The following is a 130,083-nucleotide window of genomic DNA, read 5'->3' as shown; positions in this document are numbered from 1 at the left end:
CCTAAACATCCTTCCACAAACCTTTACATTTTTCTTTCCCAGATTCCTTCATTCTCCTCACCTGTACATACTCTCCACACTTCTCTCATGTACATACTGCTCACTGTCATACCCTCCACACTTCTCTCCTATACATAGTGCCCGCTGTCATACCCTACACACTCCTCTCCTGTACATAGTGCCCCCTATCGCACTCTCCACACTCCTCTCCTGTACATAATGTTCACTGTCATACCCTCCACACTTCTCTCCTATACATAGTGCCCACTGTCATACCTCCTGTCAGGGAACTCCTGTGAGACGTTTTGCACACAGACGTGCGCAAGCGCATAGTCTTTGCCATAGAATGGCACACAGGCGCGCGCATGCGTGCCAGAGCTCGCAATTGCAGGCACACATGCGCACAGACGCGAGCACGCGCGCACACGTACGAGCCTAATTACGTTTGGCGCCAGACAGCCTATTTAAAGGGAATCTGGGCTCTTGTGCTTTGCTGACTGATCTTCAGCTGTGTTCCTGAGTCTTGCTCTGATCCTGTGTGTTTTCCTAGTATTTTGACCCGGCTTGTTCTTGACCTTGGCTCTGTGTTCTGATCCTGTACTAATGTCTATCCCTGACCCGGCTCCGTTCCTGACTCTGGCTCTGTCTATGATTTGGTACCTCACTGCCCGCCTGCTGACGAACCTGGCTATCCCTGAGACCTTGCTCCCGTCTATGTTCCTGGTTGCTGTTAACCCTTGGTTACCTGCCTGGCTGTTAAAGCGGTTGTAAACCGCATATATAATTTTTTTTTTTTTTTTTACCTGCAAGGCAAAATGCATAATCAGCTAGTATGCACCGCATAATAGCTGATTATGAAATACTTACCTAAAAACGAGGTGAACAACACTTACCTGGTTCACGCCGAGCGAGATGTCATCTTGCTCCGGCGTGTCTTCCGGGTATCGCCGCTCCAGCGCTGTGATTGGCTGGAGCGGCGCCGCTCCAGCGCTGTGATTGGCTGGAGCGGCGATGACGTCACTCCCGCGCATGCGCGCGGGAGATTTAAAAATCGGCAAGGTCCGGCGGCTGCCGGATCTTCCGCCGTGGATCCCCCCTGCGCATGCGCCGCCCGCATTGCGAGGGGAATATCTCCTAAACCGTACAGGTTTAGGAGATATTCTTTTTACCTACAGGTAAGCCTTGTTATAGGCTTACCTGTAGGTAAAAGTGCAAATTTAAGGTTTACAACCGCTTTAACTGTTCCTGCTAAGCTCATCACAGTCTGTTCCAGGCCGCTGAACCCTGCCAAGCTGTTCTCCAGGGACCTCCGGCTCCAGGCACTCGTGTCCCTCCTTTCTTTCCGCTTCCTCTGTTTCACCTTCAGGGGAGCCAGGACAGGAGATATAAGAGAGGCCGACCTCATCAAATCAGTCTCCCATCCAATCCCTGACACCTACACACTCATCTCCTGTACATAGTGCCCGCTGCCCCCCCCCCCCGCTTATTTAAAAAAATATATAATATTCGGCCCGCTGCCCCCCCCCCGCCTATTTAAAAAAATATATAATATTCGGCGGCTGGCGTCTAATCTCCAATCCCCCCCCCCCCCCCCGCTTAATCCAATTTTTTTTTTAATATTTTTTTTTTTATATTTTTTAATATTTAATATTCAGCAAAAATAATGCCAGGCAACAACCACCCCCAATCAATGTTTTTTTTTAGATTTAATATTAGTTAAATATATTAAGCTTATTAACAGTTTATTTTTTAGATTTGATTCAATTTAGCAATAAGTATAAAAAAAGTTTTTTTTTTAATAACTGGGGGTGGTGGTCTGGTGGGGTAATGTTACCGGCCGCTATTTGTGCTGTAATGAATTTTTACATAGAAAAGAAATGTTGTTAATAAGTGTGTAAATGAATTATAAAAAAAGTTTTTTTCAATAACCGGCTTTTTTTATAATTCATTTACCCACTTATTAACAACATTTCTTTTCTATGTAAAAATTCATTACAGCACAAATAGCGGCCGGTAACACTACCCCACCAGACCACCCCCCCAGTTATTAAAAAAAAACAAAACTTTTTTTATACTTAATGTGCAGGGAAAATATCGGCCGTCAACACCACACCACCCCCCGCTTGCAAATTGTCCTGCGACTTGGGACTGGAAAGTTGCAGGATGAGTTGGACCCGATGATTTCCAATGAGAACTGTTCATATCTGTGCAACTTTGAAGTAGTCCCTGCATTACTTTTGTCCCACCTTGATGTGACTTGAGGTCCATAGACCTCCAGAATACATAGGCATTGCTTCAAGTCGCTGCAAAATCGCACCAAAAAATTGTGGCAGAATCTTGCGACTTTCAGGCTAATGCAGTCTGAAAGTTGCACAATTCTACTGCAATTTTGATGTGACTTAAAGCAATGCCTGTGTATTCTGGAGGTCTATGGACCTCAAGTTGCATCAATGTGGGACCAAAGTAATGCAGGGACTACTTTGAAGTCGCACAGATATGAACGGTTCTCATTGGAAATCATGGGGTACAACTTGTCATGCAACATTTAAGTCCCAAGTCGCAGGACAAGTAATTCCTGCAGTCTCTGGTAATCTTGTGCAGTATGTCCGCAGTCTCTGGTAATCTCCTGCAGTATGTCCGCAGTCTCTGGTAATCTCCTGCAGTATGTCCGCAGTCTCTGGTAATCTCCTGCAGTATGTCCGCAGTCTCTGGTAATCTCCTGCAGTATGTCCGCAGTCTCTGGTAATCTCCTGCAGTATGTCCGCAGTCTCTGGTAATCTTTTGCAGTATGTCCGCAGTCTCTGGTAATCTCCTGCAGTATGTCCGCAGTCTCTGGTAATCTTGTGTAGTATGTCCGCAGTCTCTGGTAATCTTGTGTAGTATGTCCGCAGTCTCTGGTAATCTTGTGTAGTATGTCCGCAGTCTCTGGTAATCTTGTGTAGTATGTCCGCAGTCTCTGGTAATCTTGTGTAGTATGTCCGCAGTCTCTGGTAATCTTTTGCAGTATGTCTGCAGTCTCTGGTAATCTCCTGCAGTATGTCCGCAGTCTCTGGTAATCTTGTGCAGTATGTCCGCAGTCTCTGGTAATCTCCTGCCCATTTAGAGTCCTTCATTACTAACAGTGTCATATTTTAGTTTGTTTGCACCGATCTGTAAGGCTGCGCTATATACCATGATTTGTGATGCTGGGGCTGTATACTCTGTGCTGTGACGCTGAGCTGTATACTCCTGACATTGAGTGGAAGCAAGTGGAATACAGGGGACGGAGTGGTGGATTATATAAGGGGTGTGGCTTATGAGAAGTGGGAGGGACCAAATGTGGAAGGGCGGGGTATTGCGCCCCCCCATCCTAAAACTTCACCAGCCGCCACTGGTTAGACCCTCCACATTCCTCTCCATCACCTGCACATACTTCCCAGTTTTATACTGTCCCTACTCTTCTCCTCCGCCTCTTACCCACAAAAATAGTTCTTTAAAATTATACTGAATATCCTCAATGTTACCAGCTCTAGAATGGAGACACTTTTGTTAGGTCAACTAAAGGAAATCTTCTCAGTCCTCATATTTGTTCTGCCCCATTATTAGTACTCATTTCATTTTGTGATTACTACTGTGATGTATAGAGGGACATAGAGGATCTCAGCTACTCTAAATATAGCACTTGTAAAAGAAAGTGCCCCTTAAAAATATTTTTGAAATGTTGGCAACTATGCACTTAGGCACTGCCCAAGGGCCACCGGGTCAGTAGATAAAAGTGGTAGTAAACTTCGCTAACATTACTACTTTTTAGAGGCCCTGAGGTAGGTTATGCCATAGTGCAGGGCTCAAAATTTCAAGTCCTGAGCTACTAGCCAGGCCTCAAGAGTTACTCGCCAACAGTTGCCCCACCTAACTCATACACCGCCCTGCGCCTAATTGCACCCGTAAACACGCCCTCGTAGATTATCTCATGAAATGACAATGTTTTATGCAGAATCAAGATACAAAATTAAATATTACCAACAACAACTTTAACAAAATGGGACAAGGCACTGGGGGCAGACCAGAGGGACAGGGCACTGGGGGCAGACCAGAGGGACAGGGCACTGGGGGCAGACCAGAGGGACAGGGCACTAGAATTGGGTTTCTTCCCCATTCTCTTGCTGTCTCCTCTGCAACTCCCATCCATCCTCTCTCTCTCTCCCATTCATCTCATCATCAGGAGCCTGTGTGTGCGGTTCCACGCTTGCATGTCCCCACTTCCCCCTTTTATTCAGGCTGGCGGAGAGGAGCTGCAGCACAGCGGGAGGGAGTACAATCCAGCGCTGAGATCCACACAACTGTACAGCCATTGACACCATAGCACAGCGCACAGCACACATTTAGACCAGTCTGTTCACAGTGCTCAGGCTAAACTGTTGGACACTTACATAGAACACATGGAGAATAAAACTGCACAAACTAGAAGGCTGCCGCTCTCATGTCAGGGCAACTTTCAGTGAGCGCTGCACCAGAGTGGTAATTTTTGCAATCCTCCACCTCACTCATTACTTTCTGCTCTCCAGCTACATTGGTCGTGGCCCGGGGGAGGGGGGCAGGCTCAGGCAGGTCATACTGTTAGGTCCCATGGCTTAATGAGAATTGTAAGGAGACCACCTGTGTACTGCTCTGCCTGTGCGCGGCTCACCAGACTACTTTTCCCGAGCATGCACCTTTCCTCTTCGGCCGCCAATCTCATCTGGACTCTAAGTGAAGGCACAGATTGGAGGGAGATTGGTCATGCAGCCCTGTCATCACTCGCCCCCAGCTTAAATCCACTCGCCAAATGCTAGTAGGCGAGTGGAAATTTTGAGGGCTGCCATAGTGTACAAGAATGCACAGCATATTAGCACATTAGGGTACACTTAAATTGTCAGACTGAGCCCTCCAGTGCTTCGATCTGTGATCTGTCCGGCGGGTCCCGGGCGCTTCCATCTTCACCTGGTCTTCCTTCTGGGCTCTGTGCCTTCGGTCACTTGCCTTGGCTGGGCTGCGTTGATGTCATTCCCATAAATGCTCATGCGCATCCTCTCTCTCTCATCCCCCCTTTCTCTCTCATCCTCCCTCCCTTACCCATCATCCCTCTCTCATCCTCTCTCTCTTTCTCATCCTCCCTCTCTCTCTTTAATTTAATTTGTTATAACAACAAATTATTTGTATATTTATTATTTATAAAAGGCCCACCAAAATCCTCAGCACCAGGCACATGATGTTCTTAATCTGGCCCTGAATAGCAGATGCTTTGCCAGAGATGACAGGAGCAGTGGACCCCAGACTGGGCGGACAACAGGCAGCATTTGCTCAGCAGGCAGCTGGCTAGGAAAAGGTACTGGAGAATCTGGCAGCACACGGCATGTGAGCAACCAGCAGGGACCAAGTAGCATGCAGAGCAGAACAGATAGATAACTGGATGCATGGTCAAACGAGCCAGGTCAGATCATGCAGGCATTGATGGCAGGCAGAGAATGGTTAGGATACAGGCAGAGGTCAGCAACATGAAACAGGCAGATGAGCAGAAGACTGAGCAGAAACCCGAGACAAGCCAAGGCAGGGCCGGACTGGGAATGAAAACCAGCCCTGGAAATAATTTCATACCAGCCCCACAGCATTAATATACCAGCCCAAAAAAAAGAGGAATCCATGAGAGAGCCAGAGAGGGGCCAGGCTGCAATGGTGAGAGAGAGAGAGAGAGAGAGATGGTGCAACGGCGAGAGCAGAGGCATTTCTAGTGAAAATGGCGCCTATGGCAAGCACTGAAACTGCGACCCTGTCAAAACATTTGAAACCCATCTTTCAGATAACCATAACAAAAAAAACACCCAAGATTGCAGTAATATCAGCACCCATAAATACAGTAATAGCAGCACCCATAATTGCAGTGATATCAGCACCCATAATTGCAGTGATATCAGCACCCATAATTGCAGCAACATCAGCACCCATAATTGCAGCAACATCAGCACCCATAATTGCGGCCTTACCATTACCTATAAATATGGCCTTACCAGCACCCTTAAATGCAGCAATATCAGCCATAAATGCAGTAATATCAGCACCCATAAATGTGGTAACAGCACCCATAAATGCAGTAATAACAGCACCCATAAATGCAGCAATATCAGCACCCTTAAATGCAGCAATATCAGCACCCTTAAATGCAGTAATATCAGCACCCATAAATGTGGTAACAGCACCCATAAATGCAGCAATATCAGCACCCTTAAATGCAGTAATATCAGCACCCATAAATGTGGTAACAGCACCCATAAATGCAGTAATAACAGCACCCATAAATGCAGCAATATCAGCACCCTTAAATGCAGCAATATCAGCACCCTTAAATGCAGTAATATCAGCACCCATAAATGTGGTAACAGCACCCATAAATGCAGCAATATCAGCACCCTTAAATGCAGTAATATCAGCACCCATAAATGCAGTAATATCAGCACCCATAAATGTGGTAACAGCACCCATAAATGTGGCAATATCAGCACCCATAAATGCATAGGAATCGTGCGGTGTATCATGGGCACAGCACTGGGCAGAATGGCAGAGTGGAATGGAACATCAGACAGTGACTGCACGCAGTGGTACACAGACAGGTCACACTCACTGGCAGTGGCACTGTGATGGTCAGGGACACGCAGCAGTGCAGGGGGTGTTTCCTTGTAATGGATACAGTCCTCTGCCAATGCTGCGCCAGTGCCTCTGACACTGTACAGGGGGAGAGAGGGAGTAGAATCACCAGCGGCTCTGTCTGCTTAGCACACACGCACAGTCACACGTGATGATGACTTTAAGGCCTCTTTCACACTGGGGCGGTGGGGGCATCGGCAGTAAAGCGCCGCTATTTTTAGCGGCACTATTCAGCCGCTAGCGGGGTGCTTTTAATGGCCGCAAAGTGTCACTTTGATTCCAATGGGCAGGGGCGCTTTAGGAGCCGCTCCTATTGCGCCTCAAAGATGCTGCTTGCAGGAAATTTTTTAATGTCCTGCCAGCGCACCGCTCCAGGGTGAAAGCACTTGGGCTTTCACACTGGAGTGAATAGAACCACTCTTTCAGGGCGCTCTGCAGACGCTATTTTTTGCGTTATATCGCCTGCAAAGCGCCTCAGTGTGAAAGGGGTCTTAGACTACTTTCACACTGAGGTGCTTTGCAGCCGCTACAAAATAGCGCCTGCAAAATGCCCTGAAAGAGCCTCTCTTCTCACTCCAATGCGAAAGCTTTCACACTGGAGCGGTGCGCTGGCAGGATGCTCAAAAAAGTCCTGCTAGCCGCATCTTTGAGGCCCTGTAGGAACGGTGTATACACTGCTTCTAAAGCGCACCTGCCCATTGAAATCAATGGGCAGCGGTGCTGAACCGCCAGCAAAGCGCTGCTGCAGCGGCGCTTTGCGGCCGTTTTTTTATCCTTTTGGGCCGCTAGCATTGTGCTGGCAGGACGCTCAAAGTCTATGAGTCGCCTGAATAGCGCCGCAAAAATGACAGTAAAGCGCTGCTAAAATACTGACACTTTAGGTGGAGCCTCCTCCAGTCAAACAAATGACAATCTGGCCGAGTGGCCGGTCACACTCGTAAATGAGCATGGGGAGTGCCTGTCACACTCCTTTATACTGCCAACAGCTAAGTAACCAAATTTTTCAGGTAAAGCGCCGTACCGCCGGGGCTATAGTGCGGGAGGCAGCCGCAGGAGGACAGCTGGGAATTTTTTTGGCGTTTTTTTTTATTACAATTTGCAGGGGCAGAAAAGGTGACAGAGAGGAGGGGGGGTGCAAATTGTAACCTAAACCTGTATAATAATCTCTCTCACGCGGCATTGCACTGTGCACCCCCCCCCCCCCTCTGAGATTATTATACAGATTTTAATTTTATTGCAGGGGCAGCAAAGGTAGGTGACAGAGAGAGAAGGGGGGGGGGGCCCAGATATGGTAAGAGAGAGAATCGTTTTTATTGCATCAAAATGTATTTCTTCACCTTGTACTCCAAGGCAGGGTGGCGACGCCGTTCACTTCTCCCCTCACTGCAGAGACATTGTAGGCGCCGCACGGGACGATGGAACTAGTCCTGATGTTTTGTTTCTCCTGCTCGGCTCCTCCCCTTAGACACATGATCAGTGATGCTGCTCACTGATTAGCTAGGTAAGTTCTTACCTAGCTAATCAGTGAGCAGCATCACTGATCATGTGTCTAAGGGGAGGAGCCGAGCAGGAGAAACAAAACGTCAGGACTAGTTCAAGAAGGGAAGTGAGGCGGCAAACATGGCGGACGCAACCTGCCGGCCTGTGGCTGCTTTTAACTACCACAGTCTGCAGGTATGCAAAAGCAGCCCCAGGAATCTCAGTGCAGCCGTCACCCCTGCACAATTGAAAACAGCGCCGGCCGCTGCGATCGCGGCTGCGGCCCGCCGCTGATTATATTTGACTGACAGGCAGTGACAGCAGGCGGCCTACCGGGAATTTTCCCGGTTGGCCAGTCCAGCCCTGAGCCAAGGTCAGGGCAGGTAGCGTTCAAGTGTCATCAGGACAAGCCAGGTCAATCGCAGAAATCAGACACAGGAACATATACAGGAATAGCTGTAGATCAAACAGCACTGACTAATAAAGCTGCTGCACTTTTATAGTCCATTTGGTGCCAGTGTAAGCAACAGGTGCGAGTGCGCTCACATATGCGCACGTCTATGCACAGCAAGGCAAGCACTCGCAGATCTGCGATTGTGCATCTGTATACGCCTTGAGCTTTTACCTGTACTATGGCTGGTGCCTTCCCGACAGCTTGTCCCTGTTTAAAAGCAGAAGTTTACTAATTGCTAAAGCTTTTGAGCTGGTTCACACTGGGGCGACTCGTCAGGCGGCTCAGCCGCCTGACGAGTCGCGTCCCATTCAATGCAATAGAGCCGTTCTAATAGGAGCGACGTAAGTCACTCCGACTTAGAAAAAAGTTCTTGTACGACTTCGGGGGTGGCTCGGGCGATTTGCATTGACTTCTATACAGAAGTCATTTTGCTAATCGCCTCTGAACACGTCTTCAGGGCGACTTACAGAGTCGCCCCCGGAGTCGTGCCGCCGCAGTGTGAACCGGATCTTTCTGGTAGGAATGGGGTTGCATTTGTCTGGCATGGGGCTGGGAGCTTATGGGACCCCACTGTGTTTTTACTGGCACTAGATAAGTCATCTGCTTTTCCTGCCTTTTGGGCAGGCCTTGTGGTTGTGGGTAGTCCAAGGGTAATTTTTATACCGTATGCTGGGCCTGCTTTGTGTAATTGCACTTGGCACCTTTATTTATTTTGCACTTATTTATCACAGGCATGTGCACTGCACATGTTTTTCTTTTTACAGAGATGGATGGTGCAGGTATTGGGACCTGCCCTGATGTCAGGGAGAGGATCTGTGGCCTTCTGGATTTTTTCCTTTCCCCAACTCTCTCTTCGGGACAGCCCACCACTAAGTACTTGGTGGACTAGCTTCAGCTTGTCTCTATGAAGTAGTGTCCACCTGGTTTTAGCCTAGGTAGACCAATATTTGCCTTGTTCCTGTCAGGAGCCTTGTGCCCCAGGGAGTTCAGGAATTGAGGCACTTCCTCTACAGAAAATGGGCCATTCGCTGTAACTCTGTGCACTTTTTTGTGTGCTGTGATTTCATAGTTCACTGATTTCGGAATCAACTAAGCACCACTCCAGTGCAGAGGTGACATGTGGAAGAGAGGTGCAGAGGTATTCTGTGGAAGTGGGGTGCAATGAAGCAGGAGGCGCACAGGTGATGTGTGCAAGAGGGGTGCAGAGGTGATATGTGGAAGAGAGGTGCAGAGGTATTCTGTGGAAGTGGGGTGCAATGAAGCAGGAGGCGCACAGGTGATGTATGGAAGAGGGATGCAGAGGTGATATGTGGAAGAGAGGTGCAGAGGTATTCTGTGGAAGTGGGGTGCAATGAAGCAGGAGGCGCACAGGTGATGTGTGGAAGAGGGGTGCAGAGGTGATATGTGGAAGAGCGGTGCAGAGGTATTCTGTGGAAGTGGGGTGCAATGAAGCAGGAGGCGCACAGGTGATGTGTGGAAGAGGGGTGCAGAGGTGACATGTGGAAGAGAGGTGCAGAGGTATTCTGTGCAAGTGGGGTGCAATGAAGCAGGAGGCGCACAGGTGATGTGTGGAAGAGGGGTGCAGATGTGACATGTGGAAGAAAGGTGCAGAGGTATTCTGTGAAAGTGGGGTGCAATGAAGCAGGAGGCGCACAGGTGATGTGTGGAAGAGGGGTGCAGAGGTGATATGTGGATGAGAGGTGCAGAGGTATTCTGTGGAAGTGGGGTGCAATGAAGCAGGAGGCGCACAGGTGATGTGTGGAAGAGGGGTGCAGAGGTGATATGTGGAAGAGAGGTGCAGAGGTATTCTGTGGAAGTGGGGTGCAATGAAGCAGGAGGTGCACAGGTGATGTGTGGAAGAGGAGTACAGAGGTGACATGTGGAAGAGAGGTGCAGAGGTATTCTGTGCAAGTGGGGTGCAATGAAGCAGGAGGCGCACAGGTGATGTGTGGAAGAGGGGTGCAGAGGTGATATGTGGAAAAGAGGTGCAGAGGTATTCTGTGGAAGTGGAGTGCAATGAAGCAGGAGGCACACAGGTGATGTGTGGAAGAGGGGTGCAGAGGTGATATTTGGAGGAGAGGTGCAGAGGTATTCTGTGGAAGTGGGGTGCAATGAAGCAGGAGGCGCACAGGTGATGTGTGGAAGAGGGGTGCAGAGGTGATATGTGGAAGAGAGGTGCAGAGGTATTCTGTGGAAGTGTGGTGCAATGAAGCAGGAGGCGCACAGGTGATGTGTGGAAGAGGGGTGCAGAGGTGACATGTGGAAGAGAGGTGCAGAGGTATTCTGTGGAAGTGGGGTGCAATGAAGCAGGAGGCGCACAGGTGATGTGTGGAAGAGGGGTGCAGAGGTGATATGTGGAAAAGAGGTGCAATAGTGGAGACAATGCAAAGGTAATAGGCGGAAGAGAGGTGCACAAGTGAGCTGTAGAAGACTGGTGTGGGAGTTAGCTGTGGATGAGGAGTGCAGAGTAGAGCTGTGGACAAATGGTGCAAGGGTGAAGGTTATCCTCTTCTCTGACTATAGCATACCTCCCACCATTTTGAGATGGGAACGAGGGACACCTATTAGCAAAAGTATGTAAGCATAGGACACACCCCCTGTCACACCCCCTTAACCACTTGACCACTGGGCACGAAAACCCCCTTAATCACCAGACCAATTTTCAGCTTTCGGTGCTCTCACAATTTGAATGACAATTACTCAGTCATACAACATTGTACCCATCTGAAATTTTTGTCCTTTTTTTCCCACAAATAGAGCTTTCTTTTGGTGGTATTTGATCACCTCTGCGGTTTTTATTTTTTGCGCTATAAAAGAAAAAAGACTGAAAATTCTGTAAAAAAAAAAAAAAAAATCTAGTTTCTGTCATATTAGCAGGTTATTTCTCACACACAGCATATGCATACTACAAATTACACCCCAAAACACATTCTGCTATTCCTCCCGAGTATAGCGATACCACATGTGTGCGACTTTTACACAGCGTGGCCACATAGAGAGGCCCAACATGCAGGGAGCACCATCAGGCGTTCTGGAGCACCCAGGCCAATTCTGACATTTCACTCCTACATGTAAAAATCATCATTTATTTGCTAAAAAAATTACATAGAAACCCAAAACATTATATATGCTTTTTTTTCAAAGACCCTAGAGAATACAATGGCGGTTGTTGCAACTTTTTATCTTGCACGGTATTTTCGCAGCAATTTTTTGAACGCGTGTTTTTAAAAAAAAAACAGTTTTGTGCTTAAAAAAAAAAAAAAACAGTAAAGTTAGCCCAATGTTTTTGCATAATATGAAAGATGAAGTTACGCCGAGTAAATAGATACCCAACATGTCACCCTTCAAAATTGCACACGCTCGTGAAATTGCGCCAAACGTTGCTACTTAAAAATCCCCATAGGCGACGTATTGCAAGGTATTGGAGTATTGAGGGTATTGCGGAGTATTGGGGGGGTATTGCAGAGTATGGGGGGGTATTGCAGAGTATGGGGGGGGGGTATTGCAGAGTATGGGGGGGGGTATTGCAGAGTATGGGGGGGGGGGTATTGCAGAGTATGGGGGGGGTATTGCAGAGTATGGGGGGGTATTGCAGAGTATGGGGGGGGGTATTGCAGAGTATGGGGGGGGTATTGCAGAGTATGGGGGGGGGTATTGCAGAGTATGGGTGGGTATTGCAGAGTATGGGGGGGTGGGTATTGCAGAGTATGGGTGGGTGGGTATTGCAGAGTATGGGGGGGTGGGTATTGCAGAGTAAAATAAAAAAAATGATGAGTGCAATACTCTGCAATACCCCACCCCATACTCTGCAATACCCCACCCCATACTCTGCAATACCCCACCCCATACTCTGCAATACCCACCCCCCCAGGGTGGGTATTGCAGAGTATGGGGGGGTATTGCAGAGTATGGGGTGGGGTATTGCAGAGTATGGGGTGGGGTATTGCAGAGTATTGCACTCATCATTATTTTTATTTTGCAGAGTATTGCGCAGGGATGGCTGGATCTGTGACTGCAATTGTCACAGATCCAGCCCACAGTGCGGCGGCTGCTGCTGCCGCCCGATCCCCCCCCCCTCCCTCTCCTCTCACACTGTACCGAACGGTACAGAGAGGAGAGGGAGGAACCGGCGTCATTACATGACGCCGGTTTGTTTACAAGTGATCGCGCCGTCATTGGACGGCGCGATCACGTGGTAAGGAGCCGCTTCCATTGGCTCCTTACCGCGAGTGCTGTTGCTGCGGGTCCCGTAGACCCGGCGAGCACCGGCGATCGCGTGTGCGCGCCCGCTCGGGCGCGCACAACGCAGTCTCTGGGAGGACGTACATTGACGCCCTCCTAGAGTACAGGAACCGCTCTGTAGCCGTATTTTGGCTATAGGGCGGTTACCAACTGGTTAAAGGAGAATTATGTGAAAAAAAATATTAGTTAAACCCACAAGTGCTTTTTTTAACCACTACTATTCTTTTATAAAGGCTTTTAAAATTTACAATAGAAGCAATTTAGAAATCGGATGAAAGGAAAAACTTTTTGAAAGATAAAAGTGCATTTTTTAGACAACTTTAGAGATCAGAGCAAAATGAGGAGGAATAAATGGACATTTCTCCAAATCAGGGACAGTTGGGAGCTATGCTATAGCCAGGGTTGCCAACCGTCAGTAAATTTACAAACAGATTGTAAAATCTGTAATTTTTGCATCTGTCCATAAATGTGCATTACGGACATACAGACTACACGTCCATAATGGACATTTATGAACAGATGCAAAAATTACAGATTTTACAAACTGACTGTATATTTACTGAAAGTTGGCAACCCTGGCTATAGCCAAGAAGAAAACAAGTTTTGGCTTCAATTCTACTTTTTTCAACTGTTTAATTTTTCTGCACTGGATGTTTGGCCACAAAAAGTTCTAGAAGCACAGCTACAGTGGCGCCAACAAGTCTCTCGGTACAGCTAAGCTAAGTAAACCTCGTGGCTGAATGTACAGAAAAAAAGAATCATTCGGCAGTTGTTGTACGTGTATTTCTCCTCGCCTGCAATTCATCTTTGAACACAAGTGAACTCCGTCCCTAAAGACATCCAGCACTTTCCACCTTCCTGCAATCACACAGCACTAGGCTAATAACTTGTCCATGACGTCACCGCCACTCATGTCAGTCAAAGTTCCGACCGCATGTAAGGCGTGGCTTCTCCACCAGCAGAAGCAAGGGCCGGGATAAGAAACCCCGTACAGCCAACAGACCTATAACCCACTCACTATTTGCTGCAATATCTTTCCGCCAGTGAAAATAGTCCCGTGATAAACTAGTGCCTCATTCTCGGGAAAAAGGCTTGTATTCTGAGGAAACGGACCGCTCGGCCGTTCATCGTTTCGGCAGTAAACCCTCGTCGACGTTTGTTACTTCAGTCCGGCGTGTGGAGACTAGCGGGGGGAAGCTTTGCATTGTCGGCGCGGGATCCTTGCGCCGTTCAGAAATGTAGTCCCGACACTATAAATGGCGGGTGCCACCTTAGTTTGTTCCTTTTCAGTCGAGCCTTGGAACGGAACATGTCTGGTGGCTCTGCGGACTATTCCAGGTATTTTCCCTCCAGAGTAATGATAGCTTGGTGGGCTGTGCCTAGAGGTGGCAAGGCATGGGTGCTTAGGTATCTGGGCATGTAGGGAGAGGCTTGTTGCAGCGGGTACACTGCTGGAACTTGTAGGCCTCACACTCCCGTATGGAGCACATTAATAATGTGGGTTACTTTGTGGAGGACATTCCTCCATAGTGACAGCTGTGTGCACGGTGCTCCTATCTATACACATGGGGAGCCGCCGTTTTATTTTACGGTGTACAGCCTCGAGCCCTGGACCGGCCACAGTTCTGGAGGCCCGCCGGGGGAGGAGGTGAGGGCCGTCAGCGCCGCAGGGTGGGAGGGGTCCACACGATTTTGGCAAAAACATTGCGGAGAGGGGAGGAGGTTCTGCAGTGTAAGGGCTCTTCTATAATTGTGGACTTGTTACCAATGTCTACTGGGGGCTTCACCGTGCTGAGTGTCAACCAGACTCTGCAGGGTGATCAACATTCACTGCATGTCGTTCCTGGATCGGAGTGTAGAGAACGTGCAGCAAGCCGTGGCTCCTACTCAGCAGAGGGATGCTCAATGCAGTTAGGTGTTTACATGGCATTAATAACTGCTTGCTTCACATCTGAGTGCATGCTTCCAGTGTTCCTGCATGTAGAACTTTCATTTAATGGTGTTCTGTACATATGAAACACAGAAAAGCCACATGTGCCACAACAAACCATGTGGTGGTGTGACACCATGTGGCTTGGTTTGCTTCTGTGGATGTATGGGATTGCTATTACCAGGGCATCTTCTGACATGGTAACCTTTTTTGAGTTTTGGGAAAGAGCTCTAGCTGCATGTAGATGTGAACCAAGTGCTTTGCATATTGTGTATTCACATTAGTCATTTAAGAGCTTACAATCTATGATCCCTATCTTGCATAGAAATATACAAGGGTCATTTAAAACAGAGCTGAAGTTCTATCGCAACAGGGTAGGTTTTCATTGCAAAAGCGACATGCCATGCTTTTATGATCTTCAGCGCTGTGCATGCTCAGCTTAAAGTGGAACTTTAGTCAGAAATTAAATCCTGATCACTTCAGGCTGGCACCTTTTGCAGGTATAGCCAGTCTTGCTCTGCACATGCTCAGCTGCTCTCATTTTAGGCACTGCCAAATTTGTAGAGGCCAATATGCTGACAACCTAAAGCATGGGTGCTCAACCTGTGGCCCTCCAGCTGCTGCAGAACTTCAAGTCCCATCATGCCTCAGCCTTTGGAAGTCATGATTGTAAGTGTCAGCCTTGCAATGCATCATGGGACTTGTAGTTCTGCAACCGCTTGAGGGCTATAGGTTGAGCACCCATGACCTAAAGACTTGCTGCTGCTCTGGGCTTGAGAAACATGGTAAGAACCAGGAACCAAGCTGAAGGGAATTTATAGTACCCTGGTTTTATTAGCATAATGGGGAATGTATGTTCCTTGCTAAAGCACACTTTTTATCAAGCTGTTATGGGCAAAGTGCCGCTTTAGCACTTAAAGCCCAAGACTATTTCTGACAAGTTAAAATCAGCCTTTTTTGCTAGCTTACTTGGAACTCCCAAATATTATACATGATTGATATGGGGGGGGGGGTACAATTGCAATACAGAAGGGCCCTGCTCATGGAGCGGACATTCTAAAGGGGGGGGGGAGAGGGAGTGGTACAAAAGGTAATGGCTGCAGGGGATTATTTGATGGGGGTGGCTCAAGTACAATTAGGTGGGTGTGGGACGGGCTTCCCTGAATAAATGAGTTTTCAGGGATCTGAAGGTGGGTAGGGGCTGATCAAACATTGAGGCTGGGAAGAGGCTCTAGTGAAGTCCTGTAGGCCAGTTAACAAGGGTGCTAGCGTGCAGGAAGAGTGGACAATTTGGGCAATATCTGCAGTTGAGGTTGGTGATGTAGCTGGGGGCAATGTTGTGGATGACCTTGTATTTTGTAGTTTACATGGTAGCGAAAGCCATTAAAGAGATTGTCAGAAAGGCAGTAGTCACTGATCGGTTAGTGAGGTGTGAATCTAGCGGCATTCCTAATGGACTGAAGGGGGTCTAGCCTGTGTTAAGGGTAGGCCATTAGGGAGACAGTTGCAGTAGTCCAGGGTTTGACAAATTTGCTTGGAATCTAGGAGCCAGCTAAAAAGGTTAGGAGCCATAAAACGCGCCCCGTCCCGACGAGCTTGCGCGCATAAGCGAACGCATACGTCAGCAGTGGCCGCATATGTAAATGGTGTTCAAACCACACATGTGAGGTATTGCCGTGATTGGTAGAGCGAGAGCAATAATTCTATCCCTAGACCTCCTCTGTAACTCAAAACATGCAACCTGTAGATTTTTTTTTTTTTTTTTAAACGTCGCCTATGAAGATTTTAAAGGGTAAAAGTTTGTCGGCATTCCACGAGCGGACGCAAGAGCTAGGTTTTAATTTATTCAAACAGGTGGGGATCTAGTGAGGGTTTAAGTATTGGGGTGACTGGTTGGAGGTACTTGAAAGCCACTTGACTGAATGTTGGTCAAGGCAGCACATCCTTCATAATTTAGTTTTTCGGATAGGCAAGATTTGGATCATTGCATTATCGCATTACAAATGAACAAGTGAAATGATGGTTACCATCTTTCGGGACTGACCTGGAATGGAGAAAATATACTCTGCTGATCACTTGTAGATGTATAATATAGTAACCAAATGCTCACTGTTGCTGATATTAACTGAATGCCATTTCTTTTTTTGTAGAGACCATGGCGGCCCAGAGGGAATGGACCCCGATGGTGTCATTGAGGTTGGTATGATACAAGTTGCTCTCCTTACTTTATTTTTGGCATATGGGATATGTAAGACTTTCTCTTCTTGCAGAGTAACTGGAATGAGATTGTTGACAATTTTGATGACATGAATCTAAAGGAATCTCTTCTAAGAGGAATTTATGCTTATGGTTTTGAAAAGCCTTCTGCTATCCAACAAAGGGCAATCATCCCCTGCATTAAAGGTTGGTTTGACTTAATGTGTCAAAATGTACAATTGTAATCATTAGCTTGGGTATATAGGATTAAAATTCATAATCTGTTAATGTATACAAGTGAAATGATGGTAACCATCTTTCGGGACTGACCTGAAATGGAGAGAACATTTATTTCTGATCACTTGTCTTATTTGTCTTGGTTCACATACCCAAGTAAAATGTGGGAACAGTAAATGTGTATCCTACTTTTTTTAGGGTATGATGTGATTGCCCAAGCTCAGTCAGGTACTGGCAAGACAGCCACATTTGCCATTTCCATCCTGCAGCAGCTGGAGATTGATCTCAAGGAGACCCAAGCTCTAGTATTGGCTCCAACAAGAGAACTGGCTCAACAGGTATTGAGAGGGTAGTTACAAATGTGCGTGCTGCTCAATTTTCAGTTTGCACAACTGTAAGCCAAACTTGATGGCTCACTAAAGCATCTTAAGCCTAACAGTTTTGCAGACTGCTTTTTACCTTCATGTGTAGTTAAGGATGTGCAATATGAAAACTGCAGTACACGATCTCTGCGGCTACTGCTGGCATGCATGTCACAATGTTAAATGCTTCATGTTCACAAGCTTATAACCTGAGCTGACTGCTTGTTAAAGCACATGTATTTTCTTGCTTCACTTGTGCATTCAGTAATTCAGGCATTTTCTGGCAAGTGTGGTTCATTAATCTCCCAATTCAGTAATTGTCAACTAAATGGGGTTTCGTGCATATAAAGAACAATTCTTGGTGACTGGAAAATTGGTTTCAATGAGCAACCTGAATTGGGTTTCATAAACCCTAAAATATTATAGCACCTGGTTGGGAATTGTGGATTAATCCAGGTAGCTATAACTAGTATTGGTCCTTTTTGCCAATTACAAAAATGACTTCCAAAATGTGCCAAGTGCTTGGGAGACCAGTATCTGAGTACTTAACACGTCACAAAGGTGCTTTTACATATTCACTATATTACATTAACATAATCGATTTCAGTTTGAGACATTGCTGCTGTCTACTTAAATGTTCTGCCATATGTGAGCGTTACTTTTTGAATGCTTGGCAAAGCTGACCCAAGCATGTATGCTACATGATCATGTATTTTGAAGATTACAAATGGCTTTTTTTATGCCTTTGATAACAAGAGCGTTCACAACTTAAACCTTTTTGTAGCCATGACACAGTAAACCTGAACTAGAGATTTGCTACTATACAAAGTGGTGTGCAGATGGCTCCTTGTGTTATGCAACTCAAAAGCTGCATAACACTGTAGATGGCTAAAAGGCAACTTTACATTAGTAAAGTATCATTTATAGTACAAGGCTGGAACTTTACATTTTAGCTAGTGTAGGGAATGGGTTAAAACTTCAGGTATACTTGCCATCTGTCCTATTCAAGAGATTTTCATATTCTGATCCTGTACATAAAACAATGACACCAAATTTCCAAGTTTGGTAAAACCCTATTGGACTGTCTGATTCATAAGTGTCACCAGTGGAAGGCTTCCTATGGGGGGGGGCCTTAATTTTTCCACTCTTTAGTTCCAGTGATTTGTCGTCACAGGACAAGGAGAATCTTTCCAGTGGGTACAGACAAGAGTTCTCAGGGGGTCAACTAAATGTCTAAAGCTGTAGTTCCCTAATGTCGGTCCTACAGCTAAAAAAAACTTCTACTGTTGCGGTTCCTTGCTCCATAATTCTACAGTTAGGACTGTAATTGTACAGAGAATGGAGCAAGTGGTGCATATGGACAGCAGGAGCTGGATGCAACAAGTTTTTCCAAAGGCTGTGCAGTGCTGGACATTTTTATTTTCTCCCAAGATCTTCACTGCGGGATATAACATGATTCCACTGAGGGTGGGGGGGGGTCTTGGTTGCTGCCTGACTTTGGGCAGTTGTCCTAACAGTGCACAACAGTATCTCATTGTTGTATTCATTTTAACTACAGGGCTGTCCACTTGCATCAGATCACCCAGGTGACTGGGTAGGTACTATAGGGCTTCACATGACCTGACTGAAGTCAGATTTAAAGTAAATTGAAAAGCAAGCCTGGCAACTTGGACAATCTGAACATTTAGTTAGTATGGATACCCCCATTCTGTGGAGAAGCAGTTAAAAGGTGGATAGTATAACCCCCCCCCCTCTGTGAAAAATTGAGCTCTTGCATTCTGTTTAATTCAGTCTTCTGGCAAGTTGCTAAGAATAGCCTGTATTATTAATGCATAAGAAATTTTATTTTAATTCTAAGATACAAGTGCTGCATGAGTTGGGAGTCCAGACATTTTCCCACACTTCCAAATGGCTTTATTGCTGCATACTACATTTAATCTTTGAAAATATTTAGGTTCTCATGCTTCCTAAATTGGCAGCATTGGCACTTTGTTAGGCATTACTATTTTTTTTTTTTCTCACTTTTGGAAAGTGCATGTTAAGCTTCTAGCGCCTTTTTTTTTTTTTTTTTTTTTTTTTTTTTTTTTTTTTTAAATGACTATGGCTATTAGAATTTCTAATGCAGTAGTCTTTTTCTAAAGTCTTGTGGACAGGGCAGTTGAGCTAGCACTAAAATTGGTAATCTAAAGCTTAGCGTTGCATCACACTGACTGTAAAATGTTTGTTTATCAGATTCAAAAGGTTATTTTGGCCTTGGGTGACTACATGGGTGCAACATGCCATGCTTGTATCGGAGGCACAAATGTCCGTAATGAAATGCAGAAGCTGCAAGCGGAAGCACCTCACATAGTTGTTGGGACTCCTGGGCGAGTGTTTGATATGCTGAATCGGCGCTACCTATGTAAGTTGCAGAATATTAGGATTTTTATGTGTTGATACAGAATTGTCAGTACACGGATGGTGCTAGTTCTGTTTACAAAACAATGCAGCTGTAAACAGGCTGTCTCCTAGAATTGCATGCTGGAAAAATTGATGGGTAACAGCACATGCAGATGGGTACTACTAAAGATGCCTTTACTTGAGCTTTTGCAAAGTAAACACTTGCATCCCATGTGGTTGTGCCCCAGTAGGTCACTTATCAGATTTCACTGGGGATAGGGCAATTGTCCAATTCAACTGTCTGGATCTATCAAACTTTTTTTGGGGGCTGGATGTATGATTTAAAACGTCGTGGGGGAGATGGTTATAGTCTAGGCATCATAGTGGCTACTCATAACTACTCATTCTGGTTTGTTTCAGCTCCTAAATGGATCAAGATGTTTGTTTTGGATGAAGCAGATGAAATGTTGAGCCGTGGGTTTAAGGATCAAATTTATGAAATCTTTCAGAAGCTAAGCACAAATATTCAGGTAACTCAAATTTTGCTATTCTCATACATGAGGCTCTAACATCAGTGCTGCAGCTTTGTATAGTTATGTGCAAGGTAAATTGCAAATGTGCCTTATGTGCTGCAGTTTTGACAGCAGAATGGGAATGTAGCCAAGCCCTTCTGTAAACTTATTTTTCCTTACAAAGTTATAAGTGCTTAAGGAGATGGTTACTGCTTGGTATATAGTTCAGAAGTCACATTTATAAATTGACACTTAAAGCGTTCTGCCCAAAAATAAATACATTTGAAAACCAGCAGCTACCCTAATGGACACTTGCATGTCCTGGATTCCAGCCATGTCAATGCCTGCAATGGGTGCTGCCATTGCTAGTAAGGGTACCCGACAGTGTAAACTTTGGCTTCACGCTGGGATCCCTACTGGGCCAGAGGGAGACCTGCGGTGATGTCGACGGAAAGGTGCCAATTGGGGGGGGTCCAATGAGCGGAAGTTCCACTTTTGGGTGGAACTCGACTAAGTATTTTATAGCTCATGGACCTGATGCTTATACTTTGCTGTTGCAGAAAATGGAAGTTTAAATTTTTTTTATTAAAGTACAAGTCTTGGCATTAATGCTGCTATTTTTTTATTTGAAGGTTGTCCTCTTATCTGCTACAATGCCCACAGATGTGTTGGAAGTGACCAAAAAGTTCATGAGGGATCCAATTCGTATTCTTGTGAAAAAGGAGGAGCTGACTTTGGAGGGTATTAAGCAGTTCTATATTAATGTTGAAAGAGAGGTAAGAACAGAAGTACCAGCTTTGTAACAATGTCTTTGCTGGCCTTTATGTTCTGTGACCTACTTGCAAAATTTAGGCAGCTGGTGAGATTGCATGTGGATACATAATCAAATTTCTTTTCTTTAGGAATGGAAGTTGGACACTCTATGTGATCTGTATGAGACACTGACCATTACACAGGCTGTAATTTTTCTTAATACTAGAAGAAAAGTTGACTGGCTAACAGAAAAAATGCATTCAAGAGATTTCACTGTATCTGCTCTGGTAAGTGTGTGGAATTTTTTTTTTTTTTTTTAAAAGCAGGATAAGTTACTATATGGCAGTGCAGTGCCATGTTGTCGTTCCCCCTGCTGAAATAAAACTTGTTTCCTACTATCCCTGACTGTTCATTGTGGCAGGCAGGGACGCTTGGTCTCAAACAGTTAATATAATTATGTGCAAGATATGTTGGTAACAAACCCCTTTCACTTACAGCATGGTGATATGGACCAGAAAGAACGAGATGTCATTATGAGGGAGTTCCGGTCCGGATCTAGTAGAGTATTGATCACTACTGATTTGCTGGTAAGTGTGTCTTGGTGGGGGGGGGGAGGGTGTTTCAAATCCAAAGACTCTTATTGTCTGTGACGGTTTCTTGTACCTAGCGGTAATGTTCTTTGGTAGATAAAGAGCCACGTTCCACAGTGAATTACACGGTTGTTCTTCACCACTATACTGTGGCTGACAGTAATTTGGTTTAATTGCATTGGTTGCTGTTTTTACTTTCACTTTGCCCATGTAGCAACTTGTTTCAACTACGCTTGGGTTACTTTAACCACTTCAGCCCTGGAAGGATTTACCCACTTCCTAACAAAGCATTTTTTGTGATGCGGTACTGCGCCATAGTGGAAACAAAGCCTTAAACATGTGCATGGCAAAAAAAAATTGTCATTAGTTATTGAAATCTTGTTGAGTAAATTTGTAACTTTGGAAAAACTAGAATTTATGTTCCATGCATTTAGATGCAGTATTTGGAATTTTGAAAATCCAGAATGACAAATTTTAGGTTTTTCTTTTCAAATTTGGCTGTTTATGAATGTTACCAATTTGAAATTGCCGCATCTAAATGAACAAATGTTTTTTTTATTACATTCACAACTAACTAAATTTGAAAGGAAATTCCAATACCTGTCATTTTAATTGGTACAGATTTTCATTTTTGGATTAACGAAAACATTTCATTGGAACAATTTGCACATGTCTAGGTTTATTTATCTGATTCCAAGTTAACTTTGTAGACTGCCACAGATTGGTAATTCTGGACAAATCTATATTTGCCATCACAAGGTTTAAATCAAATCTGTCCAAATGACTGACCTTTCATTCTAATTTGTATTCTAGGCACGTGGCATAGATGTGCAGCAGGTTTCCCTGGTGATAAATTATGACCTACCCACCAATCGTGAAAATTACATTCACAGGTATGTATATAATACTTCACTTCTTTAAACAAATTAAACCTTTTCTGTAACAGACTTTCCTTTGTTTAGTAGTTAAGAATATTCCTCATAGCTATCAAAAATTTCAGCAAATACAAGATGTTGAATGCCAAAGCATTTTCTACCCTTTAAAACAAGCAATAAAGGAAGTAATTAACGCAGGTTAAGTTACAGTATAGCTGTGAAGTGCTGTTCTGTCGTTCCCCCTGCAAATAATAAATTGCTTCCTACTATCCCTGTCTGTTCTGAAACAAATACAGCCGACAGGGACGCTTGGTCTCAAACAGTTCTTTTCTATAAAATGGCATGTAGTTAATTTCCCCAGGCAATCTTTACTAAGCTTTTATGTTTAAATAGCTAAGGAGCAGAGTACCGTTTGCTCCCGGATGCAGCAGAGATGGCCTGTGGAACTGGTGTGTATTTCTCTTGACCAGAGAAAACACACATCTGGTCGTGAATTGATGGCGGCCAGTGGAACAAGGACTTAACTTGTAAAGGTAATGTCTTTATATCTTTCTGTTGTCTAGATACAACAGTTGGGGGAACTTGGTTGACTGGATATTAATGCTTTGGTTGCTGTTTAAATACCTCATAATATAGCTGACTGTAGATCTGATACTACTCTAACATTGCAGGCACACACCATATGGTAAAAGTAATGTAGCATTTTTGGAGCTCTGCGTGGTGTGTTTAGTAGAAGCCCTAAGTTTACAGCTTCTATAGACAGGCTGAACTTGGATTAAGGCCCCTTTCATACTTGTACAACTTGTCATGCTACTTTGCAGTACCAAATCATGAAACAAGTAACTTCCCATGATTTCAATGACAACCATTCAAATTGGTACAACTTCAAGTCGTTCAGACTTCAATGTAGTCCCTGCACTAATTTGGTCCACATCTTTAATTTGAGTTACACAGGCTTTACCTGAAATTGCAGTAAAATCATGCAACTTTGAAGTTGCAGTAGCATGAAAGGAGCCTTGGGCTTTTCTCAAGTATTGATCACTACTTGCTGGTAAGCGTGTCTTGATGAGGAGGGGAAGTGGGTTTTAAATCCAAAGATTTGTAAAGTCTGTGACGGTTTCTTGTACCTAGCGGTGATTATCTTTGGTATATTAAGAGCCACGTTCCACAGTGAATTACACGGTTGTTCTTCACCACTATACTGTGGCTGATAAAGTAATTTTGTTTAATTGCATTGGTTGTTGCTTTCATTTGCCCATGTGGACTGGAGGGACTAGCATGCTAAAAATGTCAATGGTTCAATAAACTAATACAAATGGCCCTATTGACTTCAAGTGACAACAAAACCTTTTTTTATAGAAAGACATGTGCATGCACTGTTAAGAACAGTGTTTTAAAACCTTAAGAGGTCCATCAGATTGCTTGAGAATGCAGCCACAAATTTGCTTTAGGCCCCTTCCACACGGGGCGGCTCGGGTCTGTCTGCTCACTGAGTAGGGAGGGAACTATCAGAGCCCTGCTGATCTCTATGTGGAGATTGGCAAAAAACAGATGGCATGTCTGTCTTTCAAATCTCAGCCAATCCACCAAGACGGATGTCTTGCCATACGCCTGTCTTGATTGGCTTTCAGGCGTGCCCATGGGAGTCAATGGATGGCCTGCTCAGATTCACCTGAAAACAGGTGGATTCTGAGCAGGCTTAAGTGAAAAAGGGCCTTTTGTTCTGCACAGAAGAATGCAATTCACATTCTGTGTAGAATATGCAATAAAACTAGGCAGGGTGTTAAATGTCTAAACTTAATTTGGCAAAGGAGACTGCTGGGGATATCTTATGAGTCCTATGCACATGGGATTACCTGACTGGTACAGTATTTAAATCTTAGCCTTGTTCCATAACGCCAGGTGTGTATTACTAACAAGTTTGACATTTTCCTGCAAAATTTGCAACTGTAAAGCCCCTTTCATACCTGCAGACTGTTTGCATGTTTCATCCAAACATTGACTGATAAAGTGCACATCAATGCATCTCTATGAATTTTTTTTTTTTTTTAATTTGCTCCATAATCCCATGGAGTGATCTGGGGGCTCCCATCTCCGCCCCCCTCCTGGCCTGCCCAGCTGCATACTCAAGGATAAGGGTCTGATATGAATATTGGGGGGGGGGGGGGGTTGATTTTGGTGTAGGGTATCCCTCAACATTTATTCCATTTAGCTGTTGGTGTGTTAACCCACTGGCTGAAGTAGAATTCCACCTATCGGTCTCACTTTTTGGGGGGTGAAGCAGGCACCTGTGACCACAGCAAGGTATGTCAGAAGTCTGCCCCCCCCCCAGCTGTCAGAGCTCAGCATAATTTGCACATGCACAGTATGGATCTGGCTGTGAAGCTACAGGGCTTCACTGACGGGATTCATTACTGGCAAATAAAAACATGCTGCAGTGCCGACATTGCTGGACAGGTAAATGTCCCAAAGTCAGAAGCTACAGTATGTGTAGCTGATGACTTGGCAGCTATTCACACTGAATTTGAATCAGTTGACCTATTTTGGGATTAGACATGTGCAAGAACAGAATCGTTTAGTTCTTTTCTAAAGACTTTGTAGAGCATAATTATCATGTTGCACTCATCAAAAAATGCATTAACTTCACAATGGAAGGCGCAAGTATGAATGAACTCTAATGGCGTTTTTGCCTTTTTGTTCATGTTGCATGTCAATTTTAACATGGTTGAATCGATCCTATCCGTTTTAGACAATATCTGGCTTTGTTACAAATGTTCTCCAGTGTCATCCAGGATGTCTTGGTGAGATGGGCTCCTAGCACAGAAACTGCAACCCCCCCCCCTCCCCCATTAAGCACAGTTGTGAAGACTGTTCCTTGGCATTTTGTTTCCAGACAGGATCGCTTCAAGATGGCTGTTTTATGCTGTCGGTCCTCTTGTGTGGCAGGAGTCTCCTGACCCTAGTCTCTCAACTGTAGGGACCTGGAAATGGTTCTCCTAGACTGTACGTAATTTAGCAGGGTTTTTCTTTGTCATATCCCTAGTATTAAAGAACGGAGGCTAGATTCTACAAAATACAGGATGTATGTAGTACACTATGCTTGGTGGCTTCTCATTCTTGGGTTGTCCTGGTTGGTAATAAGGCACCTCTCTTGGCTTGCGCTGCATGAACCAAATGTGATTGTTTTCTTGCAGGATTGGACGTGGCGGTCGCTTTGGTAGAAAAGGTGTGGCAATTAACTTTGTTACAGAAGAGGATAAAAGAATACTTCGTGATATCGAGACTTTCTACAATACTACTGTGGAGGAGATGCCTATGAATGTGGCTGATCTTATTTGATCCATGGGATGAGATTTTTTTGAATGCCGTACTCGCTGTTGCTGAATTGGCGGATCACGACGCGCATTTGTGCTTTTCTTTGGAAATATATTGAATCTTGTCTCAATGCTCATAACGGATCAGAATTCCAGATTTTTTGATAAGCAAAGCGACAGTTGCCTTCTGGAAGGGAAGCTGTGGGCTTATCCTCTTTCCAGAGTTTAGACTGTTGGGGTGGGTTGTAAAGCAATGGGGTCTTTACTTTTTTGTTTTAGAAATGTATTTCCTAGTTATTTAGAAGTGGCTGTGTTTGATGTTCTTTATCATTTAATAACTTACTTATGGACTAAAAAATATAAGTGCTGTATAAAATCAGCCAATTATGGTAAATTAGCATATGCACATTTATTGTACATTACAGATGTAGCATTGCTAAATTAAAAAAGCCTATCTTTTGTTTATGTATTTAGTAAAATAAGTGCATTTGTGCTAGACCCTGAACCCCAACAATTGTTTGTCTTTGGTTTAAATGTAAAGTTGCCACATTGCACATGAAATTCAATGTTTAATAAAAAATATATTTACTCCCCGTATAATTTGTGGGCATTTTTTGGTTTGCTAAACATAGTTTCATATTCCATTTGAGCTTTAGCTGCATTCACAAAATGACAATGTATTGACCGTTGAAGTAATTTTAGTTTGATGGTCAGACTAGGTCTGCTTTAACATTCAAAGCAAACTATCATCCATATCTCCATGCTTTATTTTGCTCAAACATCCCCTAGCATTTCAGGCTATGGCCATTTTGAGTAAGGCTACTTTCACACAGGCGTTTTGCAGGTGCTATAGTGTGCGTTGGCAGGACTGTAAGAATGTCCTGCTAGCCGCATCTTTGAGGTGGTGAATACACTGCTCCTAAAGCGCTCCTGCCCATTGAAATGGGCAGTGGCACTTTGCGGGAAGATTTAACCCCTTCAGCCACTAGCAGAGGTTAAAAGCTAGGGTCGCAGGTGTTGGCATACAGCAGCATTTGGCCTGTATTGATGTGGTCAACATACCATGGCTGTAACATGCACATTTAACGCATAATGCAGCTTTGGATGCTTCTCGGTCCATTGTACATGTGTAACTACATGGATGTTTTACAAATGCAGTTGTATGCTTCTGACTCAACCATACAGGAATATACTTCTGCAGCTGTGGACAAGCACTAAATCTTTTGCTTTGAATAGTGGTTAAAAGTGCCAGTCATATCTTTAAAAAGTCAGCAGCTACACTATTGGTAGCTGCTGACTTTTAAACGGCCACTCACCCACCCATGTTGTGTTGTCCTTGGTGGGCACCTGGCTATGACAGGTGCTTGGAAGTGGGAGCAGGTACTTGTCAAAATCGGCTTCCTGCTCCCACCCCAAAAGCTTTGTTTTTGTAAACAAAGCTTTTGGGGTGGGAGCATGAGCCTGAGGAGGCCTTAATGTGGAAGTTCCATATTTGGATGGAGCTATTCAAGGGTTAGAATCAAATTTTCATGCTGATTAACTGGTCATGCAATGCTGTTTTTGATGCAGCTTTCAGCGTGGAGTTTAAAGGGTCACTAAAGGAAAAACATTTTTTTGCTGAAATGACTTTACAGGGTATAGAGACATAAAAGTTAACCGATTCCTTTTAAAAATTGAATTTAAAGGGTCACTAAAGGAAATTTTTTTTTTTTTTTTTTTTTTTTTTTAAGCTAAATAGCTTCCTTTACCTTACTGCAGTACTGGTTTCATGTCATTGTTTTTGCTTTGAAGTAGCTGTAATTCTGCTGTGATCTCCACACTTCCTGGTTCCTTATAACCATGGTACTGGGAGATTTTCACGGTGGTCTAAGCTGTCATTACTGTGTGTCTAAAACTCCTCAGAACCAATCAGATTAATTTTAAAAACAAAACACTGCACTGGATTTGTTTTTGTTCTGAGTCTTCCTGGCTCACCTCTCATCCGGAACTTCATGTATGTACCATTAAAAGTGAAACTAGAGGCACATTATATGATGGATTCAATTTGTAATCATTTTTTAAAAGGAATCGGTTAACTTTTATGTCTCTATACCCAATAAACAGTAATTTCAGCAAAACATTTTTTTTTTTCCTTTAGTGACCCTTTAATCTATCCTATAATGTGCCTCTAGTTTCACTTTCGGTTTTAAAGGTACATACATGAAGTTCTGGGTGAGAGGTGAGTCGGGAAGACTCACAGAACAAAAACAAACCCAGGGCAGTGTTTTGTTTCTAAAATGAATCTGATTGGTTCTGAGGAGTTTTAGACACACAGTAATAACAGCTTAGACCACCGTGAGTCTCCCAGTACCATGGTTATAAGGAAACAGGCAACCAGGAAGTGTGGAGATAACAGCAGAATTACAGCAACTTCAAAGCAAAAACGAACAATGAGGACATGAAACCAGTACTGCAGTAAGGTAAAGGAAGCTATTTAGCAATTCCTTTAGTGAATCCCACAAGTCAGCAGCTACAATCAGACACTCCTGTCCCACGGGCCAGCAATGCAAACAAAGCCCCATTCCTCTATGGGCACCTGGCTGTGGCAAGCTTCTGTGACATGTCCCAGAAGATTGCACTGGGTGAGAGGTGAACTTCCTTTGGTGCCCCAGGAGGAAGTGGGAGCCTCTAAAGAAGATATTGGCTTCCCGCCCCAAAAATGGTGGGGAGAAGGGAGGCAGAGTAGAAAGGGAGGTGGAAGGGTAGGTCGCCAAAGGGTGGAATTACAGGGGACAAAGGATTTGAATACACCGGGGGTAAAATATACACACATGCAGATATCCCAAATATTTACTAAACGTAGATTAACACAGATGCATGTTAAAAGAAAAAGCACAGGTGGTATAGAATGCAATGATAAAATACACAAGCACACCAGATGGTAACTGGGGGGAAAAGGGTATACTTCATACAGCACCTTTTCTTTAATGAATAAGAAAATTGGGAGCACGTGTGTACTAAGGGGTGTAAAGTTTTATTTTTTATTTCCCCCCCTCCCTTCTGCTGCTAGGAGGTATATGATCATCCTGATTGGTAGAATGTATATGGAGGTGATTTAATGCAGGGTAGAATATTGAAAATGGGATCCTGGAATGTCCGGGGTATGGGTACTCCTGCCAAAAGAGCAGCAGTATTTGACACACTGGATACATACGAGGAGGGAATGATCTGCTTGCAGGAGACGCACTGCACCATGGAAAGTAAAACCATTTCAGAACAGGAAATTTCAGTATCACTCGGTCCACACCTCTTAATCAAGGGGTCTAGCGATTCTTGTGAAAAGGGGAGTGGTGTTCACCTGTAAGCGGGTCAGTATTGATGAGGGGCGTATGTTCTCTATTGTGTAATAGAGAACAGGGAATATGTTCTTGCAAATGTATACATCCCCCCCCCCCCCGCAATTTAAATTAGACGTTATGTATAAATTGATGGATTTTAAGATGAATAAAATTGGGATACCTCTGATAGCAATGGGGGATTTTATTGAGGTAATAAAAAATTGTACAGATTTCCAAGGGAAAGTGTACAGAATGTATCACTCAGCTATATCAGTTCGTACAGGAAGTTTGGAAATCCAGAGGAGCTGCAATATTCCTGTTGCTCTAGCACCTACTCCACATTGTCCAGGATAGATTTAGTCCTGGGCAATGTGGAAGCATCTCAAATAATCAGGGAAATGGCATATCGGACCAGTCATTGGTGATAACTGTAAATCTGGAGGGGAGTAAGCCTGTCGGGGTATGGAAAATAAGTCTGCTGTGGTTTGAATTAATGGGGGAACCTGAGAAGATATTGTCAAAATTAAAACGTTAAAGTTCAATGACGGAACCGTGACGAGGGGGGTGATGTGGGACACATTGAAAGCATTCCTCAGGGGATTATATTCAACAAGTGGCAAAAATCAAAGTGTCAAAGGAATGGGAGAACAGGTTTCTTTCAGAATTTAGAATTGCCAACTCACGGAGATAGAGAGAGGAAATGGAGGCCCAAATAACTCGAAGAAGTACAGTTAGTCAATGAGATGACTAATCAGAAGTCCCCAGGACCGGACAGGCTTCCGGTAGAGACTTGCAAATATTATGGGAAAAGCTACTACCAGAACTTATTAACCACTTCATTACCGGGCCTATTTTGGCACTTTTCTCCTTTATGTAAAAATCACAATTTTTTTGCTAGAAAATTAATCAGAACCCCCAAACATTATATATATTTTTTTTAGCAGACACCCTAGGGAATAAAATGGCAGTCATTGCAACTTTTTTTCTCGCACGGTATTTGCGCAATAATTTTTCAAACGCTTTTTTTAGGGAAAAAAACTGTTTCATGAGTTAAAAAATAACAAAACGGTAAAGTTAGCACAATTTTTTTGTATAATGTGAAAGACGATGTTACGCCGAGTAAATAGATACTTAACATGTCACGCTTTATAATTGCGCACACTCATGGAATGGCGCCAAACTTCGGTACTTAAAAATCTCCATAGGCGACGCTTTATTTTTTTTTTTTACAGGTTACTATTTTTGAGTTAGAGGTCTAGTGCTAGAATTGTTGCACACGCGATGATACCTCACAGGTGGGGTTTGAACGGTGTTTACATATGTGGGCGGGACTTGCATGCGCGTTCGCTTCTGCACGCGAGCGACCGGGACAGGGGCGTTTTAAATTTTTTGTATTATTATTATTTTTATTTTTTTTGATCACTTTTATTCCTATTATATATGTAAACATCCCTTGTAATAAGAATCACTGTGACAGGTCCTCTTTATGGAGAGATGTGGGGTCAATAAGACCTCACATCTCTCCTACAGGCTTACACGCATGAAATCGGTGAAAAAAAAATCACCGATTACATGCCTACAGCCGCGATAGCGGCTTTGTTTACTTTCGGGTATCGGGCGTGACGTCATAACGTCGCGCCCGGTCCTCCGACGGTCATAGAGATGACTGTGACCATCTGGTCACCAGTCATCTCTATGCTTCACCAACGAGCTCTGGCCGATTCGCTCTCCGGGCCCCCGATGGCACGGGAAAGCCCGGAGAAGCACTGGATGGCGGCGGGAGGGGGGGGGCGTCCCCTCCCGCTGCCTAGAAGAACGATTGAGAGGCGGAAACGCCGCTTTGATCATTCTTCTGGTACACAGAATCGGCGGCTGAAGACAGCGATATCTGAATGATGCCTGTAGCTGCAGCCGGAGCTGAAGAACGGGGAGAGCCGTATGTAAACACGGCTTCCCCGTGGCAGCTGCATCGATCGAGTCATCCCTTTTATAGGGAGACTCGATCGATGACATCAGTCCTACAGCCACACCCCCCTACAGTTGTAAACACACACTAGGTGAACCCTAACTCCTACAGCGCCCCCTGTGGTTAACTCCCAAACTGCAACTGTCATTTTCACAATAAACAATGCAATTTAAATGCATTTTTTGCTGTGAAAATGACAATGGTCCCAAAAATGTGTCAAAATAGTCCGAAGTGTCCGCCATAATGGCGCAGTCACGAAAAAAATCGCTGATCGCCGCCAATAGTAGTAAAAAAATAAAATAAAATAAAAATGCAATAAAACTATCCCCTATTTTGTAAAAGCTATAAATTTTGCGCAAACCAACCGATAAACGCTTATTGCCATTTTTTTTTACCAAAAATAGGTAGAAGAATACGTATCGGCCTAAACTGAGGAAATTTTTTTTTTATATATGTTTTCGGGGGATATTACAGCAAAAAGTAAAAAAATATTGAATTTTTTTCAAAATTTTTGCTCTATTTTTGTTTATAGCGCAAAAAATAAAAACCGCAGAGGTGATCAAATACCACCAAAAGAAAGCTCTATTTGTGGGGAAAAAAGGACGCCAATTTTGTTTGGGAGCCACGTCGCACAAGCGCGCAATTGTCTGTTAAAACGACGCAGTGCCGAATTGTAAAAACGCCTTTAGGCATTTAGCAGCATATTGGTCCGGGGCTTAAGTGGTTAAAAAAACTTACAGTATATGTTGTTACCGATCTTGTGGCCATTTCCATTTTAGTTATGGGCATGTGAAGCCTAATTGATTTATTTTCCTTGTTTTCCTGAGAGAGGTGCATGCTGAGTAACCAGCATGCACCTCTCGATCTTGCGCATGCGCTGTTAAACGGCGCTTGTAGCGCCTATACACATTAATGCCCACAGACTCCTGGGAAATTACACTTATTTCCCAGGAGGCCAGGTGAGTCAGGAAGATAAGTAGGTCCACCGCAGACTAGGAAGTAGGCAGATTAGAAAGTCTGCTGAGTAACAGGCACTTTCAGGCAAGTAAGGAACCTACTAATGTGAAATTTATTTTGAGGGTGGACCTCCACTTTAACCTCTACCCCACACAATGGAGAAGAAAATTCTTATTGAAATGGAGGCTTTAGGTATATTTTAATAGCAGACGCAAGGGACTCAATGTGATCTCCCAAGTGGCTGAGAGGCATCCCTGCTGCTCCTTCTCCACAGCCTGTTATTTAAGGTAATGCGACATATCTCAAGGGTCTACCTTCTGGAGAGCAGTATACAACCACACACACCACCCCACCCCCCCACCCCCCGAAATGCAGGGACCGCATTAAGGTACAAAATTGTCCTGGCTTTAAAGTGAACCTACTATCACCTGGTTATCGACAATAATTTAAACAGAATGATCTATTCTGATTTTTTTAATATATAAAAAAAAATTCTAAGGAGGCTTCTGCACTGTCCTGATAAACTAAAATACCAGTTACACTTATCGGTAACGGTGTTTCTGGGAAGTCTTACAGGACGGCACAATGAGAGATGACTGGCTCCACCTGACAGGAAACACAATAAAAAAAGAGGTTAAAAAACCCGCCCCTCCCTGTGCTCATCAGTTTATTATAAAGTATAGACCCAGTAGTGCACGGGAGTAAACAACATACCACCAAAATACAAACCAATAATCGTATTCAGAGGGTGGGATGTAGGCCTGCCATCCTGTCAGGAACCTCTTAATCAGGGGGTCCAGAGATAACCTTTTGTCCAAAAAATAAGATAAGGCTGCCACTTGGACTCTCAAGGTCCTGGTGGCGAGCCCCAAATCAACCCCATCCTGGAGATAATCCAGGATGACCGGGGTTTCTTGTTGGGATACTTCCTTTGCTGAACACCAGCGTGAGAAGACTCCCCAGATCTTGGAGTAAATACGCCTGGTCACCTCCTTCCCACTAGCGAGAAGGGTGTCAATTACTTTCTCAGAGCAGCCCTTCTCCCGCAGGTTCTGCCTTTCAAGCACCAGGCCGTGAGCTTGAAGAAGCCGGGATCTGGATGGTAGACCGGACCCTGCCGAAGAAGGTCTACCCGGACTGGGAGAAGGAAGGGAGGAGCTACTGACCAGCTCTCTAGAGCGGGGAACCACGTCCTCTTGGGCCAGCAGGGAGCGACCAGAATCAGGTTGCCTCTTGCTAGATTCAGTCTCTGCAGGAAAGGCATAGGCCAGGTGAAAATTCCATACCTTTGCCAGTGCATCTACTCCCTCTGAACCCTGTTCCCGGGAGAGGGAAAATAATCTTTTCACCTTCCTGTTTCCCTTGCGGGCAAAGAGATTTACCTCTGGCCTGCCGAACTGTTGACACACCAGGTTGAACACCTCTGGGTTCAACTCCCATTCTCCTTGGAGAATTGGTTGGCGACTCCGCTTCTAAGTTGAGGCTTCCCTTTAAGTGGACTGCCGAAAGAGAGAAGGTCCGCAGTTCCGCCCAGCCCAGGATCTCTAGAGACAACGTCAGAAGGGTGCGTGATCTGGTGCCTCCCTGATGATTCAGGAAGGCCACCGTGGTTGCGTTGTCAGACATAATCTGGACCTCCTGGCCCTGAATTCTCTCCTCGAACGCCCTTAAGGCTTCTCCGACCGCCAATAACTTGCAGAAGTTTGAAGAAGCGCCCCTCTGATGTTGGTTCCAGGAACCCTGAGCTCGAAGCTTGTCTAAGTGAGTCCCCCACCCCCAGGCACTTGCATCTGTGGTAATCCTGATGGGGTCAGTTTGACTCCACAAAAGACCCATTTGCAAGTTCTGAGGGAGAAGCCACCACCTCAGAGAGTCTCTTACTGCATCTGGGTTGACTCTTGTCTAAAGTCTCTCCCTTTCCGTTCCAAGAGGAAAGGAGGAAGTGTTGGAGGGGCCTGGAGTGGAGCTGAGCCCACGGAACGGCTGGTATACACGAGGTCATTAGACCCAGCAGCCTCATGATGTCCCTGAAAGAGGACTCCTCATTCTCCAACGCAGATCTGACCGCTGTCATGAGACCCTGGACCTTGTCCAAGGGTAAAATAAGTTTCCTCTAGTGAATCTACCAGGAACCCTAGGTAAACCTTCCTTTGTTCCGGTACTAGCGAGGATTTTTCCCTGTTGGTAATCCACCCCAAGGATTCCAAGGTACTCATGACCTTGGCCAGGTCTGCCAGGAAAAGATCTCGACTCTAATTGTAAAGCAGAAGATCGTTGAGATACGGGACTAACGCTATCCCCTGCAAGTGCAAGAAGGCGACCACCTCTGCCGGTACCTTTGTGAAGATCCTTGGACTGGAAGCCAGTCCAAAGGGAAGGGCAGCAAACTGCCAATGTTGAATCCCTTGGGCAGAGGCGATCGTGATCCTGAGAAATTTCTGGTGCCCTGGGAAGATCGGGACGTGAAGATAAGCGTCCTTTTTTTTTTGTAAAATTCTTTTTATTGACATTTTTTCAACACGATATACAAACACAGAAAAGAGAGTACCACGGCACAACACCATGTCTTTCACGACCGACATGGTCGTAACATAAGATAAGCGTCCTTTAAGTCGATCGTTATCATGAACACCTCCCTCAGAAGGAGCTTCCTGAGGGTGTATACACTCTCCATACAAAACTTCTTGTGATGGAAAGAAGTATTCAGGGGCCTCAGATTGATAAGCCGGAACTTCCCTGACGGCTTTGGAACCACAAAGATATGGGAGTAAACTCCCAGACCCTGTTGATCCGTAGGTACCGGAACTATGACGCCCTGCTGAACAAGCTCTGTAATGTTCAGAAGTAGACCTGCCGCTTTGAGGAGGTCTCTGGGCAAATGTGTCAGAAGGAACTTTGGGGGAGGAAAGTGAAGGAACTCCATCTTGTAGCCCTCCTTTATGATCCGGAGGATATGGGGGCTCCGAGTTATGCTTTCCCAGCTGGAGAGAAAATGGGAAAGTCTTCCCCCAACTCTCCCGTCATTTGGAGTCATTGTCGTTGGACTTTTGGTTGGAAAAAAGGATATTACCCTTTTGTTTGTCCCTTCCAACTCCCCAACGATTGTTACCAACCGGCTTTTTCTCTGAAAATCGGTTTCTGCCCTGGGGGCCTCAAAAAAAATTCCTTTTATCCCGTTTAGGTTTGGGAGGAAACTTCTTACCCTTTTCAGTAGACCTAGTCAGAGCCTGATCGAGGCCCGTACCGAAAAGGAGGGAGCCCTCAAATGGTAGACCACAAAGGCGAGGCTTGGATGCATTATCACATCCCACGTCTTGACCCATACTGCTCTCCTGGCAGAGTTCACGAGAGCTCCCGTCTTTGCGGTGGTACGCACGGTTTCGACCGCAGCATCGGCTAGGAAGGCCACTGCACTACCAATTACCTGCAGAGAGTTCAGAATTTCTTTGGACTTCATCAAATCCTTAAGGTTACCTGTATCCTCAAAAGAAAGGTCAGACTGCTTGAACACCTGCGCCAGGGAGGCGTCCAATCTAGGCACCTTAAAGAATTTGTCCTTGTCCTCCTCTTTAAAGGGACAGCGACGCTTCCAGGTCTTATACCTTAGGAGCCTCCTCAAGGGTTCCGTCCATTCCCCAAGGATTATATCCTTGAAAGACTGGTGTACCGGAATGGCTCTGGGTTGAGGTCTCACTAAACCCTGGTACATTCTGTCCTGTGCAGATATCTGTTCAGCCAGCTGCTGAATCTCCTCAGAGGCATACACTGCGCTGAGGAGAGCCTCCATGTCGTCAGCTGAGAAAATGTGCTTTCCTGCCCTGAAATCTTCATCCTCCTCCTCTGCCTGACTATCCACCAGCCCTCATCAGCAGGGCCCTGATCGGGGTCCTCTGAGTCTGATAACAGGGATCCTAGAGATTCCTGGCGAACTCTACCCAGCCAGGAAGAAGAGGAACTATCCAGAGAGGAGGGCCCCCCCTATGGTGTGGGGCTCCGGTTCCCTAGCTCTAAGAGAGGATTGAAACTCTTTAAGAGTGGCGAGCATCTGGGTCTGGACGGAGAGGAAGTCTTTCATGACCAGGGAAGTCTCCTTTCCTGCCAACTTCTGGATACATTTAAAACAGAAGGGCTTGGAGTAATCTGAGGGTAGTTTGCCATTACAATAACCGCATCTCTTAGAGCGGACAGGGTCCTTTGAAGAACGGCTAGCTCCCCCCTGGGCAGTGACGTCTTCTCCTGTAACACAGTAATGCACAAATGCCTTTGCGTGTAAAAAAACAAGGGGAAGAGTCAGGGTACCCACCCCCATCATAACCCCTGTTAAAAGGGTAGACTCACTCCCAGTGGTCTCCTCTGCAGGCGTGGCCATAGGCCGGTTCTCACGCTCCATGCCGCGGATCGGGATGCTGGCGCAGTGTGAGGACCCGTCGGGCGCCTCTCTCCCTGGCTGTGGTGTATGTGCCTCCAGTGCTGAGAGCAGTCTCCGTCTGACTGAGGCTCTTTCCCTGGCTGGGAGAAACGTCGATGGCCGCCGCCATCTTACCTGGCCGGAACCGGAAGTGACGCACCGTACGACGTCATCTCCTGGCGACAAACTCAAACAGACGCCGGGAAGATGGCGCTGCAAACCAACAGAGGGGAACTTCCCCAAACTTCATCCCTGAGACGCGCGAATGCGCCGGGGAGCACCCATTCCCAGACCTCCACAGGCAGGGGGGAGGAAATATGGCCCCTGGAGTTCTAGGGTAGACACTCTAGCCTAGGGACCTCCAGTACTCATGGGGGTTCTTCTGATGCCCCCCGAGTGGATCTTTAGGGACACCCCCCCCGGGAAGAAGCAAAGTCCTACTGGGCCCAGAGGCTTCCCAGGCATGTGGCCCAGCTCCCAGGGGGAGACCACCAGCCCCAGGCCTTAGGTCAAGGAAAAAATAACAAACGGTTTCGCTGTGGGGAAAAACAATCAAAAAACTGATGAGCACGGGGAGGGGCGGGGTTTTTAACCTCTTTTTTGATTGTGTTTCCTGTCAGGTGGAGCCAGTCATCTCTCATTGTGCCGTCCTGGAAGACGACTTGAGAAACATTCTTTACAGACTTGGATGGTAAGTCAGTAAAAATATACATTGTATCTCTAGTAGCAGATCTTTTTCAGTGCAGAGTAAATGTAAACACTGTACCCCTTAGTAAGTGATAACCCTTGAGTAAGTTACCTACCACCATGATCTTGTGGATGTCAGGCTGTTTTGTGAAGGCTGACCTTGGCTCAGTGTGGTTAGAGCATCCAAAAGCAAGTACTGTTGGGCATTAAAGCAATCCAGTTTACAGACACTGCAGGTCTGTTGTCTGGTTACATAGTAGGTGAAGTTGAAAAAAGTCCAACCTATGTGTGTGATAATATGTCAGTATATTCCTGTATGTTGTGGTCGTTCAGGTGCTTATCTAATAGTTTCTTCAAACCAACGAGCCCCCCCGCTGACCACCGCCTGTGGAAGGGAATTCCACATCCTTGCCACTCTAAAAGGGGTTGTAAAGGTACAATTTTTTTTCATAATAGCTTCCTTTACCTTAGTGCAGTCCTCCTTCACTTACCTAATCCTTCCATTTTGCTTTTAAATGTCCTTATTTGTTCTGAGAAATTCTCACTTCCTTTTCTTCTGTCTGTAACTCCACACTGTAATGCAAGGCTTTCTCTCTGGTGTGGAGTGTCGTGCTTGCCCCCTCCCTTGGGCTACAGGAGAGTCAGGACGCCCACTACACACAGCTCCTTTCTCTATCTGCAACGTAGAGAGCGTCCCGACTCTCCCGTAGTCCAAGGGAGGGGGCGAGCACGACACTCCACACCAGGTAAAAAGCCTTACATTACTGTGTGGACTGTATGTGAGTATATACAGTATACACATATGCATATAAAAAGTCCCTAGTATGTTTTTTAAACCTACAACAGTAGGCTCATCACCATTGCCAATGTTTAATTTGTGCACGTCTGTATGTGTGTACGGGCACATACATATTTACAAGCACTTCACATCTTTTGTATTTACGTACAATATCATGAGAGGATCAAGCAAATTTGTTTTCTTAAATAATCAGGGGCAACTGAGATTTATTTCATGATTTTTATTACCATTTCTATATGCCTTCTCATTTAATCTATTAATTATTTTTACCCCCTACTTTCTATGGACTAAATAATGTGATGGTTGCAATCCATTGATTGAGAACTTCATCTGTTAAAGTACGTCCTCCCTGTGCGTTATATACGGTACACCCATATTTTAATGATGATTAAAAAAAAATTCTAATTATGTCCTAATATTGCCAGTATTATAATAATATCCCTGTTAGGTCTAGCATTATTGTCGAGGTTCGCATTCATTTTCTATGGTTAACGGGTGAGCCAATAGGATAGCGTCCTGTTCGTTATATTTACCCTAGTCAAAGATGGCCCCCATAGAGCCTGATGAAAAAGCATGCATGCTTTGAACGTGTGCCCCTCCCCGTTGACCTCACACCTGGAAGTGACGCCATCCACCAATGTGCTCTACGGAACGCTGTCCTCCTCCATCCACTGAGAGCGTTTGGTTCCCCCACCGCTGCCGATAGAGGCAAGGAGATACAGAGAGTCCGTCTGTTAACATCTAGGCACTAGCAGCTCCAGCAGTACCCGGGACAGAGCAGATGAATAATTATACAGATAAGCCCTACATTTTAGCTCCTTTGTGAGTGTTCTTATGTTCTTTTGTAACTTTTCAATAAATATTCATTCTGCTACTCTTAGAAGGCGCTGCTTTTTTTTCTCTCTTGCTACATTACAGAGCCACCTTCTATCTGCAAGCTGGCAGCCATCTTTTTTGAAAGTTTAGCCTATATATGGAATATCCATTCCATTCACCTTCCCTTTTATGGTAGCAGCTTTTACAATTATATCCAGAGTGCGCTCAATTAACCCTTTGATTTCTGTATCTCTAGTTCACCCATCTTGTCCGTGCTCTTGACATTGGTGAACATGCCACGTAGTTGAGACCAGTTGCATACTATCCTCTTATTGGGTGTTCCGAGATTGCAACTAGGACTATACTTACCTTGGGTTTATGTGCTTTGGTTACCCTATCACCAATGCCCCCAATACTACCCTCTGGAATATGTTCCGCACTGACTATCTCTACCTCTGGACAAATCCCCCCCCCCCCCCACCTAGTTTAAAAACCCCTCTAACTTTTTGGCCATCTTCATTCCCAGCTGATCTGCACCCTTCTCATTTAGGTGCAGTCCGTCCCTTCTATATTACTGGTTATCGACTGAGAGGTCGGCACAGTCCTCCAGGAACCCAAACCCCTCCTTACTACACCAGATCCTCAGCCACTTGTTTACTTCCCTAATCTCACTCTGCCCTCTGGTGTGGCTCGATGTACAGGTAGTATTCCTGAGAATACTACCTTGGAGGTCCTTTTCCTCAATTTAGCTCCCAAGTCCCTAAAATCGTGCTTTAGCAAACTCCATCTGCCTCTGACTTTGTGATTGGTGCCAATGTGCACCATGACCGCTGAGTCTTTCTCCCCCCCCCCCCAGTAATCTGTCCACAAGATCCGCAGTGTGCCGAACCCAAGCGCCCAGTAGACAACATACAGGTCGGCGCTTCAGGTTTTTTTTTTTTTTTTTTTTTTTACAGATTGCACTCTCTGTCCCTCTAACAATTGAGTCCCCTACCACCAGAATCTCTTTACTTTCCCTTCGCTTCCCCCGCACTCTCACTGGATGAGTTCTTCCACCGGCAGCTAGGAGAGTCCCTCTGCTCCAGCAGCGCTGGTCCCTGACTGGTTTCACCAATGTCACTCAATGGAGTGTACTTATTGGGATGCTCCAGCCCTGGATCGGCCTCCCTGGCACATCCCACTCTACCCTTCTTGACTGTCACCCATCTACTATTTTCTAGTTCCTGCACCTTTGTCTCCACCCACCCCTGTGCTGGCCCCTGCCATCACCCGCCGGGTACATTCCCGGCTCCCCTTTGGTTTGGGGGGGTCTTCTCAGTGCTGATAGTTGCTTCCCCAGATTCAGAACCTGGGCTTCCAGGAAAACAAAGTGCTTGCATTTTACACAGCAGTATTCGCCCTAGATCGAATGATCAAGAAACGCATACATGCCGCAAGATGTACACCGAGTCACCTCTCCACACCCGCCGGGCATCGTACCTATTAATTTAATGAGGATTGGGGCTTATACCCTGTCCAAATTACCCAACAACTAGCTTCCTGACACTACTATTCAACAAGACAATACACAGGTACTTACGGACCTACGATGTGACGTAGCAGATCTCAGAAAAAGCCACAGATGAACAATGTTACTACAGAATTTTCCAGTCCTCACTACATATTTAATTGAGACACTTCACTTCCTCAGGAATAGAGGCTATCCAGTCTATCACTTACTTAGGCTGCATTCACACTACATGGTTTTGATTCGCGGGCAGATTTGCCACGAATCTGCCCGCGATTTGACAGCACTGAGGTGTAAAGGACAAAATGTGGGACGCCATTCATTTGCATGACACCTCAAATCACAGTGTGGGTCTGCCGCAATTGTCCCGCGATAAAACGTGCAGCAGTCGCGGAACGCATGTCGCCCCAAAAATAGTTCAGGAGCTTCTTTTGGGCGACATGCGCCCTGCGATGTGGGTTTCCACGATTACAGCACGATTTATCACGCAACAATTTTTGCAGCAGACCCGTACCCCGCTTTGAGATGTCATTCAAACAAATGGCATCTCGAATGAGAGTCCTGCGTTTTGTCATTCACACAGTGCTGTCAAATCGCAGGCAGATCCACAGCAAATCTGCCCGCGATTCAAAACGTGGTAGTGTGAATGTTTACATTTTTACTTTGCACTGAAAAGATCAAACACAAAGTTTGCTTTTACAATCAAAGTCTGCAAAGAGTGTATAGCTTCTCAGGTAGTGAATGCAGAAACCTATTTTAATAGATACTGTGATATTTAGTGTTTAGTGGTTGAAGTTGATGCAATTTTATATCATCTTTTTAATTTTCTCCAAGTTCCCCTTTGTCAGCAAATAGGTTTAAGGCTGCATTCACACCTAAGAGACAGCCGCGTACGCGTGTAGCGGCAGATTTGCCGCGATTACAAATGTTTCTTTTTTTCTAAAGTATTCCCATTGCTGTCTATGGGAAAACGCGCCTGTCGCGTGAAAAAAAGGGTCCGGGACTTTTTTTCAGGCGACAGGCGTTGCGCGTCTATGAGATGTGAACCATCTCCATAGACGGCAATGGAAATTCTCCCCTCTAGCGACAGAAGCGTCCCACGTCGGGCGTTTTGTCGCTTAGGTGTGAATGGGGTCTAATACATTTTGCATTTACAGACTGTCATAAAAAAAAAAGCCAAGATTACTTGTATTGAAATCGAAAATGTATTTCTCCACAGAACTAATATATACAGAGATGAATTAGAACTTGGTTTTATGTACTTTTACTGCTTGTTTTTTTTTTTTTTTTAAAGGTGTATGTAACAACTTACATCTGCATGATGTGGACACAGGTTCATTTAATGGAGCAAACTGCAGTAAACTATGGCAACTATTCAGTTAACCTTTCAGTCACTTGACTTCAATCAATGTAAATCAAATTGCTGTTCATTACTACACTGTGTCCTTCAGCATTGCTCTGAATCTGCCTTACTGAATATGTCTGCATGATTTTTCCCATAAAGCTTGCTCATGAAACCGAAATTAGGTTTAAATGGTTCAAGAGATACAGGATATGGTGCCCAGGGATACAGGTGCTAGTTGGAAAATTGGTGCGGCCATTACTGAAATTCAAAAAAATGCTAGTTACCTGGCATTTATGGGTTAAATACTGTCTGAATCAGTAAGTTGGAAGAAGCATGCAACAACTGACATCAGAACTCTGAATACTTGTTTTAAGGTAAAATCACTGACGTCATTTAATTAGGAAAGCCAAGCAACTATTATTTTCAGAAGAAAGTCAGCAATTAAAGCCCCCATAATTCTCTTTGCAACGGCCAAGCTCGTCTTTAAACTTTCCATTTTTAATACACACTGACTGGGAAATTTTCATAAGTGTATACAAAAAATGCTCATCAATGTTTAAGACATCACCTCCTGATAATCAAATATTGCTGCTTTATTGGTGTGCCCTTTGTTACTTGCCTAGTCAAATGAGTTCTACAATACTACATGACAATCTATTGCTGCCAAAACAATAACATTCTTTACAAAAAATATATACATATATATTTCATCTTTTTTTAAAAGATGCAAGCATTTACACAAAGTGTATACAACAAATTAAGACAGACTCATCCATTGGGATATAGCTATATTAGTTGTTTTGGGTCATCTGTTGCATAACAACTGCAAAAAGACTGAGCATTTGCAGGTATTCATCTGCTCCATCCACCAAACATTTGTCAACTTCCTGCCAAGAAAATGTACATAATTAGTAATAGTCTGCAGTAAGATAGCATATAGAATTTCCTCCTGCATGAAAAAGGATGACACTAGTAGTGAGATTTGTATCCTGGAGTGCAACTCTCTTCCATTTTATACTCTTTATTCATTTTTTTCATCATTAAAAAGTAAGTTACAACCATATGTGTTCATATATTTCTCATTTTTTATATACCAAAACATTTTCAATATCCCATACTTTCAATCTATTGCCCCCCCCCTGCTCCTCCCTCCCCTCTACTGTCTATGTTAGTGGGTTTTCTTTTACATGGGATATCCCATTTTTTCCAACCAAGGGTTCCACATTTTACCAAACTCCCTGATGTTTCTTCTCTTAGTGTAGACTACCTTATCCTTCCATATTGTATCAGTAACTGCCTTAACCCATTCTCTTACTGATGGGTGGAGTGCAACTCTTAAGGCCGTTTCACACTGCTGCTAAACCGAAATGCACTTATAAATAAAATAAGAGTTTCAGACAAAAACTTTATCCTTTCCCATAATTCACAGGTTTTACTTGTACCAAGTCTCGATATAGCAGTGTACAGTATATAATAGTTGAACTAGTATGCTCTTAAGTCTTGACTGTACATGTGTCTTGTCTTCTGCCCAATTAAAAATTAAAGCTCACATCCAGCTTTACTGTCACTTCAAGACCGGGTTATTTCACCCCCTCCCAGTCCAGCGATCTGAACAGTATTGCCGACTTCACTGATACTGTTGACATGACACTGGTCCTGGAGTAAACTGTTCTGGTGTCATTACCATGAGGCCTAAAACTCATGGATAATCTCATTGTGGGATGTTTCTGTCCTAAACTCTTGAGCATGGGCTCTGAGAGAAAGCACTTTCTTGAAGAAAAACCTTTGCTTGGGATGTGTCCAAGACTGACCCAAGTATTCCAGGCAAAGAGAAGGCTGGGGGAGCAGATTTATTTTTAAATTGGAGAGCATCTGAATTGTCCTGTGGATATTTGCTGGAAGCTAGTAGGGAGAGAAAATCTTCAGAAGGTGGTCATCTAGATCAGGGGTCGTCAACCCCGGGTCCGCGGCCGCTGCACTTCTGCAGCCCGCGGCACTCTGCCATTCGGACCACGATGTAGGAGACTTTTCTTCCTCCTGCCGTCGCTCTGTAATCCTCACAGAGCCAACAGCGGGAGGCGAAACAATTCTGGGTGGAGCTGCCCGAGGTTATCAAACAGGCGATTGGCTGCTAGGACTAGTAGCCAATCACCTGTTTGTTACCTCGGCCCTCCATCCAGAACTGTCCCGCCTCCCTCCCTGCAACTCCTCTCCTGTCCCTATCCAGACATGCTGTGCCTCCCTCCGATCTGTCTCTGGAGTGTGGGGGGGGGGGACGACGACTGAGGACTGGAGTGTGGGGGGGGGGGGGGGAATGAGGACTGGAGTGCGGGAAGGCGGGGGGACCGAGACTGGAGTGGGGGGACTGAGGACTGTAATGTGGGGGGGACTGAGGACTGTAATGTGGGGGGGAGCCGAGGACTGTAATGTGGGGGGGAGCCGAGGACTGTAATGTGGGGGGGGGGGAGGAGGTAAGGACTCTAATGTGGGGGGGGAGCTGAGGACTGTACTTTTGGGGGGAGCTGAGGACTGGAGTGTGGGAGGAGCTGAGGACTGGAATGTGGGGGGGCCTGAAGAAGTTAAATTGGGGTGACCAAGAACTGTCATGTGATGGGGGCTGAGGATATTACAGTGGAGGTTGGGAATGTAATGTGTGGGGGTAGGCTGAGGACTGTAATGTGTGGGGGGGGGGGGACTGAGGACTGTAATGCGTGGGGGGGGGACCGAGGACTGTAATGCGTGGGGGGGGACCGAGGACTGTAATGCGTGGGGGGGGACCGAGGACTGTAATGCGTGGGGGGGGGACCGAGGACTGTAATGCGTGGGGGGGGACCGAGGACTGTAATGCGGGGGGGGGGGGCCCGAGGACTGTAATGCGTGGGGGGGGGACCGAGGACTGTAATGCGTGGGGGGGACTGAGGACTGTAATGCGTGGGGGGGACTGAGGACTGTAATGTGGGGTTATGATATAAATAGGGGCAGAGGACAGTACTGTTAATGGGGGAGCCCAGAGTATGACAACACTACCAGTGTCAGGGTGAGCAGGGACTGACTGGGACACATGTGCACAGGCACTACTTTCATCTGTGGAGGGGGGCTATACCTTTATCTGTTGGGGCCTTACCACATCTGGTGCCAGGCAGCGTGGCAAGTGACACGCTCATAGCTCCCACTGATTCTGCATTATGGTGGGTTTAACTTTTTTATTTATTACTACAATGTAATAATAGAAATAATGCGCTGACAAATTGCCCGCAAAAAAACGCTTACCCCCCGCATGCAATCCCCAACCTCCCCCCAACCGGGCCTTGGCAAAATTTTCTTCCACGCAGCCGGTCCCCGGTGACAAAAAGGTTGGGGACCACTGATCTAGATGACTTGGGACCTAGATGCCCCGAGTTTTGAGCAGAGGTGCAAGGACTTTTTTTGCATACTCTGGATACAGATGATAGGCCAAAAGGCAGGGCAACAAACCGAAAGTAGTTGTATGGCAGTGCAAAAAATAAAATCGCTGATGAGGTGGATAAATGGGAAAATGCAGAAAAGCATCCTGGATGTCTACAAGGTCATGAATTCTCCTTGTCTCAGAGATAATCACAGACATTCCTGCCTGTGACATCACTTCCTTGAAAAGTAATACGTGTGAGGCATCATACAGGCGGCTTTAGCTGTCCAGGCTTTAAGCCACAAGATTCTGCAGGCATGTGAATAAAACATGCAGGGCAATAACTTCACATCAGGATATAAGAATTTTACAGAAAGACCTGAATAAAATAATGGAGTGGACAACTACATGGCAGATGAGGTTTAACGTGGAGAAATGTAAAGTAATGCATTCGAGGGCAAAAAACAAATGCAAACTACGCACTAGGGGGGAGAACTACGCACTAGGGGGGGGGAGAACCGCTGGGGGAATCAAGGTCTGAGAAAGATCTGGTGGTTCTAGTAGATGACAGACTAATCAATAGCATGCAATGTCAAGCTGCAGCTACCAAAGCCAGCAAAATTTTAACATGCATAAAAAAGGGGCTATACTCCAGGGACAAAAGGATAATCCTGCCACTTTATTAAACTCTGGTTAGGCCACATCTGGAGTACTCTGTCCAGTTCTGGTCACCTGTCCTCAGAAGGGATGTACTGAAACTGAGAGTCCAAAGAAGTGTAATGAAATTAATAAGGGCCCTGGGCGACCTAATTTACGAGGAGAGACGAGCATTAAATTCATTCTCGCTGTAATAGACGCTTGAGAAGGGACACGATAGTGATTTACAAATATCTCAATGGTGATCCCAGCATACGAAAAAAACTATTCAGTCTCAGGGAGAGGACACAGGGCCACAATGAGATTGGAGGAGAAGCGGTTTAACCATAAGCTGCGCAGGGTTTTCTTTTTACTGTCAAGGCAATAAGGCTGTGGAACTCTTTCACTGACGGTGGTGGCAGCGGGGACTATGGATATTTTTCAAACTCTCTGGGATGCGCATCTTAAAGAACACAACACACAGCGATATGGGAAATGATTATAGACACCAACACACGTACACAGGTTGAACTGGATGGACTATTGTATTTAATTCAAGCTACCTACTATGCAACTATGAGATTAGGGGCATTCCTGAAATGTATCGCATGATGCGATCTATGCAATCCACACTAAAAAGCAGAGCAGAAGGTAATTGCTGCAATTCCTCTGTTAAAGCACCATTCTGAAAAATAGGGTCATGTTCAGTGTTCTGGTCCAGTTAGCTGCAGTTTGACTGCAATTGCAACAAGAGCTGGTTACAGGGCTGGTCTTGACAAAGCAAAGATAGAAAAGTTTGAGAAGCTCCTAAAGGCTATCTGCAGAATCTTTGAAAGAGGGAACATATTCAATAGGTACAGTGAGATGTTTAAGACTGAAACAGTAGGATCAACTACAGAAACCACGGTTTATAAACTTTTTCCAATGGACAGAGCCCAGCAAAGATTTTGAGTGAAAATCCTTTCTGAAGTAATCCAATTATCATCGATCGGTTTAAAAACAGGGACATTTTTGAGGGTTTTACGGGTCTCTTTGCACCCAAAGAGGCATGGTGAAATGGAGAAGAATCAAGCTGCAAAATGCCAAGGCTTTGGGGAACAGCAGCAGTCAGCTTTTCCACATTAGCATGTAAGTTGCATGAAGCTCCCTTTCCAATAATAAAGCAATCTGGGTGAAAAATAAAAAAATCTGCAGCTTCTTCCAAAACAGCCACAGTGTACTTTTTAATCCCACCTGTTCGACTCATCCTGGGCAGGCATATCAGGATCTGATGCTGGTATAGTAACAGGAAAAGGGTCGTTGTATTTTTGAGCCCTGGCCAAAGATGGCTGTATTAAAGCCGGTTTTTCCAAGGAATTGTGACAAATGCAGAAAAATAGGATTTTTGTACTCACCGTAAAATCCTTTTCTCTGTTCATGGACAGACAGCTCCAAATAATCTTCACAGTAGGGGTATGTTCCGTCTATCAGGAGAGGACTAGGCAGACATGTTAAATGGTTAAAAAAACATGTAATACAGCAAAGCCGAACAGCACCACCCAGGGGGCGCTCCTCTGGTCATAACCCCTCACTCTGCAGTCAGCAGCTCAGTTCGTCTAAAAGCAGTACAAACTTAAAAAGGAGGGGTGGGTGCTGTGTCCGTCCATGAACTTCAGAGAAAGGGATTTTACGGCGAGTACAAAAAAAGAGATTTTTAATACAGCTTACCTGTAAAATCTTTTTCTTGGAGTACATCACGGGACACAGAGCGGCATTCATTACTATATGGGTTATATGGAGTACCTTCAGGTGTAGACACTGGCAATCTCAAACAGGAAATGCCCCTCCCTATATAACCCCCTCCCATAGGAGGAGTACCTCAGTTTTGTAGCAAGCAGTATGCCTCCCAAAATGGTCCTCAAAAAAGAGGGGTGGGAGCTCTGTGTCCCGTGATGTACTCCAAGAAAAAGATTTTACAGGTAAGCTGTATTAAAAATCTCTTTTTCTTTATCGTACATCACGGGACACAGAGCGGCATTCATTACTATATGGGATGTCCCAAAGCAATGCTTACAATGAGGGGAGGGAGAACATCTCCAAGACAAAAGGATTTAATTTAGAGATATACTCAAATCATAATAAATCCAACTTAGTTGAGAAAAATAATTTTAAATTTAACTCAAAAAAGAGGAGCCCCCGGAATCCGAGGGTCTCAAACTGCAGCCTGCAGCACTGCCTGCCCGAAGGCAGTATCAGTATTCCTTCTTACGTCCAACTTGTAGAATTTTGTAAACGTGTGGACAGAAGACCAGGTTGCCGCCTTGCAAACTTGAGCCATAGAGATCTGGTGGTGTGCTGCCCAGGAGGCGCCCATGGCTCTAGTAGAATGAGCCTTTAATGATACTGGAGGAGGCAACCCTTTCAAGCCGTAGGCCTGAGTGATTAATTGCTTAATCCACCTAGAAATGGTGGACTTTGCAGCTGCCTGCCCCTTCTTGGGCCCATCCGGTAGAATGAACAGCACATCTGTTTTCCGGATCTTCTTTGTAGCTTTAAGATAGGCCTTCATGGCCCTGACAATATCCAAGGTATGCAGCAACCCTTCCTTTCTGGAAGTAGGTTTAGGGAAGAAGGATGGTAATACCAAATCCTGGTTCAAATGAAAACTGGATATGACCTTCGGTAGGAAGGAAGGATGAGGGCGGAGAACGACCCTGTCCTTATGAAAAACAAGATATGGTTCCTTACAGGATAAGGCCGCCAGCTCCGAAACTCTTCTTGCGGAAACTATGGCAACCAAAAATACTAACTTCCTTGTCAGTAGAACCAAAGGAATATCAGCCAACGGCTCAAACGGTTGTTTCTGTAAACTTGACAGAACAAGATTTAAATCCCACGGACAAAGCGGGGATTTAACTGGAGGTCTAATACGTAAGACCCCTTGAAGGAAGGTCTTAACCAGCGAGTGGGTGGCCAGCGGCCGCTGAAACCACACTGACAGAGCAGAAATCTGTCCTTTGATTGTGCTTAATGCCAATCCTTTATCCACTCCTAGCTGGAGAAAACTTAATACTCTATCGATGGTAAATTTGCGAGAAAGCCATCGCTTGGACTCACACCAGCCTACATAGGCCTTCCAGACCCTGTAATAAATCACCCTAGAGACCGGTTTCCTGGCTCTGATTAGGGTAGAGATTACTTTCTGAGACAGACCTCTACCCCTGAGAATCAGGGATTCAGCTTCCAGGCCGTCAAATTTAGATGCCGTAAGGCAGGGTGGAGGATCGGACCTTGCGATAGCAGGTCTGGCCGTAGAGGAAGAGTCCAAGGGTCTCCCACTACCATCCTTAAGATTAGTGAGTACCATGCCCTTCTGGGCCATGCTGGAGCTACCAGGATGACTGGTATGTGCTCCACCCGGATCCTGCGCAGCAGGCGGGGTAGTAACTGGAACGGGGGAAACGCATAAAGAAGTTTGAACTGATGCCAAGGGCAAACCAACGCATCGGTTCCGCAGGCCATCGGATCCCTTGAGCGGGATATGAACCTGTCTAGTTTCTTGTTGAGTCTCGATGCCATGATATCCACGTCCGGCACTCCCCATCTTTGGCAGAGTGCTTGAAAGACTTGTGGATGCAGAGACCATTCCCCCGGCCATAGAGTCTGGCGGCTTAAGAAGTCCGCCTGAAAGTTGTCCACTCCTGGAATGAATATTGCCGATATGCAGGGCACATGAGCCTCTGCCCATAGGAGAATCAAGCTCACCTCTCTCTGAGCGGCTTGACTCCTGGTTCCCCCTTGGTGATTTATGTATGCCACGGCCGTGGCATTGTCTGATTGAATTCTCACCGGGAACCCCTGCAATTTTGACGTCCAAGCCCTGAGGGCTAGTCGAGCAGCTCTGAGCTCCAAGATGTTGATGGGCAACTGCTTCTCTGGCTTTGCCCAAGTACCTTGGCGAGTGCAACCATCCAAAATTGCTCCCCAGCCCGTCAGGCTGGCGTCTGTGGTCACTATCTTCCAAGCCACTGGGCTGAAAGACTTCCCTTTCAGTAGATTCTGAGGGTCTAACCACCAACACAGACTTTGTCGGACTCTTGATGAGAGCGGCAACGGGATATCCAAGGCCTGTGGCCTTCTGCTCCATGCTGACAGGATGGCTGCCTGTAGGATGCGAGTGTGGCTCTGGGCGTATGGTACCGCCTCGAATGTGGCCACCATCTTGCCTAGTAACCTCATACATAGGCGAATAGTCGGTTCTTTCTTGCTTAGAACCAGTAGGATTAATTCCTTGATGGCTTCTACCTTCCTCAGAGGTAGGAACACTCCTTGTTGTTCTGTGTCTAATCTCATGCCGAGATATTCCAACTGCCTTGTGGGCTGGAAAGCTGACTTTTCTCGATTTAGGACCCAGCCGAACCTCTCGAGGTATTGGACCGTGAGGGCCACTGCTCGCTCCAAGCCGGGAGACGAGTGGTCTATGACTAGGAGGTCGTCCAGGTATGCTAGGATCGTGACCCCTTGGATCCTTAGCTTGGCTAGGATCGGAGCTAGGACCTTCGTGAACACCCGGGGGGCCGTAGCCAACCCGAAGGGAAGCGCCACGAATTGGAAGTGACGCGAAGCCACCATGAAGCGTAGATATCTTTGATGTGGCTGATAAATTGGAACATGAAGGTAGGCATCCTTTATGTCTATGGACGCCATGAAGTCGTCCTTCTGGAGTGTGGCAGCTGCTGACCGCACGGATTCCATCCGAAATGAGCGGATCTTTAGATATGCATTTACCATCTTTAGGTCCAAAATTGGCCTGACATCTCCATTGGGGATGATGAATAGGTTGGAGTAGAAACCCAGCCCCTGTTCCAGGCTGGCCGGAATCCGAGGCGGATCGTTTGGAATCCTCGACTCCTGGAAATGAGGAGGAGGAAACCTTAGGAAATCTAATTTGTAGCCTGTGGCCACGGAAGACCGTACCCACTCGTCGGGAATGCTGGCTTCCCAAATCTCTGAAAAGAGTCGCAGCCTTCCCCCCACCTTCGTGGGTGGGGGCGCCCCTTCATAAGGTTGGCTTGGGGGCTGGTTTTGCTGGTTTGCGAAACCACTGCCTTTTGCCTCTAACAGCCTGTCCTTGTGATCTGCTGTTGAAGCCGAAGTTTGCTTTTGCAGGAGGCCGTCGATACTGCTTGGCATTAGAGGGCCCCTGCCCAGGGGAATACTGTCGTTTAAACGCAGGCCCCTGAACCTTCTTCTTAGTTGGCAAGAGAGTACTCTTGCCGTTTGAAATGGTCTGAATGTATTTATCTAGGTCTTCTCCGAAGAGTCGTCCTCCATGGAAGGGGAACCCTACCAGGAGCTTCTTGCATGGGGGCTCAGCCTCCCAGCTTTTTAACCATAAGAGTCTTCTCATATGGATAAGGGATAACGATAAACGTGACGCTTGCTGGATAGAATCCTTGATTGCGTCTACCGTAAAACATATGGCCTTAGGGACATCCGAAAATTCTTCTGCCTGCTGGGCAGGAATAAGTTTAAGCATCTGCTTAAATTGATCCGATAATGCTTGAGCGACCCCAATCGCAGCCACAGCTGGCTGTACTACTGCCCCTGCAGTAGTGAAGGAGTTCTTAAGTAGTGCTTCCAAGCGCTTATCAACTGGATCCTTGAACACCTGTATGTTTTCTACAGGGCATGTTAACGATTTGTTAACACATGAGATGGCTGCGTCCACTGCAGGAGTAGCCCATCTTTTGGAAAAATTTTCTTCCATAGGATATAGGACAGAGAACTTCTTAGGTGGTAAGAAGATCTTATCTGGCTTGTTCCAATCTTGGAACAAAACTCCCTCTAATAGAGGATGGATCGGAAACACAGCATTGCTTTGAGGCGCCCTCAGTGAACCCAAAGCTGAAACCGTCGATACCTGGAGATCTGGTACTGGCAAGTTGAATGCCCTATGGACCAAGTCCGACAATCCTTGAATCCACCAGCTCTCCCTCAGGGAGACTGCCCCAGACTCCTCTGTATCCGGATCTTCGATCCCTGAACCTACTTGGTCCTTGTCCAAGAGGTCGTCCAATTCCCCTGAGGAAAGGACCTCCTCTTCTGAGGGTCCGCGCTCGGGCGACGGAGATCTATTCCGCTTACTGCCCCGCATAGCTGCGGCTCTCATTTTTCCCATGCTTTTCTGCATCTCTTTTAAAGAGGTGAGTAATACCTCCTCCGTGACCATCTTAGGGTTGGACTGACCCGCGTCAGCTCCAGCCCCAGATCCCGATGGCCCCAAGGCTCCCTGTGGGGAAAGCAGCGGCATAGCATTGTCCGAGACCTCAGACTCTCTGGGGGAATCCCCACCTCTTGTACCCTTGTTTTTTGATGCCATGGTACAATACCGAGGTACACCTGCTACTTATTGGTACCTGGGACTTATAAATAGTTAAATGCCCAAACACCTGTTTGGGGGATAAAAAATGCTTCCTCTCCCCTAGATGACACTTCTCTTTTTTTTTTTTTTTTTTTTTTAAAAATCTTTTTTTTTTTTTTTTTTTTTTTTTCAAATCTAGGAAAGAAAAAACAATCTGTCCCCCTGAGTAGTATTGCAAGAAAAACTATGAGATGGAAAAGAAACAGCCTATTCCTAGGCTTGAAAACAGTCTTTCTGAAGACTGCAATATTCTTTCTGGCCACTGTGTGTCCTCGGCGCCCCGTGCTTGCCGTTCTGGTCTTTCCTCCTCAGTTCCAAAGTATTGAATGAGCTATATGGAACAAACAAGGAAGGGCCGCCCCTTCCTTAAGCCACTGACCCGCCCTTCCCCCCCAGCAATCTCAAACAGGAAATGCCCCTCCCGACAGGGGGGGGGAGGGGTGGGGTTGGGAGGAAGGGACCTCTCTGCTCCAGCAAACTGCAGCCATGAGGAGGTCAGCGTTTTGCCTGCTTTGCAGGCCGTGAGGAGGAAGACTGAATGGAGCATCGCCTGGAGGCTTGCAGGTAAGCACAGCTCTCTGACACACACATATATTTTTATATAACACAGGCCCCACTCAATGCTTTTCCAACACTACAAGGGAGGTCACCTCTTATGGGGAATAATACATATAGAGCCATCCTATCTTTATGATATGTGACTAGTTTGCCAGATGCAGTGCATAACTTTAGGCATGTCCCCTGTGACCCCCCAGAAAAAACCTGCTAAGAACCAAGTTCCGCAAGTTTTCCCCTCACTTACCTGCTCCATGCCGCAGGACTTTGCCAAGCAAGAGGCCCAATCTTCCCCCATCTCGGTGGGGATGTCTAGACCTTCAGGCCCTGGGTTCCTATGAAGGATCCACTGTCCTGGGCCCATATAGCACTCTGGCAACAGAAACATTAGGCACCCAAAGGTTTCTAAGTTCTGGGCCCAGGGTCCAGCTCTCTAAAAAGAAAAGCATTATGGGCTATACCCCAAGGGTTTGGGGTCCGGTTACTGACCACTTTAGCGCTGAGGCTTTTTTGGACAGAACCGGTTAGCTCACCTAATCCCAAGGATGTGGAGGCAAGCTAAACCATGACTAACACCTAAGACACTGGCGGAAAAACTGAGGTACTCCTCCTATGGGAGGGGGTTATATAGGGAGGGGCATTTCCTGTTTGAGATTGCCAGTGTCTACACCTGAAGGTACTCCATATAACCCATATAGTAATGAATGCCGCTCTGTGTCCCGTGATGTACGATAAAGAAATCCTATTTTCTCTTTCGTTCATTGACGGACACAGCTCCAAATAATCTTGGCAGTAGGGACGTCCCCAAGCAGTGTCAAAAAAAGAGGGGTAGGCACAGCAAGCAAATCAACTTCCACCCAAAAACAAACAGTGCTCCTCCTCAGAGGAGTTGCAACCTTAAACAGCTGCCTGCAAAACTTTGCGGCTGAAGCAAGCATCTGCCGATGCATGTACATCAACCTTGTAAAATTTAGTGAAGGTATGAACGGACTGTGAGACAGACTCTTGATGTCGGAAGGCCCAGGAAGCACTTATTGCTCAGGTTGAATGCGCCAAGACAGGAAAGGGAGGTGCCCGCCCCTGTAGGGCATAGGCCTGAATCACGATCTGTCTGATCCACCAAGAAATGGTGGCTGTCAAGACCGCCAGACCCTTCTTTGGACCAGTCACCAATACAGTGAGTCTGACCTCCAGAACGGAGCCGTAGCAGAGAGATATACTCGCAGGGCTCGAACAACATCCAAGGAATGTAGAGCAACCTCTTTTGGATGCGACGGCTGAGGACACAGGGATGGAAGAACTATGTCCTCATTAAGATGGAAGTCCAAAACAACTTTTGGAAGAAAAGAAGGCTGCGGGTGTAGCACCGCCTCATCCTTGTGGAGGATCAAGTAGGGGGACTTAAAATAAAAAAGTTCTCCCAGGGAGCCAAGTCCTTCTATGCTAGGCAGAAAAAAAAACTGAGCTGCTGACTGCAGAGTGAAAGGTTATGACCAGAGGGCTGTTCGGCTTTGCTGTATTACATGTTTTTTAACCATTTAACATGTCTGCCTAGTCCTCTCCTACGGTCAAGATTATTTGGAGCTGTGTCTGTCCATGAACGAAAGAGAAACTCTACTTTTGTCAGGTAGGCTCCACTTGTTCCGTGCTGAAAATAGTGTCACAATCTGGAGACAGGCTCAGAGGCCAGCAGCTATAGCAGTAGCGAGGCACCAAACGATCAACTGGATAAGTACAGAAGCTGGACAACCTGGCGGATGACACAAGTTCTCCCGAGTCCAAGTACTAACTGATGTTCACCAGAGCTTTTGATGGTGTCGATGGGTTTTCTGAGTGTTAGTACCAGGTCGCTGTGCTCAGGATCGCCCCATGAGGAGGTAAGCAAGCTGGAATCCAGGAGCATGTTGGATAAGCAGAAGCGTAGCCAGAAAACAGGACAAAAAGGTCAGTAATGAGTGGTTGTACATTGGGATTAAGCAGAAGCATAGACAAGGAATAAGCCAAGGGTTGGTAACAAGTGGTAGTGAAGTTAAGGATGGTGGCAGGAGTGACCAGAGCGAGATATTGGCTGAAAAGAGCACAATAATCTGGTAAACAGGAAGTGCAAAAGCATGGCTTTAGTAGGAAGTTCATGGAAGGAGCAAAGAGTTCAAGGCAGGATCATTTAAGGACGTATCCAGGGAGCTGTCCAGCATTTCAGGTGGCGCAGCAAGAAAAGTTACTGCCACACTCAGCAGAGGTCCTGGGTTCGGGTTTAAGTCCAGGCCCTAGCAAAAAGTAGAATCAGATGCAGAGACCAGTGTTCGATTCGACGCTTGCTGCAGTGCATGGGGCACTGAGGTCGAGCATTGTGTGGGCCTTCGGCAGAGCACATATTCACCTGTGGATTTACAATAGATCCCTTTTGCCTGGTCTGCCTTACAGCTACATTATATTCTGAAAAGTATTGGGCCACCTGCCTTTACCCCACATGAACTTTAATGGCATCCCCGGTCTTGGTTTGTAGGGTTCAATATTGAGTTGGCCCACTCTTTGCAGCTATAACAGCTTCAACTCTTCTGGGAAGGCTGTCCACAAGGTTTAGGAGTGTCTTCCAGAAGCGCATTTGTGATGTCAGGCACCGATGTGGATGATGTCTCCGCTCTACTTCATCCCAAAGATGTTCCATCGAGTTGAGGTTGGGATTCTGTGCAGGCAAATCAAGTTTTTCCACCCCAAAAATCGTTCATCCATGTTTTCATGGACCTTGCTTTGTGCAGTCTTGTTGGAACAGGAAATGGTCATCCCCAAACTGTTCCTACAAAGTTGGGAGCATGAAATTGTCTAAAATGTCTTGATATGCTGATGCCTTAAAAAGGTGTTGTAAAGCATTTTTTTTTTTTAAATAACAAACATGTTATACTTACCTCCACTGTGCAGCTCGTTTTGCACAGAGTGGCCCCGAACCTGGTCTTCTGGGGTCCCTCGCCGGCTGTCTCGGCCCCCCCACAAGCACTCAACACCTTAAGTGTTGAGTTCCTGCTGGCACGCTCCCGTGATACAGCCAGCGGCTATTGCTGCTCACTGTATCACTCGGCCCCCGACGTGCCGTGTCATTGAATATGATTGACAGAAGCGCGAGCCTATGGCTGCGCTGCTTTCAATCCATCCAGTGTAGCCAATCAACGGCCAGGCTGAGCGGCGAAGAGGATGTCGGGGCGAGCACGGGACTCTTGAGGGGTCAGGCAAGTATAACGGTTGTTTTTGATTGGGATATTTTTGGGATGTTTTTTCACCTTAATGCAAAGGATGCATTAAGGTGAAAAAACATTTCCCCCTTCCCCCCTGGAAATGACGTTCCGGCCAAACCGTAAGTGCCAGTACGACTGGATAATGCACTAGGTCGGTGCGCCCTCCCTCTTTTGTTTTTTATTTTCTCTTAGGTAGGAGCCTAGCAAGTTGCACTGCTAAAAGTACGAAATGCTTGTTTTTGCTGTAAACTCTGAGGCTGATTTGCTTTAGATTGGCTGCAGCTACATAGTTCAATATGTAAACATCTTGGAAATCTATAGCTTAGCCACCAACACACAAAGCATCAAAAAATCAATAAATGTTAATATGTTATTAATCTTATGCATTCAAAATGTTATGTTTAACAAAAAAAAAAAAAAAAAAAAAAAAAGAACAAGTGCAATAGAAGACTTACACCAAGTTTCTCTGCAATAGCCGCTTTCTGTTTATCGGTGAGGTCCTCTCGTTCAAGGATGAGATCATGGAGTTGGTTTACAAGCTGTGTTGCTGCGTGGCCATTATTTATCAGATTCTGTGAAAATTATATTTTTTTAAAAGTTCCAGTTAAAAATAGGACTTGTTTTTAGGACAATTTTTTACAAATAAATGCTAAAAAGGGGTTTTCGACACAATAACAGGTGCTCTTACCAAAACCACAGTTTCTAGTTTCTCAAATAATCCACTCTGACAAGCAGCCAGCACTGAATCAAGTGTCTCTTTAGAGATCACCTGTTAAAATAAAATTGAAAAATGTTTTGTTACCATTTATTATATGTAAATGTGTGATACAAAGAAAATTATTGAACAATCACACGAGGAGACACCAACCATGTTGGATATAGTGGGGAATGTTCAAACCCTCTGCCAGGTTCTTTTCACTGTGTCCCAACTTCCCACTGTGATGGAGTTGATAAAATGATTTTATGTCTATGTTATCTCTCTCTTTTAAAACACTCAAATATTGTTGTTCTCTTTTCTTTTTAATTTCTTTCTTGTTGCGATATCGATCTATCTATATATGTCCATCTATATATAGAGATAGATAATATATGCCTTAGTGATCACGTGAGAAACAGTAATATTTTCCTTGACTGAAAACTATGACAGCGGTATTCAAAACAAGAAACATATGTCTCTCCCACTCCCCACTCCTTGACCCCCTCCCACCATGCAAAGAAAGATGGCCTCCATATCCTGGAAGGCAGCCTTGTGGCAAAGAACAGATGTCGATAGGAAAAGGACCATATACAAATGAACAAATCATATACACACATATGTGATGATGTTTGCTTATGTCACTTTGTTAATATAAGGGGCTGTGACCCTGAATAAACTCCAGGGTTCCTGTTGATGAGGAAAAGCTTGCACTGAACCAGTGTGTCCCAGTGTGATTATTTTGCATGCATGCATTCACATCACCTTAGATTTGAATCAGAGTCAGAATAGAGTATGTATCATGGAAATGGACCAGGGATAAATCTATAACACCACCACAAACTGTATCAATGACAAGGAAGGACAGACAGCAATAATAAAATTACAGTGGGTCGAATTAATTCCCCCCACTATACAAAAAAAAAAGAAAGTTTTTACACCACGCACAAATCAAAGTCACAGTCAGCAACATAACAGTTGACTATAAAGCTTTCAATGGGAACATTCTTACAGCGGAATACCAGTCACTTTGCAGTGATTTTGTCTCCCCCCCCCCCCGATTCATGTCTGGGTCAGAAAGTTAGGCCACAGACAGCAGAAAATAAACTGACAGGGGTTTTAACCCTTCCATACTCTATCCAAAATTAATTAAATAAACCATTTGCAATTTGTTTAGAGATCTATTTACATCAGGGCTCGACAAAATCCGGGCGCCCGGTCGCAATTGCGACAAGAAATTGTGACCTGGCGCCCGCCGGTAATTCAGGCCGCGGCTTCAATTACCGCCCGTTGCAGGCCTGCCGCGATCGCGCGGCGGTGGGGGCGCACAGAGGCACGGGATCCTGCGTCTCCGTGCGCCTCCCACCTCCCTCGACGCGCGATCACGGTGGGCCCACGACGGCCGGTAATTGAGGCCACGGCTTTGCAGCCTTGTGAAGGCCCAAGCTTCATTCTATGACCTGGCGCCATCTGGTGGTGACCGTTGGCATTACAAGTAAAACAGCAGTTCTTAAAGCGTTTTTTCACTGTTTTCACTGCCATCTCCTTCCCTCTAATTAGAACCCCCAAACATTATATATATTTTTTTATTCTAACACACTAGAGCAGGGGTGTCAAACTGGCGGCCCTCCATCTGTTGCAAAACTACAAGTCCCATGAGGCATTGCAAGGCTAACAGTTACAAGCATGACTCCCACAGGCAGAGGCATGATGGGACTTGTAGTTTCGGAACAGCTGGAGGGCCGCCAGTTTGACACCCCTGCACTAGAGAATAAAATGGCGATCGTTGCAATACTTTCTGTCACACCGTATTTGCGCAGCGGTCTTACAATCGCACTTTTTTGGGGAAAAAATACACTTTTTTTAATTGAAAAATAAGACAACAGTAAAGTTATCCCAATTTTTTTTTATATTGTGAAAGATAATGTTACGCCGAGCAAATTGATACCCAACATGTCACGCTTCAAAATTGCGTCCGCTCGTGGAATGCCGAAAAACTTTTACCCTTTAAAATCTCCATAGGCGACGTTTAAAAAAATTCTACAGGTTGCATGTTTTGAGTTACAGAGGAGTTCTAGAGCTAGAATTATTGCTCTCGCTCTAACGATCGCGGTGATACCTCACACGTTTGGTTTGAATACCGTTTACATATGCGGGCGCTACTCAGGTATGTGTTTGCTTCTGCGCGCAAGCTTGGCGGGATGGGGCACGTTTTCGGGGCTCCTAACTTTTTTAGCTGGCTCTTAGATTCCAAGCAAATTTATCAAACCCTGATTTACATGATTCTTGTAGATTTGACAGTTAAGCCAGATTTGACAACTGCATGGTGAAAAAAGTTCTAAGCAATAGGAAATTGAGACACATGGTAAAAAGGGACATGCAATACATCATCATCTAATTTCATAAAGCACTTCTTACCCCTGCAATTTCTGTTATCACAACATCTGTAATTTCTTTTCCTGCAGTAAGCCTTGTAGCACTTTGCAGAAAAGTGATGGCTTTTCTCAAGTCACCTTCTGATACTTCAACCAGACGGGATACTGCCTGCAAACAAAATCAGCAAGCAACTCAAGTAGTCTATTAATGCAAAACTCCACGCATAAATAAAGCAGAGAAATATGAGGCCACCATCCTACGCCTAGCTCATCCAAGCAGTGTGAACATCTCACGCGCTGACTTATCCTCAAGAGCTGAAAAGTTAACAGCATACTTTCTATAACCATATTATGATATGCAAGTTCTATTATTGTCATTTACACTAGTATGTTGATAAGCTTGCATGTGTTGAATTGTCTAGACCAGGGGTCTCCAAACTGTGGCCCGAGGGCCAGATGTGGCCCTTTACTAGCCTTTATCTGGCCCTTGGGGCACTATTCCTCCAACTGATATGGGGCACTATTCATCCCATTGACTCCAACAAGGGGGCACTATTTATTCCACTGATAATAATGATGGGATAACTATTCCTCCTACTAATAGGGGCACCACTACTCCTCCTACTGAGACCAACCTTGGGGCCATATTTATTGTCACCGATGCTGAGCCCGAGACATTTGCCATCTCCGCTGGCCACAATTCGGCCCTCCTAAAGCCTTAAGGACACAAAACTGGCCCTTTGTTTGAAAAGTTTGGAGACCCCTGGTCTAGACATTTGTATTGGGGGCATTTACATGTTCTTCTGTGTATCGTTCCCCACAACAGACCAGTGAAATAACACTATACCAGTGTTAAGCCTAACACCAATGGGATGCTTGCTCTCTTCCAGTGACAGAATGGAAGGTTGTATCATCAACACATATTATCATGGCCATCAACTCTGTTACCGATTACTTGTGGAAACATTTTCAAATATAATCATCCCTTTTCATCCTATTGAACAAATAATTTACAGTCGAACTCTAAAGGAAGTTAGGAGACAAAAGGCCACTCACAAGCTGGAGCATCGGGTATAAGAGGTGGGGGAAGCTGCGGGGGAAGTGTGTATGATTTTTCATATTTCCCCGAGTTCAACTTTATTGTAACCACCACATGGTAAAAATTCAGAGAAAGACATACAGAGTTTTTTCCTGTATAAACAGAATAGTTACCTCATTTGTAATAAGCACATTTTCTTTTGTGCAGATATCCAGAATTCTTTTTGTTTGTATTTTATCAGCAAGTGGTTTAAAACGAAACTTGGAGCATCGAGAGGTTAAAGGCTCAATTATTCTAGATGAAAAAGAATGGGCATATAAAAAGGCCAATGGTAAAACTGGATAGTCCCAACATTAAAAACATACAGTCACAGGGTATTTTCAGCAGAGTTGAGAGCAGTGGTGATCAGCATAATAGATACATTACTAGGCTCCTCAAAGTACTGCCCCATACATCATCTAAGAAAACATAATATTTAGATTGTTGGAGAATGCTACAGATGTGAATGGAAACAGACTGAAAAGGACAGTCAGAGACTGAAATGTTAAATTGAACTGCTAGAGATCATTGTCAATACAGCCCCTTTTACAAATCAATCCGGCATCTCCACTACTGGCTGCTAAGGCCAAATGCTACAGGTTCAGCGTCATGGTTCTCCAGCTAAGTGGACTTACCCTGCTGAACACACAATAGAATCTCATCCTCCCGAGTTCAGACAGTCTCCAGATGTCTCTAGCAACACAAGTGTCAATACTGACTAACTTTTACCTTCAAGATTACAATCACTTTTTAAGTAAGAGAGAGGCAAACGATCACCTTGTAAAACAGCCCATTCAGTTTAAAATAGAAATAAAAAGGCATAACATTTTTGTATAGATATAAAAATACATGATAAATAACCTTTTCCCTTTTTATAAGTGATCACATTCCCTCTGTTTGCAGCTGCATAAGAGCTGGGGGACTAGAAGCAGCAGCACACTGATCTTCCCAGTGAATTGCTGTGCAGTGGTAGCATGTCAGAACAAGTCTGATCATTGGAGGACAGTACACTACAGAGCTAGAGAACTGTCCACAGGTGCTCACCTGCTTAGTGTGGTCAGATTAACAGGAAAGCAGAGGGACTGGCAGGAACACCAGGGATTTAACAAGGAGAACAGGATACTTTCTTATACAAGTACATGGTACAACAGGCACATATCAGGAATATGAAGTGTTGGGGTAACAAACAGTGTAACTTCAGTATGGCTTAGGCTGCATTCACACCTGCAAAATCATCCACACTCCAACTGGATGGGAGAACCCCAAAGTGGGGGTTCCCATGATTAACCCAGAGGAGTGCCAGCTCCCGAAGTTAATCACTTATCCAGGTATCACATGCAAGAGGCCACAAATAGCTGCAGGAGCCGGGAACCTCACATTGCTTTTAATGAGTTTGCCTTCTGCAGCCAATCACAGGAAGCCGTGCTGGGGTTCTCACATCTAATCTGAGTGCAGGTGCAGTCGCAGGTATGATGCACCCTTACGCTTCATACACACCATCAGATTTTCTTCAGATTTTTGTCTTCAGATTTACCAAAACCATGTAGTGTAAGGGCCTGCCTGATTGCATACAAATTGAAACTCTTAAGATTTGACCTCATATTACATGGTTTTGGTAAATCTGCAGAAAATCTGATGGTGGGTATGGGGCTTTAGTCTGAACAAAGCAGGGAAGGGAGTAGAAGTGGGCTTATTCCTCTGACTCATTCAGCTGTGTGTGTATAGCGCCTAATAGCCAAAAAAAGATATTACAAATTAAAGGCTAGCTAGGCAAATTACAAGCCTACAGCGCTACCTGTTGCCTGGAAAGAGTTGATATGCAATCATTTGTATTTTGAATAGTCCTTAAAGCGGAGTTCCACCCACAATTTAACTTTTTAAATATAAATACCCCTGTAATACACAAGCTTAATGTAGTCTAGTAAAGTTAGTCTGTAAACTAAGGTCCGTTTTGTTAGGTTGTTACAGCATTTAGATACTTTATAATCTAGAAATAGACCGTGGCCATCTTAAGTCTGGGCATCATGAAGCCAGACTGTATGACTTCCTGGATTTCAGCCTTGCAGATCTCGCACATGCTCAGTGCTGCACAAGCAATGTAATAGGTTTCAGTCAGGTTTCCTAAGCAACATGAGTGTCAGGTGAGGGGTTCTGCCGCCGATCGCTGAAAGTAAATGACAATCAATGACATCGCCCATCGCGGGACATTACAAAAAAAATATATGCCAAATTCGTTTAAGGGGACTGAGCAGCAGGGGATGAAGAGGAGTTGAAAAATAGGGTGGAACTCCACTTTAACAATAGATTAAATGCTACACATATTTTGTTTAATGGTTTTACTGTCAAACACCAAAGGAGTGATTTACTAAAGTAACAGGAAGCAAGACTAACTTGTTTTGTTTAACTGAATACTACATTCCAAAGCAAAATTACTATTATTACTATTTTTAAAGTAAATAGGTTCACTTCACTTGGAATCACCTCACGTGGTTTCAGTTCAATTTAAAGTGGTTCTAAAGGCATAATCTAATGCATTCCATGCATCAAGATTAAAAAAACCTTCTGCAAAGCAGCTCCTCCCACCTTACTGAGCCCGATCTCTCCATCAATGTGCACGCTGTCAATCATAGCGAGTGAGGAGGGAGCAGGGGACAGGGAAGGGCCTCACCTGTGTGTGTGTCTTATGGACACGCAGTGCCCGGCTTGGGCCCCAGAAGAGGAGGATCGGGGATGCTCTAAGTAAGCAGGTACTTCTAAGAGGTTTGTTAATAAAAAAATAAATTTAAAACCTGTAGATTTACAATAACTTTATTAAAAAACACCCAACATGTCTGAATTAGGTCACGCCAAACAATTCAACAAAAAAAGTAAAACATATTTAAGAAAAATGAGCCATGAGAAAATCAGTTGCTGATGTTGAAAATCTTTTCCTACTGAAAAAGCTAGTTGCCTTGCTGTCCAGTTCTTTAATTCTTTGACCCAAAAAGGGTATGCAGATCAGGACATCCGGACTTACCTCCTAATTTTCCTTATTTAAATACGTGTCCCAGGCCAGTGACCCAGAAAGTTTTAAAGCATCAGCAGGATAGCCAAGCAACTAGCATTTTCATAAGAAAGGCCAGTAATGGGAACCATCCCACCATTTCTTTTACAAATGGTTTACTTTGACAGCCCAAAAAATACAAACTTCCTGCCATTTTCATAGCTCATTTCAGAATAGCTAGGTATCTGCAATTACATGTTGCTGGCACATTCTTGTGATAGAAATACATCTATATTTTTACCTGCTGACATAATTGCAAATGAGGCAGAATCGAGTTGTTTTAGACTCTTTCTCCATGGTGCGTCGCAGCGCAGCCTGTGCTGCTGATGTCATCGAGTCCGCTTCATCCAGAATAACAATCTTAAATGGGGGGCAAGGCTTCCCACTACACACAAACACAAAGCATTTATGACTAAACACAGGAAATAGGAATGCAAGAAAAATTTATTATTTTTTCACTGCTAGAACAGCAGGGGCAGTGTTATTGGTAATTAGCATAAAGTAATAGGGGCAAAATATAGTAATGAAACCTGTTCTGCATCAGTATACTTTTTGGGCTCCCATGAAAACAGGGGTAGGCAAGGCATAAAAGAATAGTATTTCTGTCTCACTGTAAACTAATTTTTGGTTGCCACTGAGGGACACAAAGTCCTAAACATTTGGGTTATAGCAACACCTAGATTAATGTAACCACTTGTCAACTGGAAAACAATTTTACTGATGGCGGTCAGCTTGAGCAGACACCACAATGACAGCCCGCTCATGTGCACTCCCACCCACCAGACACAGAGGACTGCGGTGCTTGGCATCAGGCCATTGTGAGCAGCCCAGATACGAGATTGCTGTGCCATCACATGACACCAAGTAAACAGTTATGAATAGAATCCATTCATGACATCCTTGTTTACTACTGCATGTGATCTCCGACCAGTGATCATGTGGTACCTGGGCCAATCTCAGCACCCTGTACTATGTGATAGCTTTAGCCAATCACAGAATCACAATAGTAAACAACGAATGAAAGCCATTTATGACAATTCAATCAAAGTCATTTACAGAGATCACAATTGTAACAAGACAACAGTGTGTAAAGAAAAAAAAATCTGATCACCCCCCTCCTCCAGACTAGTAGTGTCACTATGGTGACAATGATCTACTCAGAGTAATAAAAAAAATAAAAAAAGGAAAAGTTTATTTTACACATAATATCACCAGTCAGTACACCTGATCACCGCATGTCATGTTACAATGCTGTACTGCACTGGTGACAGTATGCAAAAAGAAAAAAAAGCAGTGAACAAAAATGGATTACATTTTCAAAATGTCCCAAAAATTGTGACAAAAAAAAAACAACTTAAAAAAAACTTGTCATGTCTCTTACTAAATACCCCAGACTGTTTACTTTCCAAAAAGAGATCACGTGGAACATATTTGTACCATCCTAGCATTTTAGGGCCTCAAGAAATGAGATTGGCAGTCAGTACATCAGGAATCATCAATATTCAAATATATACCACATTTGTAGACTAACTTTCACACCTACTAAATAATATTCACCGACAGTCACCAGCTCTTTTCTCAGGGAACTCTGAGAAACGAGCAAATCGGCGGTGTTTGATCGCTCAGTTCTCAGGAGCTGGCGGAGGACCGATGCAGCATCCAAATAAGTATGTAGGGTTAAAAAAAAAAAAAAAAAAAATATTATAATAAAATCTAATACTTCTCTTTTAAGATTTAGATCTATTGGAATGCCCTTTTCACATTTCTAAGCACACAGCTTTTTATATGGAGGTGTGGATCTGCACCTAGTGTAAGATTCAAACTATTAGGAAGCAGACTACATTTTAATAGTAATTATGAGTTAAAGCTAGGTTTTAAAGAAATTCATATGCAGATAACATAACAGACAGTTCTCTCAGGGATGAAGTCTATGCTCCAGAGTGATGTTCAAGGTCTCAGAGGAACCCCCTTAAAAAGGAAGTGAAAGCAGATCACAAACATGTGAGCAGAACAAAGAAATATGCTGCTTACTCGGAACGGCTGCCACCAACTGTGAGCTGAGAGAAATTTTTCACTTTCTCCCGAACTACTTGTATTCCTCTTTCATCAGAAGCATTTAACTCGAGCACACGCTGCCGAAACAATTCAGGCCTGAAAATAAATTAAGAGTTACAAAACCTCAAGTAAATAAACAAAAAAAACAGCACGTTTACAAATAACCAACAGTTCAGCATACCTGAAAAAATACATGCATCAATCCTTATGAAACAAATTTGTTAAGGAGTGGTGTAGTCATATCCTTTACTACAGGGTTTGACAAATTTGCTTGGAATATAGGAGCCAGCTAAAAAAGTTAGGAGCCAGAAAACGCGCCCCGTCCCGACGAGCTTGCGCGCAGAAGCGAACACATACCTGAGTAGCGCCAGCATATGTAAACGGTATTCAAACCACACATGTGAGGTATGGCCGCGATCGTTAGAGCGAGAGCAATAATTATAGCTCTAGACCTGCTCTGTAACTCAAAACATGCAACCTGTAGAATTTTTTTAAACGTCTCCTATGGAGATTTTAAAGGGTAAAAGTTTGTTGGCATTCCACGAGCGGACACAATTGAAGCGTGACATGTTGGGCATCAATTTACTCGGCGTAACATTATCTTTCACAATATAAAAAAAAATTAGGCCAACTTTACTGTTGTCTTATTTTTTAATTAAAAAGTGTATTTTTTCCCAAAAAAAGTGCGCTGCGCAAATACAGCGTAACAGAAAGTATTGCAACGATCGCCATTTTATTCTCTAGGGTGTTCGAATAAAAAATAAATATATAATGTTTGGGGGTTCTAATTAGAGGGAAGGAGATGGCAGTGAACAATTACATATTAGAACTGCTGTTTTACTTGTATTGCCAACGGCCACCACCAGATGGCGCAGGTCACAGAAGGAAGCTTGGCACTTCACAAGGCCGCAAAGCCGCAGCCTCAATTACCGGCGATCGCGCGGCGGGGGCACACTGTGCCTCCGTGCGCCCCCACCTCCCTGGCCGCACGATCGGCGGGCCCACGATGGCCGGTTACTGAGGCCGCGGCCTCAATTACCGGCGGGCGCGAGGTCACAATTATGACCTGGCGCCCGGATTTTGTCAAGCCCTGCTTTACTATAGTATGATAATGAAAAGGTTCTACTTTTTACTGGATAATTCTGCACCCAGTCTTGAATGTAGCTACACAAGGCATGCCCTAGCAGAAAGATCTCATCCACAGATCTCATCCTCTGTGTGCATTAGAACACACAATTTCCCCTCTGCTGCCCCAGGACATGCACACCTCACTTCTCAGTATCCATGTCAACAATGAGATGGACTTTCCAGTACACAGAACTTACAATCCAGTTTTTACAGCAGCAGTGTACATGCAGTAACCCTTTAATGACCAGTTGGTATGCTTATGTTCATTAACCCCTCTGTAACAAGTCTCCAGTGTATATGAATGTACGAGTATCACTTCAGTGACCAGCTGCCATGGAATGAGCACTAACCCTAGAATCACCTATCCCCATCTTATGAGCATCAACTCCTTGGTGATCAGTCCCCTAATGTATGTGTAATTCCTCAGTAACCAGTCTGCAGAATATGTGCATATTCCCCTCAGTAACCAGAAACAGAAGTATGTGCATTAACCCCTCAATAATGCATTTGCCGTGTAAATGCATTAAGTCCTGAGTGACCTGCCCACAACATATACAAGTATAATCCCCTTATTCTCAGTCCCCAGCATAGGACCATTAACCCTTTAGCACTTATTCCTCAGCATATATGCAATAACCCCTTGGAACCCAGCCCTTAGTGCAACAATTGTACCCTCAGCCTCATCCTGTAGAGATTTTTCAGGCCAGAGGACAACAATCCAAGTACCAGTAGTCAGAGTGATTATTGGGTCAGTTAACTCTACAGTTAACCCTTTACACAGACTAAAAGGCAGCAAAAACGGGGCTCCTGACAAATTCCATGAACAAGGCCATAAATTCCCAAACCAGGGAAAAATCAACTTCTCCTGGATTTACACCGTCCCATCTCCTTAATAAATACGGATGTCAAATTACTTGCATGCCATCTGGCTACCAGACTCTCTAAAGCGATTGGAAAACTGATCCACCACGACCAGTTGGGGTTCATCCCTACCAGGTCCACAGCCTATATTAGAAGGCCCTTCTTTAGTCTACAGGTGCCAGTGGACAATCCAGGAGGTAGGGCCATTCTTTCTTCAGACGCAGCCAAGGCTTTTGATAGCGTTGAATGGCTCCATCTCTGTGAGATTCTCTCTCGCTTCAGTTTAGGGCAGTGTTTCTCAATTCCAGTCCTCAGGCCCCCCCAACAGGTCAGGTTTTCAGGATTTCCCTCAGATGAAAAGGCTGTGGTGATTACTAAGGCAGTGAAACTGATCAAATCACCTGTGCAAAATAATGGAAATCCTGAAAACCTGACCTGTTGGGGGGGCCCGAGGACTGGAATTGAGAAACACTGGTTTAGGGCAAGATTTCATCAATTGGGTAGGTGTTCTTTACTCTGACTCCAGGGCCAGATTTTGTATTAATGGTGTCCTCTCTCCACAGGGGTATCCACCGTCTCCCCTTCTATTTGCCCTTGCAGTTGAACCGTTAGCCATCTTAATCCGCAAGGACCCTGACATAGTGGGATTTCACAGAGGTTCTTTAGATGAGAACATTTCTCTTTACGCAGATGGCACTCTGCTTTATTACGGCGACACAGCATGCTCCTTGCAGACTTTGATGACAATTATTAATAAATTTGGTGAATTTTCCAGCTTCACAATAAATTGGTCCAAATCACCCGAATTGTGCCAATCAAATTGCTAGTCTCCAATTCTTTTAAATATCTGGAGGTGGTGGTCTCTCCTGAGCCTTCCCACCATCTCAAATGAAATCTTAGTCCCTTGCTGGACAAACAAAAACTAGTTAGTGTAAGCTTCCCTTGTCAGTAGTGGGCCAAGTCAATTTAATAAAGATGCCCTGGGCCCTGCAACTTTTGTACATTTTTCATATTTCCCGTATGTGGATATCTTAACAAGTGGTTTAGGTGCATAGATTCTCAATTTCGACATTGTATATGGAGAAAGAAATGGGCCAGTATCAGCTTAGCCACTTTGCAGTATGGCAAGGACAGAGGGGGTTCAACAGTCCCACACCCCGAGATGTAGTTTACAGCATCGCAAATGCAACAACTTGCTGGGGACAGTGAGACACCCCAAATCCTATAGATAAACTGATAAGCCTGTCTAACCCCAACTTGCTTGCTAGCTCTCATTTAGAGATGAAGCTAGCAAGCCTCCCCTCTTCCCGTTCTTCTTCGAAAGGTATGGAAAGCCTTAAAAGAGGCAGTACATATTGCTGGCCCCTTGGATATTACCCCGATATGGCACAACCCTAATTTTCCCGAGCTTTGTAAATTTATAGGTTTCTCAACTTGGCAGCAAAAGGATATTTGGTTCTTTTCTCAGCTATTTACGGGTACTACACCAAATTTTCACCATCTCCTAGGCCAGGGCTCAAAATTTCAAGTCCTGAGCTACTAGCCAGGCCTCAAGGGTTACTCGCCACCAGTTGAGCCACCCAACCCGCCCCTAAACACGCCCTTAAATTATCTCATAAAATGACACTTAAATGTTTTATGCAGAATTCAGTTATAAAAAAAAATATCAACAATAACTTTATCAGTGCAGCCTAAACCATCAATGCTACTTCACCTGTGCCCATCAATGTGATGGGTAAACACTCGCGCCTAGAGTAGTAAACCTTATAAACCAATAACCTAAAGTGTTAATTTGAAACAGCTGCTGCACTTATGTGATTACTATTGAATGGTGGTGTCACAAAAATTAAAAAACAAGTACAGTATTCAAACAGGATTGATGCAAACCCTTCCTGTATAGGCATCAACTAGCATCTGATAAACCATACTTTTGATAATCATTTTGGGAGCACTTCTTACTATTATTACTACACTGTGGGATTTCAACTGAGAAAAAGCATTTTTTGTTGTCAAAAAACTTTATTTTAAATCACCACAGACATATGGATTTATTGTTACCACTTTTATTCATCTGCACATTATCGATTACACATTTGAGTTTTTGTTTTTCACCTGATTGCGCAAGCGCTGTTTGTTCACGTAAATTTTGATTTCTGTGACCATCAATGCAGCCTTAACTGTGCCCAACAACACAGCCTCAACTGTGCAGGGGAAGAGAGGAGAGGAAGAGGATTGCCGGCCGGATCATCGGAGATCCGGCGCTTTGACATATGTCACACATCCTGGGATTGGACGGGTGTTCTGTCTGTCAAAGTACCTGGGCCAGGAGGCAGGGCTGTATGCGACAGCGAGTGTGGGAAACACATGGCAATTGAAATTAAAGCCGTTTCAGCGATGTTCTGCGCTCTGATGATCCGGCCGGCTCTCTCGTCTCTTTTCCTCTGGGCGACCACTGGAAGAAGAGCTCCTATTCAAGCCCACCTGCCAACAGTGCTCCCCCCCACCACCACCAGGCCAGCCCACACTCACCAGCTGTCATTTTCCACTCGCAAAATGCGAGAGGTGTCCTAGGCTGTCCTAGTCAATTCTACCAATACCTTTAGTTTAGACATGCGCTGCAGGTTCAGCAACAAACCCTTATTTAACTGTACCTAACTCTAGTGACCGAATACCTACAGTCAAGTACTCGAAGGTTTAATTTCCTGTATTTACCTGGAATTATTATCCTCTATCCAAGACCATGCTAAGCTGAAATGCAGGGCTCGCTGGGTAATAGATATTGGAGAAACTATTGGTGATCAGTGGGACTTAATATTGATCATTCCCATTTACTCTGCAACAAAGATCGAAGCTGCTCTGCAGTATGCATTTTATCACAGCACACTTTACAGAGCCGCATGGCACCGTGCAGCGCATTGTCACACTGCTGTACAACGCCATGAAGTGTACTTTTGTACACTTCAAATAAAGTGTGAACAAAAGAAGGGAGCTGTGTGATGCACTGAATCATGCACCCTACCACAGCTGGGAACAGATATTCTAGTGTGACTTCTCACTCAGTCTCCAAGTGTTAACCCCCATCACAGTAAATTAAGAGAAAATGCACATTTCAAACAGCACCCGATAGCTTTCTGAAAATGTCATTGGGTAGTAGTGGGGCTATGTACAGCACCTTGTCAGCCCCTCAAACCAGCCCATGATCTGCTGAGAAAACACACAGAAATATTGCTGGGTCTAAATAGGGTATGTAATATAAAATAGAAATAAACATCTTATTAGCATGTTGATAAGAGGGAAGGAAGAGCCAGAGAAGGTAAACATATGCAGATTCAACTTTGGCTTTAAATGTCTATTCCAATACAGATATTTATAATCAAGCCGTAAAGCAGAACTGTATTATGTGCAGGGTATACACTATAACTGGTTTCATTAGATATGTATTTAACAGCTAAGCAAATACCTATCAATCTCCTCATACATAGAGGGAGCAGCAGACAATGGCTGAGGCAGAATGTTGCATTATCAGCACAGATTCAACAAGTAGTCTAAATTTGCGATTTGCTTTCCATTGTTACATACCCATATAACTCCCTGGCCGCTGCCAAAATTGTGGATGTTTTTCCAGTTCCGGGTGGCCCATAGAATAGAAGATTAGGCAGCTGGCAAAGAAAATAAAAGGACCCAGAGTAAGCAAACACACAAATTTAGCTATGCAGACAAAAATCTACCTCCATCATGGACAAATTTACATAAATTATGCAATATGTGTACAGAAGGTGCATTATGCTATACACTCTTAAACGGGATCTAAAGCCTAAACATTTTTTACCTTAGAAAAAATATTTTAGGTAGCAATATGCCCCCTCAACCCACCCTTTGTGCTTACCTGAGTTCTCACTCAATCTAGCGTTGCGCCGGTCTGTAGTGGCATCACTTTAACTCTTTAGATATAGCAGAGAGCACTTACAAAGACAGTGCAGAGACAGGCTGGTGGGCTGTTAGGACAGGAAGCCCGAATTGCCGGCACCACGCGATGACAGGAGGAAGCAGCGGGGATGGCATGGCACTGTCTGGAGGGGAGGAGGCGGTCCGCTCCCACGCAACGTGGCTCCCGGTATCGGAGCATTTTCGCGAGTACCGATGCTCGCAAAAATGCCTAGTATCGGCACCGATACCAGTATCAGTGCATCCCTAATTATATGTCAGCAGACATGCAGATATGCCCCCGACAGCTGAATGTAAACCAAAGAATACCGGTGTCTTGTCGAGCTGGTTCCTCCATCGGATAGGTTCCTGCCTCAACTGCGCAGGCGCGGCACATGCGCAGTAGGAGGCCATTGAAATCTCCGAGCCTCAACAACTGATTGTCAGCTGTAGACGCGCTCGCTCCCGATGCCTGATTATACACGGTGCTCTATGCAGTGGTCATCAACCTTGTCCTGCAGGGCCCACTAACAGGCCAGGTTTGCAAGATAACTGAAATACATCACAGGTGATATCATTTGCTCCTCAATGATTGCCGTATTCTAGACTGCATCTCCCCAAGGTAATACATAAAACCTGGCCTGTTAGTGGGCCCTGCAGGACAGGGTTGATGACCACTGCTCTATAGTATACGCCGCTCTATACAGCAAGGGGGGAAGATGATATTGAGCAGTGTTTTTTTGATTGGTTATACACGTCACTCTATACAGCAAGGGGCGGATATGAGACGTGTATTTTATTGAGAAAACCATCCCCCAAAAAAGTACTGATCGATATCACATCTGCCCCTTGCTGTATAGAGCGGCGTGTACTATAAAGCGGCGTGTATTACCAAGCATCGGCGGCGTGTATAATCAGGGATCGGGAGGGAGCGCGCCTACAGCTGACGAACAGGTGTTCCCGCTCGGAGATTTACGTTGGCTCCGATTGCACCTGCGCAGACAAGAGGGAACCATATCGGCAGAACACCGGCATTAAAAAATAAAAACTGCTTGGGGTCTCCCCCAATCCATAGCAGGCCCTTCAGGTCTGGTAGGTCAAAATAATGGTGTGGAGTCTCTCTCTCTCTCCACCGCAAAAAAAAAAAAATCCATACCGGACCCTTATCCGAGCATACAGCCCAGCAGGCCAGGAGGGGGGAAGGCGAGCCAGCTATTGGTATTTCTAAACGCTGGCAGACTGATACAGCTCCGATCACATAAGGCAGATTGTTGCCAATAAAGTGTCCTAGGTGCTACCTTGTCTTACGCCCCTCAACAACACCTGTCGTGTCTGAATGTGGCTCATACTAGCCAGGACCTTTGCTCTATAATATTAATAGCAAGAATTCTGACAAGCAGAATAGTGAGAAAGCGAAGCTACAGTCACAGGTCCTTTACAACAGAATAGAAAAGAAAGCTGCAATAAGGTAGAATTTAACAGTGCAACTTATCCAAACTTTTGTTTAGGAAAAAGTAAAATGTAGACAAAGGCTGCTGGGGCAGTGGATATCATAGGAACAGGAAGCCTAAACTACAGTAAATATAATTGTAACTTTTTATATGAGGATTAGGATATTGCACTACAGTAGTTTTTAACCATTACAACAGTTTTATCCAGTGCTCTGTAAAATGAATCTCAGGCCAGAATCACACTAGTGCGTTGCGTTTTGGAGCTCTGTTGTCTTTGCGAATTTCTCTATAAGGTGTTCTGCAGATCAACTGCATTTTAGTTGCAGATCAGGTGCGAATTTGGAGACCTGGGAGAGGGGAGGGGGAGGGGGGAAGTGTATTGAACTGAATGAGACAAATACTGAAGAGAAATGAACAGATCTGCGAATTCAGCTGCGTACCCATAGAAGATAATGGGACTGAATTCGCACCTGAACCGCACCGCAAGACATAAAAACCGCACGCGGTTTGGAGGCAATACGCAGTGCGGATGCATCGCACATATGTGAACCAGCCTCATTGAAAACAATGTATTTTGAAATGTCCTGCGAATTAGATGCGGTTGAAACCGCACTCAATTCGCTTAGGTGTGAACCTGGCCTGAAGCCTAATATTACAACTGGAATTTACATACTGGTCTGCTAAGCTTGCCCAAATGTCTTGGATAACCAAGCACTGTATTTATAGAGTGCACCAAGCAGCATAGTCAGTTCAGCTGAAAATGATTTCACTGCTAGCACAGTGAGCATACTGATGACTGTTAAAATGTCATTTAAAGGATAGTGTAAGTGTGTTGTACAAACCAATATACATGTTACCATCTTAATTTAAATAAGAACTCCTGGCTCACTCTACATTGTTCACTTTTTTGCATTCTAGTGCTGCTGATCTTAGACAGCCTTCCTAAAAGTGACAACAGTGGAAAACACCTGTGCAATTAGAGGCGGCATGGCCACCTATAGTTATCACCAAAGTATATGTGACAGGGTGACAACGTAGCAGAACTATTGACTGACAAGGACAGAAAGGTGGAACTCTTAACAGGAAGTGCTTACATAAGAACCTTTATGGATTACCAGCTTCAGATTTAAAAACTTTGAAAAGGACTTCCGAAATATTAAATAAGGGAGGTCTGATGTAAGGATGAGCCTAGGGGGACCATGATGTGAAGGAGACTGTGGGCAATAGTGTAAAAAGGAGGGGGGGAGCAGTGGGCACGACATGAAGGGGGGGGACTGAGGGCACGACATGAAGGGGGGGGGGACTGAGGGCACAGACGTGAAGGGGGGGGACTGAGGGCACAGACGTGAAGGGGGGGGGGGGACTGAGGGCACTGCCGTGAAGGGGGGGGGGACTGAGGGCACTGCCGTGAAGGGGGGGGGGGGGACTGAGGGCACTGCCGTGAAGGGGGGGGGGGACTGAGGGCACTGCCGTGAAGGGGGGGGGACTGAGGGGAAAAACAGACCATTTATTATTGAACTTTTTTCCCCACTGTATAGCGCTTGACAATGATTTTCTGAGGAGTGAAAATCTTTTCTAGATTGAACTAATCATCATAGATTACCCATTCTATTTGTTCATGAGTTTTACATATATGCAAGAAATGTCAGAATTGGCCCAGTGGTTAAAGCACAATCTTTGGCACATATAAAAAGACCGATACTCTTGTTTACTCACATCTGCTCCTTGAAGCGACTTTTTGAGGACAGCCACAACTTCTTCTTGGTAGGCAACGTCATCCACACATTTGGGTCGGCTGCATAAAAAGCAAAGCTGGTTATTGAGTGAAATAATAGGTACCATGCACTAAATCACCACTTTAGATTCAGATGGTATAAAAAAAACGTAGCCTGGTTAGCCATTTATTCACCGATTTACTTCTAAAACAAGCAATCTTCAAGAGAATCTATAACTACATTCAGTTGAACTGTTATCCTATCTTTGGGTGGTAACAGCCAGGCACCTAGCATTTTCAGCCTACATATTTCCCTCAATAGTTTACCTTTGATACCAAATATAATTTTAGCGATCATGAACACATGCAACAGAGCACTGGAGCAAAATGCAATATCTATGCTACAGGGTGGATTTGATCAAAAATCACTAATAAAAAGGCTTGACTTTAATCAACTCGATTTAAGAGAGCAACCGTCACCTCTTTCCTGCAGTGGCTCCTCCTCTGACCCGCTGTTGACTCACCGATAGTCCTATTCATTTTAATGGGACGGCTGGTGATGTGGCAGTGACAACAAGGTGAAGGATGTGGCGGCAGCGGAAACTGACTGCATGGTGTGAACTAGAGCCATTGGAATACATGGAAAAAACTGTGCATGCATTTTTAGTGCAGAAAAAAAGCACACGGAACTGCGTTTGGTGTGAACTAGCACTAAATAATGCTTTAAGATGCAACTAAACCCATTCGATTTTAGACGACTAAAATGTACTGTAGATTTTAGTTGACTAAAATACGACAAATAATTTTGATGACCAAAATATGACTAAAACAAAAATGGCGCATCTTCTCATGATGTTGTTTCAGTCGGGCCACCAGTCCTTGTTTCTCTGTGTTTTGCACGCATACCATCTTTACCCATAGGTAGAGAAACTTAAATTACAATATTCTCAAACAGGGTCTCTAAGGCTGGATTCACACCTATGCAGTTTTAGTGCTTTTTGTATTTTGCAGATTTACACTACAGTCCATTTAATATGGTGTCCTATGGAACACTCTCTGTAGTGCAAATCTGCAAAAAGCACTAAAACTGCAAAGGGGTGAATCCAGCCTTATGGCCTGCTGACATTTTGCTCCTCAAGGGACTAACAAAGCACTTCAAGCTATGTGCAGAAAGATCACAAAGTTTATAAGCTGCTTAGAAGGTTTCATCTTCATTCTTACTGCTTGTCCTTCCTCCTCACATTTAGAGCCTGGTACAGATGCAGTTCTCTTCAATCATACAGTTTGTAGTGTACATTGATTTGCAAAACAATGGGGTAAAGGAATATTCCTGAACTTAAATATTGCAGAATATACAGCCTCATTCTCCATAACCAAGTTCCATTTCATGCGGAATAAACTAAATTATTAATGTATCTTAAATAGAAAACGGTCTTTAAAAATAGATTTTTACTCCAAAAGCTTTTATTAAAAGAAATTTGATAAAAATAAAAAAAAAATATGATTAGAAAAAAATAAATAAAAAATCATTGGTGAGAGAAAGGGAGGTGACTAAGTGTAATGGCCTGTACACACGATCCGAATATCGTCCGAGGAAGAATCGTACGATAATTAGATAAAAAATAAATGCTGTAAAGCAAGAATGCTTTTAAAAAAATATATATTTTTTATTATTTTTATCAAATTTTAAAATGCAAAATGGGCGAACAGAAGAAAAATCTAAATCAAATCAATATTGGGTGCGGCTCCCCTTTGGCGTCAAAGCAGCATCAATTCTTCTAGGTACACATAGCGCTTGTGTATGCTGCCTCAAATCCTTTGGTCTCTTCATGTATTACCAGAAAGAATTTGATGATGAGATCAGGGCTCTTTGGGGGGAGGGGGTCCAATCATCATTTCTATGACGCCTTGTTTTTTTTACACCAACGCTGCAGTTTTTTTTTTTAACGCCTGAAAAGCAAAAGCCATAATGAGCTAGTATGCACCGCATACTAGCTCATTATGAAATACTTACCTTGAAATGAGGTGTAGAGAACTTACCTGGTCCACGCCGAGGGACGTGTCATCTTGCCTCGGCGTGTCTTCCGAGTATCGCCGCTCCAGCGATGTGATTGGCTGGAGCGGCGATGTCGTCACTTCTCCCCGCCAAGGTCCGGCGGCTGCCGGGCGTTTAGCCGAGGATCTCCGATGCGCATGCCTTACAGGTTTAGGAGATATTCTTTATACCTACAGGTAAGCCTTATTATAGGCTTACTGTAGGTTAAAGCGGTAGTACAGAGTTTACTATCACTTTAATGACATTTGCTGTAAGTTTGGAGCTGTCTTGCTGCAGAATAAATTTGGGGCCAATCACTTGCCTCCCTGACCGTATGGCATGATGGATAAGTATCTGCTTCTATTTTTCAGTATTAAGGACACTATTAACACATTTCTATTTCTGAAAGCATTCTTAATTTACTGCATTTTTCACAGTACTGCAAGTTAGATAGTCACTCTGACCAGTGACTCGGCATGTTCTAATGCCTCAGGCAGCTAAGACACAGACATCAGTACCCTCAAAAAGGTGCAGCGTAAGCGTCCCTGGTTGCAATGTGAGCTGTGGCCATCCGTAAGAGGAGGACTGTCTACATACAAAGATGCTGCAATTATATGGCTTTAATGCAAGGCTTCAATTACTTGCAGACTCAGGTAGTTGGTGGCTAATGAGGATTTGATGGCTGGAGGAGACAAAAGGGTCACAGTAGGCAGGCAGTAGGAAAGGATCAGAGATCAAGGTTCATTGCAGTTCTTTGCAATGCAGCAGAGGGATGATGCTTCCCTCTATGCTGAATGGTAGGAAAGAGTACAGACAACACTACACCCAGCGGATGAACTTAGCCCAGTGCCCAAAGGTCACTTACAGACCAGTCTGGCATGTCCAGTCCAGCAGGACCAGGTACTGCACTCCAAAGCTGGACTAAGTAAAGGCTGATACAGATAACTGCCATGTAGAAACAGCTCAAGCAGCATTGTAGCAATGAATCTCAAATTAAGTCAAAATCTAGCAAAAAAAACGTACACTTTTCTTAGAGCATACTCCCAGGAAACCAGCAAAAACAAAAACAAAGGCATACTGGGTAGAGAGGGTAATTATATTATATAGGATTTATACTGCGCCAACAGTTTGTGCAGCGCTTTAAAACATGAGGGCAGACAGTACAATTACAATACAATACAGGAGGAATTAGATTGTTGGCGTCCAAATCCTTCTGTAGATGGCAGTATATTCTAACAGTACATAATTCTGGTGATCCTCAATGGATGTTTTATTTACCATACAAAATATGACCTACACAGGCAGAATCTGCTAGAAAATTTAACTCCGATTGCCCCCAAAGGGTCAACTTTAGTTATAACTGCATTATGATAAAAAAAATTGCTATCCATACATACATACATACATTAGACCCCTTTCACACTGAGGCGCTATAATGCTAAAAATAGCACCTGCAAAGCGCCCTGAAAGAGCCGCCCTTCACACTCCAGTGTGAAAGCCCGAGGACTTTCACACTGGAGCAGTGCACTGGCAGGACGCTAAAAAAAGTCCTGCTAGCAGCATCTTTTGAGCGGTGTGTATACTGCTCCTCCACCGCTCCTACCCATTGAAATAATTGGGCACCGCGGCTTTTTTCAGCCACTAGTGGGGGTTAAAAGTGCCCTATCAGCCGAACAGCGTCGCAAAATTGACGGTAAATCGCCGCTAAAAATAGCGGAGCTTTACCACAGGGTTTGATAAAAATTTGCTTGGAATCTAGGAGCCAGCTAAAAAAGTTATGAGCCAGAAAACACGCCCCGTCCCGCCGAGCTCGCGCGCAGAAGCGAACGCATGCGTGAGTAGCGCCCGCATATGTAAAAGGTATTCAAACAACACATGTGAGGTATCGCCGCAATTGGTAGAGCGAGAGCAATAATTCTAGCCTCAGATCTCCTCTAACTCCAAACATGCAACCTGTAGAATTTTTTAAACGTCGCCTATGGAGATTTTAAAGGGTAAAAGTTTGTCGCCATTCCACAAGCAGACGCAAATTTTGTCGCAATTGCAACCGGGTGCTCGGATATTGTCGAGCCCTGCTTTACCACTAACGCACCCACCGCCCCAGTGTGAAAGTGGTCTTAGAGCAAATCAGAGTAAAAAAAAAAAAAAAAAAAGGACGCAGGCAAACCTAGCAGTCAGGGGACTATTAAGACCTCTTTCACACTAAAGTGTTTTTACAGAGTTTTAGCACTAAAAATAGCTCTTAAAACGCTCATAAAACACTCTCCATGCATCTCAATGGACCCTTTCACACTGAGTCCTGCAAGCAGCATCTTTGGAGCAGCTTTTGAGCGCTGAAAAAAAAAAAAACGCTCCAAAAACGCCCCTCTCCATTGAAATGAATTGAAAAGCGCTGTAAAAACACCTTACCCTTTCACACAGAGGCACTGCAAAAATGCCCTAAAACTTTAGGGTCTTAGCGGTGCTTTACCAGCACATTGGGATTGCAGATGAGACTTCGCTCGAATAATGCTGCAATAACGCTCAAAAAACGCCCCAGTGTGAAAGGGGCCTTAATATAACGCTGGGTACACATGATCCATATATCGCCTGGTTCAGCAGTATACAGCTGCCTGTCTGACAAACACCAGTCTAACAACTGGCTTTTGTTGAATGGACATGATGGAAAACCAGCTGCCAATGGCTTTGAGCACTGAACAGCGCGTTCGGCGAGGGGCAGTCCCCCTGTCAGAACACAACAGCTCAGCAGGGGAGATCATCGCACTAACATTGCATACGGGTCAGACCTGTGTCCCCCAATGGACTCAAACAAATAGATTTCATAAAAAGTACAAAAATCATATTTACTGTCTTCTATTAAAATACATGGGAATTCAAAAACAGTGGGGGCATGCAAAATCAGTCAAACTGAGGGGTGGGCAATGGCCACTGAAAGGCCCATAACAGGACTGGAAACTGACAAACTCTGGAACTAAATAAAAAGGACCAATGGTTGAATCTGAACCAGATAAAAATACCCCTGCAAGATAGAGGAAGAACTGTCAATGACCAAAGGAAGTCCACAGATTATCAACCTGATGCTCAAGACCAGAACAGATTACTGCCAAGAAGAATGACTCCACCCGACAGAAAACCACTAAAGTAGGTGGGAACATCGCTACCTGAGGAAAGAGAAATAGGCCAACAACATGATGTAGTCAACAGAACACAAAAAAACACACACACACACACACACACACACACACACAGGGACAGTTCCCACCCCAAGAGAACAGGTCCCTAGAGGAAATCTTGGACGAAAGCAGATCCCCAAGAGGAGATCAGCTGGTCTACATGTAAAAGGTCCAAGCTACTGACCCACGAGACTGGTAGAAAATTGGACACCAGAACAAGAGGATGAGCAAACCCATCCACATTAACACCAAGAGGCATCTCTGGGTCCCAAACTCTTTAGAACCTGCCTAACCAGAAGCATAGAACACAGTTCCATAAATCTTCTGACCCACCCTGGTCCAGCAAAGCACTCATAAAATGCTCTGAACACTTGCCTGATTAATGGAAGAACCTTCCTCAATCTACTCAAGAGGTTGCAGATCAACTACAGAAAGAGGACCCATCCCCAACCGATTAGGTCCTGCAGATATAGTCTGTCAGCAGGAAGACATGTGTTCTCTGCTGACAATCTGGGAGGAGGTACCAGGCCATCCAATGGGCATTTCTCAGGAGATGAGGACCCCTTTTTCCTCTGTTACAACTCATATAGGAAGCTTTTCCATTATTTTTTGTCCAAGTTGTGTGCATGCTCACCCCTAGCAACTAGATATATAACCGTCAGCTTTAACTGTATGAGTTACTTTCTAGATTGTTGGTGCTTTTAATGTTTACATAGTTACTAGGCAGGTTTATAAATGGATCCATTTTACATTTGTTCTACATACTAATTTAGGAACAAATTAAACAACTGTCAGTGTTTAACTGGACTTGAGGATCATATTGGTTACATCACTATTTTGACAGCTTTCCATGTGCTGGTTTACAACAAATAGGTTTTTTCGTTTTATATATTATGTTAATTCATGAACTATTCTTTAGGCTCCAACAACCTTTTAAAGCAAGACAGGAACAAAGGATGTTTCTGGACAGCCACACTCTGAACAATGGTAGCCTTTATTGAATTAAGAACAGCACAAGTCACGGCAAACAAAACAAAAAAAAATGGACAGCTGACACGTTTCCCACTAGATATAGTGCTGAATCATAACCTTTTAAAGCAACTTCAACCTAAACTATCTACCATTTGTTTGAACACTTTTATACTGTTTTTCTATTTTTTTTATATCTATATTTTTATAGATGCACTTGTATTAAAGTGGTTGTAAACCCACTTTTTTCACTTTTACCTACAGGTAAGCCTATAATAAGGCTTACCTGTAGGTATAAAGAATATCTCCTAAACCTGTACGGTTTAGGAGATATTCCCCTCGCAATGCGCCGCTGATTGCAGCGGCGCATGTGCAGGGGGGATCCACGGCGAAAGTACCGGCAGCCGCCGGACCTTGCCGAATTTAAATCTCCCGCGCGCACGTGACGTCATCGCCGCTCCAGCCAATCGCAGCGCTGGAGCGGCGATACCCGGAAGACACGCCGGAGCAAGATGACATCTCGCTCGGCGTGGACCAGGTAAGTGTTCTTCACCTCGTTCCGAGGTAAGTATTTCACAATCAGCCAGTATGCGGTGCATACTAGCTGATTATGCCTTTTGCCTTGCAGGTTTGAAAAAAAAAAAAAAAAAAAAAAATGTTTACCGCTTTAAGTTGGATAAATTATCCACTCTTACATATGGAGATAACTGAGACATATTACACATAGCAAAAATTAGAACACCACTCCTAAAGCCACATCTGTATGGAGTTAAAATTGAATGAAAAAATTAAGAGCCAAATAGCTCTTAATGCGCACTTTGTAGGCAGAAAGTAGAATAAAACTTTTTTTTTTTATTAACAGCAAATCATTGACAAACAGATCAAATATAGGAAGAATTATAAAACACAAACTATACATAAACTTATAGTGTAAACAGAAGGTTCACACCAGATGGACAGCAGTGAGCCCCTGTGCATCAACGCGTTTTGCCATTTTTTTTTTATATCTTTGATATCAAAAATAAATGATATACCCCTTGTTTATTCACATGGGGTGGAGAGGGGCAGATAATGGGAGTTCTCCAGCTGACAGCAGAGATGAGTCACTGGTTGTTAGGACACCGATGGGTGCCGGTGTTCTGTCGAATAGTGCCACCCGTCGAAAAATAACTCAGGTGGGTCTGCCCATGTGCGGTACAGAACATCACTCCAGCCGATATGTTGATCAGCTGGCAGGACCTGAATATAGCGCATGCGCAGATAGTCCGCGACATTATCAGATGCTATGCAAACGAAGGGAGAACTTAATTGTCAGATTATGCCCCGCTGCTGCGGGCGTGGTTTGTTTGTGTTGCAGGGCGTCTTCAGTGTTGAACGGCGGGTTTTGTTTGTGTGTTACAATACATTATCCCTTTAAAAAAAAAATCTAATCACTTTTATTGCTGTCACAAGGAATGTAAAACATCCCTTGTGACAGTCATAGGTGGCGACAGGTACACTTTATGGAGGGATCGGGGGTTTTAAGTGCAAATCTCTCCTTTTTCTACACAGCCACATGAAGAAACTTATATTGCAGGCCAACAATGCTGCTGCCAATTGTGAGTTAATGGTGTAGCACTACCAGCCTGCAACAGGAAGTGGTCACTGGTAGATCATGAGGTAAAAAACTGCAACAGAATCAGAAAAAAATATTTTCTTACAAAAACTGTATATAGGGAGACATGATGCCGAAACATGCATAAAAATAGATTTGGGGTTTCCTTACACTTTAAGATAGATGTATAATGTCCTAAAAACGTATCTATAGATGTAATTACGGTATATATATCACATGCTCAACAGAATATACTCAATCCCCCCCAGCAGTACTTTGACTGCAACACTTGACAAACATAGCCAATATAAGAACATCTCCACCTGTATATAAAAACAAATAATCATGAAACAATTACACAGCAAGTCACTTGTACAGTTGTATACAGCTTGTATAACAGTGTATATTTGCTGTCCCCTCAAAATAACTCAACACAGCCATTAATGTCTAAACCGCTGGCAAAAAAAAAGTGAGTACACCCCTAAGTGAAAATGTACAAAGTGGGCCCAATTAGCAATTTTCTTTCCCCGTGTGTCATGTGTCTCGAGCAAAGTGCAATTTCTTCAGTGTTGTCACATGAAAAGATATAATAAAAAATTTACAAAAATGTGAGGGGTGTACTCACTTTTGTGAGAGAAAATATATTATACATATATAACACACACATTATATATAATACACACACAGTTTTGTTTTATGGTTTGGATAGAGTGGGGAAGCACAACTACTGTCACATTTTACTACCGTTTAGGGCTACTTTAAAAAGATTATCCTCCCTTCCTATGTGAGGAAAGGGAAAATCTGCAACAGAGAACAGACAACAATAAAAAGCTGGCAGAGGTTTTATTATTCCCCTACTTAACTTAGAATAAATGCATTTTTGCTTCTATTGGTGTAACTTATTGAAGAGCGCCTTTATTTGCCCGTCTGGTGAAAAGTTCTTAACCCTTCGCACTCTATCCAAAACGTAAACAATAAAAGGTAAAATTCAATAAGGTATATATCTTATCCCCTTACCTCCCTCTCTTTTTGTCCCTTTTTCTCTCCAAATTTTCCCCGCTCTCTTTTTACTTTTATCCCCTTCTTTAGGGGAGCCTAGTGATGTTTTGAAGGAGATTTATATAATTTTTATTCTCATTATTATATAGATATTTTTTAGGGCTAGAAATAATAACCTTTGATTTTAAATACTAAGGCCAGTTTATTTTATCCTAGCAACCTTGGGTTTGGTTCAGAGTGTATTTAAGTTTGTCGTGAGGTTTTCGCTCCTGGTGCGGTTTGAACCCGATAGGGGCACCAGGAGATTAGAAGTGTCCTTATTTATATTACCGTAAGTTAGCTTATATAAAGGAGTCCTCTCATGCAAATATTTTAATTGTTTAACTTTTGATACTCGCACAACTCATTGTAATGTATGATCTTTGCATTTCTTTTTTTCTATCCCCCCCTCCCCTTTTCTTTGTTCCTGTTGACATCTACTAGGTTGTGACTATATAGAGATGTATTGTGATTTATTGTAATCTTTTTTTATTTCTGAAAATAAAATAATTTGAAAGAAGAAAAAGGTAAAATTCATTACTATTTTTCCACCCATGGGACAGGTTTAGGTTTCTTCCCATCGCTGGTATTTCCAGAACTGGTTGCAGAAGTTTTCTCTTTGAGGGGCTTGGTGCTTATAGATGTACCTCCTTTTAGAAACGCCTGCATTTTTTTTAGCTGAAAAATACATAAAGATATATAATTACTAATCAATAGTAACAAAATATTTAGCAACATTAGACAGCAAACACCTTGGATGTTGGGCCCCATCTATGCATCTAGGCTGTGAACAAGTCTCATAAGTGGTATCCCTATACTCAGGAGGCATAGCAAAATGTGTTTTGGGGTGCAATTCTAAATATGCCTATGCCATGTGTGAGAAATTACTTGTTAGAATAACAACTGTGTGTGTGGGGGGGGGGGGGGGGGGGGTTGTATTTAATTTCTTAAATTTTCCAAAAAATTGTGACAAAAAAAAAAAAAAAACTCACCAAGCCACTTACTAAATACCTTGGACTGTCTACTTTCCAAAAAGGGTCATTTTGGGGATATTTGTACTGTCCTGGCATTTTCGAGCCTCGAGAAACAAGGCTGTCAGTACATCAGGATTGATCAAGTTTCATATAGATTAGGGATGCACCGATAAATCGGTCGAAAAACAGGGTTATCTGCGTTTTTCCAATAGGGAAAATGCCAATAATGACCCCCTAAAAACACATGTGATTTTGACATGATTTTCATAGGTCACGTGACTCAAAAACCTAACAAACTGAAAAAGGCAACATTGGAGCGTTTTGTAGTCATCTGCCAACTGCTGCAGTTGGCATTCAGGTTATCTATTAGTTGACAGCGTGGTAGTGCCACCCATATTCTAATTGATGTACATTCCTCTAGCAGCATCTGAACATTGTGGGCACCTCATGTAAAGATGTCAGCCAACATGACAGGCAGGGGAGCCAATCGGGTTCCATTATTGCGCACTACTGATGGGCTTCGTAGTCCTCACTACACCTGTCCTTGACAGAAAGCCAGTAGGTTGGTCATTTTCTTATGATAGAATTTGCTGAAGCTTCCCACCCTGATAGCTAGTTATTGATCTATCACATGTATGCTGTCATGGAAGCAACAGGAAAATAAAAAAACTGTATTCTACTTACTGCAATTTTCTTGTCCTGGTGCCTATCCATGGCAGCATACCAAACCCACCCAGTTTGTTCCTAGCGATGTACAGGAAAAGGGCTGTTGTGTGCGTGTTAACTTTTTATAGCTATGCACTGGTCCTGTGGGCGGGGCTACGATCACATGTATGCTACCATGGATAGGCACCCGGAAAAGATAGTTACAGTGTATAGGACACAATTTTCAAAGTTTTGGATAGAGTGGAGAACACCTGATCGTTTTTATTGCTGTACTGTTATCATACAAAATGAATGTAAAAGAAAATTCCCAATTTTGGGTTGACACTGGAACAATAATTCCAGGGGAAATATTCCAATGGGGGCACTAGTTCGGGTGAAACCCCAAGATTCCCTCAATTTAAAGGGATTTCCTCTTACTTCCAGTTTTGACTGTGTGACAGAAATAGAAACCTCCCCAATAGCAAATTGCAAAAATATAAATAAAAAAACTGTACTTACTTACTGTATCTAAAATGCGATGCGGTCTGAAGCTCCGTGACCCGATCGCCACACGTGTCCTGCGATCGGGTCACAGGCAGTGTCAGTGATCATCTGTTCCCTGATATAGGGAACGACGATCACTGACGTCACACGTCCAGCCCCGCCCCCTTACAGTAAGAAACACACATGAGGTCACACTTAACCCCTACAGCACCCCCTAGAGGTTAACCCCTTCACTGCCATTTTCACAGTAACCAGTGCATTTTTATAGCACTTTTCGCTGTGAAAATGACAATGGTCCCAAAAATGTGTCAGATGTGTCTGTCATAATGTCGCAGTCACAAGAAAAAAAAAATAGCTGATCGCCGCCATTAGTAGTAAAAAAAAAAAAAATTATAAAAATGACATAGAACTATCCCCTATTTTGTAAACGCTATAAATTTTGCTCAAACCAATCGATAAATGCTTATTGCGATTTTTTTTAACCAAAAGAATGTAGAAGAATACGTATCGGCCTAAACTGAGGGGGAAAAAAAATTGTTATATCTTTTTTGGGGATATTTATTATAGCAAAAAACATTTTTTTTTTTTCAAAATTGTCGCTCTTTTTGTTTATAGCGCAAAAAATAAAAACCGCAGAGGTGATCAAATACCACCAAAAGAAAGCTCTATTAGTGGTGGAAAAAAGGACATCAATTTTTGTTTGGGAGCCACGTCGCACGACCGCGTAATTGTCATTTAAAGGGGCAAGGTCCTTAACCTGCATAATGGTCCAGGTCTTAACCGGTTAAAGCAAGAACCACTTTAATCACTTCAATACTGGGCACTTTTATCCCCTCCCTGCCCAGACAATTTTTCAAATTTCAGCGTTGTCGCACTTGGAATGAAAATTGCGCGATCATGAAACACTGTACCCATATGATTTTTTTTAGACAGATTTTGGTGGTATTTAATCACAGCTGGGCTTTTAATTTTGTACTAATCAAAAAGAAATAAAAAAAAAAATGTACATTTTGTCTTAGTTTCTGTTATAAAATTTTGCAAATAAGTAATTTTTATTCTTTACGGAAGTGCACTGATGAGGCTGCAATGATAGGCAGCACTAATAATCAGTACCTTGATTATGAGTGTAAATGTGCCCTGTCAGCCTTGCCAGTTATCGAGACTCCTTTCCTCACACAGTGATGGCGTGTGAGGAAAGGAATGCCAATAACCGTCAAGTTTGTTTACATGTGATCAGCTGTGATTGAAGACAGCTGATCACATGAAATAGGGCCGCTTTGATTGGCCCTTTACCTTGATCTGTGATCAGCTAGGACACAGCAGTCACAGAGCGTGCCGTCTGCGCACCCCAGGGGGCACGCAGGAGGATGTCCATAGACGCCCTCCCAGAGAGTATTGCAGACTTTAGTTCCAATTTAAAGCGGAGTTCCACCCAAAAGACTTCCTGTCCCACTTCCTCCTTCCGCCGAGGGACTGCTAAGGCGAATAGCCTAATCGCCTTTTGGCAGCCCCTCCCTGTAGGCGATCGCCTGGGACACGTGACAGGTCCCAGGCGATCGCCTGTCCAATCGGATGGCGCAGCGCCGCTCACGCATACGCAGTGGGTGCCCGGCCGTGAAGCCGAAAGCTGTCACGGCCGGGTGCCCACACTGAGAATGAAGATGCCGGCCGAAGAGGGGGGGGGAGCGGAGACCCGGCCGGCGCTTTGCTGGAACATGGAGCAGGTGAGTGTATGTTTATTAAAAGCCAGCAGTTACACTTTTTGTAGCTGCTGACTTTTAATAAACATTAAATATGACTGGAACACCCCTTTAAACTTTGAAAATGAAAGACAGAAGCCGATTGGCTGCCATCTACTCCAGTGTTAGTAAATGAAACTTACTCAGGACAGGAACAATGACTGACAGCTACACATCAAAGGCGGATATTTCAGCCAGTCTACTCTCCTTACCGTTGTATAAAACGCCTTTTGTATAGCGGTTGGATAATTAGAGCTCAATGATAAGGTTCAGGGCATGCAGAACACTCACTTGCTCCTCGCCTTCTCTGTCAGACTTCCGCGCCAAAACCTCCGTACGGATCGCTTCCGGGCCGCCAGACTCCACCCACACAACACTGGCAGCACGTGACCGGAGCTGGGACACAGGCACTGTGACTACACCATGTGACTCGGTATACAGAAGGAGCGAGGCAGAGGAAGTCTAGATTCGTGAGCTGTAAAGAGAGGAATGCTGGGATATCGATAGAGCTGCTTCTGTGCAGTAGTCACGGAATGAAGGAGGATAGAAGTCGCCCCTAGGAGAGCAAGTTTAGTCTGCTTGGGGCTGGCGCTGCATAAACAATGGCTGCCTGCTTTATTACCAGCTGAACCTCCGCCCTGTACTGCTGTACACCTTCCTCTTCTGTGTTGCTGTACAAATTCTCTCCTGTACTGCTGTGCACCTTCCTCTGCTGTACATCGTTCTCTCATGTGCACCTCCCTCTCCTGTTCTGCTGTGCACCTCCCTCTCCTGTGCTGCTGTGCACCTCCCTCTCCTGTGCTGCTGTGCACCTCCCTCTCTTGTGCTGCTGTGCACCTCCCTCTCTTGTGCTGCTGTGCACCTCCCTCTCTTGTGCTGCTGTGCACCTCCCTCTCTTGTGCTGCTGTGCACCTCCCTCTCCTGTGCTGCTGTGCACCTCCCTCTCCTGTGCTGCTGTGCACCTCCCTCTCCTGTGCTGCTGTGCACCTCCCTCTCCTGTGCTGCTGTGCACCTCCCTCTCCTGTGCTGCTGTGCACCTCCCTCTCTTGTGCTGCTGTGCACCTCCCTCTCTTGTGCTGCTGTGCACCCTCCTCTCTTGTGCTGCTGTGCACCTCCCTCTCTTGTGCTGCTGTGCACCTCCCTCTCCTGTGCTGCTGTGCACCTCCCTCTCTTGTGCTGCTGTGCACCTCCCTCTCCTGTGCTGCTGTGCACCCTCCTCTCTTGTGCTGCTGTGCACCTCCCTCTCCTGTGCTGCTGTGCACCTCCCTCTCTTGTGCTGCTGTGCACCTCCCTCTCTTGTGCTGCTGTGCACCTCCCTCTCTTGTGCTGCTGTGCACCTCCCTCTCTTGTGCTGCTGTGCACCTCCCTCTCCTGTGCTGCTGTGCACCTCCCTCTCCTGTGCTGCTGTGCACCTCCCTCTCTTGTGCTGCTGTGCACCTCCCTCTCTTGTGCTGCTGTGCACCTCCCTCTCTTGTGCTGCTGTGCACCTCCCTCTCTTGTGCTGCTGTGCACCTCCCTCTCCTGTGCTGCTGTGCACCTCCCTCTCCTGTGCTGCTGTGCACCTCCCTCTCTTGTGCTGCTGTGCACCTCCCTCTCCTGTGCTGCTGTGCACCCTCCTCTCTTGTGCTGCTGTGCACCTCCCTCTCTTGTGCTATTGTACAAGTTCTCTACTGTACACCTTCCTCTCCTGTGCACCTTCCTATCTGTATAATTTTATATAAAATGCATTATTTATCTTTAAAAAGGTGTTTTCCAGTGCTGAACTTTTCATTCCACTTCTAAATTGCTGCATTTCATAATTTCAAAAGCCAATATAAAGGAATAGTGATGGTAAGAAAGCACTTGTGGGCTTAATTTTTATTTTATTTTTTTTGTAGAATTCTCCTTGGGGGTGGGGGGGGTCCTATGCCTACATACCTTTGCCTACATACCTTTGCTAGTAGGTGTCCCGCCTCCCCATCTCAAAAAGTTCTTTCATTTCGGATAGAGTGTCCCATTGCAGATATTTCACTTCCTGTCCCTTAGCCAAAACAGAAAGTGAGGGAAAATTCCTGAAAATTAACCACTTCAGCCCCAGAAGGATTTGCCCCTTAATGACCAGGCCATTTTTTGCGTTACGGCACTGCATTCAATTAACTGACAATTGCACGTTCGTGGGACGCTGTACCCAAACAAAATTGATGTCCTTTTTCCCCACAAATAGAGCTTTCTTTTGAAGGTATTTGATCACCTCTGCGGTTTTTTATTTTTTTTCGCTATAAAAAAAAAAGACCAACTTTTTTTTTTTTTTTTACTTTCTGCTATAATAGATATCGAACAAAAAATTAAATAAAAAAAAAACGAATTTATTTATCAGTTTAGGCCGATACATATTCTCCTACATATTTTTGGTAAAAAAAAAAAAATTGCAATAGGCATATATTCATTGGTTTGCGCAAAGGTTATCACGTCCACAAACTAGGGGATAGATTTAGGGACTTTTTTTAATTGTTCTTACTGGTAATGATGGCAATCTGCGATTTTAAGGGGGACTGTGACATTGTGGTGGACAAATCTGACCCCAAATGACACTTTTTGGGGTCCAGTGACATAATTACATTGATCAGTGCTATAAAATGCAGTGATCAATGTAAAAATCACACTGCTAGCAAAGGTGTTTAACACTAGGGGTCGATCGAGGGGTTAAAGAGGAAGTAAACCCTGATGGGTTTTACTTCCTCTTTGTTTCACTGCAAAGGTAAAGCATAATTTGCATAGTAGCCCATTATGTGTCACTTACCTGAAACCAAAGCCTGCGATGTCACCACCGTCCCCTGTTGCAGGAAGCGTCCATCTTCAGCCCTCTTCCTTCTGGGCCCGCGGACTCCGGCTCTGTCACTGGCCGAAGTTGCGAGCCGCCAGTCACAGCATGACCCCCAGCTAGAAACGGTTCAGCATGCCCTTTCTAAGGTGTACATGCGCTGAATACACCGGTGCATGCCCAGAACACATCACCATACGTCTCTATTGTAAATATCTCCTAAACCGTGTAGGTGTAGGAGATATTTCCAGCACCTACAGGTAAGTCTTAATTTAGGCTTACATGTAGGTGAAAGTGGTTGTGCAGGGTGTACAACAACTTTAAGAGTGTTACCTGGGTGTATTTTAACTGTAGGGGGGATGGGTTTACTGGGAACAGTAGATCTGACATGTCATCTGGCAGAACGAGAAATCACCTTGTTTACATAGGCAGTTCCCCATTCTGCCTCTCCTCCACTGCGAATGCGGGTCACCGGCGGACATTAAGTTTGCAGGCTCGCTCCTGTGGCGGGCCCCCGCTGTACCCCTTGCACGGACTGACACACAGGTATGTCGGTTCCCGCAGGAGAGCTGACCTGCCACAGTAAATCTGAGTGAGCTGTTTGGCAAGTGGTTAAAGTGGATGTAAACCCTCACATATACCCAGTGAAGTGAACAGCCTCAGATGATACACAGAGATGAAACAAATCTCACTACATAAGTTTTACATGTATATCTGCTGTCTTCAGCTTTATATATTGTTTAGACCCCTTTCACACTGAGGCGGTTTTCAGGTGTTTTAGTACTTGAAATTGCCTTTAAAAAGCGCCTGAAACAAAAAAGATTTTGCAAAAAAAAAAAGCGCTTGCGGGACGTTAGGAAAAGTCCTGCAAGCAGCATCTTTGGGGCCGCTTGGGAGTGCTGGATTTAGCGTTCCCAAAACACCCATTGCACTGAATAGGGAGCGCTTTGAAAACACAGAAAAACTGGACTTTCAACTTTTTTTTTGGTAAACCCTCATAGGTAGAGACATTCAGAGTTGATAGTTGAAAAGTTCAGGGCTCTGCTAATCTATTTGTAGCATCTTCCCCAACACAAAACTTTGGCTGCTTTTATCATATGTGAGGGAGAACTTGTCAGGAGTTATCAGGCTGATAACCAAAGAACGAAGCAGGAGACATCTACAGGACTTAGGGCTTTGAAGAGAGATAACAAAACACTGCAGATATATGTGCCCAGCTCAAATCTTATGAGGAAAGGAATTCTTTGGGGACCCCCAGTTCACCAGAACTTGTGTCCCGATTGGAAGATTTCCCCTCTATTACTTTTCTGTGGACAACTCAATGATAATGATAATAGTTAATAGGACAAACAAAGTGAATTTCCTTAACGGCACAGACAGAAATAAAAACTGACGGGTTCTATTCCCTCTCCATTCTATCAGACAAGTGGAGCTTCCCCTTTTGGGTAGAGCTCCGCTTTAATGCATTCTCTGCATTAAAAGAGAAGTAAGGACTTTAAAAAATATAAACATTTATACTCACCTAGGTGGATGCATCATCAACCCAACGATGCATCTGTCCCCCGCCACCTCTGCAGTGAGAGCTGAGCGGTCAAACACAGCTGATCGCTCAGTTCTCACTCACTACTCTGAGCTCCAGTGCTTATACTTACACTGGTCTAGCTTGAACCAATGTAAGTATGTTCATGCCATATCTGTGGGATCCCTGCGAAAGCTACAGTGATTGCGCTGGCTTCCATGTCCTGTGCCATGAGGCTGCCCTGCTGCATTGTTAAGACACAAGGTCGTCAGCTTGGCACAGGCATCATTCAAGGAACATGTTGCATTTTCTCAATGAACACAAAGTGTCCTCCAATTGGAAACTGATTGTGACATCACCGCTTGCCTTTCCACCTCATTCAATCACAGTATGCTTTGTATTCATCAAGAAAATTTTAAATGTTTCCTGAATGGCACTCCTATTGAGTGAGTGACCTCCCGTGTTCACAATGCAGCCGGGTATCCCGAAGCTAATGGCAATCGCTGTAGTAGCAGTGCCTGCTGTAGTGATTATCAGCATCCCAGAGGTATAGTATATACTTACATAATGTAGCCATACCTAAGCTTCAGTTTTAACATAAAAATGTTGTAGAATAATGATAAAATTATACATCGTATTTTCATATATTCAATTATATATGAATTTTTAATGGAGCAAAAAAATTATAAATGTATGATATAAAAGACATGGATTTTCAAACTTTATAGTACTGATTACCATGGCAACTGTTCTGGGACCACTCTAATTTCCTCCCTGTTGTTGATTGCTTGCGGTTTCACTAAAACGACTCACTAGAGGAGCTTTAAAGAATCTAAAATAAAGCTGCCCACTGTGTGGAAAAGGAATATTAAACACATTTTTCAAATGTCCTTGTATGAAACATTTGTTAAATGGAAATGAAATGTCATATTATTAGTGGGAATGCTTTAATAAGCATTCCCAGTATTGATATTCGTTTTTTATTATTAGTGGGAATGCTTTAATAAGCATTCCCAGTATTGATATTCGTTTTTTATTATTCTTCTTCTTAATTTTATTCCGTACGTTTTTTGGCTCTGCGTAACTTCTGCATACTTTCAGCTATTGAGACCATTTAACTTTTAAAATGTTCGTCTCATTCAGCTAACGATGGGACTTCTTCAAGTTTTTTTGTACTATTTATACTTTTTAAAATATTAAGCTTTTAGACACTTTTTTTTAACATTGAAGTCAATGAGAACATCCTTTTTCCTGCTTCAAAACACACGTTCTGCCAAAAGTTTCAGCTCCTTCATACTTTCACTTACAGACACCAAACAAACTTTAAAGCGGTCACAAAATATTCAGCTATCCAAACATGACTTTTTAGATTGATATCTTATACGGTTTTTGTGAAAACGCAATTTACGTTTAGTGATTTTTTTATCGGTTATAATGTAATCCTATGGAGCAGGTTTAGAGTGTGTCATGTGACCTTTAGAGTGGAGATCTTTGAAAACCAAAATTATCTTTAAAAAAAGGGCGAACAAATTGCTCTCACGCCCACAAGATCTACTTGTCATACACAATTTATATATCAAAACGTAGGTATGCTTGTCTGGTTTCAGGCAATGTGATCAGTTTTGTGATACGTATTTTAGTTTTAGTTCCAGGAGCTTCTAAAGGACAAGAGTGACAAAACCACTCTCATTGACCGTCCATGTTAAAAATTTTAAAAATTTTCCTGCAAAACACACAAAGACGCTCTTTTCTAAATCGCTGGCATGGCCACAATTTTAAGTTTATCAACATAAATTTCATATCGATGCGTTCACAAGGGCCGCGTCTTTCAAACGGTGAAGTCGCTGTATCGATCGCATGTACGGTTGTGGATTTATTACGTTTTGTTTGGAGGCGTAATTAATGTATTGGTCTGTGAATTAAAAGGCGTTTGTAATGGAATTTCTTTCCATAAATAGCTTTCCTTACCTCAGTGCAATATTCCTCCTCACTGACCTGGGGGGAGGGGAAACCTCTTGAGGGGGGAGGGGCGACCAGGAAGTCAGCATACTCTCTACTTTGCAGATAGAGAAAGGAGCTGTGTGTCCTAAAGATAGTGTAGTGGTTATGGTGAATGGCTTTGGTGCGGGCTCAGCAATTCAGCATTCCCACTCGCATTTTCCTCAGGGAATGCATTTTCTAGTTCTTAATTTTAATTTTAATTTTATTCCGTACGTTTTTTGGCTCTGCGTAACTTCTGCATACTTTCAGCTATTGAGACCATTCAACTTTTAAAATGTTCATCTCGTTCAGCTAACGATGGGACTTCTTCAAGTTTTTTTGTACTATTTATACTTTTTAAAATATTAAGCTTTTAGACACTTTTTTTTAACATTGAAGTCAATGAGAACATCCTTTTTCCTGCTTCAAAACACACGTTCTGCCAAAAGTTTCAGCTCCTTCATACTTTCACTTACAGACACCAAACAAACTTTAAAGCGGTCACAAAATATTCAGCTATCCAAACATGACTTTTCAGATTGATATCTTTTACGGTTTTTGTGAAAACGCAATTTACGTTTAGTGATTTTTTTATCGGTTATAATGTAATCCTATGGAGCAGGTTTAGAGTGTGTCATGTGACCTTTAGAGTGGAGATCATCCACAAAAAATATTATCTTTAAAAAAAGGGGGAACAAATTGCTCTCACGCCCACACGATCTACTTGTCATACACAATTTATATATCAAAACGTAGGTATGCTTGTCTGGTTTCAGGCAATGTGATCAGTTTTGTGATACGTATTTTAGTTTTAGTTCCAGGAGCTTCTAAAGGACAAGAGTCATGTTAAAAAGTCTAAAAAATGTTTCTGCAAAACACACAAAGACGCTCTTTTCTAAATCGCTGACATGGCCACATTTTTAAGTTTATCAACATAAATTTCATATCGATGCGTTCACAAGGGCCGTGTCTTTCAAACGGTGAAGTCGCTGTATCGATCGCATGTACGGTTGTGGATTTATTACGTTTTGTTTGAAGGCTTCGATAACTGATTTTGTGTGTGGATGAAAGCGTTTCTAATGGTATTTTGATTCCCTAAATAGCTTTCCTTACCTCAGTGCAGTCCTCCTCCCCCACCTCATGTGGAGAAAGCCTCTTGAGGGGGGAGGGGCGACCAGTCAAGTCAGGACACTCTCTATATTGCAGATAGAGAAAGGAGCTGTGTGATATTAGGCTTTATAAGTACTGAAGGAACACTGCTTGTATGTCCTAAAGATAGTGTAGTGGTTATGGTGAATGGCTTTTGTGCGGGCTCAGCAATTCAGCTATTCAGCATTCCCACTCGCATTTTCCTCAGGAAATGCATTGTCTAGTTTGAGAAGATATCTACCTTCTCTAGAATTGTGGTATGGCATAGTTTAACCACTTAAAGCGGTGGTTCACCCTCCATAGCAGCATTTTAGCATAAAATTCGGCATAGTAGCGCGAGCTACAGTATGCCTGTCTTGATTTTTTTTATCCCCGTACTCACTGTGCAATCGTACATTGAAGATTCCGTCTCCCCACGGGGAATGGGCGTTCCTATCCAGACGGAGGATGATTGACGGCCGGCTCTGGCACGTCACGCTCCCCGAAGACAGCCGGAGTAGGTCTCGGCTCTTCACGGCGCTATACGGCGCCTGCGCACAGACTATGCGCAGGCGCCGTGAAGAGCCAAGCCTATTTCGGCTATTTCCGGAGAAGCGTGACGTGCCAGAGCCGGCTGTAAATCATGCTCCGTCTGGATAGGAACGCCCATTCCCCGTGGGGAGTCGGTATCTTCAATGTACGATTGCACTGTGAGTACCGCGCTAAAAAAAATCAAGACAGGCATACTGTAGCTCGCGCTACTATGCCTCATTTTATGCTAGAAGAAAAAAAAATTTTTTGTTTATAGGGTGAACCCCCGCTTTAAGGACCACCTCCTGTACATATATGTCAGCAGAATGACACGGCTGGGCAGATGGACGTACCAGCACGTCTTGTACATGTACCCAGCCGTGGGGCGCGCTCCCGCGACCCGGTCGGAAGCTCCGGGACCCGCGGACCTGATCGCCACGATCTGCCCCCGGACCTGAAGAACGGGGAGAGCCACGTGTAAACACGGCTTCTCCGTTCTTCACTGTGGCGGCTGCATCGATCGTGTCATCCCTTTTATAGGGGGACACAATCGATGACGTCACTCCTACAGCCACACCCCCATACAGTTGTAAACACACATTAGGTGAAACATAACTCCTTCAGCGCCCCCTGTGGTTAACTCCCAAACTGCAATTGTCCTTTCCACAGTAAACAATGCATTTTGAATGCATTTTTTGCTGTGAAAATGACAATGGTCCCAAAAATGTGTCAAAATTGTCCGAAGTGTCCGCCATAATGTCGCAGTCACGAAAAAAAACACTGATCGCCGCCATTAGTAGTAAAAAAAAAAAAAAATAATAAAAATGCAATAAAACTATCCCCTATTTTGTAAACGCTATTAATTGTGCGCAAACCAACCGATAAACGCTTATTGCGATTTTTTTTTTTTTTATTTTTTTTTTTTTTACCAAAAATATGTAGAAGAATACGTATCGGCCTAAACTGAGGAAAACATTTTTTTATATATATTTTTGGGGGATATTTATTATAGCAAAAAGTAAAAAATATTGAATTTTTTTCAAAATTGTCGCTCTATTTTTTTTATAGCGCAAAAAATAGAAACCGCAGAGGTGATCAAATACCACCAAAAGAAAGCTCTATTTGTGGGAAAAAAAGGACGCCAATTTTGTTTGGGAGCCACGTCGCACGACCGCGCAATTGTCAGTTAAAGAGACGCAGTGCCGAATCGCAAAAAGGGGCAAGGTCCTTTAGCTGCATTTTGGTCCGGGTCTTAAGTGGTTAATAAAATAGTCCCATATTGTACTTGTGTTCACTTAGTTATGATCTGATGAGTCATTTTAATTAGTACTTTGTGACGTGTTGATTGTAACATTGCACTGTTCTTTAAGGCTGGGTTCACACCTATGGTTTTCCCCGCATTTAATTCGCATAGCAGGAGAATGTGACTGGCTCTCTATGGAGCCGGTTCACATATCTACGCAGTGGATCCGGTGCAGTGTGTCGGAAAAACATGTGCCTTTTTTGGTGCCTTTAAGGTTCGATTTCAGCCCAAAATTTGGTCTGAAATCGGACCTGAACCAGAACTGCTGAGTGCCGCATGCGGCGACGGTGTGAACCCAGCCTTAAAGTGGATATAAACCCACTCTCATGCTTTCTAAACTACTGCCATAGTGCTGATCTATAAGAATATACATGCCTCCTGCATGTATCCTTACCTGTCAAATATCTCCCCTCTGTCGGTTATAAGAACTGAAAAACTGCAGATTCTGTGGGTGGGTCTGTTGTCTGGAGCTCGGTGGGTGGAGTCGTGATGTCAGTAAACTCCCCGCCCACTTCTACACTCCCCTTACACTAAATTCTGCTATGATCACTAACATCCAGTCAAAATCCAGACACATAACCACCTGACTTCAGAAAAGGAGTGGGGGTGGGAATTAAAACATAATGCCTGTCTTAGGCTAGTGCATGATATATGTAAATAACCTGTCATTCACAGCAAGGGGGAAGAACAGACAAAAGTTTTCTCCTGTTTGTCCGTTTATCTCACTAAAATAAGATAAGAGGATTGCTCAGAGCTGGATTAACTCTTTGTAGCAAGACTGGGCAAAGATGATAGGAAATCTTATACTCCACATTGTATTAGCAAAAAAAATAAATCGGGTTTACATCCACTTTAAAGGGGTTGTAAAGGTAAAAAATGTTTTCCCTAAATAGCTTCCCTTACCTTAGTGCAGTCCTCTTTCACTTACCTCATCCTTCCATTTTGCTTTTAAATGTCCTTATTTCTTCTGAGAAATGCTCACTTCCTGTTCTTCTGTCTGTAACTACACACCGTAATGCGAGGCTTTCTCCCTGGTGTGGAGAAAGCCTCTTGAGGGGGCGAGCAGGCAAGTCGGGACACTCTCTACTTTGCAGATAGAGAAAGGAGCTGCGTGTTAGTGGGCTTCCTGACACTCCTGCTCGCCCCCTCAAGAGGCTTTCTCCACACCAGGGAGAAAGCCTTGCATTACCGTGTGGAGTTACAGAAAGAAGAACAGGAAGTGAGGATTTCTCAGAAGAAATAAAGACATTTAAAAGCAAAATGGAAGGATGAGGTAAGTGAAGGAGGACTGCACTAAGGTAAAGGAAGCTATTTAGGGAAAAATAAAATTACCTTTACAGTCCCTTTTAATGTTATAATGACTCCATTAGAAACTCACCAGACTGAAGCTGTCCATACACTTGCTCATTTTGTGACAATTTCAACCAGCTTTTTTCTATTGCATAAATGACTGAATGAATCAAAGCAACCTAATGCACGCTGTTTGTATAAGAATTCCAAAAGTGGAGGTATTTTGCAATCAGCTCCTCTCTGAAAATGGCTGAAATTGCCCAGTGTACCGTATAGAAAAGCGGAGATTTATTAGCTTTGCTGCACTGCAAAGCGGAAGCAATGAAAACTGATATACATTAGGTTTCAAACACATTACTGGATTCATAAATTCTCCCTTTTGCAGCATAAAAGCAGTACCGGGATAACATAAAACATGCATCTGGCAACTTCCTGAGTGTACTTGGAGTTTAAATGAAAAATGTTAATAAATCTTTTGCAGGTGTTTGTAAAATTGACATGGTCAGCTGTCTAGAAATGTAGGGGCAGAGGTTGTAAAGCACATGCAACCTGACACAATTTTTTTTTTAACCACTTAAGACCCGGACCTTTAGGCAGGTAAAGGACCTGGCCAGTTTTTGCGATTCGGCACTGCGTCGCTTTAACTGACAATTGCGCGGTCGTGCGAAGTGGCTCCCAAACAAAATTGGCGTGCTTTTTTTGCCACAAATAGAGCTTTCTTTTTGTGGTATTTGATCACCTTTGATAACGCTATAAACAAAAATAGAGCGACAATTTTGAAAAAAATTCAATATTTTTTGCTATAATAAATATCCCTCAAAAATATATATAAGAAAAAATGTTTTCCTCAGTTTAGGCCGATACGTATTCTTCTACCTATTTTTGGTAAAAAAAAATCGCAATAAGCGTTTATCGATTTGGTTTGCGCAAAATTTAAAGTGTTTACAAAATAGGGGATAGTTTTATTGCATTTTTAATAATTTTTTTTTTTTTTTACTACAAATGGCGGCGATCAGCGATTTTTTTTCGTGACTGCGACATTATGGCGGACACATCGGACAATTTTGACACATTTTTGGGACCATTGTCATTTTCACAGCAAAAAATGCATTAAAAATGCATTGTTTACTGTGAAAATGACAATTGCCGTTTGGGAGTTAACCATTAGGGGGTACTGTAGGGGTTAAGTGTGACCTCTGTGTTTCTAACTGTAGGGGGCGGGGCTAGACGTGTGACATCATTGATCGTGATTCCCTATATCAGGGAACACGCGTTCGATGACAACGCCACAGTGAAGAACGGGGAAGCTGTGTTTACACACAGCTCTCCCCGTTCTTCAGCTCCGGGGACCGATCGCCGGACTCCAGCGGCGAGCGGGTCCCGCGGTCATGGAGCTTCGGGGCGCGCGCCCGCGACCGGGCACTTAACCACTTGCCTACTGTGCACATACACCCCCTTCCTGCCCAGACGAGATTTTAGCTTCCGGCACTGCGTCGCTTTAACTGACAATTGCGCGGTCATGCGACGTGGCTCCCAAACAAAATTGCCGTCCTCTTTTTTCCCCACAAATAGAGCTTTCTTTTGGTGGTATTTGATCGCCTGTGCGGTTTTTATTTTTTGGGCTATAAACAAAAAAAAAGCGTGAATTTTGAAAAAATACGTTATTTTTTACTTTTTGCTATAATAAATTTTTAAAAAAATATATATTTTTTTTTCTCAGTTTAGGCCGATACGTATTCTTCTACATATTTTTGTTAAAAAAAAAATTGCAATAACCTGGTTTGCGCAAAAGTTATATTGCCTACAAAATAGGGGACATAATGATTTATTTTTTATTTATTTTTTACTAGTAATGGCGGGGATCTGCTTTTTATTTCGGGACTGCGACATTATAGCGGACACATCGGACACTTTTGACACATTTTTGGGACCATTCACATTTATACAGTGAACAGTGCTATAAATATGCATTGATTCTGTATAAATGTGAGTGGCAGGGAAGGGGTTAACCACTAGGGGGCAGGGAAGGGGTTGAATGTGTATCCTGGGTGTGTTCTAACTGTGGGGGGAGGGGGTGACTGTGGGGGAAGCCATGACTAAGCACTAACTGTGTGCGAAATGCGTCGGCTGTCCCCTTATGTGACTGTATATTTGGATGTACATGTCTTACTTTTATCAATAAAGACAACTTTCTCAAGTTTATCCGGAGTGCGGCTGTCCATCGATTTCCATGTAGGGGGAGGGGGGTGACTGGGGGAGGTGACCGATCTGTGTCCCTATGTACAAGGGACACAGATCAGTCTCCTCTCCCTGACAGAACGTGGAGCTCTGTGTTTACACACGGAGCTCCACGTCCCTGCACAGTTACTGGGCAATCGCGCGCGCCCTAGAGGCTTTTAAAAGACAGGACGTCATATGACGTCCTGTCGGAACAATAGAGCATTCCGCTCTATTGTTCATTTGACGGCGGGCGGATGTTAAGTGGTTAAAGAGGACGTACAGGTACGTGCTTGTGCCCAGCCGTGCCATTCTGCCGACATATATCTGCAGGAGGCGGTCCTTAAGTGGTTAAAGGGAAACCATAATCGTTTGTGGTAATTTTTTCACATTTATTCTTTAAAATGATGTTATATAGTGTATTTTTTTTTTTTACTATGCATACAACATTTATGTTACAAATAAACAAGGATGCATTCTTGACACATGATTTTCTAGAACGCTAGGAGTTTTCTGAAGAGAAAGCCAAGCAGAAGCTGTTTCCTTACAGGCACACTGTTGCTGATAACATTTTTGATACAAAATTATTTGAAAAAAAGAAAGAAAACTTTGATACTACTGAAGAGGCTGCTTCATTAGTATGTGTAAATTTTAGCTTGAGCCATTAAAAATCATTTTCTCTTTGATTCATTCAGTGTTCTGTCTATCCTGGGAACAAAGTACATGCTTTTTAAGCCTAGCTATGATGTTGGACAGGGCACCCCTTGTGGCCATCTAACCACACAGCTAGCAAGGAGATGTCAATTTAATAAGTGGAGCTATGTTTTGGCAAGATAAGCAGCCGCAAGAGGAATGAGGTTGATACATAGGAACATGGGGCAAAGTACTACATGTAACAGAACACTGATGCTATTTGAAATTAGATTTTTTTTTTAATCTTTATAGCAACAGCCTTATGTTACAGCCTAGCCAAGCATTAGACAGGAGAGTCTTCAGTTTCCGACTGTTTGGTTCTGTGCACTGGCTGCTCCATTATTATTGTGGGATACACTAGTAATGTAGTGGCCAGCAGGAGGATCCATGGCACACAACGAGGTACGCAGTCATCTGTAACACCCAGACGTGTCATACACTAAGGACCTGTTCACACTAGAATGCAGTACAGGAAACACATATTTTGTGCCGCTTTCCATCACCGCAATCAAATTACACTGCCCCTGCTATCTGCAGTGGGTGTCAGTGCAGAGTTAACGACACCCCAAACACAGGTTGTGTGCATTTGCCCGCAATGGATCACATGGTACTACAGTACCAAGTGATCTGGTTGCAGTGCGTTTCCAAAAGTAGTGGATGCACCACTTTTGGTGCAATTTTAGCCTATTTTGATCACACTATAACATTGAAACGATCCAGCACCTGTCCATTGCCAGCTGCAGTAGGGGGCACATGCTTTATTTGAAATGTACACTTTATTCATGGTGCTATACAGTGCGGTGTGATTCTATATGGTGCGCTGCTGCATTGCAGTGTGAATGGGACTCAATTGTTTCCTGTGTGTCGTTGGTGTAACAGACATTTTACAACGCAGTAAAAATGTGTGGCACCGCACCGCCTTCAAAATGAATAGGCTGAAATCGCACTGTACAAAACTGCGTTCACATGCAGTTCCTAGTGGGAATGGGCCCTAAAGGTTATTTGGCCAGTGTAGCTCTGCAAAAGTGCAAAGACTAGAGGCACAGGCCATGAGTCTGATATGTATTAGATTATTACATTCCTTTTTTTTTTTTTTTATAAAAAAAATTGGGACAAAGTCGCTCTACATTGCCAAGTAATAGTATACTTATGTAAACAGGAAAAAAATAAAGCTGAAGTTTAATCTGCTTATATTTAGCCTTCCCTGTTTTCTCCCTCCATTCCTTATTAACATTCTAACGAAAATGAGTGCAGCGCTATTCCCGTAGGAGACGTTAATTGGGCTGGGTCCTCTGTTCTTTGCCTCCACCTTTTCCAAAAATCTCAGCCCCTAGAGGAATTAAAGTTAATGTATACAATTGCAAATAGTTTATGTTATGTATATTGTGTAAAATAAAAAATGTATAAAATAAAGATATTTAAAAAAAAACCTTAGCCTCTCTGACACACCAAGAAGAGTGTACAAACATACAATATGACAGCAAATCACGGAAAATAGTATTTAGTACCCAGTAGTAGCACTATAGCAAATAAAGTAGACACCAAACCAGGTAGTAAAAACAAACTTCATATATTGTCACCCAGTATAGTTGGTTTTATATTTAAGGGTTCTTCTTATTCTGTCAGGATTACATTATCCATCATCCCTTCAAATTAAAGAAGAAGTTTAGATCAAGCAAGAAAAGCAATACATTATTTCACAATCATGTTGTAAATATCTACAAACATATCTTAGTACTTGCTTAGATCTGCCTAAGGCCTCAATATGCAAACGTCTCCACCATTATTGCAATCCAGACAATCCCTTAGGCCTTGTACACACGGTCTGACCAAACCGATGTGACTGGTCCGTCGGAGCGTTTTCATCGGTTCACCTCTGAAGTGGCCGTACGGCCTGATATGTGTACACACCGTCAGTCCAAAATCCGATCGGGTCAGAACGCGGTGACGTCAAACACACGACGTGCTGAATAAAACGAAGTTCTATGCTTCCAAGCATGCGTCGACTTGATTCTGAGCATGCGCGGGTTTTGAACCGATGCTTTTCTGTACTAACCATCGGTTTGGTCCGATGGGGCAGCGGTCCATCGGTTCGGTTTTGAAGCATGTTTTAAAATTTTGGACCGAAGGAAAACAGACCGATAGCCTATACACACGGTCGGTTTGGTCCGATGAAACTGAACTTCGGTTCATTCTCATCGGTTTGGTCCGACCGTGTGTACAAGGCCTTATTGTTTTATGGGTCATGGCTTCTTATTGAGAAGATGGAGGAAGGTAGTTATATGATTTGCAACAATCCAGCATCTCTAGGAGATGTTTTGCTTACCTGCTGGTGCTGCAGACCGTATACTTTCACCGCTGGGTGATAACACTTCTAGGCAGGGCAGGTGCTACCACTAGGCAAAGCCTAGGGCGCCCAGCCACTGGTGTTCTTACTCTCTTCTCTCTGCAGCAAGCAACTAAGTCTCAGCATCAGCAGGCAGCCACCGCTCCATTCGCACATAGTGTCAGAGGTGCAGCGGAGGACTGTGTCTGTGTGCCGATTGAATGGAAGCAAGCAAACATTCATTGATGGTCACTGGTAGGCTGCATTGATGGTCACTGGTAGGCTGCATTTGATGGGTGCTGGTGAGGCTGCATTTGATGGGCGCTGGTGAGGCTGCATTTGATGGGCGCTGGTGAGGCTGCATTTGATGGGCGCTGGTGAGGCTGCATTTGAGGGGCGCTGGTGAGGCTGCATTTGATGGGTGCTGGTGAGGCTGCATTTGATGGGTGCTGGTGAGGCTGCATTGATGGGCGCTGGTGAGGCTGCATTGATGGGCGCTGGTGAGGCTGCATTTGATGGATGCTGGTAGGCTGCATTTGATAAGCGTTGGTGAGGCTGCATTTGATGGGCGCTGGTGAGGCTGCATTTGATGGGTGCTGGTGAGGCTGCATTTGATGGGTGCTGGTGAGGCTGCATTTGATGGATGCTGGTAGGCTGCATTTGATAAGCGTTGGTGAGGCTGAATTTGATGGGCGCTTCATTAAAAAGGTGGGGTTTACATGGGCAGGGAAAAGAGAGTGGAGCCAAGGGGGGCCGGCAAAATTAGGTTTCGCCTAGGGTGTCAAAAATCTTTGAACCAGCCCTGCCTCTAGGAAAGCAAATGATCCTGGGGGTTCTTATGTTTTTGTATGACTCAGAGCTCACTGAAGTTACGTGCAGTGTAAGAGGGAAAGCCACAAATATAGTCTGGGTATTTAAAGTAAATTTTTAGGCAAAACTTTTGGGGGGGGGGCATTTCAATAGAGTGGGAGGTGGCTAGACCTGCTGTCAAGTGTTTATTGCTGCCTGTACTTTATTTGTACTGGTGACCAATGTCAACAGAAATGAATGTAAAGGGAAAGCCAGACTTTTAGAGTTGTCCCCAGAAAAATAAATAAGGGGAAATCTTCAAATGGAGACACCTGTTCCAGCGAAAATTGTCTTTGAGGGGAATTTCCCTCACTTTGAGTGATTTGCTCTAATTTACATTTCTGGAACTGTAAGGAAAGGAAAAATTCTCCAATGGGCTATTACAGTGATTTTCCACAACCCCAGCAGCCCTCTGGATGTCATATACAGGTATTTACAATATGCTAAGCTGGACCAAAGTAAGTATACAGTAGAAACAAGATAATTCCTGGCATTTTGCTTTAAGGCTGGATTCACAGCTATGCAGTTTTAGTGCATTTTGCAGATTTGCACTACAGTCCATTTAACATTGTTTCCTATGGAAGACGTTCTGTAGTGCAAATCTGCAAAATTCAGAAAGCACTAAAAATGCATAGGTGTGATCAAACCGAACACTTACCTGCTCTTTCCAAAAGTACAAAAACTGTTTTGGCTATGCATGCCCTTTTATCTTGAACTGTTCGAACCACATGGACCCTACAAAATGGTAACTACGGTACTTTCTTAGGCTGGATTCACACATTTTAGTGCTTTTTGCATTTTTGCACTACAGAACGTCTTCCATAGGACACCATGTTAAATGAACTGTAGTACAAATCTGCAAAAAGCACTAAAACTGCATAGGTGTGAATCCAGCCTAACAGCAATAGTTGTTACCTTTTGAAACACTGCTTCCTGAAATTCTTTCATTTGCATGCTACAAGAGAAAATGTGATCTTGTGCTAGTAAAATGCAAATTCATGTTTCAGCACTTACAGTGTGTATGCATTATATATCACTGTCTTTGCCATATGTTCATGCTTTGGATTTAGCAGAGTTCTGTAATGTACAAATTTAGCCTTACTATTGATAGTTACTGGCACAATCTGTCTCGGTTTTAGAAGTTTATATAATCCCCCATAACAAGGGAGATTGTATTTTGGGGAATGAAGGCATAGTTTATTGTATATTATTATTCTGCATTAGGGTCAACACTAAAAAATACCATTATAGGCATATTTCTTCCAGGTAAAAAGGACATAGTAATACCAGGGAGTTTAAAAAAAAAGTGGAGTTGGGGTTCAAGCAATCAAGGTGATTGACAAAAAGAAGTATGTGAGCCTCTAGTCAGAGCGGACACCGACACAGTCCCGCTCTCCTCTATGGGGAAATCTGGTGAAAACGGACCGCCTGTCCATTTTCATCTAATCCACCAGATGGATGGAAAATAGGACCACCGTCCTGGATTTTGTGAGCAGGATCGAATAGCAGTGGGTGTCAGCGAACATGTGTCTACTGACATCCGCCGCTCCTTAGACCCCTTTCACACTGAGGAGTTTTTCAGACTGTACAGCGCTAAAAATAGCGCTGCTATACCGCCTGAAAAACTCCTGCCCAGCAACCTCAATGTGAAAGCCGGAGGGCTTTCACACTGAGGCGATGCGCTGGCAGGAGAGAAAAAAATCTCCTGTCAGCAGCATCTTTGGAGCGGTATGTATACCGCTCCTTCCCATTTAAAACAATGGGAAACCGCGGCAATATCGCCCGCAATGCGCCTCTGCAGAGACGCATTGCGGGCGGTTTTAACCCTTTTCTTGTCCGCTAGCAGGGGTTAATACCGCACCGCTAGCGTCCAAATCCGACGGTATATCGCCGCTATTTTTAGCGGCACTATACCGCCACCGCGGCTCCCGCCCCAGTGTGAAAGGGGCCTTAGAGGAGACTGCAAGGTCTGATCAGGTTCGCCTAAAAAAAATGACAAGCGGACCTGATCAGAAAGCCCATGTGAAAGGGGCTTAAGACCACTTGCGCACAGGCACCTGATTCTGCACAGCGAAAAATTGTGGTGTCCACAAGTATAGCCTATGGGCATATGCAAGAAAATAGAAAACTTGTTTATGATAGCACCGTCATATACACAGAGTACAGCCACATATAACTATTAATAGGAGGCTGTATGTAGCACCTCAGTGGTGGGAGAAAAATGACAGAATTTTTGTTGAATGGGCTCTGATGCCCGTTCACAAAAGCCCAGACCTTGCCACACACACTACAATCTGATTGTACAATCCCAGTACAATGTATTTTGCCAAAACGATGTTATATGAGATCAAACCTTTACAATCCAATTTAAATCCAATTGCACGGGCCTTCAAATTACACACAGTAGTTGTTGACAGATCAAAAGACGCTTGTACAATGAGATTGTGTAAAGTGTATGGTCAGCTTTAGAGGTTATTACACCTCACTTTGGAGACATTTAAGCTGGATACACATTATACAACTTTTGTTTGATTTCCTTTAGATTTACCCTCAACTATGTGGTGTAAGGGCCTGCCTGATTGCATACAAATGGCAAATGTTTAGGTTTGACCTCCTATTATATGGTTTTGATAAATCTAAAGAAAATTGTATGGTGTGTATCCAGCTTTGCTCTCACCTCCTGGTGTGCCTCTGGGATAGGAAATGAAGGAAAGCTTCCACAATTAATAGCAAAAATAAATAAAAAATGTTTTAATTAATCCATACTATATCCAAAAACATTTAGCTATGGTTACCCTTTACTGGCCCAGACAATTTTTTCTACAGAAGTAAAAATGAATATGTTAAAATATATAATTACCAAATGTAAAATTTATATTTCGTTTATTAAAGTATAGGTGATGGAGAAATAATCCGGTGCTGCAATCAATAATAATTATTCCTTTCTTCCCTCCCTCGGCTTTGATTTGTTTACCATCTGGGGCTTGGCCTTGTGTAGGCAGGCGTGATTATTAGTAAGTCACAGGATGGACAGGCCCCAGGGGTGCAGGGTCTGGTGGCTCTGTAACCACATGCAGCAGCTGCTCCCCATCCTTCACACCCTTTATGTGCCGGAGACAAAGCTGCAGCACCATGCTGACACCCAATTCACAAAGCAAATCATACAGCTCTACAGTATATTGTAGCCACGTGACTGGCACTTTTTGAAAATAAGGATCATGATCTTGGGGTGTTAGGTTCGTGACTTTTTCTTTTTTTAGCTAGCAATTGAATTTCTAGAATCCATGTCGATTTGCAACAGAGTTGCGCTGTCTTCTCCTAAATAAATTGCTCTCCTTTAGCGATTTGTAGCCAAGCATAGTGATTGTTGCAACATTTCATAGAAAATCATTAAAGCGGAACTAAATACTATTAAGGCCCCCCCCCCCCCCACATTTCCTGCACCACATTCAAAATGCACTGAAGATACGATCTCCAGTGGGTGTCAATGATAAGTTAAGTTAATGGCACCCCAAATGCAGTGTGCCTACACCGGAGCGCATGGTACAGAAGTAACATGCAATCCATTTGCAGTGATTGTTTTATTTAATCAAAATGAATGGGCTCAAATTGCACTGCATGTGAATCGCACAGAAGCATGCAGCGTGTTCCTGTGAACCAGCCCTTAGAACAGACCGGAGGAAGAAAGGCAGTTATTGCAGAAGAGAAATGCATGCAATGTCTCTTCTGCCATAAAATACACATACCTGCCTGCTCACATTTTTCTGCAGCATGTAGATTGAAATGCGCATGTGCAGCTCAGTTTACATGCATCAGAAGACTGCGAACAGGCAGTTGGGTGTATTTTTGCCAGCACTGTCCAGGGCTGGTGCAAGGATTTTTGACACCCTAGGCAAAACCTAATTTTGCCCCCGCCCCCCATAGGCTCCACCCCTGACTACACCTCCTTTGCCCTGCCCATGTATACCCCACCTTTTTAATGAAGCGCCCATCAAATGCAGCCCACCAGCACCCATCAAATGCAGCCTATCAGCATCCATTAATGCAGCCTCACCAGCGCCCATCAAATGCAGTCTCGCCAGCACCCATCAAATACAGTCTTAACGGGGCCCATTAATGCAGCCTCACCAGCGCCCATTAATACAGCCTCACCAGCGCCCATCAATGCAGCCTCACCAGCATCCATCAAATGCAGCCTCACTGCTCTGGGGGCACCCAAGCAGGTGTGTTCCCGAGCCACAGCTCTGTGTGTCAATTCACACATTGAGCCACGGCTCGGCCCCGCCCCTCTATCTCCTGATTGGCCCACTGACTGTGATTGATAGCAGCGGAAGCCAATGTCAAAGCCAATCAGAAGTGCGAGTCCGCTGAGAAGCAAGGCTCTCGAGGACATGGCTGAATTGAGAGGGGTCTCAGGCCAGTATGAATAAGGCTGCTTTCACACTGAGGCGTGCAGCCGCGGTGACGGTATAGCCACGCTATTTGTAGCGCGGCTATACCGTCGTATTTACCGCGATATTCGGGCGCTAGCGGTGAGGTTTTAACCCCCGCTAGCGGCCGAAAAAGGGTTGCGGGCGGTATTACAGCGCTTTCCCATTGATTTCAATGGAAAGGCGCGGTATAGGAGCGGTGAACACACCGCTCATTACCGCGGTAAAGATGCGGCTAGCAGGACTTTTGGTGCGCTCCTGCTAGCGCACCGCTTCAATGTGAAAGCCTTCGGGCTTTCACATTGAACACTACAGGGCATGATTTTTCATGCGGTATAGCAGCGCTATTTTTAGCGCTGTACCGCATTAAAAACACCCCAGTGTGCAAGGGGCCTTAGGGTAAAAAACTTTGTGCCTTTACAACCCCTTTAAGGACTCATTCACACGGGAAGAAAAACGCTGCATTTAGATTGCACACTGCACATAGTTTGCGTCTACATACAAAATTGTGTGCTATGTTTAGCTGCACACAAAAAAACAGGACACATCTTCAGTTTTTATGTGCATAGATCTGCAGATTTTACTTACGTACGCACAAAAACCCGAGTTCTTTAGGTGCGTATCTGACACGGGATCTTTCTATTATGCAAACAATATGCAGTAACTGCCTTAACCCAGGGCTCAGTCACATGGGCAGAACAATGCTGCCTTTAGATGTGTACAGCACATAGTCTTGCACGTATCTACACTCTCCGGACACTTTATTAGCTACACCTGTTCAATTGCTTGATAACACAAATTGCTAATCAGCCAATTACATGGCAGCAACTCATTGCATTTAGGCATCTAGATGTGGTGAAGACGACTTGCTGAAGTTCAAACCGAGCATAAGAAAGGGGATTTAAGTGACTGTGAATGTGACATGGTTGTTGGTGCCAGATGCACTGGTCTGAGTATTTCAAAAACTGCTGATCTACTTGGGATTTTCATGCACAACTATTCCTAGGGTTTACAGAGAATGGTCTGAAAAAAGAGAAAATATTCAGTGAGCGGGAGTTGTGTGGACTAAAATGTCTCGTTGATGTCAGAGGAGAATGGGTAGACTGGTTCAAGGTGATAGAAAGGCAACAGTAACTCAAATAATCACTTTTTACAACCAAGGTATTCAGAATACCATCTCTGAATGCACAACACATCGAACCTTGAAGCAGATGGGCTACAGCAGCAGAAGACGGCACTGGGTGCCATTCCTGTCTGCTAAGAACAGGCTTACCAAAATTGGACAATAGAAGATTGGGAAAATGTTGCCTGGTTTGATGAGTCTCGATTTCAGCTGCAACATTCAGATGGTAGGGTCAGAATTTGGTGTACACAACATGAGAGCATGGATCCATCGTGCCTTGTACATTTCAGGCTGGTGGTGGTGCTATTATGGTGTGGGGGATATTTTCTTGGCACACTATGGGCCCCTTAGTACCAATTGAGCATTGTTTAAATGCCACGGCCTACCCAAGTATTGTTGCTGACCCTGTCCATTCCTTTATGACTTCAGTGTACCCATCTTCTGATGGCTCCTTCCAGCAGGACAATGCGCCAGGTCACAAAGCTCAAATCATCTCACCACTGGTTTCCTGAACATGACAATGAGGTCACTGTACTCCAATGGCCTCCACAGTCACCAGATCTCAATTAATTAAAGCACCTTTGGGATGTGGTGGAACAGGAGATTAGCATCATGGATGCGCAGCCGACAAATCTGCAGCAACTGCGTGATGCTATCATGTCAATATGGACCAAAATCTCTGAGGAATGTTTGCAGCACCTTGTTGATTCTATGTCAGGAAGAATTTAAAACGGAGTTCCAGCCGGTTCCGTGTTTTTAAAAGTCAGAAGCTACAAAAAGTGTAGCTGCTGACTTTTAATAAACAGACACTTACCTGCTCCACGGTCCAGCGATGCAGCCGCCCGAAACCTCGCTTCTCCCCAGTGCCGCCATTGCAAGTGTGGGCACCCAGCTGTGACAGTTTGTGGCTTCACATCCGGGTGTGCACTGCGCATGTGCGAGTCGTGCTGCGTGTCCTGAATGGCCGGGTGATCTTCTGGGACATGTAACAGGGGGAGAGGAGAACTTCCGCTTAAAGGGGTTGTAAAGGTTAATTTTTTATTTTCTAAATAGGTTCCTTTAAGCTAGTGCATTGTTGGCTCAATTACCTTTTCCTTCCATTTCCCTTCTGAATGTTTTTTTTCTTTGTCTGAATTTCTCACTTCCTGTGTTTTTATATAAAAAAAAAGGGGGGTTGCCATCTGGGGACCTCTGGGCCCTTTAATAATAATAATAATAATAAAATATATATCCCTGGGGATCTCCGGGCCCTTTAATAATAATAATAAAATATATATATCCCTGGGGATCTCCGGGCCCTTTAATAATAATAATAAAATATATATATCCCTGGGGATCTCCGGGCCCTTTAATAATAATAATAATAATAATAATAAAATATATATCCCTGGGGATCTCAGGGCCCTTTAATAATAATAATAATAATAATAATAATAATAATAAAATATATATCCCTGGGGATCTCAGGGCCCTTTAATAATAATAATAATAAAATATATATCCCTGGGGATCTCCGGGCCCTTTAATAATAATAATAATAATAAAATATATATCCCTGGGGATCTTAGGGCCCTTTAATAATAATAATAATAATAAAATATATATCCCTGGGGATCTCCGGGCCCTTTAATAATAATAATAATAAAATATATATCCCTGGGGATCTCCGGGCCCTTTAATAATAATAATAATAATAATAATAATAAAATATATATCCCTGGGGATCTCAGGGCCCTTTAATAATAATAATAAAATATATATCCCTGGGGATCTCCGGGCCCTTTAATAATAATAATAATAAAATATATATCCCTGGGGATCTCCGGGCCCTTTAATAATAATAATAATAATAATAATAATAATAAAATATATATCCCTGGGGATCTCAGGGCCCTTTAATAATAATAATAATAATATATATATCCCTGGGGATCTCAGGGCCCTTTAATAATAATAATAATAAAATATATATCCCTGGGGATCTCCGGGCCCTTTAATAATAATAATAATAATAAAATATATATCCCTGGGGATCTCCGGGCCCTTTAATAATAATAATTAGGGTTGTCCCGATACCACTTTTTTAGGACCGAGTACAAGTACCGATACTTTTTTTCATGTAGTCGCCGATACCGAATACCGATACTTTTTTTAAATGTCATGTGACAGTTTTCAAACCACAATACAGACTAAGGATATTTTCTTTAGAATTATGAAGAACTCTAACTCAAGACATTATAAAAGAATAAAAATGAGTAAAAATGAATAAAAATGTTTTATTTGCTTGTCACGCAGTAGTAAAAAACTCAAAGAATTTTCATAGAACATGTTGATAAATACAAAAAAAGTATTCTATTTAGGTATCGGGAGCATTTGCGCGAGTACGAGTACTCCCGCAAATACTCGGTATCGGTCCCGATACCGATACTAGTATCGGTATCTGGACAACCCTAATAATAATAATAAAATATATATCCCTGGGGATCTCCGGGCCCTTTAATAATAATAATAATAATAATAATAATAAAATATATATCCCTGGGGATCTCAGGGCCCTTTAATAATAATAATAATAATAAAATATATATCCCTGGGGATCTCCGGGCCCTTTAATAATAATAATAATAAAATATATATCCCTGGGGATCTCCGGGCCCTTTAATAATAATAATAATAAAATATATATCCCTGGGGATCTCCGGGCCCTTTAATAATAATAATAATAATAATAATAATAATAATAATAAAATATATATCCCTGGGGATCTCAGGGCCCTTTAATAATAATAATAATAATATATATATCCCTGGGGATCTCAGGGCCCTTTAATAATAATAATAATAAAATATATATCCCTGGGGATCTCCGGGCCCTTTAATAATAATAATAATAATAAAATATATATCCCTGGGGATCTCCGGGCCCTTTAATAATAATAATAATAAAATATATATCCCTGGGGATCTCCGGGCCCTTTAATAATAATAATAATAATAATAATAATAAAATATATATCCCTGGGGATCTCAGGGCCCTTTAATAATAATAATAATAATAAAATATATATCCCTGGGGATCTCCGGGCCCTTTAATAATAATAATAATAAAATATATATCCCTGGGGATCTCCGGGCCCTTTAATAATAATAATAATAATAATAATAATAATAAAATATATATCCCTGGGGATCTCAGGGCCCTTTAATAATAATAATAATAATATATATATCCCTGGGCATCTCAGGGCCCTTTAATAATAATAATAATAAAATATATATCCCTGGGGATCTCCGGGCCCTTTAATAATAATAATAATAATAAAATATATATCCCTGGGGATCTCCGGGCCCCTGGGGACCCCCGTACCCCTAAGAAAAAAATTGTCCCTTTAATAAAAAATATATATATTAGAAAAAATATATATTTTTTATAAAAAAATAAATAAAAAAAAGGGTGGTTGCCATCTGGGCCCCTGCTGGTTGGGGCCCGCTACAACAGGGCCAGTTGTACTGGCTTATCAGCGGCCCTGGGGGGCAAGATTTGGGCAGTAATTGGATGTGGAGCGGAGAGGATAGATCAGGGTCCAGGATGGATCTGGAGATTTTACTCGCGTACGTGCGTGAATGCATATGCTTTATTTTACCCAGGATCCGCCTTTTTTTCTGCTCATGTGAATGAGCCCTAATCCTATGGTGGGCAGATGTGATCCTGATAAATGTCTAGCCCAGCAGATCTCAGGCTGCTGTAAAACATGGTGAGTAAGTCCAGAGGTGACAAGACACCCTCTATAGGCAGACACATAGGAAGGAGAGCCTTTGTCACAGCATGCAGTAAGGTCACCTTGAATGGAGAGCACATAGAGATTGTGATGACAGGTACACACGATCAGATCTGGAATCAGACCTAATGATCCTGGATCTGACAGACTCCAGTCCTCAGGCTCCACCAGTCCGGGATTTCCCTGACATCACCACATCTCTGTGCTAGTAGCCCCTGGAGGCAGGTATTGAGGCTGCACAGTGCACACCATGGACTGAATGGGGGAATGCCGCATCAGCACCAGCAGCAGCATCATCAAGAGACAAGCAGGTGCCAGGCTCGGAGCGCCCATCGGGTACAAGCGGAGGGGTCGGGGCTGACGGGTGCTGCTGGAACACCGGCGTGCGTTGCCTAGTGACAGGTGGATGTCAGACTGAAGAACTGGGAGTGGCACCGCCTGGCTTTGTATCCCGGCACATTGCAGTCTGCCCACCCGCCCGGCATCGGGGAACAGCTGGGAAATGCTGTATTGGCTGAAGGAAGAAGAGATGTCACACCACGAGCTCACCCAGAGGCTGGCCACTGTCATCACCCATGTCGGTAAGTAGAAGAGGGCGAGGCAGGAGACAGGGTGGCACTGGCAGCACCCTCCTCTGATCACAGCCAGGGTGGCAGCACCCTCCTCTGATCACAGCCAGGGTGGCAGCACCCTCCTCTGATCACAGCCAGGGTGGCAGCACCCTCCTCTGATCACCCATCTCATGATGGGTCTGATCACCCACACATCTCATGGATGTATTCTATGTCTCCATCCATTCATCATCTCATTTCCATCAAATGACATTGTTCTGCCATTGTGATGAGGGAAATATACACCCCATGTGTCATGGATTAATAATGGAAGCAGATCCCGTGTTTGCTGGAGCATGCTAATGTTTTAAATGATTTATGTTGACGTTGATGTTTCATTTTGGTAATATGAATGTTCCATCTCAGCAGCGGATAATGATTTCACATATGTAGTATGTATCCATTGCCCATTCACCTGTGCTGAAACACAATTGACTAGAGCAGCTGCGCACAATAACCAATCAGCTTCTAGCATTAGCTTGTTCATTTCAGCTTTGAAAATGAAAGCTAGAAGCTGATTGGTTGCTGCGGCGCAGCTGCTCCAGGTTCTGGCTCAATGACTTTGGTCAGGAATGGGCAGCCACTGGCTCCAGCAGTTCATTGTGTGACAATGAGATGACAGAGTGGGATTACAGGAACTGATCAATGAAATCATATGAGTCTCCAAAGGGAGTCACTGTAGTGGAAGAAATTCCAGGAGTTGTATTGGCAGCAGGAAGTGCATTTCCAAATTGGGATAATACTGCACAACTTAAAGGGGTTGTAAGGTAAAAAAAAATCCTAAATAGCTTCCTTTACCTTAGTGTAGTCCTCCTTCACTTACCTCATCCTTCCATTTTGCTTTTAAATGTCCTTATTTCTTCTGAGAAATCCTCACTTCCTGTTCTTCTGTCTGTAACTCCACACAGTAATGAGAGGCTTTCTCCCTGGTGTGGAGTGTCGTGCTCGCCCCCTCCCTTGGACTACAGGAGAGTCTCCAACTTCAGCTTGTTCAGCTAAGCTTTGAAAATGAAAGCTGGAAACCAAGTGGTTGGCGTGTATAGCAGCTGAACATTCTGGCTCATTGTATATCAGGGATATGCAATTTGTGGACCTCCAGCTGTTGCAGAACTACAAGTCCCATAAGGCATAGCAAGACTCTGACAGCCATAAGCACGACACCCAGAGGCAGAGGCATGATGGGACTTGTAGTTCTGCAACAACTGGAGGTCCACTAATTGCATATCCCTGTTGTATATTATTGCAAAAAACGGATCCCCAGTCTGTCCTTTTATTGCCCATTGCAAGCAACTCTAAACAGTAGAAGCTGCCTATAGAGGCCTATGTGTAAACTTGCTTCCAATAAACTAGAAAGGTAAGAGTATTGTTAAATCATTTTTAGGTAAGCTGTATACATGGGAACATAGTGAATACATATAGTAGAGGTTTCTTTAAATTTAAATGCAAAAGTGAAAATACACCTAGGCCTCATGCACTCTTGAACTAAAAAATGATGCTTTTATAGGTGTTAGAGGCTTTTTGCCTCTAAATGGCCCTCCATGTTAGCCTGTGTGTCCATGCATACATAGGAGTTTAGAGGAGTTATGCATTTAGAGGATTTGTGCATTCAGGAGAAAAAAAAAAGCGCCTAAACACACCTAAATGCGCATTAACGCTACGCGCTTTTAGGTGTGTTCCCTTGTTAATGCGTTCTAATGGCCAGAAATCTGTGCAATAGAATTGATTAACGCCTGAAGAAGAAACGTGCATGCAAAAACGCAGCTTTTTACCACATTTTTGCGGCTGCTAAGGCCCAGATTCTCTAAAAAACGCCTATCTTTAGGCGGGCGTAGCGTATCGTGACCCGACGTGATTGACGTTTTTAACAAACGGCGCATGCGCGCGCATGCTTAGTATCATGTCGATTTTTTAAATTAAATTGCGCCTGCTTAATGCCTAGTCGACGTGAACGTAACTTACGTCCAGCCCCATTCACCGACGACTTACGCAAACGACGTAAAACATGAAAAATTTGACGCTGTTCCGACGTCCATACCTAACATTAGTACGCCTCATCTACGCCTCATAGAGCAGGGGTAACTATACGCCAAAAAAAGCCTTACGCAAACGACGTAAAAAAATGCGCCGGCCGCACGTACGTTTGAGAATCGGCGTATCTAGCTCATTACCATATTCAACGCGTAAATCGACGGAAGCGCCACCTAGCGGCCAGCGTAAATATGCAACTTAGATACGACGGCGTAAGAGACAAAGACTTAGACAAATCTATGCGTAACCGATTCTCAGGCCCCGTACACACGACCGAGTTTCTCAGCAGAATTCAGCCAGAAACTCGATCGGAGCCGTATTCTGCCGAGAAACCCAGCCGTGTGTACACTTTCGGCCGAGGAAGCCGACGAGGACCTCGGCGAGGAAATAGAGAACTATTTCCTCGTTGTTCAATGGCAAATTTCGGCTCGCCGAGATCCTCGGCGGCTTCACAAGGAACTCGACGGGCAAAACGATGTGTTTTGCCTGTCGAGTTCCTCGGACGTGTGTACGGGGCCTAAGAATCAGGCGCATAGATACGACGCCTCAAACTCAGAGTTACGACGGCATATCTGGAGATACGCCTACGGAACTCCTACGAGAATCTGGGCCTAAATGTCTGTAGCAGAAAAAAGCGTCAGTAGAAAACAGTGTGTATGAAACCTAAAGGTGGAGGCCAGTTATTGTGTAATAGAATTGTTTCTTCTGGTCTTCTGCATCTGTTATTGAACATGAAAAAGTTGGCAACACTGTATATATTTCTCCACATGACGACTACATTGAAGGACAATAGTTGAAGAACACCCCGGTACTGAGATAAATATGCCCATTGCCAGAACAGGGATAATGGTGGTATCTTCCCACAGGGACCTTCTTACATCCTGTTGTGGCTATGAGACAGAAAGTGTGTGGAATTACCCCCCAAAAAAGTGACAGGGATTTTCAGGGCCCTTTTTTCAGTAAAACAAAAAACAAAAAAATAATGCATTTTTGGAACATAGCAGTGTGAAAGCAGCCATAAACTCAACTGAAACGCAACTCACTAGGCCCCATACTCACGACCAAACATGTCTGCTGAAACTGGTCCGCGGGCCAGTTTCAGCAGACATGTTCGGTCGTGTGTGGGCGCGAGCGGGCCGAATTCCAGCAAACATTTGCCCGCCGGGCCTTTTCCCAGCAGACAAATATTCCTGGACTTGTTTTAAAACAGTCCGCTGGAATCCTGCCCGCTCGGACATGTACGGTCGTCAGTACAGACCTACCGTACATGTCCAGGCGCCCGCCGTCCCTCGCATGCGTCGAATGACTTCGACGCATGCGTGGAAGCATTTTAAAGGCGGGCCGCCCACGTCGCTGCGTCATTGTCGCGGCGACACCGCGTCATCGACGCGGCGACACCGCGGACACGCCCCGCGTATTGTTTACGCGCGGACTTCTGTACGATGGTGTGTACAACCATCGTACAGAAGCCCTCTGGCAGACATGTATGGTGAAAACGGTCCGACGGACCGCTTTCACCATACATGTTTGTTCGTGTGTACCCGGCCTTAGTGTGAAGAGTTCCATAGGATTTAAAAAAAATGCATTTTTTCATGCATTTTATGCTTTTTTTAACTGTAAAACTGATTAAAAACTGATGAGTGTAAAAGGACACTAACAATCCCTAATTTAATAAAAAAAAAAAAAAAAAGTTTTAGCTTTACTTCAACTTTAACAAGGACACATACATACTAATATCAAGTCACCTTTTCAGCGGCCCAGCTTAAAGGAGTTGTAAAGGAATTTTTTTCTTGCTGAAATGACTGTTTACAGGGTATAGAGACATAGGGCCAGATCCTCAAAAGGGATACGCCGGCGTAACTGCTGTTACGCCATCGTATCCCTGTGTCTAACTATGGAACTGATCCACAGAATCAGTTTCCATAGTTAGGCAGAAGATCCGGCATGTGTAAGGGACTTACACTGCCGGATCTTAGGATGCAGTACCACATCCGCCGCTGGGGGCATTTTGTGTCGAAATGCCGCCTCGGGTATGCAAATTAGCACATACGGAGATCCACAAAGCTTTTACGCTTCGTTTTTTCTCCGTAAGTTTTAGTTTTCAAACGCAAAATTAGGGCTGCTTTTACAAAGTGTAAACTGTTTACACCTTGTAAAAACAGACCTTTCTGTCCAGCGACGCGATTTTTTTTTTTAGTTGAATTTTTTTTTTCCCGCCGTATCTTTTTTTTTTTCCGACGCAACTTTATTGACCCGTCGCAATCCACAAAGCTCGGCGTAACGTAATTTCGCGCTATGCACGTCAGGAAAATCACGTCACGAGCATGCACATTACGGCCGGCGCGGGAGCGCGCCTAATTTAAATGGGAATCGCCCCCATGAAAAGAGGAACGCATGGCGCCGGCGGAATTTAAGTTACACAGCCAAAAATTTCTAGGTAAGTGCTTTGTGGATCGGGCACTTAAGTAGAAATTTTAAGGCAGTGTAACTTAAATGGTAAAATTTACGTTACGCCGGATCTTTGTGGATTACCCCCATAATAGTTAACTGATTCCTTTTAAAAATGATTAAAAATAGATAAAAATCAATCATATAATGTACCTGTAATTTCTTGTTTCGTTTTTGCATGTTGTTTCCTGCTTCTGTGATGTACAGAGCCACAGAGCCAATGGTTTGGAAAACTAAAGTAATTGGCGTTGAGGGGTATTAGACACACAGTAATCACACCTCCTTGATTAGTGACCACAGAGAGAAAGCTCCCAGTACTGTGGTTATCAGGAAACAGACAACCAGGAAGTGTTGAGATCAGAGAAGAATTACAGCAATTTGAGATCAAAAACGAACAATGAGGACATGAAAACAGCACTGCATTAAGGTAAAGGAAGCTATTAAGATAAAAAAAAATCCTTTAATGCTCTATAGTGACATTGCCCTGATTTACCCCTATGGTGGACTGATGCTATCATGTACATACGATGCACCGCAGTGCAGATTTGGCTGCTAGGTGAATTGCTGTGCTTATCTGTACTGCGTATGCATGATGACTTCAGTTCATCATATATACAGTTTATGGACTGTTCCATCATGTGCCGGTGTCCCTAATTGCACATCAGACTATTATGTGCCAAGCTGCCTCTCAGAAAATGAGGGCTGCTCTTAATGTGAATAAGTCCCAAGGGACTGTCAATGTTATTTAACCAAGCCATTTCTGCTGTGAAAAACACAGTTACCCTGAGCTGACAGATTTAAACTTAGTAAGGTCACGTCAAGAAAATACCATATTTAATTGGTTGCTGTGAGTGAGGACATTGGAAAGGACCCTGATGCTGGAAAACATGGAAGGAAAAAGGAGAAGAGGAGGACAGAAAACAAGATGGATAGATAGCATCACCGAAACAATGAACATGAAAATAAGCAAGCTCCGGGAGCTCAGTGGAGGACAGAAAAGCCTGGCGCGCTATGGCCCATAGGTCATGGAAGAGTCGGACACGACTAAACGACTGAACAACAACAATGCTGTCTTTCTGAATATATCTATTCAGGTTTAACAAATTAAAAATATCTTAACCACCTCCCGCCTGCACTATAGCCGAATGACGGCTACAGTGCAGGCCTTAAAGCGGATCTCCACTCTAAAGTGGAGTCCCGCTGATCGGCACCCTCCCCCCCTCCGGTGTCACATTTGACACCTTTCAGGGGGGAGGGGGGTGCAGATACCTGTCTACAGACAAGTATCTGCACCCACTTCCGGCCCTACGATGCGGGCAAAAGACGGGTTTTTCCCTTGCTTCCCGTCTGTCCCCCGTTGTATGCTGGGAACACTCGGCTCCCAGCACACAGCGGGAGCCAATCGGTGGGCGCAGCGCGACTCGCGCATGCGCCGTAGGGAACCGGGCAGTGAAGCCGGAGCGCTTCACTTCCTGGTTTCCTCACCGTGGATGGAGGGGGGAGCAGCAGGGTGACGAGCGATCGGCTCGTCATCTGCTGCGATCGGCGCTGGACTCCAGGACAGGTAAGTGTCCTTATATTAAAAGTCAGCAGCTGCAGTATTTGTAGCTGCTGGCTTTTAATATATTTTTTTAGTGGCACATCCGCTTTAATTGCTGGGAGGGTGTCAATAGACGTCCTCCCATGCATGAGCTGCCTGCGTGACCCCTGCAGGGCGTGCGCAGCGCAATCTGTGATCACTGAGTCAATGAGATCTCTTACTACATGATAAGCTGTCAGCCACATACAGCTGATCACATGATGTAAACAAAAGATTGGTAATCGCCTCTTCCCCCCCCTCACGCTGACAGCCGACATCCTGAGGGGAAGAAAAAGCTGATCACTGGATTCTGACAGAGGGACATTGGTCCCGAACAGGGAGAGGCACTGCTGCTATGCAGTGCCCTCCAGTGCCACCTGCCAGTGCCCACCAATGCCACCCACATGTGCATATCAGTGCCACCTACCATTGCCACCTATCAGTGCCCATCGGTGCTGCCAATCAGTGCCTCATCATCAGTGCCGCCTCATCAGTGCCACCTATCAGTGCGCATTGTGCAGCCTATCGGTGCAGCTTATCAGTGCCCATCAGTACAGCCTATCAATGCCCATCAGTGCTGCCTCATTAGCGCACATCATTGAAGAAGAAAAATTACCTATTTTCAAAAACAAACTATGAAACAGCTTTTTTTTTTAAAAACTGTTTTCGCCAAAAAAAAAAAACAGCAGTGATTAAATACCGCCAAAAGAAAACTCTATTTGTGTGAAATAAAAATGTAATTTGGGTACAGTGTTGCATGACCGCGCAATTGTCATTCAAAGTGTGAGAGCGCTGAAAGCTGAAAATTGGCCTGGGCAGGAAGTGCCCAGTAAGCAAGTGGTTAAAAAATATAGAGACTTTACCTATTTCATCTAGCCAGATTCTTCATTTGATTTTCAAAACTTGTGGATGAAATCCAACTGATTGGTAGAGGAAGAACAGATATGTTTCCTTTGTTTCACACCAGATGTGTTGGGACTGTGCTGGTGGGGGGGCGGGGGGACAAGGTCATGTTCCCCATCAATCAGGTTCTTCAGTGGTGTACACTAAAAAAAAGTACGGTGTTTTGTATTTTTTTTAACACATTTTGTAGTTTTTTGCACCATGCTGCAGCCAATAGAACATAATGAAATGTTGCTCTATAACATTTCAATAAAATTTGCACAAAAAAAAAGGAAAAGTCAACTGTGTAATGCGCTGGTATTGACACATTGATCCTGTTTCTCCCAGCACACATCAGCGGTGTGATCAAACCCCTAATAGATTTGTTTTATCAAAACTATAAGAATCTAACGTGTATGTATTATTTTACAAAACTGAGAGATGCCAGAGTAAGCTTTTGAAGGTGATTAGAAGTCTGTTCTCCTTCTACAGTACCCCAGAAGCAGGAAACATTTACAAGGGGCAGCCAGGAGCTGATGCTAAATGTTGCCTCTGGACACAGCTATGGCACCGTACAAATCGGCAGAGTAGCTTTGGCCATTTTGTGTTTGGACAAAACTCTGTAGAAATGCCAACCCTGGACACACACTGTGGGAGGCTCTATTTGCATGTAACCTGGCAGATGAGCGCTTACATGCAAACAGCATCCACGCTGGCCATTGATTTGTACAAATCTGACAACTGCAGCGGTTCTCACGCAATGTGTGCCGCAGTGTTCATTTTGATGTCAAATTTAAATTTAGTTTTAGTCATAGTCTGACTAAAATGCCATTTTAGTTTTGGTTGTATTTTAGTTATCTAAATTGTTTTTGTCGTATTTTAGTCGACTAAAATGTCCAGTGCATTTTAATCAACTAAAATCGAATGGGTTTAGCTAAATTGTAATGCATTAGTTAAAGGGGTGGTTCACCCTAAAAACTACTTTTTTTTATTACAATGGCCCCCCACATTACAATACGATTAAGGCTATTATTATTTTTTTGAAGCTGTACATACCTTTGTACAGCATATTCACCCGTTGCGAGTCCCGCGGGAGTGGGCGTTCCTCACATGTCTGTGATTGACATTTTGACCAAAAACAAGCTCCCCACGATTGGCGAAAGGAGCCGAACGGCGATGCGCATGCGCAGTATAGCGCCGACTCGCCGTTCGGCTCCTTTCGCCAACCGTGACGCGGCTTATGCGACGGGGGGAGCTCGTTTTTGGTCAAAATGTCAATCACAACATGTGAGGAACGCCCACTCCCGCGGGACTCGCAACGGGTGAATATGCTGTACTAAGGTATGTACAGCTTCAAAAAAATAATAATAGCCTTAATCGTATTGTAATGTGGGGGCCATTGTAATAAAAAAAAAGTAGTTTTTAGGGTGAACCACCCCTTTAAGCATTTCTCTACAATTTCCAAACTCCTTATATACTCCTGTAGTAAAAATCTAATAACATATGATTATTTATGGTGTTAAGGTTTGAACATGCACTACAGACACAGATTTAGCCATTGTAATGTTTAACACCTTCATAAATAAAACCAAGTTTCATAAACAAACACAAATATTGCTTTTTTACGGACAGAAGTACAACTTTAAAAAAAAAAAAATATATATATATATATATATATATATATATATATATATATATATAAAAAAACGTAAACTCCATTGGCTGTAATGCCATTGCACATATTATCTAAACATATGCTGTCTGTCCCATAGCAGATTTACTGCTACAGAGTGTCTCTCCTGTGCAAGATTACACATTACACGTGTATGTATGTATGTATGTATGTATGTATGTATGTATGTGTATATATATATATATATATATATATATATATTTTTATATATATATATATGATTTTGCATTTCCGCCTGCAGGGGGTACTAGATGGTAAAGCATACAGAACTGAGATCTGCCTATGTAAACAAGGCAGATCTCCTTTCTGACAGGGGGAAGGGATGGATTTTGTGTTAATAAATTCCATATCTTCCCCTAGTAAAAGCACCTAACAAAGTACACAAAAACACTGGCTAGGCACAAAGTTAACCCTTTGATCGCCCTCGATGTTTATCCCCTTCCCAGCCAGTGTCATTAGTACAGTGACAGTGCATATTTTGAGCACTGATCACTGTATTAGTGTCATCCAAAATGTCAAAAGTGTTAGTAATGTCACGTACACACGGAATTTCCGCCAGCAAAAGTCCGATGTGAGCTTTTCGTCAGAAATTCCGACTGTGTGTATGCTCCATCGGACTTTTGCTGGCGGAGGTAAATCGTCCGGAAGTCAAGTGGTTAAGCAATAAGGAAAAAAAATAAGAAAAGCCTTTTTCTTATTTTTTTTTCTTTCAGTAGCTCACTAGATACCCCCTACTTATTCTTATGTGGTAGTGCAGTGTTATTTTTTAAGTACATTTTCCATTTTAGTTTTAGCCATAGCCTTTTGACTAAAATGCCATTTAGTTCTAGTTGTATTTTAGTCATCTGAGTTGTTTTTAGTTTTAGCCATATTTTAGTAGAATTAAATAGTGTTCATTTAGTCAACAAAATGAACACTGGTGTGCAGGCAGCGTTTACAACCGTTGGCAGGAATCAACTGATCCTTGCTGGCAGCTAACCCTGGCCCCTGCTATTCGGCCATTTTAATGTAGTCAACTACGAAAGGAGCCTCAGTTCAGTGGTAAAGTAACAAGTGACTTCAAGAAGTGAAAATCTAAGGCTACCCATTGAATGTATTTATAATCAATCAAATACAATTTTCACACAGCACTTCACACTAGGCTAGGTTCACACAAAATCGCACATGATCCTGCAACGCATAGAGAACCACACATTCTTTTTGCAAGCAGGCAGCGGTGCCATTAATTCTTAATGGCACCCCAGTGAATCTTGTTAACGCACTCGTGAAATCATGCGTTAAAATGCATGCCAACACAAATACCATCTGTTTTGGTGCAGAGTAATTTAAAGTGATTGTAAAGGCACAATGTTTTTTACCTTCGTGCATTCTGTGCATGAAGGTAAAGAATCTTCTGTGGGCAGCAGCCCCCCCAACACTTACCTGAGCCCCTTCTCGATCCAGCGATGTCCACAAGAGCCTTGTCCCTCCGGGGACTTGCACTCCTGATTGGCTTTTGGCGCTATGGCTCCCATTGCTGTCAATCACAACCAGCGATCCAATCAGGAGATGGAGGGAACAGGGCTCTATGTGTGAATGGACACACAGAGCCGCGGGTTGAGTGCTTGCTTGCTGCTTACTGTGGGGGCCAGGAGCGGCGGTAAGGGACCCGAAAAGAGGAGAATCCGGGCTGCTCTGTGTAAAACCACTGTACAGAGCAGGTAAGTATAACATGGTGTTTATTTATTTTTTTATAAAAAAAACAACAATGCTTTAATATCACTTTTAAAAAAAAAGCACTTATTTTGTGCGATTTTCAAGCATAGAGCAGCCCATTAAAATGAAGGGGCTGCCCAAAACATGACACACAAAAAGGCACAATAATGCCTGGGCACGTCGCACCTTCGTAGATGTGAATAAAGCCTATTTATAAAGCAGTGAATGGGAATTTCAGTGAACGTTCTCTACGGCTGGATTCACACCTATGCTTTTTTAGTGCTTTTTGCATTTCGCAGACTTGCACTACGGAACGTATTCCATAGGAAACCATGTTACATGGATTGTAGTGCAAATCTGCAAAATGCAAAAAGCACTAAAACTGCATAGGTGTCAATCCAGCCTACAGGTGAACCATCCAGGTCAATGTATTTTAAATGGCAGTGATCAATTCTACACCAGAGTTTGGTGAAAGCCACATGCCCTGCTTCATAAATAGACCAATATGGTGGGACTGTTTGCACTTTGTATCTGCTTCTGTTCTCTCCTTGAGAAACGTCTTAGTACTGACATTATGATATATTATGATACATGAGGCTTATGTTTTGAGCCTGCAGTCTGAGTGTTTGATAATACCTCTCCTGCATTATAAACAGGTCAGAAAAATGGTTCCCAGGTCAACATAATATATTAATGGGGTGGAGGTAGGGTTGCCACCTGTCCGGGATTCACCCGGACAGTTTGGGTTTGGAATCATGCGTCCTTAACTTCATATAATTAGAAATGTTATTTATTAGCAAAATATACTGAATGTATATTAAAAAATTGCTGTGCGCCGCTAAAGTGTTCAGGTTTGACTTAACCTGCCTGGCGGTAACCCCGAGCGTGACTCGGGGTGGATTTTTTCTGCTGCGATCGGTAACCCCGAGTCACGCTCGGGGTAAGCTATGCAGAGCCTGCAGCGTGCGCTGGCTTACCTTGTTCCTGGATCCAGCGATGCCACCGCGCTGTGTGAGCGAGCGGGACCTCGCTCGATTCACACAGCGTCCTCCTGTGCTGCCGATCTCCGTTCCCTGCGACGTTACGACGCACGGGAGCGGAGATCGGCGCCAAATTCAAAAACGTAAACAAACACCTTACATACAGTATACTGTAATCTTATAGATTACAGTACCGTATGTAAAAAAAAACACACCCTCCTTGTCCCTAGTGGTCTGTCCTGTGTCATGCATGTCATTTTATATAATAAAAACCTTTCTTTCTCCCTGCAAACTGTAGATTGTCCATAGCAACCAAAAGTGTCCCTTTATGTCAAAAATGGTTTTAGATCAGCTAGAAAACAGCGATAATAAATTATAATCACTTGCAGAATTGTGCGATAGCGATTTGTGGGGAAATTCGTCATAAAAAAAATAAAAGTAATGACAGCGACAATTCTGCAACTGAGCAAATTTCAGTGATTTTGAGTTGATTACATTATTGAATAATTTTTATTAGAATTATATTATTATTTGTTATAATTATTTATAATTATTTATTATATTATAATTTATCATTTTGTTTTTAAAAAAATGTCATACCCGGGATTCCTATTAGACTCTTGTTTGGTCAGATTTAAGTGAGTTATTCCTAAGAATTACAGGCCTACAGTATAAAACGCCAAATTTCCTTGCAAATAATGGTACCGCTTTTGGTACGTAATTCCAGACAGAATCATACCGCCAGGGAGGTTAAAGAAAAGGTGGCAACCCTAGGTGGAGAGGTGTTCTGCAGCTAGATGTAAAAACAGAAGCCCTGCGCAGGTCACCTATGCTTGCTCTATCAAGGCTTATTTTTCAGTTTCGACTGGAGCCAACATTTTAGAAAACCTGTGCCATTGCTCCATCAATTTCCTCATTTATTTATTTTTTCATTACAGAGTAGGAAATAAAATCTAAAATCTGACCGGTTTGCTATTCTCGGCTTTCCCTTGCTCTTATTTTTTTTATAAACCTGCCCCTTTGTATTCTCATTTAACTTTGATAGCTGAAGGTTATCAGAAAGCTCTCACTGTGCTGTAGCCTATTTTTACTCACTCCAGTATGGAAAGCCAGTTCTTCTCTACTGCATATGTAATATAGACACATGCCTAAGGCAGCACCATTCATTCACATAAATCTCTTCTTGTGCTAGATGCTCTTCTCTGACCAGCTCTCTTTGACAGTGAAAATAATGAAGTTGAATGTGCAGAATAGAATGAAGCAGAATGGGTGAGTCCCCAGGGGGCGGCATTAAATGAGGCTCCAGTACCACATTGGGGGTTATTTATGAAAGGCAAATCCAGATTGCACTTTAAATTGCACTTGCAGTGCACTTGGAAGTGCAGTCGCTGTAGATCTGAGGGGGACATGCAAGGAAAATATAAAACAGCATTTTAGCTTGCACATGATTGGATGATAAAATCGGCAGAGCTTCCCCTCATTTCAGATCTACCCCTCAGATTTATAGTGACTGCACTTCCAAGTGTACTTTCAGTGCAATTTCAAAGTGGATTTGCCTTTCATAAATAATCCCCATTGGGTATAACATGATGCCTCTGGGGCAGATTCAGGTAGCTTTTACGGCGGCGTATCTCCAGATACGCCGCCGTAATTTGAAATCTGCGCCGGCGTATAGTTACGCCGATTCTCAAAGGCAGATACGCTTAAAAAATAGGCATCCTCCGCCGACGTAACTTGAATGCGGCGGCGTATAATTGCAAGTTTACAAGTGCAATATTTATAAGTGCAATATTACGTTGACCGCTAGGGGCGCTTCCGTTGTTTTTCGGCGTAGAATATGCAAATTACCTTGTTACGTCGATTCACGAACGTACGTGCGCCCGGTGGAAGTTTTTGACGTTGTTTGCGTAAGGCTTTTTCGGCGTAACGTTGCTCCTGCTATTAGGAGGCGCAGCCAATGTTAAGTATGGACGTCGTTCCCGCTTCGAAATTTGAATTTTTAAGTCGTTTGCGTAAGTCGTTCGCGAATAGGGCTGGACGTAATTTACGTTCACGTCAAAACCAATACGTCGTTGTAGCGTACTTGAGAGCAATGCACACTGGGATATGTACACTGACGGCGCATGCGCCGTTTGTAAAACACGTCAATCACGTCAGGTCATCACACATTAGCATAAAATACGCCCCCCCTTCCACATTTGAATAACGCAGGCTTACGCCGGCCCCATTTACGCTACGCCGCCGCAACTTACGGAGCAAGTGCTTTGTGAATACTGCACTTGCTCCTGTAAGTTGCGTCGGCGTAGCGTAAATACAATACGCTGCGCCGCCGTAACTAGGCGCGCAGGTACCTGAATCTGCCCCACTGTATATAAAACACTCCAAGTTGCAACTATCTTAATGAAATCACACCACTTTATGTGAAATGTGGCAAACTCATGCAATGTGCAGTGCTGTCAATTAAACAACTATTTCCCCCCAAAATAGGGTTCTCCATTTTGGAATAATCTATTGCTCAAATCTACTATTTGACTAATGTCTGTAAACCTTGAGCTGCTTCCTGCACTAGATATTTGTGAAATTGCATACATTTGATAGTCATTATGGTTTTTTTTTTGGTGTTTTTTTTTTTTTTTTTTACGTGGTTACATTTTCATTTTATATGAAACACAATCACACTTTAGACAAAATTGAACATTACACCTCGAGATGCATACAAGGAGTGTACCTGCTTGGTACTGCTTGCTTGGCTAATCTAGTTCTTAAACCCCCCCATGAACTGCAAGGGTTAAGTGCTTATTTTGTCTAGGGCAGTCTTTAGATTACATTAGCATGATTCGTGAGTTGTAGATGGTACAATAAATAAATTACGTGAACTTGACAACTAGATCAGATACCTTTTTAGCAGCCCTATGAACTAAACAGCAAATACGTTTTTTTCAGTAGTAATCAAATAAAATTAATAATAAAATTGTCTAGAGAAAGAATTCAAACATCGAAAATTATAGAGACCTTTTAAATGGGTGGTCAGTAGAGAAGTGACTCCTTACATTGAGAGATCATTGTAGTGCTTCTTTACATTGGTCACCAGTTGGAGAAGTGCCCCTTAGATTAGTGGTCAATGGGAAAAGACCCCTTTACCCCAGCGGTCAGTGTAGTGACCCCTTACATTGATGCAGTGTTCAGGGGAGTTCTAAAGGTTGACTATGTACCGTATATACTCGAGTATTAGCCGACCCGAATATAATCCGAGCCTCCTAATTTTACCACAAAAAAATGGAAAAACATATGGACTCGAGTATAAGCCTAGGCAGGCCCGTCACTACACGACAGGCAAAACAAACAATTGCTTGGGGCCCCGAGCTGGCCTGGGGCCCCCAACTTCCCCTTCCCAGGATGTAGCCGAGCTCCTCTTCCTTCCACCTGGAGTCCTGTCAGTCCGGCCGGGTACCGCGCGTGGTACAGGATATTCAGTTTCCTGTTCCCGGACGGACTGACAGGAAGTGCACTTTCTGATAGGGGACTGGGGAAGAGGCAGGGGGAAGAGGAGCTCGGCCACGCTACAGTGGAAGCCTACAGGGAAGAAGGGGAGGTAAGAACAGAAAAAAAATTAGTGTATCGCTAACGTAGGCTTTGCATGCGGGGGGGGGGGCCCATTTTGCTTGGGGCCCCCAAATTCCTTCAAACGGCCCTGAGCCTAGGGTGGGAAAATGCAGCAGCTACTGGGTAACAATGCCCATTTGCAGCCTCACTGTGCCCATTTGCAGTCTCACTGTTCCCAGTTGCAGTCTCACTGTGCCCAGTTGCAGTCTCACTGTTCCCAGTTGCAGTCTCTCACTGTGCCCACATATGCAGTCTCTCACTGTGCCCACATATGCAGTCTCTCAGTGTGCCCACATATGCAGTCTCTCAGTGTGCCCACATATGCAGTCTCTCACAGTCAGCAGTCAAACAGCATGTCTTCCGCTGTGTAATCCATATGCAGCCGTAACTTTTCATTATTAAAACAGTGTGTGTCTGCCACTGTATAATCCAGTCTGTTCCCGTCCATTGTAAGAAAGCCCCGCCTCCTCCTCCTCTTCCGTCCGTGATAGAGGAACACTGATACGATGCTGGGAAACTGTATCAGTGTTCCGCCTATCACAGACGAGGAGGAGGCGGGGCTGTCTTACAATGGACGGGAACAGACTGGATTATACAGCGGCAGACACACGCTGTTTTACTAATGAAAAGGTACGGCTGCATATGGATTACACAGCGGCAGACGCGCTGTTTTACTGCTGACTCGAGTATAAGCCGAGGGGGTCGTTTTTCAGCCTAAAAAATGGACTGAAAAACTCGACTTATACTCGAGTATATACGGTCATTTTTCCAAAGTCTGCCAATGCTCCTTGTGTGTGTACTAATACCCAGACTGTTGGAGTTTTCACTGAAGCAGTAACTTTTTTGTAACCATTTTGTAACAAGACGCTATAACATAAGGGTGCTACATGACACAGTTTATGAGAAAAGGACAACCCAATACAATAATTTCTGAGGGCAGAAATGAACTATTATTGATGGTAGAAGAAAAAAAAACACAAGAAAGGAATGCTTCTTAACCAAAATGACTAACTTTTTCACCATGCTTCTAAACTTTACTTTAGTCGGCCCTCTCTATAACTACTACCCATCGGCAGGCTTTGATTGTAACCTTTGGAATAAAAACCACTTCTGTTCTGATGGCCTTGTCCTTTCATTTTCTACAGCTGATAGCTTATTAACTTGCACAGCAGAGTCTGCTTTTATTTTTCCACAACCTCCATGGTCTAATTGAAGGTAACTTGTACTAAGAAACATAAGGTAGCTGGATGCCTCTGACCAGTTTATAAAAATGCTACTTGCCCTTAATGCCTCTGGCTTCAGCATTTTCCGAGGCACCAAACCAGAACAAGAAAGCAACCAAAGAAATAGAATTTTTGTTTTGGGTCAGTGACAATTTTTTATATGTTGCAGCGTACTAATTCTCAAATATGGTGGCTACATTCATTTTTAGGCTGTTTTTCCTTTTTGTGCACCTGTTGAACTGGCCACTTACACATTGAGTTCTTGTCCTGGGGTGGCTACATTGGCCTGGATTCAAGAAGCAATTGCGCCTGTGTAACCATAGGTTTAAATTAGGTGCAGCCAATGTTACTTATACCCGTCGTTCCCGCATCGCGAAATTTGAAATTT

At 43.9% G+C, this 130,083-nt stretch overlaps 3 protein-coding genes and 4 non-coding genes across 13 annotated transcripts in view; 6 read left to right on the top strand and 1 right to left on the bottom strand.

Annotated features, from left to right (window-relative positions):
• The first annotated feature begins 14,073 nt into the window (after positions 1–14,073).
• Positions 14,074–26,573, top strand: EIF4A2 (eukaryotic translation initiation factor 4A2). 2 transcript variants are annotated; one of them, XM_040349460.1, is made up of 11 exons: positions 14,074–14,170; positions 16,913–16,958; positions 17,033–17,165; positions 17,394–17,533; positions 19,790–19,958; positions 20,357–20,466; positions 21,081–21,224; positions 21,351–21,488; positions 21,699–21,788; positions 22,605–22,684; positions 23,060–23,137. In XM_040349460.1, exons 1-11 carry the CDS (start codon positions 14,142–14,144, stop codon positions 23,061–23,063), a joined length of 1,083 nt encoding a protein of 360 aa, XP_040205394.1. In that variant the 5' UTR covers positions 14,074–14,141; the 3' UTR covers positions 23,064–23,137. The 2 variants fall into 2 exon arrangements, with proteins under 2 accessions (XP_040205394.1, XP_040205392.1); XM_040349458.1 differs by lacking the exon at positions 23,060–23,137 and adding an exon at positions 25,861–26,573 and having other exon boundaries at positions 14,075–14,170.
• Positions 16,772–16,840, top strand: LOC120938450. Its single transcript, XR_005749066.1, has one exon. It is a non-coding gene; the product is annotated as a small nucleolar RNA SNORD2 (small nucleolar RNA).
• On the top strand, positions 17,254–17,322 carry LOC120938449. Its single transcript, XR_005749065.1, has one exon. It is a non-coding gene; the product is annotated as a small nucleolar RNA SNORD2 (small nucleolar RNA).
• LOC120938401 lies at positions 21,522–21,646 on the top strand. Its single transcript, XR_005749022.1, has one exon. It is a non-coding gene; the product is annotated as a small nucleolar RNA SNORA63 (small nucleolar RNA).
• LOC120938402 lies at positions 22,859–22,989 on the top strand. Its single transcript, XR_005749023.1, has one exon. It is a non-coding gene; the product is annotated as a small nucleolar RNA SNORA63 (small nucleolar RNA).
• A 15,050-nt stretch (positions 26,574–41,623) lies between the features above and the next one.
• RFC4 (replication factor C subunit 4) lies at positions 41,624–87,537 on the bottom strand. 4 transcript variants are annotated; one of them, XM_040349454.1, is made up of 11 exons: positions 87,277–87,537; positions 83,665–83,801; positions 74,317–74,395; positions 70,805–70,884; positions 65,213–65,332; positions 63,423–63,566; positions 60,273–60,393; positions 59,104–59,229; positions 56,680–56,760; positions 56,447–56,563; positions 41,624–42,669 (listed from the first exon to the last, which is right to left on the bottom strand). In XM_040349454.1, the coding sequence occupies exons 2-11, from the start codon at positions 83,790–83,792 to the stop codon at positions 42,574–42,576; spliced, it is 1,092 nt and encodes a 363-aa protein (XP_040205388.1). In that variant the 5' UTR covers positions 83,793–83,801; positions 87,277–87,537; the 3' UTR covers positions 41,624–42,573. The 4 variants fall into 4 exon arrangements, with proteins under 4 accessions (XP_040205388.1, XP_040205389.1, XP_040205390.1 ...); XM_040349455.1 differs by having other exon boundaries at positions 87,198–87,283; XM_040349456.1 differs by having other exon boundaries at positions 83,665–83,799; positions 87,194–87,278.
• Positions 87,538–113,132: 25,595 nt separating this feature from the next.
• The window catches only part of MCF2L2 (MCF.2 cell line derived transforming sequence-like 2), a 366,799-nt gene continuing 349,848 nt past the window's right edge, over positions 113,133–130,083 (top strand). For all 3 annotated transcript variants that reach the window (XM_040349448.1, XM_040349451.1, XM_040349447.1), the window contains exon 1: positions 113,133–113,534. In XM_040349448.1, the coding sequence (XP_040205382.1) occupies positions 113,456–113,534 (79 nt within the window). In that variant the 5' untranslated portion in view covers positions 113,133–113,455. The remainder of the gene's footprint in view (positions 113,535–130,083) is intronic.

Source organism: Rana temporaria, chromosome 4 (genome assembly GCF_905171775.1).
Source record: "Rana temporaria chromosome 4, aRanTem1.1, whole genome shotgun sequence".
Taxonomy (NCBI): Eukaryota; Metazoa; Chordata; class Amphibia; order Anura; family Ranidae; genus Rana; species Rana temporaria.
The sequence above is the reverse complement of the archived record's forward strand: the minus strand, read 5'-3'. Positions and strand labels throughout refer to the sequence as shown.

Coding starts and splice junctions, on each gene's coding strand:
- EIF4A2 (XM_040349458.1), top strand. CDS start 14,142: ATGTCTGGTGGCTCTGCGGACTATTCCAG. Junction 17,534..19,789: donor CAAGAGAACTGGCTCAACAG/GTATTGAGAGGG, acceptor TTTGTTTATCAG/ATTCAAAAGGTTATTTTGGC. Junction 21,489..21,698: donor ATTTCACTGTATCTGCTCTG/GTAAGTGTGTGG, acceptor TTTCACTTACAG/CATGGTGATATGGACCAGAA.
- RFC4 (XM_040349454.1), bottom strand. CDS start 83,792: ATGCAGGCGTTTCTAAAAGGAGGTACATCTATAAGCACCAAGCCCCTC. Junction 59,230..60,272: donor ATGTGCTTATTACAAATGAG/GTAACTATTCTG, acceptor TTTTGTTTGCAG/GCAGTATCCCGTCTGGTTGA. Junction 56,761..59,103: donor TGATAACAGAAATTGCAGGG/GTAAGAAGTGCT, acceptor TTATTTTAACAG/GTGATCTCTAAAGAGACACT.